Source organism: Arachis stenosperma, chromosome 10, assembly GCF_014773155.1.
Source record: "Arachis stenosperma cultivar V10309 chromosome 10, arast.V10309.gnm1.PFL2, whole genome shotgun sequence".
Taxonomy (NCBI): Eukaryota; Viridiplantae; Streptophyta; class Magnoliopsida; order Fabales; family Fabaceae; genus Arachis; species Arachis stenosperma.
Window position 1 is genome coordinate 6,624,620 of NC_080386.1, and position 120,911 is coordinate 6,745,530.

Consider the following 120,911-nt stretch of genomic DNA (forward strand, 5'->3'; position numbering starts at 1 on the left):
TAATACAAAACACATTCACTACAAGAGACACGCCGAATAACGGCGGTTTTTTTAGGGATTTGCGGCGGTTTTTAACGGCCGCAAAATGAAATTCCAACGGTTCTACAAGCGTCGCCTGTTAGGGGGTGGAGATTTGATTTTGCGGCGGTTTTGAGAAACCGCTGGCACAAGCGCAGCAAATCAGGTTGATGATTTTGCGGCGGTTTCAAAACCGCCGCTATTTTGGTTAGTTGATTCAAAAAAAAACTGTCCGCAATTTTGTGTGGGTCTTTTAAAAAAATTGTGACGGTTTTGAACCGCCGCAATTTCATGCATGAGCTTAAAAAAAACTGACCAACTACAATAGTTTATACCATTTTTTTTTACTATAACCTATTTTTTTTACATCATATTTATTAAACTTTAAATATTAACATAGAAAAACACTAAATAAACAATATCATGATTAAAAAAGCTATTTTCTTTACTTGATATTGGTTCACCATATATTTTCTAAGAGAGAACAATTTACACAAAAAATAAGGTCAATTTGGAGAGAAAAAAAAATCAAATATTATTTTATGACTTAAACATCTAATACACAGTAACCTCCCTCGCCTCACATAGAACTTCTACATTGCTAGCGTTGAAATCCCTTAAAGATGTTCGTTTCACATGTTGCGGTTAGATAAAAATTGAACCCATGGTATCAATAGAAGGTTGGAAAAACGAAGCTATCATTGAGGATAAAATGTGTTAATGCAAAGGGTCAGGAAAAAAATGCTAATGACATCTTAATGGAATGGGAAGATCAGAGACTTCTTCAATATCCATCTGACAAGGCTCGCAGAACTCAATTACTAATAACAAGACTAGTATTTAAGATTCAGAAAACATACCTCTCTTGTGGAACTCTTATGCAATGAATAAACAGCTTGAGAAGCAACCTGACAAAGTAGTAATATTTGCAACATGGTAAATTAAAATACCCATCAATTATATATTTTTGTTTATATTGAGTAAAATACCTTCAAAGCAACATTGAGAAAGTCCAAATCTGCGCCCTTTTTCCGAGTTCTAAAAGGAGGATTCATGATAACTGTATGAACAATTTGGCCTAGAGTATGGATCAAGAAAATCGTATAAACCTGTTAGTTACACTAAATGAAATACTTCAAATAGCATATAATGCCTACAAGTTATACAATGAATACCCTTAAGAATTTTATGTTTCCATATAAATAAGAAGTTAAGAACTAATTCAGCAATGTTGTTTGAACTATTACACTCTCAACTGGAGATTATGGAGACATAACAAGAATCAATTTTCCATATCCATCTAAGAACTAATGCAGATTAAAAGCTTTACCTTGAACCACAGCTCCATCATTGGGACGTTCATACCCCTCTCCCTCTTTCAAGGTCTTCTTGAGAACCTTCTTATCCTTGGTTATGTCAGATACAGCCTTCCAAGATATCAACTCAAGATCAATTTGGAACGAAGCATTCAGAGGTACAGTACCTTCATCACCTGATGTTGGCCTTCCATTTTCACCAAACGCATCTGCAAAACTATATATGTCAATGAACTTGCACATGATAATTCATTGGTGAGTATAAGCAGTGGTCACAATCAACTCCTTATGCTTATAGAAAACTAACAAGCCAGAACAGTATGTTTTTGCTAGACATAAAAATCAGACAAAAACCAAGGTAGAATGGAGACACTCACGAGACATTTCAACAATCAAAAGCTGAATTTTTGTTTGGTAGTCTCCTTTGCCTTGTTCTTCTTCATCCATCAACCATCTTAGTATCCTGGAAGAGTGAGATCACATCATTTTCAAATGTCACCTGAAAAATATTAGAAGAGATTAGTAAGCAGAAACTCAAGCAAGTACTAGAGTTTTGTGAAGTAAATGAACTTATAAGAGGAAATTACTCGGAAGTCACATTAGGACAAAGGGGGAGAAGGAGTCTTAATTAAAACTTCTATGTGAACAAAATTTGTTAATCACAGTCGGAAAATGGAGTTCAAGATCACTAATAGCACCGAAAAAAAGGTGAAGGTTAATGGCGCAGGAATATTTATTTAAAAACGCTGGCAATTCTCTGCTGCTAAGTCCTGTCTCTTGTATTATAAATATATGTGTCTCAAAAGTATAATGTCCTAGTCTAAGGAGAACTAATTTTGCAGAAAGTTGCAGCAGCTAAGCATCTTATAAATCAACTATGAAGTCACTATTTCAGTGATACATGCCAACTCTAACTGATTAGTCAAATAATTTGCTGTGTATAATGCCTAGTGTACCTAAAAGCCACATTACTTTGTCTCTATGGTTTCAGGAAAGTTCATTAAAATTTCACTTATATCAAATCTTCAATACCATCAACTTTAAATTAAACTGCTACATCTCACTTTGTCTAAATTGACAAAAGTCAAGTGACACTAGCATTGCTAGATTGCTACTGCTTTCTCCTTTCTCTAATTTCTTTAACATTTTAAATATATCCATATGATCATACAAGGATATATGATTAATCATGAGAGTGATTTGTAGCAAAACTCACTACAAACATTATAAATTTTAGAGAAATGGATACCTTACGACGAGGAAGTTCAGCCTTCCATGCAGCTTCACGCTCCGCTACTTCACGTTCACGCTCTTCAATATAACTTTGCATCTATCTCTCTTTCATGATCCTATCTTGAATATCAGCATCTAATGCTTCTTTCAACTCTTGAACAAACTTATCTACCACAGCCTTTATACGAAGAGACATCCTTGGCTCTAACTTCTTGTGTTAAAATTCCAAACCTTGAAACACACACCAAAAAAGTCTCATATATTCTAGTACTCAGTTTTGAGAATGGAATACCCTAAAGAACAATAATTATTTTAACATTTTAAATAATTTTTATTTGAATATAAATTTTTATTGAGTTTAAATTTTAAATAATTTTTAATTAAATTTCGAATATATTTATTTTAAAGAATTAGAATATTTTAACATCATTTTTTTCGTATCTTTTTAATTGAGTCTTTGATTTTTAAAATTATAAACCTTATTTATAATTAAGAGTAATGTTTTAACACCACCAATTAGTCACACATATAAAAATACAAGAACAATTCTATTGTCATAATTATAATAAAATTTTATAAATAATATAATACAACGAAATTATATTTAAGTAATATAACTAAATTTTATCTACATCTATCTATAGTCACATTTCATAAATAATATAATTAAATTATATTTATGTTTATAATTAAAATATGAATAAAAATACAAAAAATTATCAGGATGGTTAATTTTTTTCGTTCATAATTTTTTTATTATTTTTGTTGTGAAAAATTTAACTATTTTAATAATTAATTATTTTTTAAAAAAGATAATTGAATAACACAAAAAGTCTTATTAAGAGTAATTTATTTATATATGATTAAAAAATAATTGAATAATTATATACGGTAAAAAATTAATATTATTAAAAAATAAAAATAAAATTTATTTTAAAATTAAAAATAAAATTTATTTAAAAATAAAATTAAAAATCATGGTTTTTTTCTTTTTTCCAAAATTTATCTATGAGTAATTCTATAAATATTTTATGATAAATAAAAATATTAAACTCGTACTAAAATTTATTCTAATAAAATTTATTTTTATTCTACTAAACGTTAAATAAACTATTAAAAAGAATTTTGTTTCCTCCATTAGAGAAGAATGATAAACTTCCATACTTCTATTATGTTATGGCAATAATTTGGCTTGTTATTTTTTAATGTACATAATAATAATAATAATAATAATAATAATAATAATAATAATAATAATAATAATAAACAAGTATATCACAGTAAAAAACGAAGCACGTCACCAAATAACTTATCATCCGAATTATATATGAATCAAATTGATAATATGAGGGCTAACACTACAAAAATCGATAACAAGGTTAGGGACTTACAAAACCTTTCTTAAGATCATAGAAAAAAATATTTATATTTATGTGATATATAAAATAATTATCATATTATTATTATTATTACATTATATATATATATATATATATATATATATATATATATATATATATATATATATATATATGAGCAAAAAAAGTCCAACTATTTTAAAGTAAAATTTTTTTTTAATATTTGATTAAATGTTCGTGTATTTAGTATTTTTTTTGCACTTCCTCTTAGTTAAAAATATAATCATTATAATTTTTTAGTTATTATTGCTAGGAGTGTTTACAGATGGGATATGGCTGAAATTTTGATCCAATCCGCACTAAACTCATTAGATCAAATTCGATATTCGCACTTTTTATGTTTGGATCAGATATCAAATATATCTATAAAATAAAAAATATTAAAAATTTTTATTTTTATAAAAAAAGTCAATAATTTTTTTGTTTACTTTTTTGAACATATTTACTTTTATCTGATTAGAGTGTGGATCTAATTCGATCCAATCCGATAATCTTACAGATCAGATCATATCCTCAAATTACAGATCAGATACGGATAAATAATGTGGATTTATATGGATATGTCTAATCTATGAACACCCTAACTACTACTATAGGTTCATTGTTGCAAAAAAATGCTTATTTTATTATAAACCATTATTAGATCTTAATTACCATTAAAACAACTTAATTGTCAACAAAGAGATAATACTTATTGGTCTGGATCGGCTGGTTCGACTGGAAAACTAGTGAACTAGACTAGAACTGGACCCTAGTCCGGTTCAGTTTACTCCTTGGACCGTTTAAGGAATAAAATCGGTGTGAACCGGTAAGAACCGATGCAAACCAGTCTAACCGAACTGGTCTGCTTGAAACATTTTTTAAAATGTCTCCACAAGGTCTCGAACCAAGAACCTTGGAGTAAAAGGAACCTCTACTTACCACTTAACCATTGTACTTCTAAGTACTATATTTGACAAATACTAATTATGTAGTATACATAAATATCTAATTTAATTTAATTTTTATTTTTTCTATTTTTAAAATTAATTATATTTTAATTATATATCATTATTAATATAAATATAAATTTCACTAAAAATTTATTAATTTACTTGATCTATTTTATTGCTAGTATTGTGATTAAGGTTATTTGTTTTGATGTTAGTGTTAAAATCTACTGATATTATAGTTAGATGATAGACTTTGTGAATTAATTATTTTTTTATTATATCAAAATAAGATACTATTGTAGTATTAAAATTTTATGATTTTTTTATATTAGTTATTTTTAAAAGTTGAGACTTGATTCTTCATAAAATGTTAGTGAAGATATGTATTTCAAATTTTAATTTTAAGTTTTTAACTATTTTATATTTTATATGTACGTGAGACCGATTTTATCGGTTCAACCAGTGATTTATCGGTTGAACCAATAAATCAGTGAACCAGTAGCTTGACCGGTTTGATCACTGGTTCGGTTCTAATAACTATGTTTCAATCTAATTTAAAAAATTTCGATTTACTCAATTTAGTCTCCCAACTTAATAGTTATGACTCACATTGGTTCCTAATATTATTTTTGTCACTGTCTCACAAAATCGTTAACGACATGCTGAGATGAACTAATGACTGCTACATTATACATTCTAGCGACTATTTGATGTGACAATTGAAATTTTTTTTTACCTTTTTTTTCAACTAAACACTTAAAACCCTAATATGAGTCACGGATACCTAAGTTAAAAAATCAAACTAAGTAAATTGAAACTTTAAAAATTAGATTAAAGTTCGAATATAACTTTAAAATAAAACTTTAACTTATGTAGTGATTAATTTAAATGAGAATCAAATAAATCAAAATTCAACATAATTTTTATCAATGTTTTCAAATTCGTAATTTCTATACCAAAATTAACTAAAATTTTTCTTTAAATTAAAAAATTTAATGAAATAGTGACTTTAATTATCTTAACTAATGTCCTAATTAATTACTTTTATATCTTAAAAAAATTGTATATGAGAAAAAAAATAATTAATTTGTCTGCTTTAATAAATAGTTATTTTACTAAAATGAAAGAAACTATTTTTTTAGAATTTTTTAAGAACTAATTAATATTATATATATTTTGTTACACTATATTTAGTTATAAAAATTTTATTTATTTCTAATGCTTATATTAAAAATAAAAAGAAAATTTAAATTAGTGAATATTAATCTATAACATAATAATAATATAGTAATTATTTTATATATTGTACGAATATAAATTAATTATTTTTTTATTTATAAAAATTTTAAGAGGCTTGAATTTGTTATATATATATTTTGATGAATGTGATATCTTTTTTTATGTAAATAATCATTTTTGTTTTAGTCCAAATTAAAGTTTTTTTTTATTTTTGGAAAGAAAATCTTTTGAAGAATTTAATAATATGTGATGAGGAACACCGAATAAATTATATAGAAACCAATTAAAACACAACATAAAAACATCTTTAAAAAAAGACGTTTTAGACGTCTTTATCTAAGTAGCCTTTTTTTTTATTTCTGTACTTTTATTACTATCAGTAATATTTAATAACAAAAAAATAATCAAAATTTATTTTATTTAATATTTATAATAATTAATAAATATTAATAAAGATAAGTTTTAACTGTTTTTTTTTTCTCTTAACATTATTATATTACTATTATAGTATTATGCATGTTCCTGCTCTTAAAACCTAAATTAAATGTACCTAGCTACCTATAAGAAATTGTAATTCAATTGGAACATATGTAGATGCTGTCTTTCTTTAAGAGGTCTTTTGTATTTTAAACAAAAAAGGTTGCATAATGTTTTTAATTTGTTAAAAAAATGTTGAATTTCATTAAATATATTACAAATATTGAAATATAAAGTAGTAATAACAAGGTTTTTTTTTTAAGTTTAATTTGGTTTTTTTCATAAATATTATTAATTGTATACACTTTTTGAACATCATCTGCCACCACGAGCAACTCAGCTTCCTTTATGCAAAAGTTGAAGATGTCACTGGGAAGTATCGCCATGTGTAACAAAACTGGAATAACCATGCACCAGTCATAGGCATAGATCTTTTTAGCATCCAAATTAAATCTTAATTTACCATAACTAAAGTTAATTAATTGTAAAAAAAATCAATACAGGAGAAAGTGCCTTCCAATCTATACTTGATCAAAACCAAAAAGTGAAAATAAGCACTAAAAGGAATCAAATTGGAAACGGAAAACGGAAATTAAATACAAATGAACTCAACTGGATGTAAAAATGTTCGTTTATATTATTGCTGTATTGCACATTGAGAATGTTAGGTGTGGAAAATGAACCCGAAACAAAAACACTAACACAGCGGAGGCTAATTAAGTCATTCACCAACAAGGTTAGTTGAATGGAAGTCCCCTATATTTGTAGTGGGAATTGAACCAATGTTATTTGAAACTTTAATTTTTGAAGCATCACTTGTTAGCTTTATTCCAAGTGGAAGTCTGCTTCTTCCCATTTTGGTGTGTCGCTACTGCCGCTACTACACACTATTTTTGGTGAAATGAACTTCTTAAAAGACAAAATTAACACGTATTCCTAAAAATATAGGGAAATAATGTATATAGACATATAGTGAACAATGTATTGATTTAGGGCTTCTACGTTGGCCTCTTATAGTCTCGGAATCTACATATTCAACCTCCTCATCGACTTTCTTTTTTCTTAGGTTGATTCCGAAACTCAAGACCTCTATGATGGTGCCACTCTTTCCACCGAGGATTTTGATAAGTTCCGTTCCTTTGTTTGTCGCCTCCCTGGGTTCAAATTCTGATATTTAATCACGACTAGTTTAGGATAGTCATTTTAGTAAGTATGCGGATGATTATTTTAATTTTTATGTGGATAGTTATTTGATTGGATTGGATTTAGGTATATATAATTAAAATATGCTAGATGTTCAATTCACTAGATATGTAGATGATTATTTTTATCCTTGAGTAGATGGTTATTTTCACTAGAAGTGAGTGACGTCGGTGATGATGCATGGCAAGTCAAGCAACGACGGCGAGGAGGAGTCCAGCAGCACCGTTCGTTTCCAGTTTGGAGGAGAGCAACGTCGATAATGGTCCTTGTTGACGAACCAGCGGCGGTGAGGAGGATCTTGGCGGCGACAATAGGGGCTGGTTGGAGACCAAGCGACGGCGATAACTAAGGGCGGAGCTACATGAAGAGAAAGAGGGGCAACAGCCCCCTAATTTTAATTTTTTCATGTAAAATATATGTAAATTTCAGTTTAACCCCTCTTAAAATTTTATTTTAATCTTATTTTATTGTGTACATATTTTTTGCCCTCTCTAATATTTCATCTAGTTCTGCTCTTGATGATAACAGTAATGAGTTTGAGAAAAAAAGTTGGTGATTTGATAAATTATGGTATAATAAATGGTTAAAAATTTTTGAATTATTAGATGAAATTTGTTTTTAGGTAATTTGTGTGGAATATTTTTTTTTTAATTTTGTTGGATCAAAATTCCAAACTATTATTCATGCTGTTCAATTTTATTGTCTATCTAGCAGAACCCTATTCTTATTTTCTAATAGTTTTTTTATTAAGCCATTGAATTAAAAATATTTAGGATAAATAAGTAGTGTAACGTAACTAACCAATAATGTATCTTGAAATTAAGAAGATACTAGCAGAATTGAATTTGTGCTTCTTTATTACATTATGAGGCCAGGTCATACATGACGATGAAGTTTAGAGAAAAGGTAGCTAGGAATAATCACAGGATGAAAGTCAAAGTAAAAAAAAGGAATAGAGAGAGAGAGTAGTTATATTTATTTACAACTCTTTTGTTCTTGTCAGTATTAGCTAGTAGTTATGGTGTCCCGTGGTGTAACTGAAAAAAGATAAAAAGCACTTTATATGTTAAATTATTAAATTAATGGAATGGTTTTGAAATATTAGAAGATAGAAAAGTAAGTTTAGTTAAGAAGATAGAAATAAAATGAGACTCCAATGTACTAACCTGAATCAAAGGCTACATACATGCATGCATGCATGCATGAGGTCTCCATGTTTTGTTTTTGCTTATATAAATGCACGCAGAATGCAACCTAGCTTCTTAATTGCTTCATGGAAACACTCAATGATGATGGTAATAGTGCAGATTGTACTTGCTTCGGTAAATGTGCTCTATAACTTGCCATTAATAACCATGACATGAGTGTTAGACATTTTCGCTGCAGCTTCTACTATTCCTCTTGCTCTTTTTTTTTTTTTTGAAAGGTGATTAATAATTAACTTCATTACCACGCACTCTGCAACCTAAAAGTAATTCATTAGTAGCTCTTGGAGATAGAGTTGCTTTCATGTCATTCTTTTGTGGCCTGTTTGGGTAAGTAATAATAATCATCCTTTGCTCATCACGTTTACTTATCAATTAACCAACATTTCTCGTTACTACTGCCTCTAATCAGTAATTGTATGCATTGATTAGGGTTGGGGAGTGCAGCGGGGAAGGCTAAGGTGTAAACCCACAAATTAGGAAGGTATATTAATACATCCTCAAATCTTTATAATCATACATAAATGAAGTGACATTTATGAGGAAGTATAAGAAGCCAATGAAATATTTGTACAATGTGTACAATGGAGGTTTAGGGATGTCCGATTCAATATTAGAGATATAACAATTAATGTTACCTTTTTCTATGAGCTTAAACTTTTGGGATGAGTGGTTTCATGACATGATATTAAAACTTTAGATCCGAAAGGTCAAGAGTTCGATTCTTAGTGTTTTTGGTATGAGTGGTTTTAGAATGAGTGATTTTATGACATAAGATGTTTATTATTCATGTACTAATAGCGATGGGGTTGTACATGGTGCTGTGGGGCAAGAGCAAAGAGTCGTCGGAGACCGTCACTGGTGGTGGTGGTGATGATGGATTTGAAGAAAATCAGGTTGTCGTGAGAGTTGAAAATGATAGGGAAAGTGGTGGATGTAACTGTGACAAACAGAATAATGATGGCGATAATTGATAGTAGTGATCATTCATCTAAGAGAAAAGAATAATATCAAGAAACTAAGTCTTCATATAGGGATGGGTTCAGATGAAAAGTGCTCGTAATAATCATATAGTAAGAATGGATAACAGAATCGGAGTACAGTAATGGATGCATCACATATAGTTGCCATTTCGTATAGTTCCAACTTACCCAGATATTTCAAAATAAATATCTTATATCAATCATTTATTCATTGAATTAATACTCAAATTCATTTATAAAAAAAAAATTATTTTTGAATATTTTATTAATCATATTAGTGTCTAAAAAAATAAAATTATAAATCACATTACTTCTTTTATCTACTAGACAATAATACATTACTTTAAATGTTCCGTATCATAATAATATCATAGGTTAAAATTATGTTATAAAATAATTAGTTGATATATTTATAATTATAATTGATTGACCAATTATTTTATGATACGTGGCATTATATATTATATATATTTTTTAAAAGTTCCTGAAAGATTAATTAATTTACGGTTATAATTTTTAGAGACTAATATAATTAATAAAAAATTTTAAAAACTAATTTAAAAGACAAATTATCTTTCAAAAACATATTTAAATATTAACTCTTTATTTATTCATATTAAGAATGTTATATTATTATAGCTACATTTGTGTATTTATGTGGTACGGTATGTTATGTGTTCTAACTTTTCTACCTTTTTACGTTACCTCAAATTTTATTCCTTCTCTTCTCCTTTTAATTCAGCTATGGAATTATTCTTGGTAATTTTTTTTTCTTCCATAGTTGTTCTACTACTAAGTAGCAGTACATGAGATATCTTTATCAATTATGATCGTGAATAGTTGACGAATCCTGGAACATTAGTTTATTAGGTTGGTTGATTAAATGAACCTGCACAATATATATAGTGCACAATCTTCATTCCATTTGAATTTGGTATAGAACATAATGCCAAAATAGAAATAAGAAACATTAATATAACACGAGAAATGAACCTAGGGTAGTAGGCTACTGTATTGGTTCTGTGTATATATGCTCACATAGAGTTGGCACAATATGGAGCTTACATTGTGGTGCATGCTTACCAAGAATCATTCAAAAATGCCCCAGCAGACCGCCATGCCCATAACATATGGAACTTAGAATATTTTATTTTATTTTATTTTATTTTTGGCTTTCAATCAAACAAGATAAGTATTCTGTATTATTCCAGCATTTCATTTAATTTGGCTTACCCCAGACACAGCGAACGGTTTAGAATTCTTTCCTAAGAATAATATGCAATGTACATGAAATATTCATTATTAGATTTAATGGATCATGATGGCCCCTCCTTCATATTTGGGTTTGGGCCATACATGCTATACTTTATGCTCTTTTTTGGTTAGTGGAGTGATCACTTTACTTATCTGTTTAATTAAGTGTTGAAAGTTTGAATTTTATTTTATGCATATAGTAATTTATTGGCTAATGACAAATTCTTACATAAAACTCAGATCTGCGATAAATTAGTTGTTAATCTGTCGGATTAAAAAATACTACGAGCAAGTGAGCAACCAAAAAACAATTATAGGTCTTCTCTAAGGAAGTGGAACCATGTTGTGACTTTGATGAACCTTGTACATTGAATAATGGCTTTCTACTTTTCACCGTGATAACAAGTTATAATTAACTCATTAGTAGTTTCTTACTTTTTCTTTTTCTTTTTCATTTGGATCGTAAATAGTTAATGCCTACTATTACAATATATATATATATATCAATATTGGATGGCGGCAATTGAATTTTGTCATGGACAAAAATTAGTCGTTGATGAAATTAAGAAAACTATATATGGAGATCACTTCTTGTAATTGACTTTGCAAAATACAGATAATAATACGTACTATAATATGTCGCGGCGGTTTGTTCAATGTCACATTATTCATGCTTCTGTTTCCATCCACCTTAGCTTCAGTATTATTTCTTTGAATGCACTTAAGGAATAAGGTTTTATATATATATAAATATAACTGGACCGATTATTGTCAACTATATATTATGTATTTATTTGCTTGCTTAGAGTGTAATTAATCATCCGATAATAACCACACTCTAGCTAACTAATTACACCTCTTATATATCATCATTATTCAACACTTAAATTAATAATTTGACCTTTTATTCTGTGATATCTTGGCTGATTGTCGATCTCACTACACTTTTTCATAACAATTTGGTGGAGACATAGAGTTTGCACTTGAGGAGATTTGCCTAGCTAGGAAGGATACACGTAAATGTGACACCACTAGTACATCTTTCTATGATTTGTAGGTAGCAACAACAACAATAGTGGCACCTTTTGTTATAATGAGTTGTTTTGTGGCCACCAAAAGTGATTCCCTAGTTAGATCATTTGGATAACAACTAAAAGTATTCATCAATTTGATTCATTGAATCAATGGTAGGTAGGTACATCCTATCATATCTCCCTTTTTGTTTTCTCATTTTTCTTTGGAAAAAAAAATCAAACCAAGCTGATATACATACACACAATTATATTGCCTGTCTTGATGATGATTGATTAGGCCCTTTAATTAATTTGTTATATTTAATGTAATGTCTAAGAGAAAAGCATAAGATAAAGCAAAGCTCGCACTGAGTGCAACTTCTTAATCACATGAATTTGAGTAATGCATATTGCTTTGTATCAACAATCAAATCACAAATAATGTAGTTGAATTTCTTTCAAATAATAATAATAAAAAAAAAAAGAAAACGGATTTTGTGATACTTTTGAAGAGTTTAATTGGTTTGGCTGCGATTTTGTGAGAAGTTGTCGATAAGAAAGCGAGATTTTAGGATGTGGGTGGCTCCACCGGAGGAGGCTCTTTGAGTAGGTGGAGTTAAATGTAGCACATGCTAATGTATCATCAAATTCTTGTGTGTTTTAATTTCTTCTGTTTCTATGGGGATCACAACATGGAAATAAAAATAATATATCAAAAAGTGAACTCGTTCCCTGTACCAAAAAGTTATTAGTTCATTATTACCACGTTCTTTCAATTACTATTAAACTAATTACAAATAATTGACATTTTCGCAGAGGGTCTTCTCAATTTGAAGTTGGACGTGCTTTATTTATATATATTTAAGCTCAATGATTATCCAAGTTGCTATTGAATTCTTGTATCTTTTTAAATTACCAATGTTTAAAAGTTCTAGCATCAAAATTGCATTCTTTTGCCAATATTATTACTTATAATTAATAAAAAAAAAGGAAAATACTAGACCACTAGAATTTTATGCTGAGAATCATGTGCTACTACTAAGTCATAAGGTAAACCTTAGAATTAAGAAATGGTAGTTACTTTTTTTAATCAAATGTCCAATCACCTCTTTAATTAAATAAAATGTGGAGAAAATTCTGATAATACTTTTAGCAAATATAGAAATGAAGAATGGCAATTTCGATGAAGGACATGCAAACATAACACAAAAATACCAAAAGAGTTCTGATGCGAAATTGTGAATGGAGGGTCCTACAATAATATAAGTAGTGATGATATGAGTCCACTAATTGAAAATAAACAAAGACATGTTCCAAGTACCTTACCGGAAAAAACATAAGGGGTCTAATTTGTCTAGCAATATCTCCAATGTCCAAGTCTTTGTCTGAGAAAAGCACATGAATTAATTAATTTGAATTAAAGTTCAAAAAATTAAAGCCTAAGGTCTAATTGGCAAGACGTCCTCATTGACCCTGCACTTGATTACTAAAATTAAAAATAAATAATAATACGCATATTTATACATAAATATATAGTAAATGATTTTAGTATATTTGATTTCATAAGAGGCACATGTGAATAATAATTCAAAGCGTGCATGCCTCTTAGCTGTGTGTTACGTTTACGTACGTGAAAACAATTATTATAACTACTTGTAAATTAAAAGATACTCTTTTTTGGGAATCTGAATCTTTTTGAATAGTGCTATAGCTATAAATACCCCTTTATGTTGCTGCTCTTGTTGCAATGCAAGGAAGTAGTGAGTAGTGAAGATGAAGGGTATGGCGAATGTATTGAGCGGGTTGAAACCCGTGATTCTAATGGTGTTGGTGCAGGTTGCATTCACTGCTGTCAATGTCTTCTACAAGCTTGCCATCAATGATGGGATGAGTGTTAAAGTTCTTACTGCTTATCGTCTCGCTTTTGGTGCTGCTTTCACTGTTCCACTTGCTCTTGTTTCCGAAAGGAACAAGAGACCAAAGATGACTTGGAGGGTGCTTTTCATGTCATTTCTTTGCGGCTTGTTTGGGTATGAGAATTTATTAGCATTTTTTTTGGGTAGTTTTTATATATACAAATAAGATTAATAGATGATATATAATTACAGGGGAAGTTTGTTTCAGAACCTTTTCTATGAGGCGCTGGCTTTGACGTCAGCAACGTTTGTGTCTGCCATCTACAACCTCATACCAGGTATCACTTTTGTGTTGGCCATAACCTTCGGTTTTGAGAAACTGAAACTGGGGGGAGCAGCTGGAAAGGCCAAGGTGTTTGGAACGCTGATTGGAATTGGTGGGGCAATGGTGTTGACTTTTGTCAAAGGGGTTCAAATTAATATATGGCCATTCCATGTCAACCTTTTGAAGAACCCATCACATGATCATAATACGCATACAAGTAGTAACGACTTGTTGGGGGTTGTGTGCGCCATTGCTAGCTGCTTCTCTTATGCTTCCTGGCTCATCATTCAGGCTAAGATGACCAAGGAATACCCAAGTCATAATTCAAGCACAGCTTTGATGCTTACAGCAGCAGCTATTCAAGCCACTGTTTTTGCTTTTTGCACTGAGAGGGATCTCAATCAATGGAAGCTTGGTTGGAATATCAGGCTTTTGGCTTCTGTTTATTCGGTACATACATACATTATATTGTATTACGGTGAAAACTCATATGCATTCGACTTCACGTGAAGTTGATACCTGAGAGCCGTTAGATAATTTGATTGATTTGACTAAATTTTTATCTAACGGCTCTCAAGTATCAATTTCACGTGAAATCAACTGCACCTGAGTTTCTACCTTGTATTATTACTCTTAACTTAGCTTCTTTCTAATTAATTGGTTTGTTATTGGTGTAGGGAATTGTGGGGTCTGGAGTAGTGTTTCTTATCATAGCATGGTGCATACAAATGAGAGGGCCACTATTTGCCTCCATTTTCAACCCTCTCATGCTTGTGCTTGTGGCTGTTGCTGCTTCTTTCATGTTGGATGAGCAATTGTATCTTGGAAGGTACATATATAATAGACTTTTGTATGTATGTTGTTTATTATTGGTTTTAGTATTAATATAGATATATGATTTGGTATATATGCAGTGTGATTGGAGCAATACTAATAGTGTGTGGACTATACATAGTTCTATGGGGAAAGAACAAAGAGATGAAAAAGGTAACTCAGTTGCTGCCATCTGAAATCATGCAATTACAGCAGCAGGATCAACAACAGACTATACAAGTTGTTACGTCCACGGCAGTTGTCAAATGTGAGCAACAACAATAATAAGGGAAAATTAGAGTCCAGCAAGAGAATAAAGATGAAGATCTATTGTTAAATATTCTAAATATAAAGTGTTGTGGACTAAGATAATGAAGATCTATATTGGCTTATGTGTCCTTGTCCATTGCTTCTGTTCCATAAATTAAATTCTTTTATCCACTAGCCGTAGCCGCCGCTGATTAGTGATTAGTGATTAGACAGATTTGCATGTTTTTTTTTTTGGTATTAACAGATTTGCATCTATGTATTGGAGATATATGATATGGGCTTCTTAATAAACCAAACAACAAAAAACCGTTCCTTATAAACTGATGTCTAGCTACTTGGATGGACCCTAATAAAATCACCGGCCCAAGTAAGAGAAACTAATAGAGTAAAGTATCGTGGTTGTACTCAACATTTTGGGTAAGTTCTATTTGTGTTCCTAACGTTTAAATCGTCCTATTTGTATCCCTAACGTTTATAAAAGTGATTCAATGTTATTCTACTATCAATTATACTAACAAATCAGATTATATTTTTCAATTATTCTCACGTGGATGTATTCATTCTCAATTAGGTCTCACCTGGATGTGTTCGATTTTAATATTATATCCATTATTTGTGTTTAGATTTAATTATGTCCCTAGAAAAGTGAATTATGTAAATATTGTAGGAATTAGTTTTAACTTTTGATAAGCTATTTTTCGGAGTGGAAACTAAAGCGTTCATGATATGTAATTGACGGCAGGATAACACTGAATCACTTTTATAAACGTTAGAAATACAATTAGGACAATTTAAACGTTAGGGACAAAAATAGAATTTACTCCAAACGTTGGGGATCGGACAAAAACGATACTTTGCTCGAAACTAATATAACAGACTGATTGTATATTAATAGTTTAATACACACGGGACAAAACAAATTGAGTGAGTCTAATAGTTAGTTTATTAGTATGTTTGAGTAAGTATTGAGATTCGAATTCTATCTTATATATACAATAAATTATTAATTAATAATAAATTTTTAAATAAAACGGCAAATTAATCATTTACCTGTTGAATTAAAGGATAATGTAAAAATAAAAAAAATAATACACACTAGACGATAAAGTTGAAAATATGAAGATTGGATAAAAGAAGCATTAAATGGCAGTCGATTACTTGAAACATACATTGGACGGAGGATAAGTGGGCACGATTGAAAAATTCAATAGTGGTGGCTGACAGGTACAAATGTATGTAGATGCAGTCAACAGCTGTAGGCACACATGCATGTGCTGGCTACTACTATACAGATAGAGATAATAACATCAATCCTTGTCCCTTTAATTAACTACATATAGAGTTCCCACCCTTGCTAAACTAAGGAAAATGATGAAGCTGAAGATGAAGATGGGTGCAGTGGTGATGCTTTTGTTTATCATTTGTTCCCAAATGGAGAGCGTTCAGTCTGATGCTTTCGATTGCCTTGATGCTTGTCAAACTGCCTGTGTTTCTCCAGGCGACTGTTAGTCCTCTCTTTCTCTGATCTTCAATTCTTCATATCTCTAGCTCAATTAGCTTTTTCTATTATTGTACTACTTTAAACACACGAGTTTATATTATGGTTTGGATGCATGATGCAGTAAGGCTTCAGCAAAGGTGTGAGCGCAAGTGTCAGATTAAATGCGGACCAGGTAACCTATACCTACATATATTTCTTCCTAATACATCTATACAGTCTCAACAATTCTCAAAAACAACATGAAATGAATGTGTAGGATATGCACTTTTCTCGTATTTTTTATTGTTTTATAAGAACTAGGAAAATACATTAACATATAGTCTGGGTGGTGTAGTTGGTTATCACGCTAGTCTCACACACTAGAGGTCCCCGGTTCGAACCCGGGCCCAGACATTAATTTGACATTAGTTTTAATGGTTTTTTCCATGTCAAATTTTACAGACTCCACCGTGGAGGAGGAGAGGGGTTGAATGCAAGCAACCAATTGACCATGTCAAAATTTACATCTCTTATTACTTCATTTCGTATTTGGTATCTGTAATAAATAATAATAATAATAATATTCTGATGTTTGTTCGTAGCTGTAGTGGTAGGACAATATAATTAATTAAATAAGGCATTGGTGAGAGGGTGGTTGTTGTTGAAGATAAACTCATTAAAGTTTGTTCATGTTTCGTGATTTGAAGGAACGTATGATGTATACTGAAAAATTTATTATTGGTTAATAATATAAGAAGCAGAAACTTAGAGAATTAATTACGAAAAGTAAATTACATCCGTCAGTAATTACTATTACCAACTTTCTTTACCGGTATTGCTTATGCTTAAGGCCTAATTCACCACATTCAAGGTCATCACTCATCAGTAAACTTCACTTTACTTCATTCACTGACCTCTGAAAATATGTTGTGACAACTGACACGGTCACGACCAACATCAATACGCATGTGAGGTGTTTGGTACTAGCTAGTGCAAAATTTTAATTCAAAGATTAGTGCACAAATTAAAAGCAAGGAAAACAAACACGACACGAGTGGATCCTCGTGATTTAAGGCTCTGACTTTGAACATCACAATATTTTGACCAACAAGAGATAAGTTGAATTCTTAGACTAGAAAATTGATAAAGAGGGCATGCGTGCTATTTGGTGCTTTGTGCCTTGACCTACGAAATGGGGACCCCAAACCTCTTCATGAACAGATAAGTTTGGCTCCATAAACAAACAAAATAAAATTTTTAAATATTTTAATCGTATATTCTATTTTAATGTCCCAACATAGATTAGATTAGAGTAGTAGTTAGTTGAATAGAAAGGCATGCTTTTCCTAAGCTACAACTACTTCATTTCAACCAACACAAAACCGAACAACCTAAGGAGCAATGCATGTTGTGCCACGAAGGCTCAATAATAATGATGAAAGGATTAAGAGGCTAAGAGGGTCCGTCAACGTTAGACTTTAACGATAGAGCTCCAACTACCCCCCAAAAAAAGAGCAATCAATCAATTAATCAAAGTTATGAGCAACGAACAAAGTAGAAACAAAGCAGCGGAAAGAAGGCTTGAGCACAAGACAAAAACCTCTGAAGTCTCAAGTTGAATATCATTGTCAACGTCGACTCTGAGCAGCACATGCGTAATTCCGGGGTTTCTACCTCATATAATTCCCTGCTTTTAAGCATGTTTTACTTTACTATAACATCTATATTCAACAATCTATTACTATTAATAAAGTCTAACATATTTAAAAAAAATTAAATTAATTCAAATAAAATTGACATTTGACAAACCTTTATATGACTTTTTTTTTTTGTCACGAACTTTATGAGTTTTAAGCAATGCTACCGGTAAGTTCAATTTGTTGTTTTTGCTCAACAGTTAATTAATAATATATAAACATATTAATTAAAATATAATAATAAATTAAAAGTATTGGCCTATTGGGTTATTAGCTGAAATAAATTAAAATTGCTGATACTTATTTTTTTTTAAATTGTATTTTATACTCTAGTATACTGTATACATATGTTATCAATATAGGCCTGCAAATTGGCATCCACCCAAAAAAACACCTTGCCCCGGGCCATACCAATTCGGAAAAGGATAAATTCAGATTGTATCCTCAAATGTCAATGAGCCTTAATTCAAGTGGTATATATTGTCCTTTTTTACTAGGAAGTCTTAGGTTTGAACCTCATTTAGTGCAAACTTGACAAAAAAATATTGACGTTTTGTAATAAAAAAATTTAATTATAAAAGAATAAAATATCACTAATATTTTGTAATAAAAAATATTATTTTAATTATTAAAACACAAAATATCATTGGCGTTTTGTCAAAAAAAATATTATTTTAATTGAAGAAACACAAAACGTCACTAATGTTTTATATATGACCATAGTAATATTTAACACACAATTTAATCTGTCTAATCCACTTCACTCAATAGTTATTTTTTGTCATAACTATTCTCTCTCATTCCTTTCTTGCCTTAAAATCACCGATTCACCTGTGTTTTTAAATTTGAACTCAATATTTTACACCAAATATTTTATTTCATGAGCTTTATTTTTTAAATTTCTTTACTCCCAAAACAAACTTTCTTCTCATTTAACTACTTTATTATCCTTTTGTTATTAATAAAGATCACCATGTCTTTTTCTTTGACCTTTAATTCCTTCAGTAAAAATTAAAGCACTAATTTTATACTTATAATAATAACTTCACCCTCATATTTTTCAAAAACATTCTATTTCATAAAATACTTTATTATACTATGGAAATCTTCAAAATATCTACCAACAACAAAATTATTATAACTAGGAGCATATAGTTTACATATCCGCCCAACTCACTTTTCATTAATTTTTTCCATTCTTGCTAACCTAAATCCATTGTCTTTCTTCTCTTTTACTACAACACATTGATTTTGATTTATAAATGCATTAATTGTCAACTACTATTAACTTCAGGCTAAATAATCTAAATAATAACAAATAATAATCTATGCTACTTATTTTTATATAATTCTCAGACATCTTACTGCATCTAGTTCTGAAACCAAATTTTAGTATCATTAACACCTATTTAAGGTTATTCAGTATAATTCACTAAAAAAGCTACCATTTACGAAAAAGAAAGAGATGATTTATCATTTTTATTTCTAATTTAAAGTACAAAAATTATCTCTTTTTGATTTATTATGCCTCTTCTTTATAATTTATCTTTAGTAATGAAGCCTTTTAAAATTGCAAACCACTCAAATATTTCAAACTTGGGTGGCATTAACCTTCTCCAAATGCTTCATAGTTGGCACTCCATGAATTACTCCAATGGCAGCATCATTTTTGCAACTTACAGAAAAAAAAATCCAATATATCCGAAAATTCATCTATTTGAGCTCTCTCATTTTTAAAGAATTGTCTACGCTATTGAAATGGCCATGCCCATGAGAAACCAATTCACACACCACACTCGCCACATAGCACATTAGAGTGGTCTCTTGCATTGCTATTGATTTGACCATTAAAATTCATGACTTAATTTAAAGCCATTGATGTAGTATTTTTGTAATTTCATATGTATATGTTTAGAGTTATTATTTTTTTAACATAAGAATTATGATCTTTTTGTATGCAAATTTTTGTTATATTTTGTCTGATGATTATTAAATTACTACATGCACAAGTGGTATTTAATTTTTGATACTTATTTAAGTGGTTGAATATCAAATCGGTTGCAAACATAATTTAGATGCATCTTACTGAAAGAATTCTTGGCCTTTCATATATTAATGAGTGGATAATACTCTAACGATCATGATCTTTAATGTCATTGTTATGTGACCTAATTAATTAGGCATAATAAACAAATTAATAGAGGAATATATATTGAGATAATTGCAATCCAGCAAGAATTGACGAAGGATTCTGTTCATACCCTGGCCCAATGTTAAGGGCCCAGGACCAATCGAAAGGCCTGATCCACTAGGTTAAGCCTATCGAAGCACCCACCTCCATCCAAGAGGTCGGTGTTAACCCCGACTTGGTACGAAGAAGTCGGTTGCGAGATTAGCTGGCAGATAAATACTCATTCAAATGAGTAACCGCCCCTGAAATCTCTCCAACCACTTCATAAAGCCATATCTTAACCTCCCTAAGATAATGGGACGGTTATTATCCTAAAGATACGGCACTACTCCAACGGTGGTTATTGGCTCACCACTATAAGTACACTGACACGCCTCAGGTATTCCTAAGTCCAATACTCTCTAAGACCCGCTCACACCCTTGCTAACTTAGGCATCGGAGTGTCTTTGCAGGTACCACCCCCCATTCACACGCGAGCACAAGTCGGACGGAGCCTCCCGAGTTGCGGACCCACACGGAGTCCTCCTCCATCATACACTTGGGCCGCCGAACGCCATCCATTGGACTAATCTCCGGTTACCCATCGTAACAGATTCCATGTTCGCTGCCTAGACAGTACAACGTGTAGATGCTTCAATAATCCACCATGAGTGATTACGTTCGTTATCTTTTTTTTTTTCTTTTATTAGAAAGAAAATAACTACTATGATTGCCAAGTGCGGTGTTATCATGCAATATTTCGATATATACAATAGTTATTTAGAAGATACGATATACACAATAGTTATTGAGAAGGTAAATATATAATAACATTAAGGATAAAAAATTTATGGTTTGTGAAAGAATCTTAAAAAAATTAGAAGCAAAATATTTATACGAAAAGAATTTTAAGTCTTAGAGTTTAAAATTTAAGTTTTAATAAAAAAAGCATTAATATCTTTACTTTTTTTATATTTAGCTAAAAAGTAATATCACAAATAGATCTCCAAAAAATTTATGACCTAATAGATTTGTCTTAAAGAAAATTTAATTAGAATTTTAGGTCTAATTTTTTTTATTATACATTGATACATCCAAAATTCAGTTTGAATCGGTTAAGATTAACGACAACGTTCTACATGTCGATTAACTCGCTAACGCGTCACGCACAGGACAATTTGGTCTCTAGCCACATAGAACAACATCGTTTTGAAGTGGACAAATTAGTAAGACTTTAGAAGTTAAAAGAATGAAACGACACCGTTTTAAAGGGGGAGCAACTCCTTTAATGAGAAATCCATCATGGTGGCAGAGAAGACGAAAACCACGGTAGAAAGCTTAGCTCCGAAGGAGCGATTGGCGCCAAACTCATTTCCTATTCCGGGTGGAGACTGTGAGCCCTAAGGAGGAAGAGAATATGTAGATAAAGGAAGTGGGTTGGATGAGCATGTGATGAGATAGTGCAGACCAAAGAGCCATATACATCCGACGAGGGAGAGGAGGATGGAGAGGTTAGAGGCAGTAGAAACAGAGACAACACTGACAATGCCGAGGCAGAAGCGCATGACAAAGATGTAGTTGAAGGAGATGCGAAGAAGGATGCCAACGAGGGAGGCTTGCGTGAGAGGGTGGATGTGCCCTTCGTGCGAAGGTAAATAAGGGTTGAGTGGAAGAATGAGTTTGTTACGGGGTTCGTGAGAAAGAAGATGAGATAGTGCATGCTATAATGGCAGTGTCAAGGTGGTGGTGGAGGGCGCGAAGGATGGCTAAGATATTGAGCCAGAGGGAGATTGGTATGGATCGGAGGAGAAGAAGAGGAAGATGATGCAGTGATAGAGTGTTGGTTACTCTAGGAATTAATTTGTCCATTTCGAAATTGCCAGAGATCAAACTGTCCTGCACGTGACACATCTCATTTAACTGGACACGTCAGCTAGTTAACTGATACATAGAACGTCGTTATCAGTCTTAATTGGTTTAAACTGGATTGGAAACATATCTAGCGTATAATAAAAAAAATAAACCCAAAATTTTAATTAAATTTTTGTAAAGACAAATTTGTGGGCTAGTACTTAACTAGTAATAAAAAAAATAAATAATCTTATATTATTAAATAAAATTTCACATAATTAAAAATACTAATAATAACTAATTAATAATTATAAATTACAAAATTTATTGATCTTAACACTCCTATTACTCTAACTAAAAGAAGTGAAACATTTTAACTCATTTACTAATAGAATATAAAAACGCATGATAACAATATAATGATGGATAGTTTTTTTTTTTTTTTGGTCAAACCTTAGACTAAATTTTAACCACTAATTTGATATTGTAGGATCTATTAATTTAATTTCTATATAAGATTGATAGTTGAAATTTAGTGCTTTAAACTTTGACCATATATAGAAGAAAAAAAAAACGAGTCATTATTGGCATGATAATAATATAGTGTGTTGATAAGTTGCAACACAACACTATTTTAGCAGGGAAGTCAGTCACATGAATGGCATAAGGGAAAAGCAGCTGGTATCTGGCCATTCTTGGTCATGGATATCAAAGGGGTATACTTTAATTATTAATTATATATTAACGATTAGATACCGTAATTATTTTTTTTTTGTGTGAAATATCATTTAAATTTATGGATAAAAGATGAAATATTAAAATAAATGTAAATAGGTGGACAGCATAACTTAACTAATGCTAATAGATTAGTGTATAAAAATGAATGAAACACCAATTTAAGTGAAGTTATATCATTCTCCTTATTTTAATTCCTCCATAATAGAGTTTAATAATAATACGTTACCAAAGTACAGGTACCAAGTACCAACATAAGGAATACAGATACTAAACACACAAAATAAAAGTATAGACCAATTATTAAATAAATAAAATAATTGAGGTTGGTTGCTTTTTAAGCTTTACTTCATCAACTACATTTAAGGCAGCTTTGGAGTCCGGTTAGAGAGAGAGAGTAAGAAGCTGTGAGAGAGAGAGAGAGAGAGAGAGAGCATTTTCTGACCTAAAAGCTTCTGTCTTTCAGCTTCCTTGTTTGTCTCTGATTCATAAAAAACGTCACTTTTCTCATAGATTTCATATCTGAAAACTGTCCCTGCCAATGCTTCAGCTATGGATCTCTCCTATTTCAATCTGGGTACATTCCTCTCTTTCTCAAATCCATTGTTTTCAACTTCTCCTTTCTTTTTTGGTCATTGGGTTCACTTCAAAACTGAATTTTTTTTTTTTGCCCCGTTATATGGATTCATGTTCATAATGCTGAGAAAAACTCAGAGTTTTCAGCTTCTCAAATCTGTGTTTACAACTTTTTTATGGGAAGGGAAATGGGTGGTAATGTGATGGTTAGCCTTCTGTGTTTATAAGAGGCAAACTTTTAAGGATATTGTGGGATTTCAAATTCAGAGGGCTTTTAGTTAATCATGTTTAACATTTTCTTCTGGTTTTCAGGTAAAGGGTGGTGGTGTTCTGATCTAGCTTGGTACCAAATCCAACGCTTATGAGGTACTATTTCAGTATTTCTTGCTCCCTTCCTTTTCTTTTGGTTCATCATCTTTGTGTTAGCAAAAATAGCCAGAAGAAAATGAGAATGGAAATATTTTTTATTTTTAAATTCATATAATCCCCAAAATTAGCTGGTGAATTGGTGATAGCTCTGCCATACTCATTTACTTATTTATTATATATAATTGATAATTGAATTTTTACCTAATAAGATTAGATTATAAGGCCCAGTTATGATTTAAGTAAGAAAACTATTGTATTCCTATACCTGCATTTGCAACAATATCATCATGATAATGCTGTTTGAGTATTCCTTCCTGAAGGGGGTAGCCAAATATCTAATCTTCAACCACTGCTTCGTTTTGACATTTCATCATCTATTTTAAAGACTTAAAATTGTATAGTTTGAAGAAGTTGATCTAAATATCCATTGATATCACATGTGTGTCTCAGTCTTTATTGGTGGGAAAGATGAATATATATATATATATATATATATATATATACAGTCTTGAGCTGAAAGACTGAAACTCTCCTGTTTTGGCAGCCATATGCATGCTGTGCTTGGATACAGTTCTTTTCAACTTCAAAGAAGATACATACATTCATAGTTATTCTTGAGATTGACCAGAACAATGTCATTCCGAAGCATAGTTCGGGATGTGAGGGATAGTATTGGGAGCTTATCTAGGCGCAGTTTTGATGTTAGGCTGACCGGCCATCATAGAGGAAAATCTCATGGATCGGTACAGGATTTGCATGACCAGCCTCTAGTAATTCAAAATAGTCGCTGGGCAAGCTTACCCCCAGAACTACTGTATGATGTCATTAGACGGCTGGAGGAGAGTGAGAACACATGGCCTGCTCGAAAGCACGTTGTTGCATGTTCTGCAGTTTGCCAGTCTTGGAGGAGGATGTGCAAGGAAATTGTTAAGAGCCCTGAGTTCTGTGGCAAACTTACATTTCCTGTGTCCCTGAAGCAGGTTAGCTTTGTCATTTCCATGTAGCTGGTGCTCTATTCTCTCTATTAAATATTAACTAGCATGTTATATTTCTCCTTTGTGTGGAGGATCTGGAACTAACAGTTATACTTGTTTCGGTTATTTGAAGCAATACCTTGACTTCTTTTGTTTTAAATTCTTTTTGTTTTCAGCCTGGGCCACGAGATGGAATTATTCAGTGTTTCATCAAAAGAGATAAATCTAATTCAACATATCACCTATTCCTCTGTCTCAGCCCTGGTAAAATTTCTTTCCATTTGTTGTACACGTGGACTACATATCGCTTGTGTTTATGCTTTTTTTGTGATCAGATGCTTCTAGTGTGACTATGTAAATTTTGACTTCAGTTCAAATAGTTCAGGCTGTTGAAGCTTCTGATTTTGTTTATGTTTGCATTGATACATGATCTATATGCTTACAATATGAAATTATAATTTACTAGTAAGAGAGTTCTGGACATGGTTGATCAAGGTCAAAATTTCCATCTTTTTTTTTTTCTTTTTTAAAATTGGCATTTACTTAGTGTTCTGAGTATGAATCTCGGATAGTTTCATAATTTTAGTTCCCATATGTTATTTGTTTCCCTTCCCCATTAGGAGTCTAGGATCTTATTTTCTGATAATTGTTTACTTGGGGGCACACTTAACCAGGTTTCTTTGCCACTTAAATAAACATTATAAATTTTTGGATGTTGATCAGGTGAAATAAGTTTAGGTATCTGCACTACTTGGGGTTGAAAACTATTACACATTTATATATTTGGAAATGTTTTTCATTCTATTAAATTATAATTTCTGATGTCAGTTTCTCCAGTGTTTGCATATCTTCTCAATTCATCATCAATTGCTTTCTTGATTTGTTGAAATGGCTTGAATATGTGTTTATGATCATGTTACATACTAAAAATTGAAACCTTAAGAACAGTATATTGTCTGCCATATTTTGGTCTATAATACTGAACCCATTTCATTTTTTCTTTTCTTTTTTTGGTTTCCTTGGACTTTTGCAGCTTTGTTAGTTGAAAATGGAAAATTCCTCCTTTCTGCTAAGAGGATGCGGAGAACTACATACACAGAATATGTTATTTCTATGGATGCTGACAACATCTCGAGATCAAGTAACACATACATTGGAAAGCTGCGGTGAGTTTACTGCTTATTGTTATTTTCTTTGATTATGTAAGATGTTATTTTATCTTCTATTTTGTATTTCTTCCTTTTAACTCAAGAAACTTTCTTGTAATTTCATACACCAGATCAAACTTCATTGGAACGAAATTCATTATATTCGATACACAGCCTCCATATTCCTCTGCCCATATATGCCCTCCTGAAGGAACTGGGAGAACGAGCCGCAGATTTTATTCCAAAAAGGTCTCTCCAAAGGTTCCATCTGGAAGTTACAACATAGCTCAGGTAACATATGAATTAAATGTCCTTGGGACACGGGGCCCAAGGAAGATGCACTGCATCATGCATTCAATACCGGCCGCAGCACTTGACGCTGGCGGCAGTGTTCCTGGCCAACCAGAGCTGCTCCCCCGTTCCCTGGAGGACTCATTTCGGAGCATCTCATTTTCCAAGTCTCTAGATCACTCTATTGAGTTCAGCAGCTCACGATTTTCTGATATCGGTGGATCTGTTACCAATGAGGATGATGATGGCAAGATAAGACCCTTGGTTCTTAAAAACAAGCCTCCAAGATGGCATGAACAATTACAATGTTGGTGCCTCAATTTCCGAGGAAGGGTGACAGTTGCATCTGTTAAGAACTTTCAGTTGATTGCCGCCACCCAGCCTGCTGCCGGTGCGCCCACGCCATCTCAACCAACTCCACCGGATCACGACAAGATTATCCTGCAGTTCGGGAAAGTTGGGAAAGATATGTTCACCATGGATTACCGGTATCCCCTATCAGCATTCCAAGCTTTTGCAATATGCTTGAGCAGCTTTGACACCAAATTGGCCTGTGAATAGTTGAATCATGAAGATATCTCTAAGAAAAAGCTAATCAAATTATCATTTCTCTTATTACCAGTGTATGACACAATTGTAACTCTAGTGTATCCCATTGTAACATGGTTTTAGAGCATTTTTAACTTGATGTGTTTCATTCCCCAGTTGATTCATGCGTGTCAACGCCACGTTATCCTTTCTACCAACAGATTATTATCATTTTAACACATTTTTAGGTTCTGTTTCCTTCCAAAATGTATGCTGGTGTTTTCTGAGGTGTATCAGGGGGTGCTGCTTGTGGTTATATATTACAAACAGGGCACTGAATAAAAAGTGATATCAAAGTTGTTTGCGAATCATGAAAAAAAAATGCAACTTGGGTACTTGGTTGATATGTAATTAGAATTTTGTTTTTTTATAAATACCCTGAAGTTGTTAAATATTGTAAGGGCAGTACGAGTCCAAATTTGGACAATGCATTTGTTAATGTGTTTTCAGAGTCCAAAGTTTAGTTTTCATTAAAGTTTAACAGTCAAGTGTCTTGTGTATTTGGTGAAAAATATCTGTATTTTAAATAACAACGCATTGAAATTCTTGAGAACATATTTCTGTACAACAATAAACATACTCCAAAATAGTGCCGATATGAGAATACATTATCTATCGTTTAATAATAATAATTATTATTAATAACAGATATAATTTATTTAATAGTTGTTTATTTTTACTTTTAAATTGATATTTTTCACACTAAAAAAAAGTATCTCTGTTCAAAGAAACGGTTTTGCTGAAAATTTTACTCATTTTTTTCCACCAACAATTTTTCTATTCTAGATTTGATATCATGCGTGATGTTGGTTAGAAATGGAATCTAATTCAATATAAAATATAAATAATTAAGATTTTGATTAATTCTAATTTGAATTGGATAAGATTGGAATTAAGATTTTGATTAGTTCTAATTTGAATTGGATATGATTGGAAGACAATTTTTTATTATATTGATTTGAATTTAAACACTCCAATACATACGATTTTAAACTGAGTAAAGATATATTTACCAAAATAAAAAGTTAAAAATCTATCAAAGATATTTAGTGTTTTTTTGACGCTATTAAATTGTTAAAAAATATCTTTTTTAATAAAAAGTATTGTTTTTTTAGTGTGTTTGGTAAATTTTTAATAGTAAAAGTAAAAGTACTAAAAAAATAAAAAGATATTTTTTTGAGAAGTTATAATTTACATTTTTTTAAAAGATCTTTTCTCTTAAAAAGATAGATGTTTTTCACATAATAAATAAATAAAAAATACTTTTATCTTATTTTACTCAAACATAATTAATAAATAATTTTTTTTACATAAAATATTCAAACATAAAATCACTTTTACTTTTATAAAAGATGTTTTAAAAAAAATATTTAAACAAATATTTTCGGTTTCCAAATACACCCATGAATACTATATATAATCAGCTCGAAGTTGAGGGTTAGCGTCGTTGTTTTCTTTTTGTTTGACTATATGTTGTTTGAATTTCCCCTTGTGACTTATATGGCCGAAATTGATCGATGGTGGAATCTTCATCCTAATCTTGTGTATGAAATTACAGAGTATCTGTATTCCTACCATGATTATATTCGACTTCGATTGGTTTGTAAGGAATAGAACTCTAAACTTTCAAGCATTCCAAATCATAAAAGAAACCCCGTGGATGTTGTTACTTGGCACTACTCACGACTCTTGTTTGAGCCATATTCTTGAAAAGGAGCAGATCTACCACGTTATGTTGCCCGACATTGATATTAAAGACAACTTAATTTATAGTTCTAGCTATGGATGGTTGATTACTATTGTGATATTCGAGGAAGCAATACGAATGTTGAATCCTTTTACTAAATTTCATATTGATCTTCCTCCAATTTCAACTTTTTCAGATGTGCTTCGTTATCACCCTGACCGGCACGGGGATGAATATGTTCGGCTGGCTCTTCGTGACGATTTGATCTATACTCTTGACGCCATTAGTTTTCATAAGCATGAGATGTGAAAGATTGTGATCTCCTCCCCTCCTGACAATGACGATTTCATGGCTGTGGCTATATTGTTAATGTTGCAAGTGTGAGGAGTGTTGAAGTTAGTCTCACATCAAAGAAAGCATGGAAGAGTGAGGAGTTTATAAGATGAGAGACCCATTAACTTACTACCTTAAGGTTTTGAGTTGGATGCGGTGTCTTCTCATCTTATGTTCTCTTGATTCCTCCCAAAATTTTCTCGGTGGTCGAGAGCTTCCCATGGTTGGCCCAACAAGTGGTGGTGGTTTTAAGGGGTATTCAAGGTGAAGTATCGAAAGTCTTCCCGGCAAAAGTAGTATTGAAGTTAGTCCCTTGGATGTGGCGTCTTCTCATCTTATGTTCTCTCACTTGATTCGTGGTGGTTTTAAGGGGTATTCAAGGTGAAGTATCGAAAGTCTTCCCCGGCAAAAGTAGTATTGAAGTTAGTCCCTTGGATGTGGCGTCTTCTCATCTTATGTTCTCTCACTTGATTCTTCCTCAAAATAAAGTCTTCCCGGCAAAAGTGGTCCAGGGAGTTAGAGGGATGTTAGAGGGATGTGGAGGCTCACACTTGAGGGGGAGATTGTTAATGTTACAAGTGTGAGAAGTGTTGAAGTTAGAGTGAGGAGTTTATATGATGAGAGACCCATTAACTTACTACTTCAAGGTCTTCTCATCTTATGTTCTCTCACTTGATTCCTCCCCGAAATCTCCCCGGTGGTTGAGAGCTCCCCATGGTTGGCTCAACAAGATTGATAGGAATAAAACACACAATTCCCTACTTGCAAGAATTAGAAGAGCAACAATATCCACTCATAACAAGTATTAACACCAGCACAATAATATTCAATAGCAGCGGAAAAATCACATAAACCAGAAATTAGAGAAGTAAAAACCACGAGTCACCAAGACCAGGAAATAGCTTCAAATTTGAGCTCGATCCAACGGTTAACGAATCTGTAGCAACCAATTTACAGAGACAGCTTTGTGTATGTGCGAAAATAACTTTCTCTCTTCCTTTTTCTCTAGTGTTTGGTGTTCTCCTTTCAAAATGACCTCTCTCTCTTAACCCTAACTCACGTCAGCCACTTCAACTATTTATGGGCTTGGATACTAATATTTGGCCTTTTTCTCCACATAAAAAGAGAGCGCAAAAACCAACAAATCTCCCCCTCACGACTATGTGGAGGCAACCGCCAATCCGGCGATTAAACAACAAACTTCAAACTTCCATCTTGGTAATGCCTTGGTCATTATATCAGAACCATTCTCATCAGTATGAACCTTTTCAAGTTCCAATAACTCAGCATCCAAAATATCATGTATCCAATGATACCTAACATCAATATGTTTGGATCGATAATGAAAATTAGAGTTTTTACCAAGATGTATAGCACTTTGACTATCACAAAACAACACATACCTCTCTTGAGTAAACCCGAGTTCCTTCAAGAATTTCTTCATCCAAAGCATCTCCTTGCACGCTTCGATAATGGCAATAAACTCGGCCTCGGTAGTAGACAAAGCAACACATTTTTGCAATCTAGATTGCCAAGACACAGCTCCACCCGCAAAGTTGATCAAGAAGCCTGAAATGGACCTTCTAGAATTAATATCTCCTGCCATGTCTGAGTCAGTGTAACCAATTAGAATAGGCTTATCACTTCTATAACACAACTTCATGTTAGAAGTACCACAAAAATATCTCATTATTCATTTTACAACATTCCAATGTTCTCTTCCTGAGTTTGAAACAAAACGGCTAACACAACCAACAACATGAGCTATATCCGGTCTTGTGCACACCATAGCATACATTAAACTACCCATGGCTGATGCATATGGAACCAAGTTGCTTCTTCAACATATCAATCCTAGAAGCATTCTGACCAACAATAAGCATGTCATCAACATATATCAAAAGGATAATAAAATCATTACTAGCAAACTGTTTAACAAATACACAATGATCAGAAGTAGTCTTCTTGTAGCCTTGTTCTGCCATAACAGACTTGAACTTCTTGCACCATTGTATTGGAGCTTGCTTCAAGCCATAAAATCTCTTCTTCAGTTTACAAACATGATCCTCTTTGCCTCTTACCATGAAACTTTCAGGTTGTTCCATGTAAATTTCATCCTTAAGATCACTATGAAGGAAAGCAGTTTTCACATCCATATGCTCTATCTCTAAATCAAGACTTACAGCCAAACTTAAAATAGTCCTAATAGATGATCTTCTCATAACTGATGAAAAAATTTTATTATAGTCAACTCCCTTTTTCTGCTTGTAGCCATTGACCACCAATCTAGCCTTGTACCTTGGACACTAAGAATTCTCTTCATGCTTCAACCTATAAGCCCACCTGTTCTGCAAAGCTTTCTTTTTTTTTTGGCAACTTCATAAGCTCAAATGGTTGATTATCATGCAAGGATTTTATTTCATCTTGCATTGCATCAAACCATTTCTTTTTGTCGTCACCTTCCATAGCTTCCTCATAAGTCATAACATTCAGGTTCTCCCCCATCAGTCAAGGTCACATATCCATCAGTAAATGTTGCATACTCATTAGAAGGATACCTCATTGAAGGTCGTCGCTCTCTAGTAGACCTCCTAGGATGGAAACTTGGTGAATCTTCAGGTAGCTCAGGTTGATTATCAGCATCATCATCAACTGAAGCATCAATCGGATCTCCTATCTCCAGCTTATTAAAAACTAAAGGCTCATTTTACTGCATATGCTCCTGATCTTGATTCTCTGCTAGTTCTGACGAAGGAAGAAGCTGAACTGGATCTACATCAGTCAAGTCACTGCTCTCTTGTGATTGATTCTTCTTTGTCTTATCAATGTCTTCAATGATTTGGTTTTCAATAAACTTTACATCACAGCTTCTTACAAGCTTCTTTTCAACTGGATCATAAAGCTTGTAACCAAACTCATCTTGACCATACCCAATAAAAATGCATTGCCTTGTCTTCACATCCAACTTGGATCTCTCATCCTTTGGAACATGAACAAATGCTTTGCATCCAAAGACTTTCAAGTGACCATACGAGACATCTTTCCCTAACCAAACATGATCTGGAACATCATTGTCCAAACCAATTGTAAGACTCAGATTAATCACATGAGCTGTTGTAAGTAGCGCTTCACCCCAAAAGACTTTGGGTAGCTTAGCTTCAGTAAGCATACACTTAACTCTTTCAATCAACGTTCTATTCATCATTTCTACCAAACCATTCAACTGAGGTATTTTAGGAGGTGTCTTTTCATGCATAACACCTTGCTGCTTGCAATACTCATTAAATGGTCCACAATACTCACCACCATTATCAGTGCGAATACATTTAAGCTTTTTACCTATTTGCCTTCAACCAAAGCTTGGAATTGTTTAAACTTTTCCAAAGCTTGGTTCTTTGTTTTCAAAGCATAAGTCCAAAGCTTTCTTGAATGATCATCAATAAAAGTAATAAAGTAAATAGCTCCAATAAAAAATCGTACCTTCAAAGGACCACAAATATTGGAGTGCACCAATTCCAAGAAGTCTGATTTTCTTGAAGGTTGATGCTTCTTGAAGGATAATCTTCTTTGTTTGCCAGCCATGGAATGAGAACATTTCTCCAACTCTGCATTCTTCAAACCTGAAAGAGCATCCTTTCGAGCCAAACAATTAAGTCCTTTTTCACTAATATGACCAAGTCGTATGTGCCACAAGCTACAAACTTCTTTACTTTCAATTACATTCACACTACCTCTTACAATCATGGCATGCATCACATACAAATTTGAAGTACCTTTTTCTCGAGCCACCACTAAGTTGTCTTTAGTAAGCTTCCATTGTCCAAAGTCGAAATTGTTTACAAAGCCTTCATTATCAAACCTTTTAACTGAAACCAAATTCAAGCGAACATCTGGAGCATGTCTAACATCTTTGAGTAGCAGCTTCATTCTCATATTAGTCTCAAGACAAACATCTCCTACACCAATAACTTTGGCCAAGCCATCATTACCCATCTTAAGCACTCCAAAATTACCTGGAGTATAAGAAGTTAATAACTCCTTCTTCAGTATAACATGTATTGAGGCACCACTATCAATTACCCAGCTGAACTCATCATCAGAAATAAGATTGACCTTGTACTCATAATCAGCAATATCAACAGTAAGAAGATCATCTGAAATAGAAGATACATGATCATTACCAATATCATCCTTCTTTTCTTGCTTACCTTTGTTTTTCTTTTTCCAAAGATAGCAATATTTTTTAACGTAACCCATTTTGTGATAGTAGTGACACTCAACATTCTTGTATCTTCCCTTGAATTTGCTCCTGCTTTTACATATACCCTTTTGAACTCTATTCTGATTTCTCCCCCTGATTTCAGTGACTAACATTTCAGAGTGTTACGAAGAATTTTGCGTCTTTATTCTCATCTCTTCATTTAAAATGCCACATTTAACAAGTTGCATACTCACTTTACCATTCAGAGCAGAATTAGTAAAAGAGATACGAAATGTCTCCCAAGAATCAAGTAGAGTATTTAGCTACTACAATCCTTGGACCTCATCTTCAAACTAGATTCCCATGCTTGACAACTGATCCAGAACCCCATGAAATTCATTCAAGTGATCTAATACTTATGACCCCTCCTTGTATCTCAAATTCATTAACATATTCAATAAGTATAATTTATTATTGCCAGACTTGGAAGCATACAAGGATTCAATTTGATTCCACAAAGCCCTAGAATAAGTCTCATTAGCAATGTGATTGTAAACATTATCATCCACCCATTGTCTAATAAAACCACAAACTTTTTGGTGTTCAAACTCCCATTCTTCATCTATTTTAGATTCTGGTTTTTATGTAGAGAATACGGGTAAATGTAGATGTTTGACAAACAACAAATCTTTTATTTTTTCCTTCCATAGATGGTAATTAGTGCCATTCAAACTTACCATCCTAGTAGAATTATTTGTCTCTATCTTTCAAGTAAGTTATAACCAAATACCCAAAATTGAGCTCTGATGCCAATTAATAGGAATAAAACACACAATTCTCTACTTGCAAGAATTAGAGGAGCAACAATATTCGCTCATAACAAGTATTAATACCAGCACAATAATATCCAATAGCAGTGAAAAAATCACATAAACCAGAAATTAGAGACAAGCTAACACACCAATATTTTTAACGTAGAAAACCTCCTCAATGAGAGAAGTAAAAATCACAAGTCACTAAGACCAGGAAATAGCTTCACTATAATGAAAAATAGGGTACAAGAAAGTTATAAATTACTGCACAAAATGTGCATACAACAAGCCAAACAATCCAAGTTTTAAAGCTTTCAAAACAAGAACAAGAAGATGAAAATACCACAAAAACAGGGTTACTGTGCGTGGCCAATATCTCCAGATACAAATATTGAATCAAAGACCCGAATGGTGAAATCAAAGAACCAGATGTGTAGAACACACTGTCCAAAGTTGAGCTCGATCAAATGGTTAACGAATCTGCCGCGACCAATTTATAGAGAGAGCTTTGTGTATGTGCGAAAATAACTTTCTCTCTAGTGTTTGGTGTTGTCCTTTCAAAATGACCTCTCTCTCTCAATCCTAACTCACCTCATCCACTTCAACTATTCATGGGTTTGGATACTAATATTTGGCATTTTTCTCGACATAAGAAGGAAGCCCAAAAATCCAACAAATATGGAGATTGCGGTAAGTTGGCTGTTTGTAAATAGAATGACAAGAGATGGACAAATATTCCAACTGAACAGATATTGACAAGGTTTCAAGATGTCATATTTTTCCAAGACAAGATATACGCCGCAAACTATCATACTTATTTGTATGAGTTTGATAAGAAGGTCATTATGGACAAATTAGGGAAAAAGTCCCGGCCTTAACTAGTGCCGCTACTATCCTCCATTGGAGGAATATGTGAAGCCCCGCCTCCTACCAAATTGGCCATGTACCTTAATTTCAGCATGAACAAGTATGTGATTGGTTGTGTTGACGACAGTTTGTTAATGATAGTAAAACATGATTCTGAGGCTATGGAAATGCTCCATATGTACAATAAATTTGATGTGTTCAAGTTGAACAAGAATTCAAAGGAATGGTCAAGAATACATAATTTAGAGGATTATGCAGTAATGATTGGATATAATTCGTCTGTTCAAATGTTTCCTGGCAATTCCCCTTATTGCAAGGAAAATCAAATATACTACAGAGACAACCAAGTGGAGTTGCACACTCCTGGCTGTTAATGTTGCAAGTGTAAGGAGTGCATAAAGTTAGTCCCACATCAAATAAAACAAGGAAGAGTGAGGAGTTTATAAGATGAGAGAACCATTAACTTACTACCTTAAGGTTTTGAGTTGGATGTGGTGTTTTCTCATCTTATATTATCTCACTTGATTCCTCCCTAAAATCTCTCCGGTGGTCGAGACCTCTCCACAGTTGGCCCAATAAGTGGTATCAAAGCTGATGGTTAATCAGTCTGGTGGTTTTAAGGAGTATTCAAGGTGAAGCATCGAAAGTCTTCCCAGCAAAGGTGGTCCGGGCGGCGTGTCCCTCGGTGTTTTGCGGTGGTGGCGTGTCCTTGATGTGGAGACTCACACTTAAGGGGGAGATTGTTAATGTTTCAAGTGTGAGGAGTGCATAAAGTTAGTCTCACATCAAAGAAAGCAAGGAAGAGTAAGGAGTTTATAAGATGAGAGGCCCATTAACTTACTACCTTAAAGTTTTGAGTTAGATGTGGTATTTTCTCATCTTATATTGTCTCACTTGATTCCTCTACAAAATCTCTCCGGTCGTCAAGAGCTCTTCACAGTTGGTCAAACACAAACCCAGCCTGCAAGATACAAACACCAACAAAATACTACCAAATGTGGAAACTTAGTTGTTACCCTAATGGAGTATCTACCATAGCTTTTTAGTGTTTTTTCTTGCACTTATAAAGTTATTTCTTAGTCTTCTACTTTATAGAATTTAGCTAAAAGTAGTTAAAATAGAAACTTCAGAATTTTTTAAGGTATTGAAAATTTAAAAAGTTTGTATAATTTATTTGGATTTCTTATTTATAGTATCTCTATCACATTTGTTTTTAGGTTGATAATAAAAAAATAAATTCTTATAAATGTTATAGTGGAATGTGTATTTCTGTATAAATTTAAAAAAAATAGAACTATTTTATTTTTATTCGTTGAAATTTTTTATAATTAAATATGATGATTCTTTGCATCAAAGAGGATACTTAGTTTATTTTTTAAATTTTTAATTATCATTTGATTTTCTATAAATATTTTTTATATATAAAAAAAATCTTAGTGATTGATTTTTTTTTTTCCGTAACTTTTTTTTATAAAATCAGTTTATCCACGGTCATCACCATCACCAAGTAAGTTAGTGGCTCATTTGTTTGGATATGGATTCTTTGAATGTGTTGTTTATAGCTATAAAAAATTGTGTATTTTTAATTAATATGAAGTTGATTTTTTTTTTAAATTTCAAAACATAAATGGCAAGCACCAAATTGGAGGAGGAGGAAAATTGATGGTCCGATTTGAGGGGAGCATTTTAGAGAATTGGTTTTGTATTTTAAAAATTTTTAAAAATTAAAGTTTAGAAATTAAAGGATTGGTTTTATAAAAGTTCACAAATCAAAATATCGGTTTTGTGTTTAAAAAAAAAGTTAAACTTTTAAATTGGAAGGCCAGATTTGTAATTTGCATGTGAAAAAAAAATATACCAAATCTCACGAGTAAATTTTCGTAATGGTCTTCGAGATTGACACCGTGCACCAAAATCGTCCATGAGATTCTAATTGCACCAATTACATTCCTGAGATTGAAAAAATGGTACCATAGTAGTCCCCGGCCCATTTTCCGTTAACAGCGCGCTTGATGATGTAGACCTTTAGTGACACGTGTCACCTCATAGTTTGGCCACGTGTAACTGTATGATGACGTGTCGGCTAATGACACGTGGCATGCTGAAATGGATGAGTATGCCACGTGTCACAATGCTATTTATCCACGTGTCAGATTTTGCCACGTGTCGCAATGCTATTTGTTCGCGTGTCATCCACTGTGTCATCGTTACATGTGCACCAAATTGGTCCCTTACTTTGCATCAAATTACTCATTTTAGTCTCTGAAATTGAATGTCGTGCACCAAATTAGTCCTTTCATCAGTTTTTTCTCATTTTTTTAATAAATTTAAAATTCTCATTATATATTTGAATACACTAATTTTAATTTTATCTTTTCACAAGTTATTTAAATACAAGTGTGTTTATAAATTATTTTTAAAATATTAGTTTTAATTATACAATTTTTTTTACAATATTTTATTAAAAGAATTATGTGACATATTGATATTGATTTAATAAAAAGTGTAAGTTAAGAGTATAATAATATTCCTTAATACAATTTTTCTAATATTTAACACTTTAATAAATATTTTAGAAATACTTGATAAGGCACTTATTAACTAATATAAATTCATTATTCCCATCCATTTTAAGAATGTCCGATTTCCCATATAATTAACTTCTCACTAAATTAATAAGATAGATTTATACTATCGATTATAATAATTCATTTTATCTATAATTTAGTTAGGCGGCTTTTTCATATATTACACTATTAATCAATATAAGTACTTATTGTAACCATGACTTGAACAGTATTAAAACAGATAGAAATAAACACAAGATGCAATAATAAAGTTTTGGTTTTAGTTAACATGTACTCTAATGATACAAGTTAACATTATTAATTAAAAAATTTATTATAAAATATGTATAATAAAAAATATAATTAAAATTAGTGTATAAAAAAATATTGAGAATTTTAAATTTATAAAAAATGAGAATAAACTGATGAAGGGACTAATTTGGTACATGACATTCAATTTCAGAGACTAAAATGAGTAATTTGATGCAAAGTAAGGGACTAATTTGGTGCACATGTAACGATGACATAGTGGATGACATGTGGACAAATCGGACAAGTGGACAAATAGCATTGTGACACGTGGCATATTCATCCACGTCAGCATGCCACGTGTCGTTGGCCGACACGTTATCATATCGTTACACGTGGCCAAACCATGAGGTGACACGTGTCACCAAAGGTCCACGTTATCAAGCCACGTCAGCGCGTCGTTGACGAAAAATGGGTTAGGGACTACTATGGTGCAATTTTTCCAATCTCAGGAACGTAATTAGTGCAATTAGAATTTCAAGAACGATTTTGGTGCACGACGTCAATTTCGAGGAGAGAAAGTATAGGGAGCCAATGACCTAAGCGTACAATGTGTACAATGAAGGTTTAGAAAGTATTAGAGATATGATTATTAGTGTTACATTGTCCTATCAGGTTATGCTTTTGGGATGAGTGGTTTCAGGATATGGTATTAGAGTTCTCGATTCGGAAGATCAAGAGTTTGAATCTTGGTGAACTTAACTTTTTATAACCTCTTTTGAGTATCATTATGGAAATTTACTCCAAATCTCACCTATTGTTAAAAAATACTACTATGAATCCAATATCAAAATTAAAAAGCCTAAGTTACTCATATATAAAATTTGAGCCTTAAAAATTAAAATTAAAATTAAATCTCATTTTGGCCTTTAAAATTTGGCTAGATACTCAATTTAACCTTTATAATTTCGCTAACCTCAATTAGAATCCCAACTATTTGAGCCATGTTAATGTTGTTGCACTTGCGGCGGGCCTTTGTGTTGAAGGGGAGGAGGAGGAAACGACGCCATTTTTTCTTGGGAAGAAAATAGATCTTCTCAGTCGATTTATCAAGTATGATATATCTAAAATTACGGCAAATCGTAGTAGATTTTGTTTTCTATATTGTTTTAGTACGAGGTTTACTTGTGGATGCAAGTTATAATCACGTTATGGGCATGTTGTTGAAGTTAACAATAACATAAACATATAGAGTATGAAATTGAAGTCAAATATTCGTCATCTTGAGTTCGTTGCTTCTACCCTTTTCTCCGTTTTCTTCACATCATTTCAGTTTATATATATCCTGCACTTCTTAAGTAATCTGAAGCTGTTTTTGATGGGTTCATTTTAGGCAATGTATGTGCTTATTGTGTCTACTTTCTCTCAAGGGTAGTGACAGTGCCATCTACTGATAATCAGGCTCATTCAGAGCTTGAATCATTTCAAAAGCATGTAACTGATCGATTTCAGGACCTATCTGGGGTTAGGGATCATGATTTGCTCTCCATTGGTTGGATGCATTTATCTTCTGTCATGAAGAATTCAGAGCCATTCTATTGAAGAATAAAGATCAGGTGTCAAAATCCCCTCTAGATCAGTCTATTTCTCAATTCCTTGAGAGGTCAGTGAAGGCGATTGACATTTGTAATGCGAGTCGCAACGGAATTGAGAAGATTCACACTTGGCTAAAGCATGTGGAAATTGTCTTGTGCTCCTTGGGTTCTAACCAGACAGCATTTAAGGAAGGCCAGTTTCCAAGGGATAGAAAGGCACTGATGGATTTAGTTGGGAAAGAATCTGGATCAGCCTTTTTTCACAGAAACAGATCTTTTGGGAGAAATGGCACCAGCAAGGATCATCATCGCCAATCGAAAGGGCATTCTCAGTCGCATTCGTGGAGTGTATCGCCATCATGGTCTGCAGCCAAGCAGCTTCAGTCCATTGCAAGCAACCTGGTTCCTCCTGGTGCAAATGAGATTATTGCAACAAGAGGGCTGCAGGTTCCTATGTATGCAATGAATTCTGTTCTCTTGTTTGTTTTGATAGATGGATTGGATCCATTGGAGCACCAAGTGAAGGAGGCATTCCGGAAGATTATGACTTGCTGGATTGAGATGCTTGATCTTCTAGGTACTTGATATTGGTGGAAGTGTTACTTAAAATTGAGATTATGACTAGCTGAGCATTATGACTTACCAGCATTTTAGAAAGAGGAAGATTGCATTAGCAGATAAATCATCTAGCTATTGCTATCTGATATTGTATTTATTTATTTATTCCAGTATACTTGTGCTTAAAAAGGAAACTGATGGCATGGTTACTAGCCCAAAACAAAATCTTCTAATTTTAATTGTCAGTATACATCATCTTGTCCTTGTTCCAATGATCCTAGTCCTACAGAACTAACAACTTGTCAAAGACTTTTCAACTTCTAGATAAAATCTTAAATCTACATGTACTTTTATTTCTTTTACATGGCATGCAAGGAATGGAAAACATATTTGCCTCAGTTAACTTACATGTTATAACTCAAGTCCTAGTTTTGGACTTTGGTCACCATGCAGTGCTTTTAATAATTCCAGTTATGGATTGGAAGTACTGTATGAACCTTAACATCTTTTTTTTTAATTATTATTTCTTTTTTCTCTCTCTCTCTCTCTCTCTCTCTCTCTAAATCAACATGGTGTGAATTCCATGCAAATTCAACTCCCTTGTTTGCTAACTAAAGATCTCTGGGAAAGACCACATTATGAACTTGATAAAGATGTCACGCTCCAAGAAGTCGATATGAGCAGCTCGTCCGAGGAATGAATTCAAATTCCTTCCATAGGATGAGGTGTCAAAGTTGATGTCGAAACGCATGACCACACGACGGTCAGAGTGAGTTCGGAGTTGGTCCAAGCAGTTATTTAACATCTGGAGAAAGACTTTTCCTTGTTTGGAGGAATCCAAAGAAGCTCCTGGACACGATTCTATTCTGGCAGAATGATATGGAACATAACCATCCTGAAATGCATGGAAGTTTAGAAATATATCATTGCCTAATCATCAAGTTCAAGAAGAAGATCTTCCTAGACAGTTCATGCCTTCTTAGGTTACCTGAGGTGAGGCTAGAAGAATCACATTCCTGAAGTTTATCAATGTCATCTTCTGTAGTACAAACAAACATAATTTTACATTGGTATACAATGAAATCAAATATAAAGGGGTGAACCAGTTCCTGTGAATAGAAACTACTTATATGAATTCAGTACCTTGGAAAGATTGTAGATGAAGGTATTCTCAAGATCATTATCATCTGAGAAAGTTAGTTGATGCATGCATTGCATGTCTGTCATCTTCTTCAAGAGCCACAACCCGGAATTGAATATAGGGTTCGAACTATACATATAACCCAAGTGCGGACCAGACATAGAAACATATGTATACAAGTATCTTGTATATGGCTCCATGATGCTTTCTGAAATTCAATAAATAAATAAATGCAGATTATTACTTCTCCTTGTTTAAACATCAATGAGTATATTTTATGCTTCATTCCTTAAAAATCTTGTGCACTAGTACCTGTTAAAGCAGTTCTAATAATGAGATTCCCCATAGAATGGCCAACAAAGCTAAGATGGATGTCCTTTAAGCGTCCATTTCTTGAAGCTTTGATGATTTTCCTCTTCAAGTATTTGTCGACTTCCTTGGCGAGTCGTGATCCCATTTCTCTTATGTCACCAGATGTATTGTCTTCATTTGCTTCTGACATAAGAAACTTTACTTTGGGGTCTATTATAACCCATTGATTCCGAACAAGCCGTAAATCCAAATGATGTCCCTGTTAATGTTTCATGTTTGAGTGAAGAGGGATCACATTAACTTCAAACTAAAAGGGGATGAAGGAAAATAGAGTACTATAATAAATTTATGAATGAACTTAAGAATGTGAAACATGCCTGAAAGCCATGAACAAAAACAACTACTCTCAGAACATCCTCATTTTGAAACAGGTTACTCTGAGACAACTCGCATGTTGTAGATCCATTTTCCACGTCCAAAGGAGTGAGATAAGAATTCACACTCACAGACCTTGTGATGTTTGCTAAGCGCTCTACAATAACAATAGGAACTTGCGAAGGATCTCCGAACATGAACATGTCTTGAAGTGACCGGCTGTTAATCTGCATTGAGTTCAATGTCACAAATTCCAATCAACAGGAAACAAAAGGAATGTTGTGATGATCTGCATTCAATATTCCATATGTCAAAAAAAGGACTTACCCTCATTTGTGCTATACCTTGTCTATGGAGTTCAGCTCGCATTATTGATGTCTGAACAGGCTGAAAATGAAAAAATTGATAGATGCACATTATCTATTTGGTTATGCTGATTCATATAAAGACTATCTAGTGATTAGTTTAAACTAGATAATTACATCATCTGATAACCTCCTTGTACTTAGTGATCTTCTTAGTAATCCATAGAAACGTGAAGTTCCCTCAACATCATTATTCATGTACTGATGAGGCATCTCAACCTTTGAGTACACCATCCATATTGAACATTCAGTTTTTCGATCATTAGCCCATGAGTTAAACAGAAACTCCAGTATCTTTGTTTTATTTTCCCTGGATGAAAGAATCATATAATTAAAATCCAAAGAAAAAGCATGTCATGGACTAGAAGGAATGCTGAATATTATTAAGATGCGCAATTACTCTGATAATAATTTTGAATATACCTGTGAAAGCTGAGAAATGCATTCCAGATATTTAAGAGTTGACTCCCCATAGACTGGAAAGAGTTTAACATATCTTCCCATGAAAAATGTTGAATTGATTCCTCGTTAAGACGGCTCGTATCATTATCGGCTTTCTGTTGAAGGGAGGAATAATGTATTACAGAGATGTTAAATTTTAAAGCAACAGGAAGAGAAAACATATAATGAAGTATCCACAATGTTGGAGTTAAGGACCTCAGCATCAACTTTTGGCTTCATTGAAGATTGAGGTGACAATCTACCCTCAACAATATCTTTTTTCAAAGTAATTCCATTCAAATCAATATCTTGGTTGATTCCTTTGCTTATTCTTCTCAGGTCTTCAAGAAGGAAATCATGGGCAGCCATCATTGATTTGATAAGCACAACCTGATCTTAAATAAAGAGATTTAATAGTAAGCAAAAATAAATAGATTAAATATATGGAATTAATAATCCTGGAAAGTAATGTAAATAAAATGACAACTGAAACTCCTTAACAAAAAGAAGCATTGGTATGAAGTTGTAAAAGACTGTTACAGTGACAATGCATACCGTGTTTGATCTAACATAATCTTCATCATAAGTGTCTTCAGATGTCTGAGAAGCACTGCTATAATTAAACTAACGATATTACTCAAATTAGAATAGTATGTAGCAAACACAGGAACATATATAAGTGATGGCAATGCAACAGTTACCATGGTATCTAATTCAACAGTAAAAACATAAATGCTGACAAGCTTTGGTACCTTCTGTCGGGTTGTTCGATAACTAGGTTTTAGTAAAGTGATATGAACACTTGTATCAACAAGGACAGCATGGAAAGAATCAAAATAAACAGGACAATATGAATGTGATCCCAGAAGAGCTTTTGGGGGAATTCTGTACTCATGAACTGAACCACAAGAATCCAGCAACCCAGTCCTGGATATTGATGCAAACAATAACAGAATTGACAACTTCAAATTGATATAGTAGTAATGAATAAATCTTAATCTAACACCAGGTCAATCAATATCTTTGCATTTAACTTAATCTTCTTCAATAAATCAAGGACAGAGAAAAGCTTCATTAGCTAACCGAAATTCAGGTGTTGGAGAGTGCACGAGTTCAAATTTCAATATAACAGCAGAAGTTTTCTCCTGTAGATAAAATCAACTAATTAGCCTATAGAGCTTTTGTTCTCTTTTGAAAAATATACAAAGTTAAGGCTATATGTGCTGTGTGCACACCAAGAAGTTAGTAAGTTGCTACCACCTTTTCTTGCTCCCACACAGGAAACTTCAAATGATCAAATGCTATTCTAAATTTGTCCGCTTATGATAACATGTTTCTAATGTTTTTGTTGCTGAGCTAGTTAGTTTGCTAAATAGAGAAAATAAAATCCTCAATTGCCAACAGATACTATAAATTACACAAAAATAATTAACAAATACATATAAACACTGACCTCATATCCACGGAATGATACATAGAATGAGATCATGATAGAAAGGAATACATCCTGCCTTGCATATGTTATTTGAAATGGCGGTGTTGAAAAACTATGGTCTGTATCATCAATCATCCAAACTCTAGATGAACTGTTAGCACCCACTTCAGGAGCTGCAGCTCAAAGAAATAATCGATTCTCATTGTTCACTCGATCTGAAGTGCAACCATTAGGAAACAGAGAAAACTAGTAGAAAAAATGTAACTACTCAGAATAACAATCATGCTAGTGAGAATCTTAGATCAAATCAAAAGCTAGACTAGTTCCAAATACAGGGCATAGATAATTTGAGAATGTGTGTCAATCTAGGCTAACATGAGATTTATTGAAGATGAAATTGGATGAAACATGCAGAAGAATACAGAGATATTTGACTTTTGTTTTGCATGAAGGCATCCTTGTTAGAAATTTCATTGAATAAAAATGGGAACTCAATCTAGAAACTAAAAGAGCACAAGTTATTTTGAGATAAAATAAATAACCATGAGAAGTTCAAGCCTTGTTTGGTACAAGGGTCAAATTGTTAAAACAGAAAGCAACAAATAATGGAAACAGAAATGTCTGTTTTAAAATCATATGGGACAAGTTTTGTTTTTCCTGGTGGGGAAAAAAAAACTTCTTAACTCTTTTTTTTTTAAGTGTAATTTGAAATCCTCACCTTCATATTGTACAACCCTTGCAGGAATCCCAGGATAGGAGTCTTCACCATCCTCCCATCTCATGGTAATTTTGATTTTGTACCATCTACACAACAACAAAAGAATCATGATTCACCAAACAATGTTATTGAATGAACATATCATGTTTACTAAGAAATGATAAACTTTATTGGTAGAGATTGCATTTGAGCTTACCCTTCTTCAAAAAGGTCGAGATTATGAAACCTGTGAATGTAAATGGCAATTTCATGAGCAGCATTGAGCTGCTTCTGAATTGGTCTTGCAGGGGTGCCGGGTTGCTCCACATTCTGCGACCTTTTTGCTGCCAAAAGCCTTTGATTCAGACTCACAAACCATCCTATTCTCCGCAACATATGTATCTAGAAGCACAATGATCCACAATAACACCCAATTCCAGAACGATCATCCCTTAGCTTCTCAATACAATTATTTCAGCTGTAAAGGAACCAACTTTCTCACACCCCATAACAGTTTGACATGAAAAAAGCTTCAAAGTCTTAAGCTTTAGACGACATTGGCATAAATGCAGGCGTGCGTTGATGCGATTGATCAGTGGTCGGAGATAGGAAAAGTTGGGACGAAAATGGAAAAAAGTGGCATAATGATTCTTAATCATAACTTGTTTGTCATTTCAATTCATAATGATTAATGATAATAATTTGGGTAGCACGTAGATGGCAAAGGTACATGAAGATAGAAGAGCATGATTTTAGCATTCTACAACCCTTTTTTGTCGCAGGTCTGGTGACATTTCTTTTGTTTTATGTAATCAACAAAAATATACATGCACACAACATGTGTTATTTTATATAAAGAAAAGAAAAATAATGATGAAAAAGTTGGGAGTACATAATGTTATATTGTTATCTTCATCATATTCAATTATTCATACATATAGGTGCATGCTGTTTGCTGATTTTTCATGCATGCTGTATCTCTATGTTTCCTATTCTGTTGTAGTTTGTGAACTTGTGATTAGGAATTGATTCACTAAAAAAAATTGTCATATCATTTCTCCGTGGATTTCTTTGGGCTTCTTATAATTTCTTACCGTCTAGGTAAAGCCCAAAATCTTTTATAACAATATCCCAATATTGTTTCTTCATTTGCATAGGGAAACAAAAGTTTGTTTATGTTTTATTATATTTATCAAATCATATTATTAAATAGCTGGAATAGCTCAGTTGGTTAGAGCGTGTGGCTGTTAACCACAAGGTCGGAGGTTCAAGCCCTCCTTCTAGCGTTTTTTCAATATTTTCTACCATTTTATTTTAAGGGGACTTTTCCATAGCTATTGAATCGCCCTGTTTTGCTGTGGCACTAATCCTACTGTTAAATAAATAAAGCAGATTCCTTAATCTCCTCTTCATTATTCTTTCCTTATCTAAATCCCAACCTTATCTCCATAAGCTAGCTGAATTGGCTTAGTTACTTAATTGCGGCACTTAATCCATTTCTATACAAAACCATCAGTCCATCACCAACCCACCAAGTTTTTCTTATATGATTCAGCAGCCACTTCTACCAGAAATAGAACCAAAAATGAAACAAGAAAACAAAAGTTTCATTGTTATGATGTTATCTACTCAAAAAGATTAGACTACCATTAACTCCCCATTATTCTCTTCTAATTTCATCCACTAATCACATATTGCAAGCTCCTAATCAATTCTTCCTGTAGGCTGTTTCGTATTTTAATTTGTTACACCATCAATCATACGATTTTAAAAATTGAATTGGTTACTCAATCTTTTTGTTCGTATAAATATTGATCATCAATTTTAATAAAAAGTTAAAAATACATACATATTCTAATTAGACTAAACTATTACTAAGTAAACAAAATATTAGAAGATACTTAAAACCAAACAACTAACTTATATTATTCAAGCTAACAAGATTTTAGATTTAAAAAAAATAGTGACCTGAATGATTAGATAATATGATCTAATAATAATTGAAGTAGCTAGGTGCTTAGGTACGTACAGCATGCATTACGAATAAGTATAAAACTACAATTAATATAGTGAGTAGAGTACATTTTATCTTATATATATGAGGGTAGCTTAATTAGAGCTACTTAATTATAGCTTATTGTAGATAACTTTGTGTGGGACAGTGTTAATAGCTATGTAAGATTCCTAGAAACCATAACCCTTTTCTCTTTTTTTTTTTTTGTGGACACTTTTTTGAGTTTTTCTACCTATTCCCACAACAGAAAGAATAATTGGTCACCCCATATCTTTATTTGTTCTTTAATTTGAGTATCAAGACACAGACGTTTGACTTCGACCAAGATATGAAAACTAATTAAACTACTCGTACGTAGGCTCCTAAATCTTTAGAAGAGGGGAATTGTTTTTATATTCACATGATCGATAACCATGCTTTTGATTGAATTGGAAATTATACAGATGATCAAGTAACCAAGGCAATCCCAATCATTTATGAAATGGATTGTTTGAATATGGAAAATGAATGCGGCATGACAATATATAAGGGATATTGATATATGGCTATGGACCTAATAGGTAGTTTATTGGATTAATACTCCACTAATTAAAACAAATTAGTTGATTGGGAGAAGTAGTTCTTATTTTGTCCTACTCCTAACTTTTGCATAGCTTCAAGAATAAAATAAATAGTCCCATCGATGCCCTCTTACACACGAAAATTCTTCAATTTGCACACATACACACTACAGCTAGCCCTCACCTATACACAAATATTTGCATTATTTTAGAAGAAGAATGAATCCTCTAAAAATATTTACAACTTTCTTTGAATAAAAATGAGAGAAAACCAACTTAATAAGTTGGTTGAGTGATTAATTTACTTATTTGTTAAGTGTAGAGTTTTAAATTATGTTTTGTATTTATAGCGATCTATTAGCTAGTCACGATAAATTTTTAAATAAAATTCACATCTCCGACGAATTATTTTTTGTTGAATACCATAAAAAAGAAGACCGCACATATATATTCTCAAAACACATGTTAAATAATGTTACTAGCTTGAATAAAAGTGCAAGTAGCTCTACTATGATGCAATGGGAACAACAGAAATGGATCTTGCGAGTTGTGATCTATTTGAACACACCTTCCCCATATCTCAGTAGTTTCGTGCAGTGAATAATCATCATAGATTTTTCCAGCTTTGTTTTTGTTTTAATTAAGCCAATATCTTCTTATAATCATAACATATTAGAAATTACACCAATTAGAGAAAAAGCCACTTGGAGGACCAATTGCATTATTCAGAATTCCCAAGAACTAACATTGCATAAATAATAATAACAACTATATCTTACACAACTACTATACTTGCTTATTACTACTACTTTATACCAAGTGTCATCACTATCTAATTAATTATTGCATTTAAAAAATTTTACATATGTATAAGAGAGACGTAAAATTATTGGAAGAGTAAAAGACATTCGTTCACGTCATACATATATATAATTTTTTTTGGTGACTTAAATAAACTAAAAAAAATAAAACAAAAAGTCATTTAATTTTAATGTAATAATAATTTAAGAAGTTTTTGAACGAAAATAAATCAAGTTTATGTTGGCATTTAATCATATTCATAGTAAAAAAATATTTAACTATCTTCTCTCATAGTATAAAAGTTTATCTCTCATTTATATTGATATCTCTTGTTATTAATTATTATAACTATCTCTTTTTAAAATAATGAAATGTGGTTAACTAATGCAGTGCTTTGTAATACATCACATTAAAAGCTATTTTCCATATTAATTATACCTATATAAACACTAGAGAAGAAAATAATAAAATAACATAACTTAATTATTCATGCAAAAACACTTTATATAATATTAAAATTTAATCACCAAATCAACTATTTTATCATGGTAAGAATTTTTCATTATCAGAAATCGTATTTACTTTATTTATATATTAATTTTTATATTTTTTAAAATTAAATAATTAGTCATTATAGTATAAATTTACTATAATAAAATAACTAAATCTATATTAGACAAATAATTAAATTATTTATAGTAATATAATAAAAAATTAAAAAAAATATTTTTCTATATACAATAACTAACTAACCAATGAGTTATAGCTCAAATAACATAGTCTCCTTATACTTACTTAAGAGGTCGCGAGTTCCACCTTGATTAAAAAAAATACAATAACTAACTATTGATATTTTTTAATGGTGAATTCTATCATACCATCTCTAAAATAAAAGGTAAATTATCCCTTGTGATATATATATATATATATATATATATATATATATATATATATATATATATATATATATATATATATATATATATATATATATATATATATATATAAAAAGTGATTTACCAGATGAGTTCTATAAAGTGAAAGAGATCTTTACAAATGCAATTGATGCACTTGAAGGTAGAGGAGAGTTTGGCTCTCCTATGGTCCTTAATGATAGAAGTTATAAAGACATTTGGAAAAATTTTTTAGATCCTCAAGTCATAAACACAGTTAAAGACATTGTTGTTGATGATATCAAATACAAATTTCAAAGAATGGTAAATTCGGATCCTCATGAGATTAAAGACATTGTTGTTGATGAAGTGGAGATCAAGTCGAATTCGATTGCAGACAATAGGATTTGCAAGACGAGGTGACAATTATGCACAAGAATTTAATCACTTTTAGGGGACAAAAATTTTGCGGATAGTGAATGTCGAGGATGTTATCATCATACAAAAGAGGTTGGAGGAGGCGCAGTGGGTGTAAGTTGAGGTTGGAAAGGAGTTGCGCCAATGTAGTAGAGATTCTCCGTACTTCAGTAGCACAAATGTTGTCACGCGTGTAACGAGCTGAATACGTATTTGCACCTTATTGATGAGTTTGTAAGTTCACCGCAAAGAAATTTCTCCAACGGTGACAGTCACTACCACCGCTACCATAGATTGGTGATGCTAAACTAAATTTAAATAATTACAAGAAAAAAAAATAGAAAATATATATCTAATTGTTATGATTAACATTTAACTTAATTATAATTATAAACACTATATATATTACAAGGAGTAATTTACTTTTTATTTTAAAAAGGGTATGGTAGCATTCACCCTTTTTAATACACACGTAACATTGTTAGTATTTAATAGTTAGAAATAAATAATTGATTTCTGATGATCCAAAAATGAATATTATTCATGTGACATCATAGTTTCAAATAAATATTTATAAAATAAACTCCCACCGTCAAATATTTTCCACTTTTGTTTTGTTGGAAAGGGATTTAAGGAGTTGTGTTTTGGTGAAGCAGAAAATTGAAAAAATCAATTGGCAAAGCATACATAGATACATAATGGTGACATGGGAAGGCAAATGGTTTTGTGCTACGCTACCTACTAATTAAGATTAATCCTTCATGAAACCTGAATGACTTCATTGACACACCCCCCACCTCAAACTATAATATTCTTCCATTAATTCCTTTTTTTCCTATTTCTGTGTATATATACCACTTGTTGCTCAACACAAATTCCTCATTCCAGTTCATTCATCACAACTTTGAGGGGTTGCTTTTGGAAACAAAAAAACCCACCTAAGGTTTTTTTTGCAACCCCCAAAATCTTGTGCTTATAGCTTCAAATTTCTCTCTAGAGATTGTGGCTATGACGACCAATAATCATCCCAGTTCTTTGGCCTTTACATTTGGCATACTTGGTAACACATTCATAATTTAATATCATCTTCTTTTAGATCCTCATCAAATTCTTTAACTGAATTTCTTTCTTTCGTTCTTATATTCTTTATTTTCATTTAATTTGTTCTTGTTTCTTGTTCAAGATTGGAATGCATGTATACATAAAAAGTGAAATTTGCTAACTTGTTTTCTATGTCCATTTTTGCATCATTCTTGTCTCTTGCCTCAATTAAGAATCCACTCACAACTTCAAATTAATTACGATATGGTTCTTAAGCTTTTATTATTTCTTTAGAAGTAGTTAATATTTTCTTTCTCTATCTCTTGGAAGTATTATTAATATTGATCATAAAGTTTATTAATTAGTTGAGTGATAGCCATGGTAGCTACTAGCTAGCTAGCTAGGTTGATCACAAAATTGCAATTTCAATTATTTTCTGTTTTAACTCTGAAATTGATTCATTATTCATAGGTAACGTGATATCGTTCCTGGTGTACTTGGCTCCGCTGTAAGTAGTGAACTAATAACAAATAATTAGTGTTAATTACGAGAATTAATTAATGAAACAAAGCATGGTGAATATTGTATAATTTCAGGCCAACATTTTACCGGATATTCAAGAAGAAAACAACAGAAGGATTCCAATCACTACCTTACTTGGTAGCATTATTCAGTTGTATGCTATGGTTGTACTACGCTTTTCTCAAAACAGATGCTGTTCTTCTCATCACTATTAACTCTGTTGGATGTGTCATTGAGATTATTTACATCACCATCTTCATAATCTATGCTACCAATGATGCCAGGGTACACTACTACTACTACTACTACTCTTAATTACTGCCACTATTCAATAATTCAATAATTCTAAGCATGCATGCATGTTATTATTGGGGTGCAGAAATTAACAGTAAAACTATTTGCTGGAATGAACATGGGTTTATTCGGGGTGATCCTGTTTGTGACGCATTTTGCACTAAATGGTATTCTCCGAGTTCAAGTTCTTGGATGGATTTGTGTCTCCATTTCGGTCACTGTTTTTGCAGCACCTCTAAGCATTGTGGTCAGTGATTAATTATTCTCATTTAATTTCTTAATATCATACTTGTTAGTTATTAGCTTTGTGATTAGTTATTATTGTACGTGATGCAGGCACAGGTTATAAGAACAAAGAGTGTTCAATTCATGCCATTCAATTTGTCGTTTTTCCTCACATTAAGTGCGGTTATGTGGTTTGCATATGGTATATTTCTCAGGGATATCTGTATTGCCGTAAGTACATACACCAAATTTATCAGTTTGAGTATAAAGTTAAAGAATTTGAAAGTGACTTGATGACTTAATTGAGTAATTAATTATTGTCAGCTACCAAACGTGTTGGGTTTTGCACTTGGGGTACTTCAGATGCTGCTATATGCCATATACAGAAATGGTGGTGGTGATGTTGTTGTGAAGACACAAGAGAAGGATAAGGAGAAAGATCAGAAAGGATTGGATCTGGGAATTAAGAACATACTTGTGGTGAATCCATTGGGGGGTTGTGAAGTGTTCCCAATACCAATAGTGGATGCTGCAAAGTGTGTTAATGTTGTTGTTAATGATGATGTCAATGATCAACAACTACAACAAGATCAGAAGAATCACCACAAATCCCCAGTGTGATATGATCTATCAGGGATGTAGTCCATACTATACTACTATGAAAACTTTATAATTGTCTTTATATAAAAATATTTTCTTTTGATCTTTTGATAATGGATTGTATGTTCAGATTTTAATATGTTATAAAAATATTGTCTTTGTTTAAATTGTGACTAAATAAATAAGTCACATTTTTAAACAAAAATCTTTATAAAAAGATGTTTTTGCTATTTTCATTTGAGTAGTTGTATGTTATATATGCATCATACATCATTCATATGCTTTTATTATTTTTTTTTTCATGGGCAATCATGTTTTCAAATCAAATACAGAGCATGTATTCAAAAGAAAGGAAATATGAGTTTTATTAACTAATTGTGTGGAGTGCATGCAATTTTTGAAGGAAATGATAAAGCATTAGGTACAATAATAGATGAGTTTATAAATTTCTTTGTAGTGGAGTTTGACAAGTCTATATATAATCAGAAGAAACTAAAAGTTATAACTTCTTACTTAGTTGAAACTTCTAGTATTATCACTTAGCTTCTTTTCCTTCTTTTTTTTTTCTTGTTAGGAGAAAAATAACTACTACGCATCCAACCTAACACATGTTAAATGAAAAATATGATATCTAAGTATTGTTCATTTATTCCTTTCATTTAACATCAAAGTAATTTAATTATTCTGTATGCTCGAGTAGGTCCTGGTAGAGTTTTAATTTCGAAACAAAACAATGAGCTCTCATGTAGTAGTTTTCCTCGTGATGTTTGCGTGGCTTCTGGATACTATTTTGCTAGGACACAACCTTAATTTCTGGTGAATATACATTAAAAAAAAAAAAGACATAACATACATTCAATTAGGTTTTGATGAAATTTCATTTCAATCCCTTATCTCAATTATCAAATAAGAGGATATAGTTTATCAAAGGCATCCCTTAAAATTTTCTTTTATTATAAAAAAAAAGGGAGAAAAATCACTTTGAACGTGTATACTAAATTTATCTAGAAAAATATTAAGAGGTTATTAGAATTTATTATTTTTGGCTATCACTTAGTGATTAACTTTATTTTTTTAGTTTAATAATTTAACAACATATTTTTTCATTTACTTATAGTCTATTTTTTTTTAATTTTTTATGGTATTTTTTAACTTGGCAAACCAATGACTAATTTTATTGTGAATTTAAATTTCATTTAAAAATATATTGTTAATCAATAAACTATTATATAAATAAAATTTAAATTTTATATACTTATTTAAATAGACAAATAACTTAATTTCTTAACTAATTTAAATTAGTTTAATTATAACCTATTTTAAAAAGTAAGAATTGACCCGAAATTATTTTAAAATGATTATATATCTTTCTCATCATGGCTATCTTTATTGGTAGTGATAATTATGATTGAGTTTGAAATCAATATATAGTATATATAATATATCAGCAATGATCTAACTAGTAACAAACGCTACTATATCTAAATTCCTAACTAGATATATAATGCTAATATATAGTTGCGTTTATTACTTTTATTATATATAATATTCACATACAGTCTAAGTAATATTCGGTTGATCCAAGGAGAGAATCTTCACGACCCGTTAGGCTGTTGCTATTAAACGCTTTTAATTAATGTATGTCATTTTCCAGAAAATTAAATAAAAAGATCAATTCCACTTATTGTTTTCAGCTTTTAAATGATGAAGAAATTAAACGAGATGTATATATATATAAAAGAAAGTAAATATCTAATATAAAAAAAATACTACATAATCAATAAAATTTATTTATTTAAATTAATATTTAACTAATTTTAAATACTAAAGACTATATAAATTAGAAATTTTAAATTTTAATAATATAAAATAAAGTGTTAGATTAAAATATTAGTTAATATTAATAAAAATGATTAGATTTTTTTTTTTTACCAAGAATAAAAAACTCGAATCCACAACCTCTTAATTGATTATGGAAAAACTATGCCATTTGAGCTATAATTCATTAACAATAAAAGAAATTAGTTGTTAATATCTTTTAACAGAGATATGTACAAGAATGACATTATGAATAGCTTCTAAAAATAGAAATTAAAACTCCATGCATGCATTGGCATTAACAAACTATGTATGGTTGACGTCAGAAGCTAAGGAGATGAAAACTCAACGCTTTTAATATGCTCCGGCGCCACATCAATTAAGTAACCGCTTCACATTTTGCTTACCTAAGGAAGATGAAAATTCAACGCTTTTAATATGACACCTCACACTCTCACATCATGTTCCATGCAGACTTTACATGTACCACATATAAAATGTTATTAGCAGTCAAGAAGATCAATTATGCAAAGTTTAAAAATAGAAAAAATATGGAGATAATGGAATATTTGTACAATGTGTATAATAGAGGTTTAGAGAGTATTAGAGATATAATTATTAGTATTATCATTTTTTATCAGTTGAAATTTTTGGGATGAGTAATATCATAATATGGTATTAAAACTCTAGATTCGAAAAGTCAAGAGTTCGATCGTTGGTGAATAGAAGATATTTATTATCTCTAGTACTCAAATAGTTATTCTAAATAATATAGAAATATTTATTTTGTAACTCAATAACTCATCGTATAAATTATATAAATAAGCCATTGTCCCTCTAATATGACTCTTAAAAATATGTGTAAAATACGTTTAGTAAGTGTTGTGCTCCCCCAGTGCTTGCTTTATTACCTAACGCTGAAGATGAAGAAGAAAGTTACGCGTGAAATAATCAACTTTTTGTCTATTTTCCAAGTATATCTTCCGTTAGTGTTGAACTTTTGCTTGTGCGAATTAATAAAATAATCAATCATGGTGTAAGGTGGTAACTAAGTAACTAATACTACCAAACTTTATGAGAAATTGACAAACAATAATTAAAGGTTAAAGCTGATGAATATTTAATTAAGGTAAATGCATATTTTTATCTAATTTTTTAAATTCTAAAATCTAAATATTAAATTTTAAATTTTAAATTTTAAACTCTAAATATAAATTATAAATTATAAACTATAAATTTTGCGAATTTTTTATTTTTTGATATTGGAGTGATCATGGTATTTTTTTTAAAATATGAATTATTAGGATGTTATTCTCAAATATAGAACCGTTTAATTAGAGAAGTAGAAATTCGATTGATTAGAGATATAAAAATCAGATCATTCAATTTGTAGAAGTATATAAATTGAACCGTTAATTCGATTTATGAGAAATACAAAAATAGAATCACCCGATTTATATTAAAAAAATTAAAAATTTTAAAATACAAAAATTGGACCCTTTGATTTATATATTTTTTATTATTTTAAAAAACATAAAAAATTACAATATTAAAATATATCATTATTTTTACTTCTATAAAAAAAGCCAAATTTTACATCCTAAATTGTAAATTCTAGATTTTAAATTATAAGTTATAAATGTAAATTATTAATATAAAATATAATAAATAAAAAATTAAAATTTATTTAATTAACGAGACTTCTAACTTAATAAAAAGCATTTAAAAATAAACCAAATATAATTGTATTGACCTTATTTTCTTGAAATTTGTGAAAAAAATAGTATCATAATATGATAATACAATATCAAAATTTCGGCGGCTTAAAATTTTAACATTCAATCTTTATTTTACGTATGTAATTCTTTTTATAATTATATTAGATATACACTAAAATTACTCACTACAAAAATAACATCTTTAATTTGTCCCTGATTTTATTTTAAACTTGGGATAGAGGCATGATTACAGAAGAGGGGGATTAAGCAAAGCATAGTGAATGAGTTCCTGAGATTGTTGAAAGGAATCCATGTGTTGATGATCCAAGGTGACAAAAGCTTCGACGCCATGCCCATCCCTTGTATCCATCAAAGCAACGGTGTTACTCACTATGTTGTTGACGCTGCACATCCAAAGCGGCTTCCCCCACCCAAAATCAACCTCATACAGTGATGATCCAACCTTGCACCAACTCGAACACTTATACACCACACTACCACTCTTCTTCAACATCTCACCCCTCTCCTTCAAATCCTCCATCACCACCTCACACCTACCTTCTGAATTATTCAACCTTTCGCCTTTCCTCTCCATGAATTCCTTCAAACGATCCCTCATCTTCTTTACTACCACCTGCAACTCTACCTCACACTCCTCCTCCACAGTCACTGCAAACGCCCACACCAAGTTCCCCAACGCCGTCACTGGAATCGGAGGTTCCATTCGTCGTCGCAGGTTCACTGCCTGGAACAAGGTTGAAGGCGTTTTACGTTTTGAAGTTAACAATGCGCATCTCCAAATGAGACCAAGCACCACCTCAACCCTCGACGCCTCAAACTGAAGCTCGCTTTTCACCCTCTTCTTCAGCTCTTCTACCTTCCAAGACTCGAAAATCAGCCTCCTCGTCGTGAACTTCTCCGCCGCGATCTTCACGGAGGCTGATATCCCGGCGGGAAGAATCTCTCTCGGAGGGAAGAGAGCAGATCCGATGGCGAGTTCGGGGACCACCGGCTGGGTGTCTCCGCCAATGCAGGTGGCGGTCCATGCCTTGAGGAGAGTGATCAAGGCTGCGAAGTCAGCGATCTTGTGAGTGAGGGAGATGGTGATGGCGGTGGCGCCGCAACCGAACAAGGTAAAGCGGACAAGGAGCAAGGAGTCGGAGTGGGTGGTAGGGAGAAGATTCTGGATGATATCGAAGTTAGGGGGGGAGAGGATCTGAGAGAGAGGTGTTTGGGTTCGTGATTGGATGAAGAAGGCTCCTTGGTCGTTGCAGTGGATGGTGGCGGCGTCTCGGAGGCGGGCGGCGAGAGGATAGAAGAGCGTCAAGATTTGAGAGAGTGAGTCCTGAAGGAGTTGGGATTTGGCGGAGAATTCCTGAGCAGAAGTTTTGTGAGGGTAGAAGAAGGTGATGTTGCCATGGATGTTAGGGGAAAGCTGGTCCAGAAGAGACATGTTGAAGATTTGAAGGTTTGGAGGCGTTGGTGATGATGGCTTTATGCATTTTCTGGATATGCACTCCAAATTCATTTTGTTTCTGCTCGTTGAAGACGGCCAGTTCTTTATTATCTTAATTAGTTATATATACTGATTGTTTTTGTTTTTGTTAAGACAAGTATTAGTTAAGACAAGTTTTTTAATGATATTTTTCAGGCAAATCCATAATTAATTAGGTATTAAAGTGTGGTACAGCTGGAGTGAATAAGACCTGGTTATGGAAGTCGTCAAATGTTTAAGGTCCAAGGCGCGAAACACAGAGAGAAAACGTCAAAGCATTCGTCAAGTGCTTGACAGAGGCATTGACTCCTCTTTCAGTCTTTCATATTCATGCACTATTGCCACGTCACCGTATCAAAAATTATTAATAAAGAGGTGCTTGGTTAACATATAATATTTGATTATTGATTTGAGGCAGTACAATAAATGGATCAAGAGAAATCACCAGGGGAGGGAATTGAGTCTTCGAAGCATTGGTCTTGGTTTACGCTTGTGGATAACTGGAATGATGGTGTGGAGGAGGTGGTTGTACCTCTGCCTCTTGATTTGTGCCTGTTCCTCTAATAATCGGGTATTCTCAGCCTCAAGTTGAAGAACCAAACATTCTAACTCGAGGGTGTAAGCTTGTCTGCGTTCCCTGGATCTGGCCGCAGACTCTCTGTTCTTGATCATCCTCCTCTGTTTCTGAAGGCTCGCCTTGTCAGCAGTGGTCAGAAACTCCTCCATGGCCTTGTTATTCGAAGCTTCTTCTTCTGCTTCTTCTGCATGAGAACACACCCATGAGTCACGTGGCAGATCCGGATCAGTCGACGCCATCGATCTCACAACTCAATTATTCACTTCAATGCATTCAATCAATATATAGTTACTTATATACCTTGCCTCCCCCTACTTCCTTCTTTTATTAAAGCCGCCCTCCCTTATATTCATCTATTTATTTACTATTTCTTTCGTAATAATAATAACAATCCCAGCATTTTTGCCAATTTCTGCCAACTCTTATTTATAATTGTGTTTAATGAAAATGTCTTTCTAGATGTGTCTAATAAAAATATATTTTTTATAACTGTTGATCGAAAAATATTTTTGATATAAGTAAGATGAATCGAAACAGATTGTATGGCCTTTTCAAAGAAGATAAATGAAGTTAAAAGTAATCGACTCTAATTTAGGTTTCAATTGTGCTGCCGATCAGAAAAGTCAAATCGAGTAAGAGTCTCGATTCGAAGAATTAGGAAGCTCGATCGGAAAAGCTAAATCGAGTAAGAGTCTCGATTTGAAGAATTGGGAAGAACTTTCGAAGAGCTGTTCAAGTGTTGATGGAAGCGGAAAAATTTGTGCCTTTTATCACACGAGAAAAATATTAGAAATATCCGCAATCACACACTGGGAACGGTTATCAACAGTAATTGCATTTCAAATTTGTGATTTTTCATTTAATTGTAATTAATTATCATCAAATTAACCGTTATGTAAGATAATCTATAAATACTGTAAATTGTTAGGGAATAAGGGTTGGAACTTTTACTCAAAAAAATATTCTAGCACTCTCACATCTCAGCAAATTTTTAAGTTTGCGATCGAGTTTTCTTTTTCCATAGAGTTCCTTCCACCTTCTTCTTTTTTCTTTTAATTTCAATTCTGTTTGTAAATTTTAGATTTTATTTAATCTTATTCACTAAGTGTTATTTGCATCCCTTATTTTCTCTGTTTAATTTATCTTTCAGCATTCTATTACTTATTTTGAAGTTCTTTCATTTAATTTAAGGCGCTTTTACTGTTTTTTTTTTTTAATTTTAGTACAAGCCTTTTCATTTATCATGTCTTTACTTGTTGAAAACTTTGATTTCTAAATTTCATTTAACATTTTATAAATTTATTTTATTTTTATTGTCAAAACTTGTCTAATCGAAGATGTTTTGATGCACTTCTAAAAAATTGGTACTCGCACAGAGAAGTAGATTTCGCTCCCAGAATACTAGATATCGAACCACTATCGATTTGCTAAAAATCGACAAAACAATGGCCATGTTTAATAAAAGTGTCTTTATAGATATATTTTCTAGATGTGTCTCTTTATATGTGTTTAAAATATAATAATTAATTATTGTTGGCAGATAATATATTAATATCTTATACTTTTCCTAATAATAATAATAGAGGAAGTATAGGGAGTATCTAATACAATGTGTACAATAGGATATAGAAATGTTCGATTCAGTAGGATATCAGATATTTATTATCTCTAGTACTCGGATGGTTATTCTGGATAATATGAGTGTATTGTATTTGAGAAATTAGTAGTATTTTACTCTAAATGTTCATTTTTTAACTTATATTGGACCATATAAATAACCTATTGTACACATTGTACAAATACTTTATTGATTCTCTAACGGAATTCATAATAATAATACTAATAATATTCCTACACAACATTAAATTTTTTTATATAATAAATTATGAGTGATAAATTCTTTAAAGATGACCTAAATTATTTAAAGATAAAATATTTTTTTAACAAAACATTAATAATATTTTATACTATTATCATAACACAATAAAATACTAAAATAATAAAATATTTTTATATTTCACATTAAAATTATTCATATAAAAAAATTTTAGCCACAACATTACGTTACCTATATCTTCTTTAATTTCGCCTCTCACTCAATTTCATAAGTTTTTTATGCTGCAAATTTTCCTTTCTCATGTAAAGCATATTAAAAGTGCTCCTATTGGACAGAGTTAGGTATCAAATAAACAACACATTCGGCAAATGCCAACTTAAAAGCAAAATTTAGGCTCCTTCATCATTCGTACCTAAAATGCTAAGGTTTGGGCGCATTTATTTATTTCAACAAAGATTAAAGATCCATCCCTGGGCAAGAATTATAGTTTAAGTAAAGTAAAATAGCAATCATGCTACTGACACTATAAAGAAAATGTTGAATCCTATCGAAATTATCATTAAATTTAGCAGTATTTATTAGAGTTAAGTAATGTTTTCGTTCTTAGGGTCTAAGGCCAAAATTAAAATTGTCCTCGATTTTTTTATTATTATTAAAATCATCCTCAACGTTATAAAACGTTATAAAATTGTCATTTTTTACCAAATTACCATTAATATATAATAAAAATAATTAAAAATAATATTAAAAAATTAAAACAAAACCCACCCCATCCCCTCACCCCACTCCCGAAACCCCCCTACCCCTCACTCCTCAATGGAATCGAATCTCCAATACAGAGGTAAATCAATCACAATGCACATGGGTTAGGGGAAAAATGTTCACAAAAATTAAGCTTGTATGGTCAATCTAAGAACATGATCATTCCATCACTTGCAAATTAGGAAACCAGAATTCAATTGAAAAAAAAAAGATCTGCTTTCAAAACTAGCAAGATCCAAACACCAAGTTCCTGACTTTTCCAATATTTTTTAAAATAAATCAACAAAAAATTCAGATTAAACAATAATTTAATAATCACTAACTACAATTTTAGTTTTCAGATCCAAAAATAGCAAAACAACAAAAATTAAAAAATTAAAAAATCACAGAAGAAGAAGCATAAACTCAAACAGAAGCAAAAGTTCAAGCAGAAATGGAAGAAGAAGCAGAAGAAGAAGCAGAGGCAGTCACAAAAGAAGAAGTAGCGCCGGCGAGGTCCCCTTCCCGATGACGACGCGACAGCGTGGTCTCCCGATGATTTCCAACTTCTTACCACACTCCTTCCAGAACCTTCCACAACAAATCCCACTACATCAAGCCACCACTAACATCCTCAAATTCCACTCCCTCTCCGACTCCGACATCCCCCACATCGTCGTTGCTGCCCCCTCCCTCTTCTCCCCTTCCTCTGCTGCCTTCTCCCCCGATAACATATCCGCCGTGTTCCACTTCCACAATCGTTTGTCTTTTGCTTTCTTATTTTTTTTTTTTCTGTTTTAGGTAGTGATAAAGGGTGGGGTGGGGTGATTTTTTTTAATATTTTTTATTTTTATTTAAAGGATAAAATTGTCCAAAAAATTTTATTTATGAACAAAAGGATGATTTTATAATGTTTTGTAGTGTTAAGGATGATTTTAATAACAAAAAAAGGTCGGAGGACGAATTTGATTTTCACTCCAGACCTTAGAGACGAAAATACTACTTAACCCTATTTATTATGATTAGATTTAGCGTCGATTTTTGCATTGAATATAAGTTATATTTGGATTTCCGAATTATTTATCATTGAATTTAATATTCCGATTATAAATCCAACGATGAGAAGTGGCATGACATATTAATTTTTTTCCGCCAAAAATACCGACAGATTTATTCGAATTTCGTAAACAGTAACTCACTTTAGTGAAATGCTGCATTTAAACAATTTTCTATTAGAAGGTTCCATCGATAAATCTGACGGTAATATTGGGATTAATTTCAAATACGAACGCCCTTCTCCTCACTTCTTCGAACTCATTCTCTCTCTCCTCTCTGGTCTCTCGTCGCCACTAAAGCCACTGGCGTCACCGCCATCCAATGGAGACGTTGTTATTCCTGCCGCCACCACCGCTGGAGCTGTTGATCACTGCTGAAGTCATTGGAAACGCAGCTGCTATTCGCATCCGTAGTCATTGTTGTCGACGATAGTGACATTGATCGTCGTTGTCACTACGCCACAGATAATTTTAGAATATTTTTTAAAGATTTTTATGTGAGTTTAGTATTTTTTGGTTAAGTTGTGTTTGAAATTATTGATTAAATTAGTATAATGAACTTTGTGATTAAGATATGGTATAGTAGTTTTAATGTTTTTTAGATTTTTTTGTAAGTTTAAGATTTTGTTAGATATTTTATCAAATTATTAATTAAATTAGGATTTAGAGTTTAATTTTATTTAGGATTTTTTGTTTTTTCAGATTTTTTTGAGTTTCGAATTTTGTTACGTATTTAAGATTATTTCTATGTCTTTTTATTTCGGTATTCTGAAATTAAATAAAAAAAGGTATCTGTATTTAGAAAAAGATTTATAACAACTGTTTTTAATAAGTTAAGAGTAATAAAATGTGAATTTAAGAATTTATATATATGATCTTCATATATCTTTAAATGTTTTTATCAATTAAATTTAACTAAGTTGATCAAAATTTAATAAAAATCTCATATAATGTGGGCATAAATCACTTTTTTTTTTGTTTTTTTTTTTAGTAACCACATCATGTTAAATTTAAGTCATGAATTATTTACTTAATTAAGCTTGTGAGTAGAATATAATGAAGTTAGTTTTCTATTTAAAAAAGTATAGGGTATTAAGAGTTGTATCTGCCAATTATTACCAAGACTAATTAAAATTAATTAAATATAATGTTATGTCAATTAGGAATTTAGCGGGTCCAATACAATGCAATTTGAAATAACAAGGAGTGGTAAACATACTAACGTAACATGAGACTTTTACGCCAATAACGAACACAGCAGGACACACCGTCACGCAAACCTAATCCTCATTCTTCTCACTGGAAGCGTCTCTGTCGTAGTGCTTTTCAATTCACCGGGACACCGCCATTTGTTCCATCGACGGTGACTGCGCCTTCACCCGGAGCCCACTTATCCTTCCTAGAACTTTTCAAGGCACTGGGACGCCGACATTACCCTTCAACGGTGACTGCACCTACATCCGGATCCCACTTCTCCTTCGTGGTACTGTTCAGGTCACTGGCACGCCGTCATTACCCTTATACGGTGATTGTGCCCTCACTCGGATTCCACTTTGTCGCACCACCAGGCCCCTTGAAGACAAGTGTGACATCAGTGGTACAGGGTGTCACGCAACCATCTTCTCCTCAACCATATTAGGTAAGGTATATGTGTCTCCATTGAAGTCAGGTGGACCGACCACCATTCCTGTGGAAGAGAATTGCGACGTGAGTGTTTGAATGTGTCACGCAACCTTCTTCTCCTCGACTATCTTTGGTAAGGTATATGTGTCTTCATTGAATGCAAGAGTACCACATAATATCGATGGACCAAGCAATTTGTGAAGAAGTATCGTACGACACTGCATATGATGATAGTGATCATTATAATTCTTGCGACGTTAATGTTCTGTCGCTTAGTGAAGATGACATACATGTGGACGAGGTAATTTGTGTGGTAGTAATATAGTTGGTTATGTTTATTTGTAACTTGTTTTTTAGTTTGTTGTTGGTAGTGATAAGCTTTGTTGGAAGGATTGTGATTTTATTTGTTTAATTAGGAATGGTGTGGATAATCTTTCTTTCAACTATGCTAGAATGGTGCTATAGTTTCATGTGGTTTATTATTCTGTTTGGTCACCATGTTTAATTGATGTTGGCAACTTTAATTAATGTTTGTTCTACACCAGTTTAGTTTCGATTGTTTATTAGTTGGTGACATCAATGGATAAGTGGTTGTTGGAAGAGTTCTTGTGAGTGTCGAACAGTGGATGGATATGTCTTTTGTTGATATGTACTCGGTTATCAATTTCAGGGGAAAGAATCTGTAAACGTTATTCAAGTAGACGACGATGCAATAGTAGTGAATCATGAGGTGTGAAATATTCTTTATTTTGCTGAATAAAGAAGTGGTGTATTTTTTATTTTAATTAGTTGAGTACTTTTTGTGTTGAATGATATTTTTTTTGAATGAATTTGTAGTTATCCGATCACACTGGAATTCTAATAGAGGAAATCTCGTACGTATGATTGAGGTTTGTTTCCTTGCAGCGGGCACAAGAGTTTTATTCTAATTATGCAAAGAAAGTTAGCTTCGTGACTAGGATTAGGAATACCAACTTTGACAAGACTAGGAAGGATTTAAAGATACCCACTAACCAATCGTTACACTGTATCGTGAAGGTTATCGGGAGTCTGGAGTGAAGGCAGCAACTCGGGTAAAGAGAATAACAACAGCCGGATGCAAAGCAAGGATGTACGTGATGCTTGATAGGCAGATGGATAATTGGATGGTGTCTAAACTAGAACTGAAGCACACCCACCCATGTTCTGCCAAGCAAACTGTGCATTACACTGAGTACAGGGAACTGACCATGCATGCAAAGTGTCTGATTCATAACAATAATGAGACTGGCATACGGCCCAATAAGACTTATCTCGCACCGGCGAATAAGGTTGGTGGCTCGTCGAATTTGGGTTACTCAGAAAAGGATGTGAGGAACTACATTACGAGCAATCTGCGCTGTGCTGACGGAAATGCATATGTGAAGGAAATGATTAGCTCTTTCATGTGAATGAAAGATATCAACCTGAATTTCTTTTATGCAGTTGATGTAGACAAAGCTAACAAGTTTAAAAGTGCGCTCTGAGTAGATGCAAGATGCAGGACGTCCTATGAATATTATGGTGATGTGGTATCGTTTGATACAACGTACAGTAGAAACAAGTATGTTAGTGTGTTCTGCCTCTATTCAAAGGTTTAACGATTTTCACAGTTAACATGCTTTTGTTAATTTTGGCTGGATTTATTACAGGCACGGACTTCCATTTGCATCTTTTGTTGGTGTCAACCATCACGGCAAGTCCACTCTGCTCAGATGTGCTCTGCTGGGATATGAGAAAATTCGTAGCTTTGAGTGGGTCTTTAAGCAATGGTTGAGGTGCATGGGATCTCCCCCACAGGCCATCATCACGGACCAGTGCAAATCCATATTTGGTGCTATTAGGAATTTCCTTCCAAATACTCGCCACCAATGGTGCATATGACACATAATGAAGAAGATACCACATAAGCTCGGAGGATATGCTTGGTACAGAGAAATAGATGATAAAATGCATGGCACTGTTTGGAATGCCAGGTCTATGGAATCTTTCGAGAAGGATTGGTCTGCATTCATTGCTGAGTTTAACTTAGAGCAAAACAGATTGCTATCAGGTTCGTTCTATATTATGCTCTTATATTCTTCTTTTATAGTAGGTTTGTTATGCAAGCTCTGTCTTGAAAATACTTAGTTTACTAAGTCTGTAGTTGTGTGTTGTGATGCAGCTAATTGTTCATGATGGTAATTATTACTTTTTTTCTGTTGGTTTTGTAGACCTTTATGAAGAACGTCGAATGTGGGTTCCAATCTATTTTCAAGATGAATTTTGGGCTGGTATGAGAAGTACTCAATGGAGTGAAAGTATGCACGTCTTTTTCGGTGGTTACTTGCATTGCAAGAGTAGACTGGTTCAGTTCGTGCATGAGTATGACAACGTGCTTGGGAACAAGGAGCAAAAGAAACTGGAGGATGATGTTGCAGACTCTAAAGGAGTTTTCCCCTGTTCATCGAGTTCTACAATTGAAAGACAATTTCAGCGTGAGTACACAACCTATAAGTTTAGGAAAGCACAATAGGAATTCAGGAAAAAAAGGGATTGTATAGTCCGTGGTGGGACTTAAGAGGGTGATTTGTTTCTTGTGAATGTGAAAGAGCAATATCTATTATATGGGGAACCTAGGTCTTGGATGAACAATGTCGAGTTTGACCCATTGACACACACGATTCGGTGCGAGTGTAACATGTTTGCATCAAGAGGTATTCTTTGTTGTCACTGTCTTGCTGTTTACTTTTATTACAGAGTAGACAAAGTACCATCTTGCTATATTCTCCCTCGATGGAGTAAGAATGTACAACGCAAACACACTTTCATCAAGAGTAGCCATGACGAGAAGCGACCAGATGAAAGCCACAACTTATTTAGAGGACTATATTCGCACTTCTTTAATGTTGCACAGGAATTCGTGAAATATGAAGAAGAGGCGGCCATGCTACATTCGAGTCTTGATGAGTTAAGGGCCAAGTTGTTCGATAATTATACGAACTTGGGGTACAGAAATGTTCCAACTACACAGAACAGCATGGTGACACAATGTGACCCAGCTCTTGGTGCATCTGACATTCAAGGTTCCTCAAAGGTCACAACAAAGGGTCGACCAAGATTGAAGAGGCTTGGGTCTAAACTGGACACCTCCATTAAGAGATCTATGCGAAGAAAGAAGAATAATCCACCTCCGGTATGTATCTACCAGTTCGTTAGTTTCTTACCACTTATTAACATGACTTGATGGATAAAGTTGAAACTGTTATTCACTTCTTGTATATGTATGTTTGTGCTTTTTAGGAAAATGATGGAGCAATCAATCCAAACATAGTGGTGGGTTCTACTGTGAGAGCGAACAAATCAGAGGGACATGGCGGGTTCTTTTCTTTGTTACACTCATTTCGACATAATTAAATTACTTTTGTATGGACACTTGCCTTTGTTAGTATTAAGTTTTTTCCACTTATCTTTTGACAAAGTATTCAGGTTTTTTATTTAATTGAAATAGTTAAGCTGAGGATATATCATTATTTATTGAGTTTTTTGATCTACTAATATGATCATACAGTTTCAAGTCTGTAAAGTTTGATCATACGATTACTATCCCAAAAAGGTGTGAGTTATGCCTCATAACAAATCAATTAAGACATCATTGAAGCCTTCATGCTATCGTAACTAAAAAAATAAAATTAACAAGTATAAGATACATTCATACTAAGATAACTCTGAAGAAGTCACGATGAAATTAGGCAGGAACATGGAAGACACATATGTGATTACATGCAAACACAAAAAAGACACATTCTTATAAGACATCTATGGCAGAAGACACATCTATATATACTTAGACAAATCCAAGGAAAATATGGAAGACACATCTATAGTTAATAAGACACATCCAAATAGAAGACACATCCGTGAAAAGGCAAACATGTTAACAACACATGACTGTTGATGCATGAGCATCTTTCCTATCTTTTCTTAGTGAATTTGCATCTAATTTATTGAGTTTAATAAAGAATTAATTATCTTTTAGCCAATATGGATGCTACTTTGAGTCTTTTGTAATTTTGTTTATTTTAGGTAGTATGCGGTTGGATTTGGTGGAGTTTCTACAGCACAAGAATCAAAGAAGATGGCAGCGAGGAGCGACGCGTACGCGTGACTGACGTGTGCGCGTGATTTGGAGCTTTCCATGGTGATGCGTGCGCGTGACTGACGCGTACGCGTGATTTGAAGAATTTCACAGCGACGCGTGCGCGTGACCAATGCGTCCGCGTGACTTGCGAAGAAGACCAGCGACGCGTACGCGTGACTGACGCGTACACGTGACATGTGCCATGTGCAAAAAACGTAGAAAACACTGGGGGTGATTTCTGGGCCCCATTTTAGCACCCAAGTTAGGTGCGAATCCAGTGAAGCCAAGTGGTCCCTGCGTTAAAAGACGCGGAGTAGTTAGTTAATTCTGATTTAAATTCAAATTTAATTTTTAAAATAGAAAAATATGTTATTTTTAATTTTAGATAATTAGATTTTAAATTTATGAGGATTAGTTATAAATAGGAATTTACATGCCATCAGATTAGAACTCTATACATTTGATGACAATCCTAGTTTTTTTCTCTGAACCATGAGCAACTAATCCTTCATTGTTAAGGTTAGGAGCTCTGTCTATTTGTATGGATTGATTCGTTTGCTCTTTCTAATTTAATTCATGTTTTGATTTATATTTCAATAATTGTTTTCGTTCTTTATTTTAGGAATTTGGGTGGAACTGAAGTATGACTCATGTTCTAATTGAGTTCTTGTAAAACTTGGAAAAGCTCTTTACTTGAACAACAGCTTGAAAATATATTATCCTGAATTTCTAATTGTTTGTATTTAACGGGATACGTGACATATAATCCCTTTATTTGTGGATAATTATGATTCTTGTGGCATATAAACTGGAATTTGATCATCACCTTCTAATTGGAATTAATTGACCAAGAAATTGACAGTTAATGAATTTTAGAGGAGATTAGGAAGGTCTAAGGAATTAGGGCCTAGTCACATATAGTTTGCTATGAATTAAATCCTGCATAATTAAATTAGTTAGTAAGAAAAGTTAATCCGAAAAAATAGATAACTCTGAAACCTTAACTGTTTTCTCCATATTCCCAACTCATTGCTTCTTGCTTTCTGAAATTCTTAATTTACTATTTAATGCTCTTTGAATACCAAAATATTCTACCAAAGTATCGATATTTGGTAGGGGATATGGATCTTTTGGGTAGGCTTTATTGAGGTCGGTATAGTCGACACATCCTCCACTTCCCATTTTGCTTTTTTACCAGCACCACATTTGCCAACTATGTTGGATACTTGACTTCCCTGATAAATCCAGCTTCTAGCAAGACTTGTACTTGTTCTTCGTCCACTTTAGCTCGTTTCGGTCTGAGGCATCGGCCAAATATATATGACTTTTGAAATTGTTGAGGTGGTGCTTCGGGTTGGTTGTTCCATCGTATAGATTCATGTTGGAACTTTTAAAGTTTCTAAGAATTCTTGCCTACTGGATATCCTCAGTGAAAGGATCATCTCCCCCCCCCCCCCAACGGGGAATCTTCTAGAGCCGTACGAGAATTCTTATTTCAAAGGTTGGATTCCAGCTTTGAGAGCTTTTCTTCTAGCTCTCTTGCCGTTTGATCTACTTCCCCAGGCTCTTCTCTACTTCGCGTTGTCGCTCTAAATTTTGCTCTAATTGTTCAAGTCGACCATAATGCCCATGCAGTAATCCCATGAAGTTGGTGCTATGAGGTTGTTCTTCCCCTTTGGGGAGACAAACCTCGGATGGGATTCTCCTCTAGTGTGGTTACCAGAAGGGCCTTCACCATGTGGTTCCTCCGTTCTTGAAGGAGGTATCACTAGAGCTTGGTCGTTGTTGACCATGTCTTGGTATTTTTGATCTGATTCAGACATTGTACGTCCATCTTCATACTGACCGCCTGCCATGGAGTGTTGGATCCCAGGTTTCCGGTAACGGTGCCAATGTGTCGAGAGTTACCTGAAACTGGATGATGTTTGGGCTTGTATGCAAGGCCCAAGCGTTCAGTGGTCTCCGACTTGTCTTGTGTTAGAGAACTGCCATCCGAGTTGTGTGTTTGAAAAGGTGGAGAGTGGTACCTACAAGACACTCCAATGCCTAAGTCAGCAAGGGGTTAAACAAGTTTTTTATATATTGAAACTTGAGTATACCTGAGTGTGCCAGAGTATTTATAGGGAATGAGCCAATAACCACCGTTGGAATAGTTCCACTTCTGGTAGTGGATAATCGTCCCTTTATCTTAGGGTTATTGATATCTCTCTTCTAGAGGTGGGTGAGAAATATTAAGAGAAGTTACAACTCCTTCAAAAAAGTTGTCATCTGTAATGCTATTATCCGATCTCTTAAGAAGTCGGTTGTACAATGAATATCTTTTGAGTTTTTGTACACTTTTTGGGTCTAACTTATAATTTGAGTCAGGATATAAACAATTTTAAATTTAATTTTTCAATTTAATAATTTATTTTATTTTTTATTTATAAATATTAATAATTAATTAATAATAAAAAAATAACAAATTCTTAATGATTCTCTAATATGTCACAATATGGGTTCCTTTCACACGTAAGGTTTCCATTTTACCCGTTTGGGCCGTGCCGTCCGGACACAAAAGAACGCGCTTCTAAAGTGATTGCCCTCCCAAATCAGAACATGATTCATGATATTGGTCTCAACACTACATTAATGTAAGTGGCAGCATATTATACAACCATGTTATGTTATGTTATGTTTACGTTGAAATTAACTATTAAAATTAATTATTAATATATAATATTTATTAAATATAAAATATATTTAAAATAAATTAAATTATATATATTTATATAAAAATATATAATAACTAATTTTAGTATATAAATAATTTTTTATATATTATATTATGATAATTATTATAGTATTTAAAAAATAGTTTAAAAAGAATTAAAAATTAATATTAAATTAAAAAATATATAAAAATAAAAATATTTAAATTTATTATAAATAATAAATTAGACAAAACTTAAACACCAAATAACAATTACAATAAAATTCACCTTATATTATAATCTTTTGTTATAGACTATAGTTTCTCGTAGCGGTATTTCAAAAGGATTGCAGCTTGTATATTGTCGTTTTGTTGACAAAATTGACATATGTGTGTTGAATAGTGAAGCCGTCCAATTACGGCAATATAATCACATTCCATTTCTTGTCCTTTTGCATTAGTCTTTTTCATTGTTACAGTTTAACTCTTCTTGTTTTCTGCTTCCTCCAATTCCTTTTCATTACACCAATACTTCTATGTTTAAGCAAAGCAAATCAATATGTGCGTATAGCACCCTTTCAGTCACTCGTACATACACACCACACACCACCTCTAGTATAGATTCTATAACCTCCTGAACTTACTCCGGATTCGAATCTTTTGAGGAAGCATATTCTACCGCTGATTCCAATTTTGCTTAATACTTTCTAGTTTCTTTGGTTCTCACGTTTGCTGAGGGGCCCAATTTTACTTTCGTCAAGAATCCGTAGCTGATTCTAGGAACTGTATGTCTTAGCGCGCATAAAACTTTATGTCAAAACAAATGCCCTAACGTTTTCAATCATATATCATATATAAACAACACAAATGTCCACATACACTTTTGGTTAGGATCGGATCATAACAACTTTTTTAACAAGTACAACAATAAAATCTAGCTTACATATTTTACAAGATCCACCTAAATTCAATGCCCTGCTTGAAATGTCACTCTCTCTTGCTATTTAATTATTGTTTTTTAAAAAACTGTTTGAAAAGTACCAATGTTGCCGACTTCCCGTGAGAAAGTGATAATACAAGGGCGCATATATTATGGGATCGAAAGATTTAGGCATACTGTTACTTCTCCAACTCATTTTGATCGTATATAAAATGTCCTTATCCACTCAATTTATTTGTAGAGTAAAAATGTAAAATCGACCACCAATTATTTATTGGAATAATTGCTGTACTTTTTTTTTTTTTTTTTACATTTCTCGTCTTTTCAGTTTTTGGTTAATTCTTTTTATTTTTGGGTCAGGATTTGGTTACTTCTTTATGGACAATGTAGAAAACCATCACCCTTAAACGGGCCTATTGGGCCTTGGGCTGTAAGGTGTATGGCAATTTGGTGATAAAAGCAGTCCGGAGATCGAGAGCGAATTTTCATTTCTAAACGTTAAAGGAAAAAAAAAAGCCGCGAAAGCAACGAGCACCAAAGCATTGGTATTCTTGACTCTTGAGAAGAATCTTGGAGAATCTCCGTCAATGGCGTGGACCCTCCGTCCATTCACCGTGATGTGCATCGTAACCTTGCTGATGAACGCCGTGAGCTGCATTCCGAGCATAGAGTTCGATTCAATGCTGGAGAGTCTACGGGAGCGAGGGTACGACCTCTTCTGCAACGCAATCGTGACCTCTGATCTGCAATTCGACATTTTTGCTTACGAGAATCAGAGAAGGCAAGAAGAAGAAGAAGAAGAAGGAAACAGCACAAGAACTAACAGCAATGCGCGCAACACCTTCACGTTTTTCGCGCCAACCGATGCTTCCCTTTTTGCCCTCGATATGACGCAAACGGCGTCATCTTACACAGATACACTCCGATTCCACGTCGTACCTCGCCGCCTCTCCGTCACCGAGCTCCGCCGCCTCCCTGAAGGCTACGGCCTCCCCACTCTCCTCTCCAAGCGCCGCCTCGAGGTCACCCGCAGCCCCGCCTATGCCTTCGGCATCTCCGTCGGCGGCGTTGAGATCGCCTTCCCCGGCCTCTTTTACGGCCGATACGTCGCCGTTCACGGCCTCTCCGGGATCCTAAGCCTCCGATCGAACGCTGTCTCTGGTGTTTCCTCTGTTCCCCCTTCTCCGCCGCCGGTGGTACCTCCTTCTCTGGAACGGGGGCCCGTGGGGGTTCCTCCGGTTGCTTCCGCCGGTCGCCGGTGGAGAAATAATCCTAACAGGCCGGACAAAAGAACGTTTCTTGCTCCTAATTCTCCTCCTGCGCGTCCGGTGCCGAAGGGGATTTCGTTCAACGTCACGGACCAGCGGCGACATCATCCTCCGGTTGAAGTTCCAGCGCCTGCACCCAACGCCGTCAGCAGGCGAGCTCCTCCGCCTACTTCTCCAGTAATGGGAAGGATTAATGCTCCACTTCCCGGACCTGCAGCTGATTCTCCTACGAGTCTTGATATTGCTCCCGTCATGACGCCGGTGGCTGCGACTCCGATATATCCACCGGAGGGGTTTTCAGACGCGCCGATTGAAGAGAAACCTAGTGTTTCGGTTACGGAAAGTTGGGGTGGTGAATTGGAAGGAGTAGTAGAAATGCCGAAGAATACGTTATTAGACGAAAACATCACCAGAAATTGTGACTTAGAAGGGAGTGGTCCCATGGATAATGCTGATCAGCCTCGCATCATGCAGTGTTACGCTTCCTAGAATCTTGCACAGAGTGAGTGACCTTCCATGCAACTTTTGTGTTTCTTCTCTCTGTTTCTTTGTTTCTTTCCCTAGAAACATTCATTTTTGTAGCACTTACACTTGTAAATTCCAGTGGTAGTTGTTTGTTAAGATCATCCCAACTGAAGAAATATGTTGTAAACTTGTAATTGTGACATGCTTGCTGTCAATGAATAATCTTACTTGCTCAATACATGGAAAATTGATTACCACTATCATTATTAATTTATTATCATAGTTATTAAGTTCTCTGATGTAGCATTTTCAAGTGGTACATCATTGTCTACTCTAAGAACAGCTCTTGTCACGTGAGACTGCTATTTCATCTCTGTGTTCATCACAGAAAAGTGTGTGGAATGACTTTTCATTTGGAAACTTTCAGATGAAAATTATTTAGTCAGTCTTAGGCTTATGTAGCTGTCAAGAACTGAATTATTTTGGCCCACAATAGGAACCAATAATGGATGCAATCAGGATCATTAAGCACATACAGAATAATAATGTAATCACTGATCACACTTTGAATGATACTCCAAGCTAGGGAGAAAATGAATGTAGATAAATAATAGGTGTTCAGATACAATAGCATATATTACTAAACACTATGTCCACAACTTTTTCTAATGAGTGGCAAGTGCTGTATTTGGAAGAGGTTGACTTGGTTACCTGCTTGATAAGGTTAGAGAAGTTTCTATTCCTGTTTGAAGAAGGACAAAACAGATGTGGTCCACATTAATCCATGAACCAATTTTAGATGGCTAAGCCTCCTTCTTTCATCAAAGAAAGAAAATGGTTCAAAACAGTAGTAACTAGTAACTTTGCCATTCCTCCTCTTTCCCTTAAATTTGACATCGTTCCTTCTTCCAAGCCCCAGCACATGGCTTGTCCATAAAAGTTCATTGTGGAAAACCTTATTCAGGAAGCTTGCTCTCTTCTTTGTTATAATATTATGCAATAAAATCCTTATTATATATCATACATGATGCATAAGCCTGGTTTGTTATGATTTTCTCCTCCTCCTTCCAATTAATTACATATCTATTGCGTGGAAGTACCTTCCCTTTACTTGTTGGCATAAGCATTACTAACAAAGAAGGATTCAAAGATGATGGAGTGGGAAAAACATTATCTTTTTGCTATATATGTATATATATTCGAGTATAGTACCAGGGTCTGGCTCCTTGTTTTTATGAAAGTAGAAACTAGAAAGAGTACGTATATGCCTACATCAATTATTGAGTGTTCCAAATAATAAGTATTAAGTGTTAATTTTAAAGTCTCAACACAACAAATTGTGCCTGTCTTTTTTTCTTTAGAAAATAAACCCCAAGATTTGAATAGTTCAAAGCATTGAATTATTGGAATGTTACTTATAACTTACTTACACGAATGGATCATTGTAATGTGATGCTGAAAATATCAACTGTTAACTGAAATATTATAAAAGATTGAGTTTTAAATTTATTTCGGTACGGATTGTAAAACAATTACAAGTATAATAGCTGGCTATAGATCGATCATTAATAGTTTGGTTTTTTATTTAAACACGAATAAATTACCATTTTTTTTCATGTAATTTAAAATGCTAGAAAATTTAATTTTTGAATGAATAAAATTGACTTTATACTTATAAAAAATAGTTTTCTTGTAAATATAAGTAGATTTATTGGAACTCTAAAATTTTTATTGGTAGAACGTTAATAATTTATTCATTTTTTGTAAGTACAAACTTACTTATTTATTCCTAATCTATCATATTTAAATTTTTATGAGTAGAAGTAACAATTTATTTTATATGTTAATTATACATAAAAAATACATAGGCAAAAAAATGCTAAATTTTCATGGGAAATTTTTTGTTGGAACTATCTCCTAAAGACAGTATGGAATAGAAAAAATCAAAATTATAACCTGTCTCTCTCGTTGGCTAATATTGGTCACTAGCTCACAGCAGAGACTTAAAGAATCCTGAATCCTGGACCAAAAGCACATGACTAGACCCAAACAAATTAATAGGGATAAGAAGGAGACGAAAAATAGTTCTTTTATTCTATTATCGGTATATAAAACGAATGAATATTTGTATTTTGGTATCCTTAATAAAGAGAGTAAAGTACCAATCCGGCCCCTGTCCGTTTTCAAGAATGACAACGCGACCCCTCAAAATAAAATCGATCCACTTCGGTCCCTGTCTCATGATTCCGTCACACAACGCGGTCCCTGTGGGTATTTTTCCGTCAACTCTGAACGGAAAATGCTGACGTGTCACGTTTAGAAATGGACAGGGGTCTAATTGTCTCTAAATTTAAATTGGTTAGGGGTTTATTTGTCCTTATAATTTTTTAAACAATATTTTTTAATTTTTTTATTTATTGTATTAATATTTTTTTTCAATAAATTATTAAATATATGGTATAATAAGTACAAACTAATTAATAAATTATTCAAATTTAAAAATATCATTTATTATGAAACTAAATAAATCATTCTCAAATATAATTTTTAAATACATAAATAATAAACATTAAAATTCAGTTAATACATTAATAATAATACTCTATGATATACTATTAGTATTATGATCTAGATAATTTTTTACAATAAAATGAAAACTAATGAACACATTACTTGATATATAGTAAAATATTTTTTAGTAATAACAAATTTATTTTTTTATCTCTTTAAACTAAATTAATAATCTATTTGATATCTTTATACTAAAATACACTATGAGTAAACTACTAATACTAAATGAAGTAATATATATATATATATATATATATATATATATATATATATATATGATGGAGACCATTTATAAACTCAACAAATTTAAGGTATCAATAATATTATTAATCTATTAATAATACATATGATCATAAGGTTATAGATTGATAAAGATTTATCAATAAGAATAATATAGATTAATTAAAATTTTAAGTATATTAAAATTCAATTAAAGAGATAAAAAATAGAATTATTTCAATTAGTATTTAATTATTTCATTAAAGGTTATATTTTAATTATTTCATTTAGTATTAGTAGCTTGTTCATAATGTATTTTAGTACAAAGATATTAAATAAAATTATTAATTTAGTTTAAAGAGATAAAAAATTAAATTTGTTATTACTCAAAAATATTTTACTATATATCAAGTAATGTGTTCATTAGTTTTCATTTTATTGTAAAAAATTATCTAGATCATAATACTAATAGTATATCATAGAGTATTATTATTAATGTATTAACTGAATTTTAATGTTTATTATTTATGTATTTAAAAATTATATTTGAGAATAGTTTATTTAGTTTCATAATAAATGATATTTTTAAATTTGAATAATTTATTAATTAGTTTGTACTTATTATACCATATATTTAATAATTTATTGAAAAAATATTAATACAATAAATAAAAAAAATCTAAAAAAATATTGTTTAAAAAATTATAAAGACAAATAAACCCCTAACCAATTTAAATTTAGAGACAATTAGACCCCTGTCCATTTCTGAACGTGACACGTCAGCATTTTCCGTTCAGAGTTGACGGAAAAATACCCACAAGGACCGCGTTGTGTGACGGAATCATGGGACAGAGACCGAAGTGGATCGATTTTATTTTGAGGGGTCACGTTGTCATTCTTAAAAATGGACAGGGACCGGGTTGGTACTTCACTCTAATAAAGAAGCCACAGAGAGTCCTTATCAACGAAGGATTAGTAATTCAGTGTCAGATAAGTTGCGCCAAGGGAACGTTTAGAAGGCAACACGTTAACGTGTGGCTCCAACATACAAAGCATTGATTTTTGATGGAGAGACCTATGTACATGGATGGTATTCCATTCTATTATATTAAATTGAATAAGGAATTAGAAAAAGTAAAAGTAAAAGAGAATAACTAACAAAAGAAAAAAATAATTATATTAGAGAAATATAAGTGTAATTAAGCGTAGCGAAGAGACCCTACCTATATATGCAAGAGAAGACGATATATGTGGTCCTCTTTCTCTCTCTTCTCTTGTCAATGGAATGCGAAAACAACGAAACCCAGAAGGGGAACAATAGTACCCTAACCCAAGTTGAAGCAGCGTGGATTCTCACGTACATCAAGAACCACACCATCACCACTACCACCACCACCGAAGAAGAAGAAGAAGAAGAAGAAGATCAACAGCACCATAGCAGCAGCAGCAACAATAGCTGCAGCTACGGCAACAGCGTGCAGGAATGGAAAGCGGTTGATGAGGTGTCCGTGTCATCCTTCAGCATGGAAATAGAGGATGTGTTGGCGGACATAGAAGAAGATGAAAGCTTAAGGAGAAGGAATAAGAGGTATCGCTACGTTGATGAGTTATATAGCACTACACAGCCTCTTTCACATGTTTATGTACCTGCAGAAGCTGCGGTTGAAGCCAACAACAACATCATGTTTATAAAGTTACATTATTAATGTATTTTGACTAGTTTCTATTATGCTATAGGTTACATGGACTACAATTTTCCGTTAAAATGTTCATAATCGTCGTTGCTATATTAGATTATAAGTTTCGTGGAACTTGTGTAGATATGATATATAATAAACATATTATCAACCCAATATTGTTAGTTAGCCTAATTTCTTCTTGCAGATCAGAGTATGAATGAGGAGTATTTAGTCAAACAAAATTTGGGCACTGCATATAAGGTTGTGGTTTTTACGGTCCCTACTCCCTACTGTCGAATTGAGAAATTTAAAGAGCCAGCCTTGGTTCTCTTGGTTGTCTTCTCTTTCTTCTTCGGGTTATAGACTGATTTTCGAGGATATTCTAGCATTAGAAGAAACGATAAAGTTCGCGTAATTTGAACCTCAATTGCAAACACGGTGTATGTATCGGTCTACATAAACCGTGATGAATTTACATCTCCAAATGCAGACTATATGTCAGCCAAATCAATAATGTCAATGTAATTATGCTCCGTTGTTAATTTTACCAAATAATGTCTCAGTTCTTTAACGTGAAGTATGAATATTCCGTCCAAAATGGAAAAAAGGGTAGGAATCCAAACAATAGTAGCAAAATGAATATTATTAGCATTAACCTGCTATGAAAAACGGTCTAATTTTGCCTGGATTTAATTTACGGTCCCTCGATTTCAATTCAAGAGCATGTCTAATATGAACCATTCTTATTCTTAAAAAAAAAAGGCGGTTCTTGAAAAATTCCTATCGATGAATAATAGTGTACATGTTCAACCTTGTTCACCAAAATTATCGACAAGATCTTTACATTCGAGAAAAACACCTATGATCGGTTAAATCGAGAACTGCGTTGATAAAATAAGATATGTAGTAATTTTCTATCTTCTATTTCTTCACAAGATTAAAGGCTTCAATGCTCTAGATGGAAGACATATTCTGTCAGCCGCTGTAATTTACTAGGATCAAGTTTCTGCTCTGTCACAATAGGTTGCTTCTTCACAGTAAACATTTCCGATGCAGGGTCCACAGTCCAACCATGCTGTAATACATCTGCAATTTTATAACCAGAAAATGAGAGGGGGGAAACTCAACAATAATAATAGAGTAGGGAAGAAGAAATAGCTGATAGAACATAGAAAAGCCAGCTAAACTTCATGTTTCATGGATAGCTCATCGATTATGATAAGCAAATTATCATGTCCATCCTTAGCAGTAAAACTAATCAATATATGTAATAATTTTTTTTGTCATGGACTTCAACCACATTGTTGATAGTTCTAATATCATATAGCCTACCTACAACTTGTGTTTGTTTAAGTAAAGTAGTAAACAGTTTGAGAAGGTCAACCAACCAAATTGATTCAGAAGCATTGGCACTAAAAAGTAGACTTGTAATTTAATCAAAATATACACAAAATACTTACAGTTTGTAGCATCATCCTCATTCATTCCCAAAAATGAAGCAGTATCTTGAATGCTTATTGTTGAATAAGCAGAGAGAAGCAGCTGAAACATCTTCTTTGTGTAAAGTTCTGCAAATAATGATTGGTAGTTAATGTATACTTCTTTGGTGTTAACAAGATTAAACCAAAATCAATTTTGTTTCAATTGTACTAATGCTAACATTAGCCAATCAATTTCTCATGATATACTAAAGGCATATGTAAATAATTAAATATAACTGATGATGCTTCATCAACCAATAGTACTTGATAAAGATAGAATGACTAATGAATAACAAATCCTCCCTTTAATTGATTTTCCCACACAAAAAATGACCAAATTAGTTGCTTGATGACGGGAATATAATACTGACACATTCAGCAATTTAACAAGTAATGCTATAACAAAAATGCATCTAGCATTCCATAGTACAAGAGAATATGATCATGATAACAGCTTCAATCACAGCCACTATTTAGTATTTAAATACATAGATTGTGAAGAAGAAATCCAAATCTGAATAGAATTAAGCCCTTATTGTAGTGAAAATACAAGAGTTTCAAGATAATTCAGATACTCTATTACAAAGAGGGGAAAGATAGTAGTAAAAGCTTGCCTGAGAAAGCAGCAACTAGTCCTTGGAGGTCCTGGCTCCATTCATAGCCACGGATTGCCTCGTGCACTCCAGCATAGTCGCGTAACCAAAGGCGTTGACCAATTTTCCATACTGCGGTGACTTCAGGCTGGCCTTCTTTGACTGAAGAAGGTATCGATTTCCAAAGGAAGCGAGCACTATTGCTGTGACATTACAACAACAAATATCAGGACAACAAAGAAACACAACCGAGCCAAGCTCTCACCAAAATGGCAATTGAAAGAACAACACAATTCAAAAGCAATAATCCAGAAAAATAAAGGGTACGTGTGTTTCAACCTTCCAAAAAAGTGATTACAGCTCAAATCTTCTATATAATCAAAAAACAAAACCCTAAAAAAGTAAAAACGGATAACAGATGCTCAGGCGAAACTACTATTTCCAACTTGTGAATCTGGAGAAACACATCCAAAGTTACACCGACATATAATATGATCGTTAATCAAAACATTCAAAATAGTAATAATAACGAGGAAGATGATGGAATTACATGTCATGAACATAAATGTGAGCGAGAAGATGAATGGAGTAGGGCCAGTCGTCGTGATAAGCAATGCCGTCGGAAGCAACCTGAACATTCAGGAACCAAAATCAAAACCCTAACAACGCAAATCAAACAAAGAGAAAGAGAAAGAGAAAGGGATGATCGGAAATACCTGAAGCATAAGATTGTCGCAGATATCGGCTACCTTGTCGTACGATTTGGATTCCAACAACTCTCTCACCCTCGACAAATCCATGCCTCTCTTTTTTCTCTCTGCAACTCACTCACTCACTCCCTCCTCAGCTTTACAGCTCCACTATCATCCCTGCTAACTGCTAACACCTTTTTTTTTTTTTTGGAGTGGCTAACACCTCCTTGCTAAGCTATTGAGCATTGCTCCCAAATCAGGCCCAATACAAGGCCCAACATATATACTAATATATTTAGTGTTTCTCAATTTTTGTACGATATGGAATGGATCTAACAGATGATACATTATTATGTCTCTTAATATGCTAGATTCGAATGTAAACATTAGTAATCCAAGTGGTGATAAGAATTCGAAGTTTGTCACGTAATACTTGAGATTCGGAGTTATCCAAACAAAAAAAATCCATACAATATGAATATTTGTTTTATTTTATTTTTTGGTAGGTTGATTATAGGTTTATTTAAACGAAGGATTTAATTTGCACATACTATTTGATTTTCTTTTTTAAGTTGTCATCTAATATTATATTAACACAAATTAATATGCTTAACATTCCACACACACACATTTTCCCAATGTTATTTTCCGATGTCAAGTTAATTGGAAAAATCCAATGCTTATTGTACCAAAAAGATCTCTGTAGAAAGGATAAAAGAAACTTAATTTGAAAAGAATGAAAAATTTCATGAAATGGAGAAGTGGACAACCAAGTCTAAATGTAATTATAAATACTATGTGATAGTAATAAGGTAAATTTTTAAATGAAGTAGAATAATATTATTTTATGATAAAATAGTATAATTAAATCAATAGTAAAGTGATATTTTAATTGATATTTAAATAAATTTAACTAATTAAAAAATAACATTCCGTGTTTATCGCCTTGGTATCCAATCATAGTAGTGAAATTGCTCAATACCTTATTCCTTAGACCATTAAAATTTCTTTAGGGATTGTTTTCAATATCACCTAGCCATTAGCCAACTAAACATTGCTTTGTTTTATTTATTTATTGAATTTAAATCTTCTAAAACAAGAATTTAGTAAAATGAATAATCTACTATCTTAATTTTAGAATTACTCTATTACTTTACTAATTTTTTTACTTCAGAAGATCTTGACCCTTATTTATTATTACTATCGTCATATTTAACTAACTCTTTTTGCGTATTATAGTCTCATTTTAAAAAGGGAACGATGACTATAAATGAAAACGATAAACAGGTTGATCACCATGTCTAAACAAGCTAGTTTCATGCCTTCTAATTTTCATTTTTCTCGAAATCGAGACTCAACAAAGCAAGTTTGGATTTTAATGGAGCACAACTATATATTAATTGTTAGTAGATACCTCTCAATAATAATCAAACGGAACAAATATATATAGTTGAGCAGAAAAAAGGGAGGGAGAAGAACATAGAAACCTCTCACCCACCCATTGGATTTACTTTACAGATTACAGTTTGCAACTTGTTTTTGTTGTCTTCTGACTGAAGTAACCAATTAAATTAAATAATTTCTGCAAAATTCTTTTTGAGAGTAAAAAAAAAAAATTGAAAAAGATGGCTGGCCTTGCAATTTAGCAACTTCCTTGTGATCAATTGGTAACCATCATTCTCTTCTATTCTAAACTCACTTCTCCAAATCCAATGCCTTTACTTTCCCATCCTCATTTCTTTACTTAGATTACTTAAAGAAATGAGAGACATTAATTAGTAGCATCAACAAGTGAATGATACCTCCTCATTAATCATTAAACACTCAATCCATCGAATCCACACTGCTTGTAAGTCAGAGATTGCTTTCTTGGACTGATCGCTATTGCACAATCCACCGACACCTGTGCAGTTCAGTTCAACATTATCAACCAAATGATTGTTATTACCCAGATAAAGTGACAACATTTTTTTGACTTAGGAGTCTTATTATTGTTACCCACAAACATATGATTTGAACAATGTTAATAAGAATTGGGAAGGAGTTAAAATGTGAACACAATCCATCCCATACCATGCCATGTGCCCCACCACAACCCGGAGAGTCACATGCTCAACACTTTTCTTGGCCTAAAAAGAAAACAAATGCCAACATACACTTTGACATTTGTATGCTCTATGATTCTAGATTGATTTTTTAAACTAATTTATAATGCTTAGTATATTGTAGCATCTAACATCATGACCATAGTGGAAGAGACAAGGGTAACTATTTATATATATGGATGTCTTTATGTAAAAAGAATTATAATAATTTATTAAATGATTTTATATATTTAATTAAACTATTTAATATAATACATGTTAATATCTTAACTATTATCTTTATAGAAAGAAATCTTATTTTGAGTAGCCACTAAAAATTACATCCTTGGCATTGGAACAAATGTTAAAATGAACATTATTGACTATTGAGCATCAACTGACACAGACACCATAATCCATGATAAGTTGTTGGTACTATGGACTCTGAATCCAGCGACTTAGGTTCAACTTTGGTGGGGCCTAATAATTTTATCATTTTCTTTACCCTTTCTAATCATATAGTTACTGGCCAAAGTAGGGCCCTAAGTAACAATAAGTTTTTCCAATGGCAAAATCTACAGTAACTTTTGCATCCTGAATTCATTCCCATTCTACCCCCCATTAAAGCAGCACATTGATAAAGGATAGTAAGTTAGTAACTACTACTAGAGAAAATAATTGCATATTTGAAAAGCACTTGGGTGAATTATCCTCCATCTATAAATAAATGTCATTTTAAATAATCTTATCATACAAACTGTATCAATAAATAAAATACAATACAATGTCTCACCACGGCATTCAGGCAGAATCAATGGCTCAAAAAGTTTTAAACCATACTTATACATGAGTGCAGCATTTTAATGTTTGGATTAAGCCGTGAGTGGCCATGTAAAACTATAAAGGATAAAGAAAAAAAAGAAAAGATAAGAGGCAGAAACCCCACACATTAGAAATATTCCATTAACCAAGAAGAGCCATGGGCACACAGTGACAAAGAGGTACATAAATTGAAGATGAAGCCAAGGACCAAAAGGAGCGCAACCAAGATCAAAAGTGGAAAATGACTAAAGGAGTATAGCCCGAAAGATGTACCCAAAAATATGTGTAATTAAATCACCCATAAATTTAAATAGTAATAAAACAAAAGAGGGAAATACATGTGCATCTGATGCAATGGTGTTAGGCAGAAACTGCAGAGATTTACACACCCAACAGAAAAAAGTATCAAATCAGACGAGATAGAAGTTAAAGAAGGCATAAAGCTATTCAAGAGAAGAAGTGGTCAAGTGTTGGTACCCTCAGCATCAAATCATAATAATAATCATATAAAATACAAATTAGGTCGTTAAATAATATGATACCATAGTTTATATAAACCGATAACTGATACAAAATAACTTTCGGCGCACGTTATCATGGTGGGCAATGTGGTACTAATTGGTAATTACTATACTGGAATTCTGAAACACGAAGCCACCACCCACGTCCTCATCAGCGCATGTTAGCAAGATTTTTAAAAGAAGGAAAAAAAAGAGAAATAAAGAAAGAAAAAAGCAGAGGGTAGTGGAATTCGTAGCTACACCACCGTCCCTCTACCCCTCCGGCCTCCGCCACTCTCATTCTCTCTCCGTCTCTCCCTAAACTACAATCACATTTAAGAATCAAAATCGAAACCACCAACTAGGAATCTTAATCCATAAGCCAAAATAAAAAAGGTAAAGAAACGAAAAAAAGCGAAGCTAAATTGGGAAAGTTGTATTATAAACTGTAAGCTGTAACTAGAGGCAAAAATGGCAAGATTCGTGAACTACCGAGCTGGAAAAATTGAAGAGAAAAAGGGAATGGGCATAAGAAATTAGGCACCTGAACACCAGGGGTATCGAAGTTCATGACTCGGATCTTGGCACCAACGTCACCCAGAATTCGGAGCTCCACTCGGTCGTTGAGCGAGGCGTCACGCATCAAATTAGCGGCGTCGGCCTGAAGAAGATTAACCCGATCAACGGCGATGGTGGCCACAACTGACCTTACGCTGTGAGCATCCTGGTAGAAGCCCGGAACAGAGGCTCTCCCCAATGGGATTCCACGGTACATAACGGTGAACCTGGACTCGCCGTACTTGATCCCTACCTTGTTGGGGTTGACGGCGGTGAAGAGGAGCCTGATAGTGAGTGAGAATGAGGCGGCCGTGGTGGTTGGGTCGGCCACGGTGGACGGCGTTATGCCTACATACTGTACACCTACCTGCTGTAGATCGAACTGTGGCTTTTTGGGTTTGACGGCGAGGAGGACGACGAGGACGACGGCGAGGACCAAGAGGGCGATGAATGAGAAGAGAAGGAAGAGGCAGCAGCAGCATCCTTTGAGAGATGCTGCGGAAGAAGAGCGTGCGGGTGTTGTTGGGTAGAAGTATGGACGGCTCTGATTGTAACCGTTTGCATACGATGATGATGAAGCTGCTGCTTCTTCCTGTCTTCCTCTCTGCTCTCCATTTTGGTATGCTGGGTTCGCTCTATTGCTCATTTTCCTCTCTTTATCTCTCTCTCTCTCTCTCTGTATTGTCGTCTTGGGTTTGTTGTTACAGTGCGTGTCTGTGTCTTGACTCAGAGAGAGAGAGAGTGTGTGTGTGTGTGTGTGTAAGTGAGGGAATGACGAATGAGGGTGGCTTGGCTTTTGATGACGATGACGATGGAGTCACACTTTTTAATTTTTTGGTTGCTAGTTGTTTTGGTAGACAAAGTAATTATTAGTGAACTATGGAATGGATAAATAAAAATAAAATAAAATAATAATAACAATGATGGTTATGTTGATGATGATGACATTGTGGAAAACATGGTGAGGATGGATGTTGATTAGTAACTACTACAATAAATTAGAAAATTCCATGTTTCTTCTTATGAAGAACATATCTTACTTGAAATTGAAAAAACCATTGAATCACGTTGGAATTAGGAAACACAAAAACAACAATTTTCTTCGACCAAATAATGCTACTGTAGTTTATAGATAATGCTACTTCAGTTTTGGTTGTTGAGCTTTGATGCTAATTCGGTTGCATTACCCTATTAAAAGTTTTCATAATTTGAGAAAATATAGAGAGTCCGTGGAATATTTGTACAATATGTATAATGAAAGTTTAAAAATGTCGATTCAATATTAGAGATATAACCATTAGTGTTACATTTTTCCATTAGCTAAAGTATCATTATATGATATCAGAGTTCTAAATCTAAAAGGTCAAGAGTTCAATTCTTAACATGAGATGTTTATTATCCTAATACTTGAATGGTTATTCTATACAAATATTCCATTAACTCAATTTCATTTTTCAAGTTACATGAGAAGAGGGTCGAATGACAAATGCCGGAGCCAAGATTCTTCAGATTTGCCGGGGCCAAGCATTTTGGGCTAAAATATGAAACTGGGCTTCTTATGCTTTCTTTTTTAAAGCCTTTTATTGGTTCTCCCTCCAATCCAAGGTATCGTATCGTATATTCGTATTCTACGGTGGCAGAACCTACAAATATCTAACATCAAAAAAGTGAAAAACAAAATTTGGCACTCATAAGTCATAAAACGTATCATTCTCTTTCTATGCAAAAATTGAAGGAACAACCCTAATTGACTAAGTATCAAAATATGCAAATAAATGATTTTAACAAAAAAGGTTAAATAAATAAAATTTAAATACCTCTAAAATATAGCATTCTCAAAACACACTCACGAAGATCAAAGTTCCCCCATGTGGGTCACATTATTAACTGAAAAAGCCAACTCCATCGATTCAAGACATAGTGAGTAGTACTGTAGTAGACCCAACCAGTCAACCACATCTCTTGTTTCTTTCGCATTAAGAAAACCCTTCAGTAGATTCCTTACCTATTCATTGTCCAACCTTTTTATACGTACCATGAATCAACAAGGATTAGGCAGATCCAAATTAGCGCAGCGCAGCTGCTAAATGCTAATGATTGGAACATCAAACATGGATGTTTATTTTATACTAACGACCCACAAACAAAATGAGAATGGATGCATCAAAAAGAGAATATTTTTGTCATCAAACCTTTGATTAAATAACGTTAAAACAACTCATTTTAAATGCTTGAACAAAAGCGTTACCACATTAGTTTTTCCGCACTACACAATGGAGATATCACTTTAACCAAAGTTATAAATAATGCAACAATGCATCCAGTTATTACCAATTAAATGGCAAGTAGGTTGTGAATGTGAAAGTGAAGCAAAAAATTTGGAGCCTTTTAATCAAACACTTTCTGGCTATTCTTTCTCATCTCACCGAAAAAAGAAAAATGATGGAGCCATGTAGCAGATTGAGATTATCAAATAAAATGATAGAAGATAAATAACACGTAAAGTATCCATTAAACGACAGTTTCCAGCATGGTACGCTCATTTGAAACTAGAGGGTTGGAAACTTCCTTCGAATTCTTTATTGTCTCGAACCTCGTTGGAAAGTTCTCTCTTTTGTGTGTTCTAAAAAGCAGAATTGCTCGGCACTTGATTGGATAATATCCTAAATTACCAATAATGTTTGTATGTTTTTTTTTTCTCATATGCAATCAAAAGAGGCTAGTATCTGCTATCGCAATTGCAAATGCCTTCTTTCTTAAGGCAGCTGCTTGTATATATATAGGGCACGTGCGAAGGTAATATGACAATTACCAAGTACCAATAGTGAGGGACATGGGACTAATCAGTAACTAATTAGCAGTTTAGCACACATAGAATAAAATAAATATATTTAAATTTCCAATACATTAAATACATCATAAATTTTGAAGTTCTGTATGCTAAGTTTGATGCTAAAGAGAACAATCCCAAACATACTGCGAAAACATGTGAACAAAGTTAATTTGAATACAGAAAACACAAAGGCAACAGGTTTTCTAATACATAGCTAAGAAAAAAAATATTACTACTAAACACGAATATCTCAGAATCCTCTAAAGTAAACAGCCTTGGCCAGCCATCACTGCTTCTCAACATTATCGGCATCAGCTGCAGAATCTGCATTGTTGTTATCCACTTCTGTTTCAATTGCTTCCTCAGCCCTTCTCCCAGAATCATCCTCTAATTCGTCGTCCATCATGTCATCCTCTCCAACATTTATATCTTCCACATCATCGTCATCGTCATTAGTGCTTCCACCTGGGATCTTTCTTTTCTTGGGACCATGCTCAAGCCTATGTGTGTCCAGTTCTTTGTCCATAGTCTCCTGCAAATTCTGATCATTGTTTGCTTTCTTTGCATTCCTTGCATTCTGCCATCTCTCTAGCTCCTTTTCAACATTGGCAAGATACTGCTCCCCAATCTGTTTCTGATACTCAGAGACTTCCTCTCTTCTAACATTCTTCCATGCTAAGAAATCCTGCAAATTTAAAAGAAAGATATCACATGAATAAAATATTAATTATATGTTTTGAGATTCAATTAAGATTCAGGTGGCTTAATGCTAAACTGTGATGCTCATAATTGTCAAAACTCAAATTTATACAATATGAAGACTAAACAAAAAAAAGGGGAGGGGAGGGGGGATGTGTAAGTTTGACACCGTTTCCTCAAGTTCAAAAGATCAAACCTCTTCTTTGCGTTTCTCAATTGACTCAGTGTCTTCCTCCAAGGGCTTGTTAGGCAAATAGTATATAGGAGGCTCTGCTTTAGTCCTGAAAAAATGCATGCCACATTCAATCAAAGAAAAGCCAAAATTGATCAAAGAAAAATTCATATGTCTACCTAAAATCCTGCAATTAGCAGGAAACATCTGGTCCTCAACTTGCTTCAAAACTACAAAGCACATGAACAGAAACTTATCTTCGTCTCAATAAAATGTGAATATGGACACTTGGACCAAAATTAAAAATAACCTGCAAAGCATCACATAACATGATATGATATCAGATATTAAGGCATGAAGTAACAAAAAAGATTTGTCATGAGAAGCTTCACGTCTTCAATGGTTAGTGTTACTTCAAGATTTGTCATAAAATATCTGAAAATAAAAAATAACCTTATAAAATTGCTTAGTCTTTTATGATGCTCACTCCATCGAAGAAATAGCAACTCCAATCTTTTTTCTTCTGTCTTAGCAGCCACACGTGCCCTAAGAGTCTGAAAATAAAAATAAGAGTAAAATCAAAAAAGGGAAATTGATGAAAGTGTTAGTGTGGATAAATACACAGAACACACTAATTTAAACTGAAAACCAACCAAGTCTCTCCTCCATTTTTCAGCTATCTGTTCACGCTCTTCTTTCCTAAGCCTTTCACTTTCCTCCCGTGCTCTTTGCTCAGCCTAGGAAAGAATTTCAATGAATATTATTGTATGAGGTCTTAGATAATACAATGAAAAAAACCAAAGGGGGTGGGTTGGATGAGTTATAAATTCAAGCTAATTCAGTGCTTGACATGGAGGTGCTCACGTAACATGCAAGCATCATAACAAACAGGGAACATTGCACTTCACCACATTCATCTTTAGTTTAAAACGGCACATTTCACCCTAGACTAATCAATATTCCATCAATTATTCAATCTTCACCTAGCCTATGGCAATGAACATAAGTCTATTATCTATAAGTGTTATGCATAGCGAGTCGATTGGACCATTATTTAAGAGTATCTAAGTATATTGGGAGAACGAGAGTTGGTGGCTATAGTGACTAGACATTAACTTACTCTTTGCAAAGAATTAGATCTTCGCATATATGCCTCTGTTCCTGAGAGTTGCTTGTCTTCCTTTCTGAATTTCTGGAACAGTTAATACCAAAAACAACATATAAAAATATAGAAACCAAGTAAGCACCAGCAATAGTTATGAAATCAAAGGAACCTGCTTATAGAAGAGAAGAAAAATAACTTGTAAGAATATAAGAAGTAGCAGTAAACAGCTAGACAGAAACATAAAGAGAAGCTATCAATGAGAGAAAGCTAAAATGTATTCAGTAAATCCAGACTTTAATAGATTATAACATTCTATTTCCATTGCTTCTAAAAGCAAAACAAACTAGTCTTAACATACCTCCAGAGTTCCCAAAAGCTGTCCCAGCATTCTTTTATTTCTATTAACCAAGCTTGGATCCTCGTTCTTCGGCAATAGCCTTGGTACATGTTCCGTAGTAGGAATCTCAGAAGCCTTACATGAACAAAAAATGATAAAGCATTATATAACCAAAAACTGATGGAAGAAGGCAATACATTTGCATTTACCACCTTTGAAATTCGTTGATCATCTCTCCTAGACCATCCACTTTGATGAGAATTAAAAGGCTTCCTATCACTGTGAACTTCAGAAGCAGTTCCACTCCCACTCCCACCATCCACCTTAGTCTCAGCATCTTCAGTCAACTCCCCACCATCCACCTTCATTCGCAAATGAATAATAATTAGTCAATAGCATGCTCCTATGTTGCCATAACCCTCTATCAAGGAGTGAACTTCAATAGATAAAAAATGAATAGAGATTATGCATGAAATGGTACCTTAACGACAGCAGATGATAGACGACGTTTGGGAGGGGGTTGATCTTCGGAGTGATTCCTATCTCCCTGAATAACAAACTTAGAAGAATGAATATCCTACATTGAATGCTGATTACTAAAGCCTAAAGGCATGGAGAACCCTAAGCAGAAAAGAAACAAACCGGTCGAAGAAAAGGTCGTTGGCGAATTCCGTTGGAAGAGAAGTTGCGGGGAGCAGCAGCGCCTCTGCGAAGGCCTCGAGGATCTCGAAGCCTCTCCGTAATCTACAGTTTTCAAAAAGAGAACAAAAACTGGAGAACACAGAATAGAAATGTAGATGTAGAAAGAAAGAGTGAGTGAGAGTGACCTCGCGCTGTTGGCGAAGAAGCTCGCCGATCTCGTGGCGGAGTTGGTCCTCGGTTTTGTCCACCGCCGTGCTTGCCATTGCGTTGGTTTCAGCTTTTTTTCTCCACCGCGCTGCACTCTCTGTCTCTCTGCCCTTATAAAACCCTCATCCTCTCTTCTTTTCTTACCTTAACTATACTTGTTTACATGCTTATTAGCAATGCATAATTAAGCAACACTGTCCACTGTAATAGTTATTTAATGATTCATTTATATTTATTTATTTATTTTGATACTAATTTGTATTTTAGTTTACTATTAATTGTATAGTATTTAACATTATGCGAAAGGCATATTAGACAAAGAATGTTAAAGAAAAATATTTTAATAGAAAAAATACAGAATTAATTCATATTAATTTAAATGTAAAGTAAATGTTGAAAAACTATTATTCACCTTAAATTTCTCATTTAAAAAATCTACAAAAGATATTAAATTGAAATTTTTATCTTTTGGTCTTAAAACATAACGGATATAAAAGATCGACACCGCAATTATTAAATAATAGTTAAATGGTGTGAGGAGTACATACTTCTTCAACTTGTTCTGCTATGATTTTTTTTAAAACAGAATTTTTGTGTCGTCTAGGTCAATGTTTGATTTTGTCAATTTTTTTAATCCTTTCTTTATTCATTCTTTTTAATTCGCCATGAGAGTTCTTTCATGGAATTGTTCGCGGTTTTAAAAGACCCCTAACAATTCATAACCTTAAAAGGGATGTGTCAATCCCACTCTCTTGAGATTGTGTTTCTATGTGAAACAAAAAACCAATCTCGTCTAGTAGAAAGTAAGTTGAGATCTTGTCATTTTGCGGATTGGAGGATTATTAGTCCGACTGATACAGCTGGTGGATTGGCTTTAGCATGGAAGGAGGGCACAACGGTTGAGATTCTTGCTGAAAAATAGTTTTTCATAGTTGTCAAGATAACTGATCATGCTTTGAGCTGCTCTTGGGGGCTAATTGGAGTACATTTAAATAGCTTGGATGGGATTCGATCTACCCAATACACAGAACTTTCCTCTTTTGTACAAGGTTTCTTTTGAAAAGTTATAATTATGGGTGATTTTAATGCTATAGTGAGTCTCAATGAGAAAGAAGGAGGGGGTTAAAATCAACTTCATCTATTTTTGAATTTGTGAATTTTATTGATGGTGGTTTACTGAAGGACTTGGGTATGATTGGAAGAAGGTTCACCTGGACTAATAGGCGACGAGGGCAGGACCAAATCAGGGAGCGGCTTGACCGTGCACTTGCAAACGGTGAGTGGATGGATTGTTTTCCATCTGCCTCGCTGTCTCGGCTTACATAAAATGGTTTAAACATGCGCCAATCCTCCTTGATACAAATTCGGTCATAGAAAAATCTAATCGGAGGTTTAAGTTCCAGAGAGATGGTGTGGTTTAGAAGAAATTCGGATAATTATCACTGAAGTTTAGAAGGAATGGGTGGATGGCTCAGTAATGTTTATTTTGCCTCAAAAATTGAAGCATTGTAGGCACCATACTGTTCAATGGCAGCAGCAGAACAAATCTAATCGAAAAAGGACATTGGTGAACTCACATCTTAGCTTGAAATTCTCAGAGAGAAGGGTATTACAGGGGAAGAACAGGTTGAACCCTTGGAAAATAAACTTGAGGATGCTTATTCTAGGGAGAAAAACTATTGGAGGGAGAAATCTCGTGTAAAGTGGCTAAAAGAAGGGGACAGAAATACAAGTTTCTTTCACCAATCATTCCAATCCAGAATCTGAAGAAATAAAATTTGGAAATTGGAAAAGAATGATGGTACGTATGCTACTACCCGTGAGGAAATTGCACAAGTAGCTGAAACATACTTCAAGGATATCTTCACATCGATTAACCAAGCTAATCTGACACATGCATTCGAAGATTTTGAAACTAAAGTTTCAGCAACCATGAATAGAAAATTAACTAGACCGGTCAGTTTTGATGAGGTAAAACATGCGGTATTTAGTGTTCACCTCCAGAGCGCCCCTGGTGATGATGGATTTACGGTTAAATTCTTTCAATTCTACTGGAGTTTAGTAGGGGAGGATGTTTTTAAGGCCGTCCGTAGTTTCTTTGTCAATGGTAGACTACTAAAGAGCTTCAACCATACACAAATCTGTCTCATTCCTAAGATTCTTTATGCAAAGAATATGACACAGGTTAGACACATCAATCTTTCGTCAGTTGTGTATAAGATTATTTCTAAAGTACTAGTTCATCGGCTACAGAAATTTATGACTTCACTGATCAGCCCTAATCAAAGTGCCTTCATTAAGGGTAGATTAATTTCAGACAATGTCCTAGTCGCTCATGAATGTATGCACTATCTAAAGACAAATAAGAGGGGCCTATCGAGTGAAATAGCTGTTAAATTGGATATGAGCAAAGCTTATGATCGTGTTGAATGGCATTTTCTTTTGTTCATCTTGGAGAAGTAGGGATTTGAATCTAGGTGGATTGGTTGGATACAGGAGGTGGTGACTACAGTTTCTTACTCTGTCGCTGTTGAAGGTCAACTTTTTGGTTTTTTTAAACCAAATAGATGTATCCGTCAAGGAAACCCTTTATCTCCATACCTTTTTTTTTTCTGTGCAAAAGGATTATCCTTTTTGCTAAACAAGACAGAGCAAAACGGTCTCATTGAAGGTATTCAGATCAACCGAAGATGTCCTACTGTTAATCATTTATTGTTTGCGGATGACTCAATCGTTTTTTTGCAAAGCATCAGAAAATAGTTGTGAAAATATTCTCAATCCTCTTCAGTCATACGAGGGGTTTAGTGGTCAAAAAATTAATTTGCATAAATTAGCTCTATTCTTTAGTAATAATACTCCTACCGCTACTCGATTACTAGTAGCTCGAAAATTGAAAATTGATCTTATTAGTGCACAGGATAAATATTTGGGTCTTTCATCTACAGTTCAAAAATTAAAAAAAGGCCACATTCGAAGAAATCAAGGATAAGGTAAGAAAGCGAGTTCAAGGGTGAAAAAGAAAACTTCTCTCCTCTACAGGCATGCATGTTCTAATCAAAGCTATTAGGGAGGCTATCCCAATTTATTCATTATAATGTTTCCGTCTTCCTGACACTTTAATTAGGGAGATTCACAACATACTCTCCCAATTTTGATCGGTCAAAAAGGTACAAAGCGAAAAATGGCATGGGTTAGTTGGAATACTATGACAAGACTGAAATTGGAAGGTGGACTAGATTTTAAGGACCTAGGGTTCAGAATTTAGCGCTATTAGCAAAACAATGTTGGAAAGTTGTCTCTCAGCCATAATCACTCCTATCTAGACTCCTCAAAGGTAAATATTTTCGATACAGTTCTATAATGAATGTAGAGATCGGAACAATACCTTCGTTGGGGTGGCGTTGCATATTGGAAGGGCGTAAGGTTGTTGGAAAGGGGCTGGTTTGGCGAGTTGGTGATGGATCCAGTATCCGAATCTTCAGTGATCCTTGGCTTGCTCCTCCACATCCTTATATTGTTTCTTCATCTGAAACTTCCAATCTACAAAATCAACCACTATTGATGGTCAAAGACTTAATACTTTCTAATGGTCAGTGGAATAAAACTCTAATTAGAAGTATTTTTTTGAAGACACTAGTCAGCGTGTGTTAGCAACAATAATTGGGGGTGGAGAAGATAAAATTTATTAGGCCCTTAATAAAAGTGGCTTGTATGAAGTGAGTACTGGGTACCGTGTGGATTATGGGTTGTCGCATCCTCCCATTGAATTTTGCCCAGAGATTATGAGATGAGAAAATTTGTGGCGAGAACTGTAAAAGCTAAAAATTCCAAGGAAGACTAAGATTTTTCTCTGGAGGGGATTCCATGAAAAGCTTCCAGTGCTGCAAAAGCTTCATCATCGCATCCCATCGATTCAACTTATCTACCAAAGATGCCTACAATTTCCAGAAACAATCAATCATTACATTTTTTATTGTGTAAAATCAAAGAAAAATTGGTCAAAAATGAGCTTACCAGCTATTAGAAGGAGCACCGAAAACTCTGATTTCTATGTTGAGTGAAACTTGAAAATTTGCGTAGCCAACCTAATAGCTCCTCTTAGAGAATGATGATGGTGATTTTGAGCTGGTCCTTATGGAAGGCCAGGAACATGTTCATCTTTGATAATGTATCAATTAGTGTGAAAGAGATAATGGCGTCGGCTTTGAAGCTGCAGAAAGAGTTCCAACATATTCCCACTTCCTAATTGATGAGCACTTTATTTTATCTCTCTTATTAGATTATTATATTATGTTACTTTTATAGTAGAGTTTTGAGAGTCTCCTAATTCTTTTATTTGTCCCATACATGAACACTTATATATTTCTTTCATTTTATGAATGAAATTATCTGACTTTGAAAAAAAAAAAACATTGCCACCTCGATTTTTGTTTAACATTACAACTTTAATTTTTGGTTTGTCATCAACAAAGCCCATTGCACTTTTAACTTATTGTAATATGACTTTCAGGCCTTAAGGACTGAACTAATTTCCATTTTCCAAACCCAACCAAAATCTTGATCATCAAGCCACAAAAAATTCCAAAAAAGGAAGTTAGAGTAAGAGTTAAAAAACAAAATAACAAAATTAACAAGGATAAAATAGGAATGTTCAATTTTCTTTCATATTTTTTATTTTAATATTAGAAATAGTTAATAAAAAATAGAAAATAAGAAATTATTTATTATACTATAAAAATTATGATATAAATATTATTTTTTTAGTTAGAAACCTAACAGCAAGTAGCACAATAAGAAAAGAATTAAAAAAGGTACCCAATGGAGGAGATAACAAGTTGTTTGGAAAGAAAACCTAAGACGAACTAAATTAATAAGCTATAGAAGTGAACGATTAAAGTCTTAATTATATAGTTTTTAATTATTAATAAAATATATATAGCATGATGAATGAGCTCGATAAGATGATATGGAAGTGGGATAAACTACTACTCACTTGGCACTTGGCAGCAACCGGCGCCGCAGCCACATCTCATGTTCCATCACAAAATAAAATAAAAAATAAAAAAATTTACTGATCTATACTAATTTCTTCAGTTCTTTATTAATGTTGACTTCACAATATATATAATTCCAGCTCTTCATTAATCATCAATTCACTCCTATCCTCAATATTAATTTGTATAACTAGCTTCTGCACTCCATTCTTGTGCCAAGTTGCTTCTTTATCATATATTGTTTCAATTTAAAATAAAAAATAATGAAAGAAATAAATTTACATGTACGTAGCCGATAAACATTCTTTCGTTGCTAAGATATTTTATGGCCACAGAGAACATGGTCCAACTATATAACAATATATATTTCATAATCATTTACCTAATTGCTAGCGTTTAATTACCGTTTACTATAATAAATTAATTAATAACACCAAACAGACTTTTATTTAATTTTTTTTCTTTTTAATATATATAATTTGGTTTAATGGTGTTGATTATTAGAATGTGTATTAGTCACGTGGGATTGTTGTGGGAGGTAACGAAGATAATAATAAATAACAAACATAGGTTGTATGAGGTCTTGCAACAAGTTGACAACTTCAAGATCTAATTAATATATAAATATTCCCAAAGTTTACTTTTATTCTTATATGAGATTTCGTGCGGGGATCTTATTCCATTTCCGTGCATGATGACAGATCTCTAGTTAAAATTCAACGGTTACACAAATTAAAATTAATCTCGGTACCCTCCCTTAATTGTTTCAACTTAAAAAGGTTAACTCAAAATGAATCTTGTCGAATTGTTCTCTGTTGGCAGACACATAAACGGATTCCTCCCTACAAATATGTGTACTAATTAAGTAATTAGGTTATCTGTCCACTGCAAAATTACAATATTAAGCCTGCATGCCTGGCCTAGCAATATATGCGGCGAGAAAAAGAGAATATATATGGAAGGAGCTATATATATGTATATGTATGTATTTCTTTATATATGAACTAATATTTTTATCCGTAATAATATTATAGAAATATAGATCTTTTAAAATTATGTCATTTTTAACATTATAAATTATGATACAAAAAAACTATAACATTAAACTACTTTTACAAAAAGTTCGTAAGGGACAAAAGTTTTTGTCATCTAAAAAGACCAGAGATAGATAAAAGAAATTAAATAATAAAATTTTTAGTTATTATTTTTATATGAAAGAGTTTAATTTTTTTATTTAATTTTAACATTTGTTATCTAAAATTTAAAAGAATTTAATGTGTATATTTTTATATTTGATTAGATGTTAAATTTTTTATACAAATAAAAATAATTATTAATTTTTATGTCTTTTATTTAAAAATAATATCTTTCTCTCTATATATAAAAATATAATTAGATATTAGCATAAAAAAATTTATATTGATAGTTATACAATTAACTCAAATTTTTTTTAAAAACAATTGAATTTTGATCTAACTTTCAATTACAATATTAGTATTTTCTCTAAATTATATGTAAAATATTTGAAGGAAAAGAAGTGAAAATATATATTAGAAAGATAAGCAATAAAAATTTAAAATTAAATAAAAATATACATATAATAATATTTTTTATTTAAATTATATTATGTTGTTAATTTTATTTTTTGTAGAATAGAAAGGTAGAGAAAAATAGAGAATGAGAAGAAGATAAAGAAGAAGAATGAGAGAGGGAGTTTGTTAATTTTAAAAGTTAAAAAAAATTTATTTTAATTATAATAAAAAAATATCTGATAATAATTGACACATTTTGATTTGTCAAATTATTAATATAAAATATAAATTATATATAGAGTAAGAAGGATAAAAAAATAGAAAAAAAAGAGGTAAACAAGAGAATATAACAAAAAAGTTTACACATTTTAGTTATTAAATTAGTTAATAATATATAAATATAATATATATTAATTTAATTTGATTATAATTAGAGAATATCAATTTGTTGTAGATTTTAATTGTCAAATTTATAACTAATCATTAATAATGATATATAAGAGAGATAAAATGAGTAAATAAATAAGAGAAATAAATTTTTTTTTTAAAATTTTTTAAAAAATATTTAATTTTAATTATAATAAAAAATAAAAAAATAATATGTGACACATTTTAATTATAAAATTAATAATATATAACAAATATACGAATGAATGTGGCCTTGACTAACATGTAATAAGAGCTAGCAGCAGCTTTAAGAGCGTGCGGTACTTGCTTGGAAAGTTCAACGCATGGAATGTGGAGGATCAACCCTTCTAAATTCTAATTAGTACAGTGTAGGCATGTGCATGCCCTACCTAATAATGTTATTAATTAACTTATTAGTATCATTTCTAATGCATGTGTGTGGGGTTAGAGACGGCTTAATCACGTAGCCTAGTCTAAACTAATGAGGAAAAAGCCTATGATTCTGCTATTAATGTCAAAGTAGAGTTGAAGGGATATGCTTCAATTCCGTGTAATCAAGGGACAGTGTTGTCTTTTTCTATGTGATGGTTAGGGTTCTAATAATTATAAGATAGCTAGCTAGCAAGCCCACTGGCCACTGGCCTCTATTGATCTTAGTAATTAAAATAAAGTAGATAGAGTTACTAATTAACTTAAAGAAAAGTCTAAGGCCAATAATTTTATTAAATTTTGATCAGTATTTAATCAGCAAAAAAAATAAGTTATTAGATAAAATCTCATACTAATTTCACACTATTAAAATTATTATTAATGATTATTTGATAACTACAAATTATAAAAGTTGTTGCCCTAGTATTCCTCTTAACTTAATATGATTCAATTGGGTTTTGTAAACTTTTAATTAAGAGAAGGAATAAAAGTCAAAGCATAGATGTGTCCTTTGTGTGTCTAAGAGTACTTGTTGAGATGAGGGATTTGACTTTGGTGCCTCACCATTTATATGGAACCATAGATATTATATTCTTCAACACAAAACAAACATGAAAACTGATCTCTCTTTGCACATAGATGCCGAGCAAGAACAAGAAAACAAACTAGAGTACGATGTTGATGTTGAGGAAGAAATGAAACAAACACAGCTGCAATTAGAAGCTGGAGAAATAGAAGAACATGTTGTATCTTTGCAAGACAACAAGAACTATAAAACTAGAGAGGTGCAATAATTCATTCTTTTCAATGCAATTAACAATGTCACACTCTTATAATATATTGTGCATGATGATTTTGGCAGCAGGAGGAGGACCTGAATGTGTTACAAATGGAGATGGATCGCATCAAAGAGGAGAATCAAGCTCTGAGGAAACTGGTGGAACAAACTATGAAAGACTACTATGATCTCCAAATGAAAATTTCCAACAATTATAATAACAAACACATCAAGGTACATGTACCAATTTTAATTTCCTTTATCGACATATGTTCCCTGTTTTATTTATTAATTACTACTAGCTAGCTATTATATATTAATATATAAACATATATAATTTAGGATCTTGAAATTTCTGTCCAAAGGGCATCACCGACAATTCATGATGATGATGATGAACTGAGTTTGTCACTGAGGTTGAATAATACAAGTAGCACATCATGGAGGATTCATCAACAAGAGAGGGTCACAGATAATATTATTAATGAAAAACTAATTTCAAGTTTTGCATCATCATCATCATCATCACTGCAGAACAAGTTAATAATAAGGGGAACAACACATGATGATACTGCTATCACTACTCATCATCATCATCATCATCATCTTTCTGCAGCAGCTTCCACCACTACTCCAAACAGAAAACCTAGGGTTTCTGTTAGAGCCAGATGCGAGGAAGCCAAAGTCAGTAATACTAATACTAACTCTCATCACCATTTCTAAGCATCATATTAATTTGAATAGCAGATATCATAGTTTCAAGTAGTGTGTGATGGATTATGATATATATATACAGATGAATGATGGGTGCCAATGGAGAAAATATGGCCAAAAAATTGCAAAAGGGAATCCATGCCCTCGAGCTTATTATCGTTGCACTGTAGCTCCAGGTTGCCCCGTTAGAAAACAGGTATAACAACTCACGTGGGTTTTCTATATTTTAACTTAATAATAAGAGATTATAAATACATCATAAATTAAGGTAATCGTAATATAGAATAAAATTTTTAGAGGTTTCAAAACTCCTTTTTGGTTTCGTGATGAAACTATGGTGTGGATAATTGAAGTTAAGGAGTCATTCTTTTGTTATATTGGGAAATTGAGTAGAAGGTTGAGGAGACCCTTCGAATTAATAAATTATGACGTTGACAAGTTAGGTTGAGGAGTTCCTTTCTTATTGTGTCAAAAAATTGGGTAGAAATAGAGTGATTCTATTTTCATATAATAATTTTTAATTATCAACTTCACATGAAGACATTACATTTTAGTTTTTGCCTTATCTTTTGGATTAGATTTTACAGTGTAATGTTTATATGATAATTTAATTAATAGGTGCAAAGATGCTTGGATGACATGTCAATACTAATCACAACGTATGAAGGGACACATAATCATCCACTGCCGGTGGGTGCAACTGCCATGGCTGCAACAGCTTCTGCACCTGCTTCCTTTACTCTTTCTCATGGTGTCTCTGCATCACAACCTCACTTTCCATGGATCACCAATAATAATAACGTGTCGGCAATAGCCTCAGATCCTATCAAGTTCAAGGTTGCGGTTGCGGCAGCCATAACAACTCTCTTCACCAATAATAATAATAATAATAATAATAATAAAGAAAGCCATCATCATCATCACGGTGGTAACTGGAGGTACCTATAACAACAACACCAGTAACTGGATCATAGAATCTCTCTCCAGAAACGTTAGGCCCAATTGATTGATATTCATCATATATATATATATATATATATATATATATATATATATATATATTATTGAGAAAAATAAAGTAAAAGAGAGGTTGATGTGAGTTTCGGTTTGAACACAAAGTAAACATTACTGTTGATGTTTTCTTTATGTAGCAGCTATATATTAGTGTAGTTTTCTTTATGTTTTAGTATTATTATATCAATTGAAGTATTGTAAGTCTTTAATTTCTTCAACTGTATACGATATATGTACATTCAAGTGTGTCTAATTGATAACATATTATTATTGTGCATTTTCAATTTTGTTTTTCGTGTATATATATTTGGTATATTTTACTTTGTAGGATACTTTTATATGTTTGGCAATCATCACTCTGAGTTTTTTTTTTAATGCACAAATAAATAATAATAGTAAGAAGGTCTCTTTGTGGTTTTGATCAAGTAAGTAAAACTTTTTGACAGAAATTATCTTTTTAAGTATTTTAATTTTAATTTGTACATACTTCAATCATTCTCATGAAAAGTAAGAAGACTTAACTCCAAAGGTTAATTAGGCTAATAATATGTTTTTGGAATGTAGATATATAGGTTCTCATCATCTATAATTCTCAATGCTTATATTGACTATTGAGGTTGCAGAAACAAACCATGGACTTGATTTTCATTGGGCTTAATCCTGAGGTGGGCTTTGTAAAAAGCAGATTGAAAAAGGGTTCTTTTACGTAATAATGCTCACTTGAGACCCAAAACAACCTTTTAAAAAGTCCTAATGTTCTTGTTTATTTATTTTCGTAAAAATAAGGACTAAATCTCCATTTTGGTTCCTGAGATTTAGACGATTATTCATTTTGGTCTTCGAAATTAAAAATTACCTATACTAGTCCTTTAGATTCAAGTCTCGGCACCAATGTGGTCTCTCGACTCTTTTCGGCGATGACTAGACAAACGGAATGTTGAGATGGCACCCTTCCTGCTACGCTGGATGATGAGTAAACCCTTGGCATCCAAACAAGTCAGAAATGTCGTCGCTTTATATATGAAGGGAGAAGAAATGATGGAGATCCAAAATAAAGTATTCTTCTTCTTCTCTACCTCCACTATTCTTCATTTCTGACTTGTTTGGACGCCAAGGGTAAATGATGTCGTTTACTCATCATCCAGTGTAGTAGGGAGAGTGCTATATCATTACTCCATTTGCCTAGTTATCGTCGGAAAGAGTCGAGGGACCATATTGGTGCCTAAACTTGAATTTGGAGGACTAGCATAAGTAATTTTGAATTTCGATGACCAAATTGAATAATCGCGTGAATTTTAGGGATCAAAATAGGTATTTAGTCTAAAAATAAGTGTGACGGTAAAAAAAATATTAAAATATTAAATATCTATAGAGAAGATTTTAGCTAATCATCCCAATGCCCTCATAAAAAAATACACAACTGAAAGGAAAATTCAATTTTGTAAATATCTTTAGTGAAAACAATAAATATGCAAATTTCCTTGCCCATAAAAACTTAAAACTTATACTTTTGGAATACTCCTTCTATAAAAGTGGTGAACATTTTTTCTAACGATGAAAAAGAGACATTTTATCCCGATTAATTTGTATTTGAATTTTTGAACTTTCAATTCCATCTTAATGCTAAAAATAGTATCATGATAAAAAATGAATGAATAAATAAATAAATGTAGCAAAAGAAATAAATAAAAATATTAAATACAAAAAAGAAAGGTTAAGGGAAGAATTAAGTTTTGTTTTTTATAATCTTATATTTTAATTATGGTTTAATTTTTATATTCTTAATTTCTCAAGGAGGCTAGCCCCTCATTAAATAAAGTATATATTCTATGATCAACTAAAGAGGTATTTACCATATTAGCATGGGAAGATTCTGGAGTACCAGATTACAAGTCAAAACAAATATTAAATTCTACATTTTATGGTTAGAGTAGTACACAAACACAATTGACAAATGTTTGACAATAATAATGAATATTGAATCATATATACGCTTTCTGAGTCCAACATCCTCATCCGGTTTTATTATTTCTTAATGGCGAGAGAAAAAGAATTTTTTTTTGGGGAGTGAAAAGATAAAAAAAAAAAGCTTTTGAATGTGCTAAAAGGTCCCATAGACTTATAATAAGATAGATTCCTTTTTTTCTAAATAGATGTTATATTGGTGTATTGCACAAATATAAATTAAAAGAGTAAAATACTAACATAGAAATTAAATAATTTCGGTGAAGCAAAAAAGACATTTTAATTTTGTTAGGGTGAAAACAGAGTATCTTGTTAGGGTAGAAAAGGAATATAATTTTGATAAACTCTTTTCTACAAGAGAATATTATATACACCCAATAAGCCTAGTTCACATTTAAATTTCTTAGCATTTAAAGATTTTTTGAAAAATAGAAATAAAAAATTGCAAGTTACAATCAATAGAACGTCATGCAGTAGGTAGCCGTACACGTATGTAGGATAGTTGAATCGATGTTAAGACTCTATAAGCCAGAGATAATGAGGTAGATATTTATTTCATAATCCGTTGGTCTAAACAAGTGTATCTGTGTATGTATGTATGTATGTATGTATGTATGTATGTATGTACAGAAAGTATAGGGAGTCAATGGTTTAAGCGTACAATGTACAATGAAAATTTAAAAAATATTAGAGATATGACCATTAGTGTTATATTATCCTGTCATATTACGTTTTTAAGATGAATGAATTCATGACATGGTATTAGAGTTCTAAATTCGAAAGCTCAATAGTTCGATTCTCAATATGTTATTGGTGTTTCATTGATCATTGTCTGGGTCTGGCACAAATTGGCGGCTCAGTGTGAAATGGAAAGAACTCAAACACTAATTATGCTTGATTAGTTCTTAATCTTGTTAAAAATTACCGTCAAAGTTCACGGACTAAGCGTATGGGAATTTGATTCCGGATTCAAATAACATAAATGTATACAAACGTGCAAGAATGCATGCATGTTATCCAACTTTTACAATGAGAGTGATGTATAAAACGACAGAGATTGAATTCAAAACCTGTGGAGTTCAAACTGACACATTTTTTTTCTTCAAGAATTCGCCTGAAAAACTATTATCAGGACTTTTGACAATTCTATAAAATAAGATTTTCATATTTATCTAAATCATATAAATAGTTAAATTCATCTTTAAAAAATTATTTATTTTTTAAATTAATTTTTAATTAAATTTATTTTTTAAATATTTTAAGATAATTATTTAGTTATTTTGTTATTTTTGTTATTGATGACATCAAAATATATTAATGTAACATATTAAATAATACTATACTTATCACAACATATATTTTATAGTCTTAATTAGTTGATAATATGATAAGTTATGAAATTAGGCTCAAATTAATTCTAATTTGAGAAAAATCTAGAGGCATTGAAATATTATTTTAATTTAGAGTTAAAATGATTTAGTTTTATAAATTTATTATATTAGCAACCAATTAATACTATTAAGTATATATTTAATATTGTAGTGTCACTTAATTAATGTATCACATTAACAAATTTTGACATTGTTAATAACAAAAATACAGAATAACTAAAATAACTAAATTAAAATTTTTAAAAAATAAATTTAATTAAAAAATATTTTAAAGAATAATTTAAAATATAAATAATCTTATGAATTTGAGCATTTAGTCTGATAATATTTCTTAAAATAAAACCACATTGAAAACATTTGTTTGAATGCATATTTCCTTTAAAACAAAAGAATAACTTTTATTTCCTCAAACCCCAAAATTTTTAAAGTATTTTTACTATAGTTTTGTACAAGGAGAAATTCTCTCATATAATAATAAAAATGTATTCAAATTAAAAAAAATATATATCCTCGTAATTGTATTACATTCTTATGAAACATATATAAAACATGTAAGATATACTTTCTTTGATTGTAAAAAGAATTAAAAAAAACCAATCAATCTTCTTAGAAGAAACAAGAATTAAATTAAACCAGTATTTTAATTCTTTCCAAATTTTTGGATTGATATTAAACATAATTTAGAATAAAAAATCAAAAGTTCTTACCGGAGATATAAGATTTTGATTTTTTTTTTATTTTTCTAATAAGGTTATTATATGGGTTTTAAGATCACTAATTAAGATTATTTATTTTAAAAATTTTTATTTTAATTTATATATATTTTTACACATAAATGTTATGAAAACTTAAATTTTATAATTTTAATATATTTTAATAATATTTTTATAAAAGAAAAACATTGTCAAGGAAAGAAAAAGAACCTCTATTAACTGCGTTAAGACAAGACAAGACAAGAACAGGGTATTGCCTTGAATTCCGCTGATGAAGCCACGTGGCTAAACGAGGTTTCTCCTTATCTTTGGTAATATAAGTACAATCATTGCCCAATAATTTACTTATCCGACACAGTTTACACCATTGTTCTTTTGCGCTTTCTCCCAATCTGCCGTCTCTCTCTTTTTTTTCTCTTTCTGACATCCTCTGTTTCAGCTTAGAACAGAGCTTTGAGCTTTCACAGAGACCAACAATGGAGGTACAGGGTAAGCGCTTGAAGCCACGCCTCGATCGCCGCAACGCCATGAAGAACATCACTTACAAAGTCCCCTCTTCTTTCACCCCTTCCTCCATTGACCTTCCTCCTTCTTTGAACCACCAAAAAAGCTTCAGGGTCAAGGGCATCGACGACGGCGAATTTGACCTCATCTTCCGCACTCTCGGTCTCTCTGGACCCGAAGACTTTTCTATTCCAACCGCAGCTTGGGAACAAGCCCAAAGGTCTCGCCTTTCTCCTTCCCCTGTCACCACCAAAAACATCATCAACCTCCAGGTTGTTGATGAAGGACATGAACACCAAGCCCCACTTCCAATTCCACCTAAAACTGAATCTGGGGTTGGCTTCAATGTCGATGTTAGGCTGAAAAATCTAAGCTTTCAGCAACTTGCTCAGCATAACGTAACTGGTGGTGATGGTGGGGGCATCAAGGGTGTTAGGCCTCCACCGGTGATGTTGCGGCCACCACTTGATGATAATGACAATGATGTTGATGCTGTGGATTCACCTTCGAGGGAACAAGATGAAAGGTATTTTGAAGAGAGTGGGGACCTTGATGTTTCTGATGATGATGACAGTGATGTTGCTAGTGGTGAGGTTTCCGATGATGTTGTTGACGAGTCAAATGTTCATAACGTGTCTCCAAATGGTTCTTTTAGGAGAACGTTTATGTCGTGGCAAAAGGGCGAGATTCTTGGTAAAGGCTCATTTGGAACGGTTTATGAAGGCTTTACCGAGTGAGTATTCCTTTCTTGAGTTTCTTCACTTTCATCTTCTTTCAATTCAAGTAATTTTTAGATACTAATATCTTGCCATAAATACTAATATTAGAAAATTCAAGTCATCTTCTTCTAGCTTAATATGTCTAAGCACTAGCAATTAGTTACTATTTGGGAATTTACTTTGGTGGCAGATTCAGTTAGTTAATTTTCCCTTACCAATAACTGATAAATCTTTTGTGGCAGTGATGGATTCTTTTTTGCGGTGAAGGAGGTATCTTTGTTGGATGAAGGAAGCCAGGGCAAACAGAGCATTTTCCAACTTCAACAGGTCAGAAATCAGAATCACTCAACTATTTTCATCTAAAGCTTATATTAGCACATTCCATCTTACAAGTCAATGTTTGATTGTGTGAATATTTTGTGGCCTTCTTTTCAGGAAATATATCTTCTGAGTCAATTTGAACATGAGAACATAGTTAGATATCTTGGCACAGACAGGGTATGCTCGAAATTTTTGACTGAATAAATATTAGTTCTTTATCTATTGAGCTAATGTGACAACTCTATATAAATTGTTGTAGTTTGATTATGTAAATGATGATTGTATTTTAATCTTTATTTCTCAGGACAATAACATGCTATACATCTTTCTCGAGCTTGTAACAAAAGGATCATTGGCAAGTCTTTATAGAAAGTATCGTTTAAAGGATTCTCAGGTTTCGGCATACACAAGACAGATTCTAAGTGGTTTGAAGTATCTCCATGATCGTAACGTGGTTCACAGGTAACATTGAACTTTTTAATTCTATCTTAATGCAATGTAATAATGATTTTACACCTGCAATATTCTAAGGAAAAAAAAAATTTGAATTTCTTTTAGGGACATCAAGTGTGCTAATATATTGGTTGATGCAAATGGATCCGTGAAGCTTGCAGATTTTGGGTTGGCAAAGGTGCCTTTCTTTATCAAAACAATTTCCAAATAGTTGCTAACTACATCTTAAAAATGTGATTTCCAAATGCTAACGACTATAAATTATGTGTTGATCAGGCAACTAAATTAAACGATGTTAAATCAAGCAAAGGTTCTCCATATTGGATGGCCCCTGAGGTTTGTCTCTGCATGTAGTTTCAATCATTTTTAATCTACTTGAAAATTAATGTTACTAACAAAAATTCTGCATTGTTGGATGATAGGTTGTTAACTTACGAAACCGTGGTTATGGACTAGCAGCTGATATATGGAGCTTAGGATGTACAGTTTTGGAGATGTTAACACGGCAACCTCCTTATTCTCATTTAGAAGGAGTATGTCTAACATTTATTAATTTACTATATATAGACATGGATGAAAACTGAGGATAATAGATAGTAATATGTTGAAATTTTTTGTTAAAACTTAAAACAGATGCAAGCGCTATTTCGGATTGGAAGGGGTGAAGCACCTCCAGTTCCTGAAACATTATCAAAAGATGCAAGAGATTTCATAATGAAATGCTTACAAGTGAATCCAAGTAAAAGGCCAACTGCTACTCAGCTGTTGGATCATCCATTTGTAAAGAGGCCACTTCTATCTCCCATAAGTCTTGTCTCTCCACGCATTAATCTTCTTCTGTCTTAAGACCTCTCAGTTACCATCAGGATATAGTGTTGCCATAGGAGTTGAAATGTAAATAGCTAGCTAAGAGGAAAAATAGGTAGCTGACACAGATAAGCAGCATTATTATTTTTTTTTTTTTTTTTGTGTTTTTGCAGTTACATCTGTCATTCAGAAGGTAAAAATGAAATATAGGAAAGTAACTGCCAGTCTTAAGTGGATTTTCAATTATACAAAGAAATATACTCGGGTAAGAATATCATGAACATTACACAGCTTAAAGCCTATAATTATTTGGCGAAAGATCACTTGCATAAAGGACAATATTGTATATTTTTGACTCACCAACTCTCACAAGAAAATAAAAAACAGAAGAAACGAAGGAATATTTCTCAACAAATAAACATTTTTATTTCATGGAACTTATAACTCTGCTACATAAGTACATATGTTTGCGAGGCAAAATTTTCTAATAAAATAATAATCTTTAATAACCAAGAAATAAAGACGGTGGAAAAAAGAAAGCGGTATTTTATAGAAATCCACCTTCTTTTGCTAAGCTAATACTTAATAGGCATGACTACATATAATATTATAATGACATAATGTGATTCAAACTTTATTTTACAATTTGACTAATCTTTACTTTCAAGAGACTTCTCAAAACATCTACAGCTTGGCACACATGATAACTTGATTTAATAATTATAATTATTAACATCCAAGCACAATTTTCAGCTTAAAAAAAAACAATTTAAGCATTGGTAGGAGTGTGCAAATGCAAAATAAAAAAATATACACAATGCGGTTTTTTTGGGAGGGGGGAGGGGGGGGGGGGGGGGTTTACATAGATGCTAGAGCATATATATGCACAGTGCCTCAATCTCTACTCTCGGGCTGGCGATTTGTATTCAATATATTGGTGAATTGGGATGGAAATGAACCCCTGTATGCCTCAGAGACAGCAGTTGCAGTTTCTGATAGTTCCCTATTCATCTCTGAAATTTTAGACCCCACGTATTCTTTATACTTTGAGACTGAATCAACCAACTTCAGGAGCTCACGAGCACGCATTTGTATTTCTTCTTCACTTTGCTTAATTGCTTCCTGCAAATTCAATTGGGCAGCCTGAAAAAAGAAACCAGAACCGATGCAATCATGTTACACAAGAACTACGCCAGAAACATAGCTTATCTCTCAAGATTGATTGAGTCCTAAACACAACGAAGAGAATGACGCCAGAGACATGTTCAAGTCTTCACAAATTCAATTACTTACTGAAGAATTAACAGCCATGGAATTACCTTGAGAACCTCAGCTGCCTCTCTTTCCATAATGTCCAGGTCATGATCAGCTACGTGGACATCGTCCAACATTCGCTTTGCTTCAGCTGAACATCTATTTACATAATCTTGTGTTTCATTCTTTATCATGTTTAGTTCAGCTTCCATCTGGTGGATAATGTAACACACAGCAGAAGAACAAAAGTCAAAAGTCAGGCAACAGTTTTCACAGGGTAGATGATTTCTGCTTCCAATACGCATCTAAATGACTCTGACAAAGTGTGAAAAGATTGCCAGAAAATATAGAGAAATTAAATCAACAGTAGATGCAAAGCGTAAATTTAGTTTGTGTGTAATACTGTAGAGTAAATATGGCAGCTAAAAGATGGGAAAAAAAAAACAAATATTTTGAACAGCTGAATCATCATCTGCAATTACTGCAGACATGATTGTAATGCAAGTACAATTGATGATTCTAAATTCCCAAGAACAGAAAAACAACAAAACCATAAAGACGACTCAAGTATGATAAGTCATTGTGTTGGAAACATAGGTAAAATGTATAAGCTGCAGTAAAGACCCTGGACCAACTCCTACATTCCAAAAGCAGTGCAGCATGCTGCCACCATCACTTAAATTAAATTTACACCTATTCATTATTGCATTTGTTAATAGCAAAACTTTCCAGTAGAAGAACATCAATTTCATAATTATCTTTGGCTAATCTACACAGATGAAAATCAAAATCTCCCCCTAGAAGGTTGAAACTTAAAGTGACACAGCATAGTACACACTGGTTACCTGTGACAGTATAGAATCAACATTAATAAAGTTCTGAGGATGATCATGCACTTACTTTATCAATCTGTGACTGCAATGTTGCAACATTATTTCTTTTTTCCTCAAGCCTAGCAGCATTTTCATTGGACATTTGCTGATAGGAAATTAACTCTTCCCATCTCCCCATAGAAATCCTCTTAATGTCCTCAGTGTATGAGTTAAGTGCAGGCTTCAGACTCAATTTATGGTCAAAACCCATAATCTCAGCAGGCGTAGTTCCCTTGGCATTCAACTGATACTGAATATCATCACCGATCTTCAACCTAGAAACACCAGCAAGGAGGTTTAGATGCCTAGACTCAACTGTAAAGATAGACACCAAACACAACCTCTATCTCATAGAAATAAGATCAATAGAATTTGCTTCATTTTAACAAAACAGTCAATAATCTATAGATATTATTAATGGAGCACAATTCAACCTCCTCAGCTCTTGGTTGCAATCCAAAGCAAGCGCCTCAAGCTCCTTGAACTTGTGAGAAAGATTATTCTCCATTTCCCAGAACTTGTCCTCCCAAACATTCCTGGCAAGCTCGCCCTCCTGGATCTCCCTCTCCAAAGCCTGCAACTCCCTCTTCATCCTCTCCACATCCCTCACATTCACAGGCTGTGCCTCCACCGTCCTCCTGAGTTCCTTGTTCTCCTCGCAAACCCTACGGTTCTCCTGCTCCTTCGCCTCCAGAACCTTCTCCTTCTCTGCCAGCACCTTCTCCATCTCCTCAATCTTCCTCCCAACATCCTCAATCAGAAGATTAAACTTCTTCACATCGCCCTCTAGCATGCCCTTGTAATCAAAACAAACAACAATTGAGCAGTCAAACCAAACTGAATTCAAAATAGAGGAATTCTAAGTCATCTAACTACCTTAGTCTTCTCCAGCTCCTCCTTCTTTACGGGATGCAACCTCAGCCTCTCCAAGTCATCCCTCAAACTCTTGAGCTCATTGTTGGCAGCCTCGAGCTTCTCCTGGGCGAGGGCCTTCTGATGGTTGAGCTTGTCCATGATGTCGAGTTCGAGTTCTTCAACCACATCATCACGGCCCTTAATGTAGTTAAGATAGGAATTGAGGGTGTACTGGTGGACAAGGTTGACCTGGAGGAGGGAAGAGACGGTATTGGAGGTGGATTGGGAGAGGTGAGAGCCGAAGGAGGCGATCTGAACGAGCCAGTGAATGAGTGCGAGCAAGTAAGGCCACTGGTGAGGGGCAGCGGGGGATTTGAGGATGGACTTGTTGAGCTTGAACGGGTAATTCAGGCGCTTCAGGAGAGGGGGAAGATCCTCTTCCAGTTTCGACACAGGGTACTCGATCCCTCTCAGAAGGAGCTTTAGGGTATCGAGGATGTCCTTCGCGGAAGGTGTGGTGCCGCCGGATTTGAAGCTGATGGGAGATTTCCGCGAAAAGAAGAACGAGTTGATGGCGAAAATCACCGATTGCTGAAAGTGGCGCTCCTTGTAGTCCTCGAACCTCGGGCGCCCCGCGCCGCCTCCGGCCGAAGAAGGGCGGCTGCTTGCGAAACTGGCGTCGGAGTCGCGGGGGAACTGATTGCGCTGATGGAAATCCAGCGGAGTTGGCGGCGGCGGCGGAATGAATGAGTCGTCGGGTTGTCGGCGGGATCCGGCGGGGGGTCTCATATTTGCTGTTAACTGTTGTTGGAATCGGAGAACACTTTAGAGGTTACATTTTTTCAATTCTTTGGGGGAGTTCCCGCTCAAAGTGACCCTCATATTATGTTTCCTGGAGAAAAGGGTGTACATGGGCCACTCCGTTTATTTTTATAAATAAAAATGTATCAAAACAGTAAAATATATTTTAAAAAATTTTAAATGCGATAAAAATAACAAACAAAAATAATATTTTATAAATGTTAAACAAGTTATATGTTTCCATTCGAATTTTTGTGAAAATATTTGTATAAAATATATAAAATTATATTAAAAATTTTATTAAAAAATTAAATAATATATATAGAAATTATTATTATAAATATTTTATAAAGTTATAATTAAAATAAAATTCTCAAAATTTTTAATATTAAAATATTAAAAATAATTAGTATTTATCTTAATCAATTTGAGTTTGTTAAGTGATCATCTCACTCATTCGCTTAAACAACTATTAGGAGTTAGAATTTCGCCTTATGTATATAGCAATTCATTGGCTAGCGATAAACCCTTAATAAAAGGAGTATCAATACGTGATTAGACTTGACAGGAGTTTTCGAATACGCAGGTACCCGACCTGTCCATACCCGAATGAAAAGGGTAATAACTTGACCCGAGTCGGGGTAGATTTTGCGCAAGACTGGTATCGTCGGATTTAGGGTGTACTCGCCCCGAATATATACATATAAACACTTTTTAGGAATTAGGATTTGCCTCACATTCATAACTTCAGTCTATACTCTATAGCTATGCAAGATAAACTCAATCATCCTCACCTAAAATCTTCTTCTTCTCGACTTCTTCACAAAAAAATCGCATAGCTCTTGTTATATTGTTGCTGAGTCCATCGTGCTTACCTATTCACAACTCCCATCTTCCTTCACAGCCAGAGACGGACCACGTTTAATATAGAGGGGGCATTTGCCCCCACAAATTAAAAAAAAAATTAATACTTATATACATATATACCACTTATTATATTATATTTGTCTCAAAATAAAATATAAATAGTTCTTTTGTATTTTATGTTAAAAAATATTTTGTTAAATTTAACACATAATAATAATTATATTGTTAAATTTAATTTAATATGAAAAATAAATAAATACACTCAAAAATGAGTGATAATTAATTATATTATATTAGTTAATTAATTAATAATTAAATTTAAACTTAGTTTTCTAATTAAATACAACTTAAATTATTAGTGATTTTTCAAAAATTGTTTAAGATAAAAAAAATATATTATCTATGTATTAATATACTGTAATTATTTTGGTTAAAAAATTTATTTATACTATAAAAATTATAATAAGTAGATTTGACAATTAAGTAAAATAATTGTTTAAAAATATATATAAAAAATAATATTTAATCATGTTAAAAATAAAAAAGGTCTTTATAAATAATTTTTTTATTTTAAATATTATATCATGCATATGAAATTATATTTTTATTATTTTAAATATTATAATAATAATTGTGTGTATATTAGATAGTTCTAATTTTAAATTTTGCATATATCTAAACCAATTTAGATTGATCAAGTGATCGACTTAGCCGTCTGCTTAAATAAGTATTTAGGATTCGAATTCTGTCTCGTATGTATAGCAACTCGTTGTCAGCCAATTGTAGATTCTTAAATGGAATTCAAATTCATGACAGATTAGTCATTAACTTGTTGAATATCGTGGGAAGCAAAAAAAATATCTATACCTAAATTTTATTATATTTTTGTCCCCATTACTAAATTTTTCTGGGTCTGTCACTGTTCACAGCTTATGTCATCATCGCTGCTCATCCCGTTACCGTCGTTGCTGAGCCCGTCGCCACCATTCTCATGCGAGTTTCTTTTCTCTAGGTAAATTTCCTCCTCTCTCTCTCTCATTGTGAGTATGTTAAATTTTTCTATTCAAACATTGATATTTAAATTATAAAAAAAATTAATTTTCATATCTTATAAAATATCATACTGGCAGTAATTGTAAATATGACGTTACTTAAAATTAAATAAAGTAACAAAGATAAAACAAATAAAAAAATAAAAAATAACTTAATCTTGTATAAAATTTACCTATAAAATTCGGTACCAAAAAATGAATTTAATTTTAGTATATTAATAATATAAAATATTTTATATAATCATTCAATTCAATTAGATTTATCTATTTAGGTCATTATTGAAAATAAATTTAAGATACCAACATAAAATTACTTTAAATTAAACAACAATTATCAATACTATATAAGGAACACACTATTCCACTCAGAGTGATTGTCATAAGGAATAATTTTCCAATTTTCTATACTAATATTAGAAAGTTTATATAATATTATATAATAATATTATCATGATCAATACTATATGATATCAAAACAAAAAAAACACCGTGCTAATATAATATTATTAATATTATATAAATCATCTTTGTATTTATTTTTCTGTGCGTATATAATATTTAATTAACACATTAAGACGTATATAATATTTTGTTAATACATATATAATATAAAATGATTTACAAATTATTATTAATTCGTATATAATGTATAATTAAATTTAATGAATTCAATTAGAATAAACAATAAATTATTTATTTTATTTTGGATTTTATAAATGAATAAATTAATTAACTAATATAACAAATTATAATTAATGTAGTAAAATTAATTAAGTAATATATATTATAATAAATCATATTAATATTTAAATATCTAATCAAATCAATTAGCTGATATAATTAAATCATGGTAATAAATTATATTGAATGAGTTAAAATAATTAAATCAGGAAATAATCTCTAGAGCATGTCACGTCAGCTCCATCATTAAGTGCAGACATCCGATTTTTATATAATAGAATAGATATTTATTTTTTAATATTTTGGTTATTTATAAACGAATTATTTAGCATAAAATCATCAAATTTAGTAAAAAAAAAATCATCAAAGTTAAAAATATTTTTTTATTTTGTTGTTTAATTTAAGTTTGGTTGGATAATTTTAAATTTCGTCTCTCTCTTTTTTTTTTAAGATTTCATTACTTTATAATAGAGATAGAGAATTTTAACTATACAACAGAAATTATAATGTTATTATTTAATATCATGGATATTTTTTGTAAAAAATTGTTGGTCCAATAAAAACATAATCCGAACCAAATTCTCAAATTGTATTTAATATTATGGACAATTCATAAACATCCTTTCTAAAAATATGTCAATTTAATAGAAATATAATATGAATCAAATTCTCAAACTGCGTTTAATACTGAGGGATAATTCATGAACAACTTTACTAAAAATATACCGATCCAATAAAAATATAATCTAAATCAAACTCTTAAGTTACATTTAATACTGTGAGCGATTCATGAGCATTTTTTCTGAAAATATGCTGTATATATTAGAATCGAACAAACAAAAATTAAGTATAAATTAGATGAAATATGGAAATTTTTTTATATTTTTATAAAGATATCTTTTACTAGTATTTAATATTTAGTATTAAGATATTTTAGTAAAATTTTGTGTATAAATCATGTTTAAAAAAAACAATAAAACTATGCACATAAATATTTTTTAAATCAGTTTTTAACTAAATTTTTTCTCTTTCGAACTTATGTAGTTGCCGTTGCTTTTTCTTTTTGTTATTATTGTTTAGGTTTATTCTTCTTTTGTCTCTTCTTGTTTCTCTTTCTCTTCTTCTTTCTTTGTTATTGTTGTTGTCACGACGGTCGTCTTCTATTTGTTGTTGTTGTTTAATTTTTTCTTTTTTTTCTCATCCTCTTTCTTTATTATTATTATTGTCTTTTGACATTTTCATTTTGTTTTTTTTATATATATTTAAAAAATTTGAGTACACAAATTTTGATGTACAACACATAAAATTTTATGCACAACACAACAAAATTTAATATACAACTCACAAAAATTTAAAGAACTACACGTCTAAAATATTAACACTCAACTAATAAAATAGGTATAATATAAAATCTTCGATGCAAAATTTTAATGCACATCATAAAAATTTGGTGCTCAGCATATTAATTTTTGAATAACTATATGTCTAAAATATTAACATTCAATAAATAAAATACGTAAAATACATAAATTTTGGTGTAAAACATAAAAATCTAAATACATAACACATAAAATTTGGTGTGGAGTAAATAAATTTTAAAAAATTATATACCTAAAATTTTAATTCACCTAACTAATAAATTATATTAACAGTAAAAATTTTATGTATTATGTAAAAAAATTTGTGCTATATATAAATATTTATGTACTATGTTTAAAATTTTTTATATCATATTAATAAATTTGTATTATATACAAAATTTTTTGTGTTATTGTGCTTCTCCATATAAAAACTTATATACAGTAGAAATACGAAAGAAAATAATGATATATGCACAATTTTTTTTAGTTGAATTTTTGTCAAATTAATTAAATTTAATTAAAAAACACTTAGAAAAAGATACTTGTTTATGGTCCAAAAATAATTGAAATATGTCTAAAACATATTTTAAATATACTAAAAATATGTTACATGGTCAAGAAAAAGCATAATTATATATTGCTATCTGATCTGTGACGTGACATGTTCATTAATTCACACAATAACTAAGAATAAGACCAAAAAAAAAAAAAAAACTAAGAATTAACATTATAAATTATAATACCAACAATATCTTAAAGGTACAAATAGTTAAAGAAAGCATAACTAAAATATTATTAATATAAGCTTTTCTTATTCTCCCTTTATTTTGAAAGCATTGAATAAACATTTTTATGCAACAAAGGCAGCCTGTTTAAGATTCGAAAGTATTACGTTAATAAATTACATAATCAGTTAATCACGTTTGTGGACAAAGCGCGTGGTTTCAGTCGCTGAACGAAGCGCGTAAGAGGAATATTCTGTGCGGAGTTGTGTTTCTTCTTCCTTTACGCCACTGTGATATGGAAAAAAAATGGAGGGAGAGAAAGAGAAGGAGCGAGAAGGAGAGGGAGACGGAGTGGCGTAAACTCAACACACTCTCTCTCTAACCCCGCCAACCTCGTTTCTCTCTCTTCCGATTCCATCGCCTTAGCGTTCGATCGTGCCCATGCTACAGAACCCTATTTCCCTCTCTGTCTCTTCAATTTGAAACCGTTTTCATATTCAATGTCTGCCTGGTATGACCATTTCTCATTCCTCTAAATTTTTCTCTAGATTCATGTGTGTGAGTAACGAAACTTTCGTAGATTTCGATGACTCATTTCTCTTCCTTATTTTCATAACAAATTTGAGAAAAACAGATATACCCAGTTGGCTCTACTTTGTAGCTTCAAGCTCAATTTTCAATTTTTCTTCCATTTTTCATTGGTTTCCGTGCAGATGGGCATTTTTAGTTTGGTCACATTTTTTTTTGGATATATACTTCTCCTTCTTCCCATTAAAATATGCTTTTTTTTTCATTTATTTAAAGTATTATTGTGTATGATTGGATCTGAAGATGAGTGGATCAAGTTAGGAACATGTGCTTCTTTTCTTGGCTGCATGTTCTGCTTAATATTATATTACTCTAACTTGTCTTTGCTTGCTGCTCTTGCTTATTGCCACGTTGTTTTCTTTTAGATGAGTTATATGAATCTCTGACTTTGTTTTCTTTCTTGTTTGGCTAATGTATTACTTCTACTTTTACTACCAGTTGCAATTGGGCCTCAAACTGATCTGCAAAGGACTCAAATATACTCAAATAGCAAGCTAGTGAGTTTCTCATCCTCTTGGTTAGTTTGGTGCATTAAAGATTATCCTTTGCATTTCACTTGTGTTTTCAGCTGTCTGGATGTGAAGCATGTTGGTTAGAAGAACTGGGCCATTTCCAGCAATTTTCTGGCTTAGATAACTGATTTCGAATTTTCATTGGGTTATTATTTCTTAGTTCTTAGATAATTGACCTATGTACACTATATCAATATCAAGACCAATGATTTTGACTCAGTAACTAGATGGGCCGAGCTCATTTTTGTCTTAATTGGGACAATAGTCCAGAAAATGTTTTCAGTATGAACAGTCTTAAGTTCCTTTAGCTATTGCAATTACTTCATGCATGTATAAATTATGTTTTGGGGAAAAGAAAGGGTGCTCATAACTCAGATGTTGGTATTTTGATATCATCAGGAATTTAGATCTCTCCATATATAGGGAATTGGTTTCTCATGAAAAACTTGGAGAAACCTTTGGTAGTGAATGGAATAAGTTAAGACGTTTTATGCCATGTTGCAAGTTGTGTAAATTTGGATTTGATCACAGAAACTTTATGAATGTGTTTTTTATTGCAAGAGCGGAAAATTGGTGTTTTTCAGTTTTCCACTTCTTCTCTTCATTCCTGTTTAGATATTTGGGTAATGTCTATTGCTTTCTCTCTCACCTCCTTCTGGATCTGTTTGTGAAACTGAATTTATGATATTACCATCACTGAACCTTTGATATCACATTCAAGCTTTGTGCCCCTTACTCTAATTTCCTTAGATTATGGGTTAAGTCGTGTTATTATTATAATTCTTCAATACAGTACTGATTTCCTTTAATGTAGTTTGACTGTGTAGTCTTTTGAATTACAAAGTCAGAATGTCTTATTTTTTTTCCCTTTCATATTTTGCATTTTGAATCCCAGGTTCTGTTGGGAAATAAAAAAATGGCAAAAGGAAGCAGGGGACAGCGTAGGAATGCTTCGCAAAGGTATAGATCTATCCCATACCTGCTGCCTACTTGCAAGAAGAATATTTGTGAGGATATGTGCCCAAAGAAATGCTCTGAAGCCTTGGATAAGAGGGAGTGGAAAGATGTCACATGTTCTGTGTGCATGGAGTACCCTCACAATGCTGTTCTTCTCCTTTGTTCTTCACATGACAAAGGTTGCCGTCCCTATATGTGTGGGACTAGCTTTCGTCATTCCAACTGCCTCGATCAGTACAAAAAAGCATACACTAACATTATATCAACAAATAATCAAGGTGCATTACAAGATTCAAACTCCCTTGCCGGGGAGAAAGAAGTCTTAAAGCTTGCATGCCCACTATGCAGGGGACAGGTGAAAGGTTGGACTGTTGTTGAACCTGCTCGGGACTATTTGAATGCAAAGAAAAGAAGTTGCATGCAAGATAATTGCTTGTTTTCTGGGAATTACAAAGAGTTGAGGAAGCATGTGAGGGCGGAGCATCCCCTGGCACGTCCCCGTGCGGTTGATCCCGCTCACGAGCAGAAATGGAGATGGCTTGAGTGGGAGCGTGAACGTGACGATGTAATCAGTACAGTAACATCAACCATGCCTGGGGCAATGGTTTTGGGAGACTATGTCATAGAAGGACGCCAAAATGGCATTGATACAGATGAAGATGAAGAGGATGCTTCCGTTGATGTAGATGGTGCTGATAGAAATGGTAGAGTTCAGATGAGCATAGAAGCCATGAATTTATTCCTCCGGCTACATTCAGCTCGGCAAGGGAATAGGAACCTTGACAACTTAAATCTACAGTTTAGACCGGGATCAAGTCAGAATGGGGCACAGCATTCCACTTCTATTGGTGGGATGGAATTTGCCAATGAAGATGCTAGAAATAGTGAAGTTAATCATCATGATGAATCCCTGGTTAACCACCTCCATCACCATGGCACTGGCAGAGTTCTACTCCATCGCTCAGGCCGGAGACACAGACAGAGAGAAGGACATGCAGCTCAGGGTAGCTGAAGATGATGCTGGAAGCAGGATATTGGAAAAGGAGAAGTTTGGTAGGCATATATATGAGTTGAATCTTTAGCATCATAAATTGGGTAGTTTCCAGATCCAAAAGAAAATCTAGGTAGTTTTAATAACAATTGCAGGTATTCTTTGCAAGGATCTTAGAAATCAGAAATTGGGCATTTATGTTACAGTGTAATTTATTTTATTTGTACATTCCTACATTCTTTCTATTATACACATTTCATTGTGAAATTTACTCGTGTAAAGGTTTGATTGAGGTCGTTGATCTCAAACTAATATTCATGCAAACGATTGGTAACAAGCAGTTTCAGCAAATTACAAAATCTAAAGTTCGATGATTTTGCTTTTGATGCAACATTTTAGTAAAAAGTTACACATTAAAAGAAATTGGAGGAAGTAATCATGATACCTAATTTCACTGGAATGTGGACATTTTTAAGTTGAGATCCCTCAGAACTTTGAAGCACAAAAAGTGATATAAGTTTACAAATATATTTACTTCAAAAATTTAAAAATTCATACTCTTAGTTTTCAAAGAATTTTACTTTATCTTTAAAGAAAATCGTACCAGTTTGATAACATGTAGATAACTTGGAAAAATAGCTAATAAAATTTAGTTCTAGTTCCGGGAGTTCATGTTGTTAGTTTGATCACACTTGGATTGAATTTGCATTTCCATAACTAATTGATACTTAGAATAAGATTCGTGGGATGTGTGGAGAGCTAAATTAATTATATTATATATTATAAATTTAAAATACTATATATATTGCTTAGGGATATATTAGATAATATGTAAATTAATATTAGACTTAGAAGTTAATTCGTAAAAAGTATTGTACAATATATTTATTTAATTTGACAATTTATATATAATATTATGATTCAATAATATTATTATTCAAAAAAAAAAACATATAAAGAAAAAATATACTATTTTAATATAGATAATAATTGTGCTTAATCTTTATTTTGTAATTTGATTGAATAATAATATGAATTATATTTAATTGATTAAGAAGTTCAAAATTTTGTCTAGTAGCATATCAAAATTAATTTAAATTTTATAACGGTTTATGATAAATGATAATTTAAAATAAAAATTAATTCAAAATTTAATAATTATAAAAAAATAAAATTATACATAAATTAGACTATAAGTAATAAAAATATTCAATTGAAGTTTATTCACCTGATTTTATATAATTATTTATTATTTTTATTTTTTAAATAGTTACTTTTATTTTTTTTCTTTTTTAGGTTATATTTAAATATTATGATACAGTGATGAAACTATTAGATAAAATACAAATATGAATATTATCAATGTTTTGATAATTAAAACGATATTCAATTTTCTAATTTTATTTTTTATGAATCATGATTGTATTTTCAACAATATTGTTACAACTGAATAATATTAAAAAATATAAATTGTTGAAAGAAAAAAGAAATGATATATAAACGACAAAAAAAACTATATAACTTATGAATACAATTATACAAAAAAATAAAAATATTAATGAACATAATCACACAATCACCTAATGACCTAATACATACGTTTAGAAAAATTTTTAAAAAAATTATGGTCATCAATCAAATTCTAGTTGTACAAAAAATCTATTCTTAATATATAAAAGTAGATATATAAGTTTATTCACATTACTTTTAAGACATTTCTTTCCTCCTATTAATGTCATGTCAGCAATATCGCTTACTTGACAAAATTTTAGAATCAACCACTCAATTCTTGCCAAATTAACTATTATTTCCAAATCAGCAAAAAATAGAATATACAAATAAAAAACTAAAAAAAATACAATACAATAAATTTATAACCTGCAAATACATTGAATTCATATTCCGATATTTATTATATCTTACTATTATAAACAATACAATAAATTTATAACCCCAACAATTAATTTATTAATTTTTTATAAATAACTTATTAAAGGTAATAAGTATCCATATTACAAATGTCATAATAATATTATTAATCATAATAAATTTTATGTTATAAGTATTCAAATTTCATACTATTTAAACTACTTATATAAGTCTCTTATCACTATTTCTTCAAATAACATCAAATTTAACACAAGAAATTTATTTCCAAACTACACATCTCAAACTTACTCAATAGAGAATCATTCTTTCAGAGTAGAATGATTAGAAATCGAATAACTATCAAAGATCTAATGGCCATGTAATGAGAATTTGATGATCAGATATGACAAAAAAAAACTCACAACATGCATCATACATTCATACTTTCTCAAATATCATATACCTAATAATAACATAAATTGAATATTGGAATAGGAAAAGATCTTCACAATTTTAGCAACTATAAATGAAAGGAAACAACTACATTTGTGGCACATGTAATCAAACACCACAATATAGTAACTCCATATACTTTTCATAATCTCATCTATCAAATTATTAGTTAATAACCCAATACTACTTATTTTAGGTTCAGAATTCAATTAAAGATTTTAGATCAAAGTATTACAACAACTTTTGTATTATTTGATGGCGAAGTAAAAAATTTATTGGGCACAACTACTTCAAATCTAATGACATATTCCAGAAAAATAATGACATTGAAGCA

General features: G+C 32.6%; 14 protein-coding genes, 2 non-coding genes and 1 pseudogene across 19 annotated transcripts; 10 read left to right on the forward strand and 7 right to left on the reverse strand.

The window, feature by feature from the left end:
- Nucleotides 1-14,022: 14,022 nt before the first annotated feature.
- On the forward strand, nt 14,023-16,032 carry LOC130954145 (WAT1-related protein At1g68170-like). The gene is made up of 4 exons (XM_057880881.1): nt 14,023-14,321; nt 14,400-14,922; nt 15,150-15,301; nt 15,387-16,032. Exons 1-4 carry the CDS (start codon nt 14,065-14,067, stop codon nt 15,568-15,570), a joined length of 1,116 nt encoding a protein of 371 aa, XP_057736864.1. The 5' UTR covers nt 14,023-14,064; the 3' UTR covers nt 15,571-16,032.
- Nucleotides 16,033-17,375: 1,343 nt separating this feature from the next.
- Nucleotides 17,376-17,449, forward strand: TRNAV-CAC (transfer RNA valine (anticodon CAC)). The gene has a single exon. It is a non-coding gene; the product is annotated as a tRNA-Val (tRNA).
- Nucleotides 17,450-23,841: 6,392 nt separating this feature from the next.
- On the forward strand, nt 23,842-27,855 carry LOC130956072 (tubby-like F-box protein 8). 2 transcript variants are annotated; one of them, XM_057883097.1, is made up of 6 exons: nt 23,842-24,065; nt 24,377-24,430; nt 24,884-25,413; nt 25,584-25,671; nt 26,441-26,573; nt 26,687-27,855. In XM_057883097.1, the coding sequence occupies exons 3-6, from the start codon at nt 25,066-25,068 to the stop codon at nt 27,405-27,407; spliced, it is 1,290 nt and encodes a 429-aa protein (XP_057739080.1). In that variant the 5' UTR covers nt 23,842-24,065; nt 24,377-24,430; nt 24,884-25,065; the 3' UTR covers nt 27,408-27,855. The 2 variants fall into 2 exon arrangements, with proteins under 2 accessions (XP_057739080.1, XP_057739079.1); XM_057883096.1 differs by having other exon boundaries at nt 24,978-25,413; nt 26,687-27,854.
- Nucleotides 27,856-39,205: 11,350 nt separating this feature from the next.
- LOC130954051 (protein ROH1-like) lies at nt 39,206-40,513 on the forward strand (annotated as a pseudogene).
- Nucleotides 40,514-40,910: 397 nt separating this feature from the next.
- On the reverse strand, nt 40,911-45,557 carry LOC130956658 (uncharacterized). The gene is made up of 15 exons (XM_057883678.1): nt 45,287-45,557; nt 45,091-45,176; nt 44,391-44,545; nt 44,021-44,082; nt 43,690-43,864; nt 43,493-43,561; nt 43,154-43,327; nt 42,920-43,053; nt 42,614-42,806; nt 42,459-42,518; nt 42,134-42,358; nt 41,757-42,015; nt 41,447-41,652; nt 41,292-41,342; nt 40,911-41,198 (listed from the first exon to the last, which is right to left on the reverse strand). Exons 1-15 carry the CDS (start codon nt 45,463-45,465, stop codon nt 40,911-40,913), a joined length of 2,316 nt encoding a protein of 771 aa, XP_057739661.1. The 5' UTR covers nt 45,466-45,557.
- Nucleotides 45,558-46,281: 724 nt separating this feature from the next.
- On the forward strand, nt 46,282-46,355 carry TRNAN-GUU (transfer RNA asparagine (anticodon GUU)). Its single transcript has one exon. It is a non-coding gene; the product is annotated as a tRNA-Asn (tRNA).
- A 4,407-nt stretch (nt 46,356-50,762) lies between these two features.
- LOC130956659 (bidirectional sugar transporter N3-like) lies at nt 50,763-52,457 on the forward strand. The gene is made up of 6 exons (XM_057883679.1): nt 50,763-50,814; nt 51,267-51,303; nt 51,392-51,602; nt 51,697-51,858; nt 51,948-52,067; nt 52,161-52,457. Exons 1-6 carry the CDS (start codon nt 50,763-50,765, stop codon nt 52,455-52,457), a joined length of 879 nt encoding a protein of 292 aa, XP_057739662.1.
- Nucleotides 52,458-56,171: 3,714 nt separating this feature from the next.
- LOC130954579 (stemmadenine O-acetyltransferase-like) lies at nt 56,172-57,690 on the reverse strand. The gene has a single exon (XM_057881339.1). The coding sequence runs from the start codon at nt 57,498-57,500 to the stop codon at nt 56,220-56,222; it is 1,281 nt and encodes a 426-aa protein (XP_057737322.1). The 5' UTR covers nt 57,501-57,690; the 3' UTR covers nt 56,172-56,219.
- Nucleotides 57,691-57,803: 113 nt separating this feature from the next.
- On the reverse strand, nt 57,804-58,350 carry LOC130954580 (bZIP transcription factor 12-like). Its single transcript, XM_057881340.1, has one exon. The coding sequence runs from the start codon at nt 58,281-58,283 to the stop codon at nt 57,909-57,911; it is 375 nt and encodes a 124-aa protein (XP_057737323.1). The 5' UTR covers nt 58,284-58,350; the 3' UTR covers nt 57,804-57,908.
- Nucleotides 58,351-70,716: 12,366 nt separating this feature from the next.
- LOC130956464 (uncharacterized) lies at nt 70,717-73,029 on the forward strand. The gene is made up of 2 exons (XM_057883511.1): nt 70,717-70,915; nt 71,431-73,029. Exon 2 carries the CDS (start codon nt 71,658-71,660, stop codon nt 72,825-72,827), a length of 1,170 nt encoding a protein of 389 aa, XP_057739494.1. The 5' UTR covers nt 70,717-70,915; nt 71,431-71,657; the 3' UTR covers nt 72,828-73,029.
- A 4,967-nt stretch (nt 73,030-77,996) lies between these two features.
- On the reverse strand, nt 77,997-80,285 carry LOC130954529 (COP9 signalosome complex subunit 8). Its single transcript, XM_057881279.1, has 5 exons — nt 80,063-80,285; nt 79,897-79,976; nt 79,368-79,549; nt 78,733-78,840; nt 77,997-78,358 (listed from the first exon to the last, which is right to left on the reverse strand). The coding sequence occupies exons 1-5, from the start codon at nt 80,144-80,146 to the stop codon at nt 78,219-78,221; spliced, it is 594 nt and encodes a 197-aa protein (XP_057737262.1). The 5' UTR covers nt 80,147-80,285; the 3' UTR covers nt 77,997-78,218.
- Nucleotides 80,286-81,429: 1,144 nt separating this feature from the next.
- LOC130954910 (uncharacterized) lies at nt 81,430-84,830 on the reverse strand. The gene is made up of 2 exons (XM_057881681.1): nt 83,989-84,830; nt 81,430-81,941 (listed from the first exon to the last, which is right to left on the reverse strand). Exons 1-2 carry the CDS (start codon nt 84,646-84,648, stop codon nt 81,855-81,857), a joined length of 747 nt encoding a protein of 248 aa, XP_057737664.1. The 5' UTR covers nt 84,649-84,830; the 3' UTR covers nt 81,430-81,854.
- A 2,044-nt stretch (nt 84,831-86,874) lies between these two features.
- LOC130954522 (uncharacterized) lies at nt 86,875-90,162 on the reverse strand. Its single transcript, XM_057881272.1, has 10 exons — nt 89,976-90,162; nt 89,791-89,892; nt 89,630-89,695; nt 89,361-89,510; nt 89,170-89,283; nt 88,827-88,898; nt 88,360-88,443; nt 88,160-88,260; nt 87,731-87,815; nt 86,875-87,520 (listed from the first exon to the last, which is right to left on the reverse strand). Exons 1-10 carry the CDS (start codon nt 90,051-90,053, stop codon nt 87,122-87,124), a joined length of 1,251 nt encoding a protein of 416 aa, XP_057737255.1. The 5' UTR covers nt 90,054-90,162; the 3' UTR covers nt 86,875-87,121.
- A 7,711-nt stretch (nt 90,163-97,873) lies between these two features.
- LOC130956471 (probable WRKY transcription factor 9) lies at nt 97,874-99,930 on the forward strand. 2 transcript variants are annotated; one of them, XM_057883517.1, is made up of 5 exons: nt 97,874-98,145; nt 98,223-98,372; nt 98,481-98,822; nt 98,935-99,048; nt 99,471-99,930. In XM_057883517.1, the coding sequence occupies exons 1-5, from the start codon at nt 97,972-97,974 to the stop codon at nt 99,798-99,800; spliced, it is 1,110 nt and encodes a 369-aa protein (XP_057739500.1). In that variant the 5' UTR covers nt 97,874-97,971; the 3' UTR covers nt 99,801-99,930. The 2 variants fall into 2 exon arrangements, with proteins under 2 accessions (XP_057739500.1, XP_057739501.1); XM_057883518.1 differs by having other exon boundaries at nt 97,878-98,145; nt 98,226-98,372.
- A 4,366-nt stretch (nt 99,931-104,296) lies between these two features.
- LOC130954415 (mitogen-activated protein kinase kinase kinase 1-like) lies at nt 104,297-106,900 on the forward strand. Its single transcript, XM_057881153.1, has 8 exons — nt 104,297-105,172; nt 105,401-105,485; nt 105,594-105,656; nt 105,784-105,941; nt 106,038-106,110; nt 106,209-106,268; nt 106,355-106,465; nt 106,566-106,900. The coding sequence occupies exons 1-8, from the start codon at nt 104,412-104,414 to the stop codon at nt 106,776-106,778; spliced, it is 1,524 nt and encodes a 507-aa protein (XP_057737136.1). The 5' UTR covers nt 104,297-104,411; the 3' UTR covers nt 106,779-106,900.
- Nucleotides 106,901-107,598: 698 nt separating this feature from the next.
- Nucleotides 107,599-110,509, reverse strand: LOC130956546 (kinetochore protein NDC80 homolog). The gene is made up of 5 exons (XM_057883592.1): nt 109,742-110,509; nt 109,300-109,661; nt 108,894-109,140; nt 108,059-108,205; nt 107,599-107,882 (listed from the first exon to the last, which is right to left on the reverse strand). The coding sequence occupies exons 1-5, from the start codon at nt 110,507-110,509 to the stop codon at nt 107,634-107,636; spliced, it is 1,773 nt and encodes a 590-aa protein (XP_057739575.1). The 3' UTR covers nt 107,599-107,633.
- A 4,994-nt stretch (nt 110,510-115,503) lies between these two features.
- On the forward strand, nt 115,504-118,598 carry LOC130958185 (uncharacterized). Of its 2 annotated transcripts, none has more exons than XM_057885150.1 (3): nt 115,504-115,718; nt 116,234-116,312; nt 117,203-118,598. In XM_057885150.1, exon 3 carries the CDS (start codon nt 117,224-117,226, stop codon nt 118,274-118,276), a length of 1,053 nt encoding a protein of 350 aa, XP_057741133.1. In that variant the 5' UTR covers nt 115,504-115,718; nt 116,234-116,312; nt 117,203-117,223; the 3' UTR covers nt 118,277-118,598. The 2 variants fall into 2 exon arrangements, with proteins under 2 accessions (XP_057741133.1, XP_057741132.1); XM_057885149.1 differs by having other exon boundaries at nt 116,234-116,292.
- Nucleotides 118,599-120,911: the final 2,313 nt, after the last annotated feature.

Excerpts from the sequence above, each read along its gene's own strand:
- LOC130956658 (XM_057883678.1), bottom strand. The coding sequence starts at position 45,465 with ATGTTGCGGAGAATAGGATGGTTTGTGAGTCTGAATCAAAGGCTTTTG. Across the intron at positions 44,083-44,390 it reads TATCATTCCGTGGATATGAG|GAGAAAACTTCTGCTGTTAT; the intron begins GTCAGTGTTTAT and ends TTTTATCTACAG. Across the intron at positions 42,519-42,613 it reads CAAGGAGGTTATCAGATGAT|CCTGTTCAGACATCAATAAT; the intron begins GTAATTATCTAG and ends TTTCATTTTCAG.
- LOC130958185 (XM_057885150.1), top strand. The coding sequence starts at position 117,224 with ATGGCAAAAGGAAGCAGGGGACAGCGTAGGAATGCTTCGCAAAGGTAT.
- LOC130956072 (XM_057883097.1), top strand. The coding sequence starts at position 25,066 with ATGTCATTCCGAAGCATAGTTCGGGATGTGAGGGATAGTATTGGGAGC. Across the intron at positions 25,414-25,583 it reads TTCCTGTGTCCCTGAAGCAG|CCTGGGCCACGAGATGGAAT; the intron begins GTTAGCTTTGTC and ends TTTTGTTTTCAG. Across the intron at positions 25,672-26,440 it reads ATTCCTCTGTCTCAGCCCTG|CTTTGTTAGTTGAAAATGGA; the intron begins GTAAAATTTCTT and ends GGACTTTTGCAG.
- LOC130956471 (XM_057883517.1), top strand. The coding sequence starts at position 97,972 with ATGAAAACTGATCTCTCTTTGCACATAGATGCCGAGCAAGAACAAGAA. Across the intron at positions 98,146-98,222 it reads AGAACTATAAAACTAGAGAG|CAGGAGGAGGACCTGAATGT; the intron begins GTGCAATAATTC and ends TGATTTTGGCAG. Across the intron at positions 98,823-98,934 it reads CCAGATGCGAGGAAGCCAAA|ATGAATGATGGGTGCCAATG; the intron begins GTCAGTAATACT and ends ATATATATACAG.
- LOC130956659 (XM_057883679.1), top strand. The coding sequence starts at position 50,763 with ATGACGACCAATAATCATCCCAGTTCTTTGGCCTTTACATTTGGCATA. Across the intron at positions 51,603-51,696 it reads ATGCTACCAATGATGCCAGG|AAATTAACAGTAAAACTATT; the intron begins GTACACTACTAC and ends ATTGGGGTGCAG. Across the intron at positions 52,068-52,160 it reads TCAGGGATATCTGTATTGCC|CTACCAAACGTGTTGGGTTT; the intron begins GTAAGTACATAC and ends AATTATTGTCAG.
- LOC130956546 (XM_057883592.1), bottom strand. The coding sequence starts at position 110,509 with ATGAGACCCCCCGCCGGATCCCGCCGACAACCCGACGACTCATTCATT. Across the intron at positions 109,141-109,299 it reads TGCAACCAAGAGCTGAGGAG|GTTGAAGATCGGTGATGATA; the intron begins GTTGAATTGTGC and ends TGGTGTTTCTAG. Across the intron at positions 107,883-108,058 it reads AGGCAGCTGAGGTTCTCAAG|GCTGCCCAATTGAATTTGCA; the intron begins GTAATTCCATGG and ends TTCTTTTTTCAG.
- LOC130956464 (XM_057883511.1), top strand. The coding sequence starts at position 71,658 with ATGGCGTGGACCCTCCGTCCATTCACCGTGATGTGCATCGTAACCTTG.
- LOC130954580 (XM_057881340.1), bottom strand. The coding sequence starts at position 58,283 with ATGGCGTCGACTGATCCGGATCTGCCACGTGACTCATGGGTGTGTTCT.
- LOC130954579 (XM_057881339.1), bottom strand. The coding sequence starts at position 57,500 with ATGAATTTGGAGTGCATATCCAGAAAATGCATAAAGCCATCATCACCA.
- LOC130954145 (XM_057880881.1), top strand. The coding sequence starts at position 14,065 with ATGAAGGGTATGGCGAATGTATTGAGCGGGTTGAAACCCGTGATTCTA. Across the intron at positions 14,322-14,399 it reads TTTCTTTGCGGCTTGTTTGG|GGGAAGTTTGTTTCAGAACC; the intron begins GTATGAGAATTT and ends ATATAATTACAG. Across the intron at positions 15,302-15,386 it reads GAGCAATTGTATCTTGGAAG|TGTGATTGGAGCAATACTAA; the intron begins GTACATATATAA and ends GTATATATGCAG.
- LOC130954529 (XM_057881279.1), bottom strand. The coding sequence starts at position 80,146 with ATGGATTTGTCGAGGGTGAGAGAGTTGTTGGAATCCAAATCGTACGAC. Across the intron at positions 79,977-80,062 it reads GCGACAATCTTATGCTTCAG|GTTGCTTCCGACGGCATTGC; the intron begins GTATTTCCGATC and ends CTGAATGTTCAG. Across the intron at positions 78,841-79,367 it reads ACTAGTTGCTGCTTTCTCAG|AACTTTACACAAAGAAGATG; the intron begins GCAAGCTTTTAC and ends CATTATTTGCAG.
- LOC130954910 (XM_057881681.1), bottom strand. The coding sequence starts at position 84,648 with ATGAGCAATAGAGCGAACCCAGCATACCAAAATGGAGAGCAGAGAGGA. Across the intron at positions 81,942-83,988 it reads TCGATACCCCTGGTGTTCAG|GTGTCGGTGGATTGTGCAAT; the intron begins GTGCCTAATTTC and ends TGAACTGCACAG.
- LOC130954522 (XM_057881272.1), bottom strand. The coding sequence starts at position 90,053 with ATGGCAAGCACGGCGGTGGACAAAACCGAGGACCAACTCCGCCACGAG. Across the intron at positions 89,284-89,360 it reads ATGATCAACGAATTTCAAAG|GCTTCTGAGATTCCTACTAC; the intron begins GTGGTAAATGCA and ends TGTTCATGTAAG. Across the intron at positions 87,816-88,159 it reads AGACTAAGCAATTTTATAAG|GACTAAAGCAGAGCCTCCTA; the intron begins GTTATTTTTTAT and ends GCATTTTTTCAG.
- LOC130954415 (XM_057881153.1), top strand. The coding sequence starts at position 104,412 with ATGGAGGTACAGGGTAAGCGCTTGAAGCCACGCCTCGATCGCCGCAAC. Across the intron at positions 106,111-106,208 it reads CAGATTTTGGGTTGGCAAAG|GCAACTAAATTAAACGATGT; the intron begins GTGCCTTTCTTT and ends TGTGTTGATCAG. Across the intron at positions 106,466-106,565 it reads CTTATTCTCATTTAGAAGGA|ATGCAAGCGCTATTTCGGAT; the intron begins GTATGTCTAACA and ends AACTTAAAACAG.